General features: G+C 40.2%; 1 protein-coding gene across 1 annotated transcript; it reads right to left on the bottom strand.

The window, feature by feature from the left end:
* Window positions 1–39572: 39572 nt before the first annotated feature.
* Window positions 39573–122752, bottom strand: SPINK5 (serine peptidase inhibitor Kazal type 5; the record flags this gene model as incomplete). Its single annotated transcript, XM_084252636.1, has 34 exons — window positions 39573–39707; window positions 43651–43729; window positions 45225–45352; window positions 45455–45544; window positions 46173–46245; window positions 46922–47049; window positions 49079–49154; window positions 49317–49444; window positions 50304–50376; window positions 51719–51846; window positions 52982–53078; window positions 54521–54648; window positions 65226–65292; window positions 66714–66841; window positions 66937–67021; window positions 69725–69852; window positions 71246–71294; window positions 74138–74265; window positions 83268–83346; window positions 84669–84796; window positions 85935–86001; window positions 88493–88620; window positions 89457–89552; window positions 90021–90069; window positions 93241–93368; window positions 95898–95985; window positions 97697–97824; window positions 101367–101433; window positions 102871–102998; window positions 113408–113480; window positions 115700–115704; window positions 120619–120681; window positions 121276–121301; window positions 122698–122752. The coding sequence occupies 34 exons, from the start codon at window positions 122750–122752 to the stop codon at window positions 39573–39575; spliced, it is 3156 nt and encodes a 1051-aa protein (XP_084108762.1).
* Between the last annotated feature and the right edge of the window lie 21427 nt (window positions 122753–144179).

Genomic DNA, 144179 nt, shown 5'->3' with positions numbered 1-144179 from the left:
GTTTGAGAAAAACATTGCCCCATCCCTCTCATGCAAAGTGAGACCTGAATAAGAGCTAAGCATAGCCTATGTTAGAAGATTTTACCCTCTTGAGAAGAAGAAAACTAGAAAATAACATTAGGAAGCTGAAACCTCTCCATCTCAAGCTCACTCCTGTGGTTCACAAACAGATTCCTGGGTAGGCAAAAAGGGCCCTCTTGCTCTTACCTAAGGTTTTGCCCCCACTGTTTCTCACCTGGGTATTCTTATTTAAACTTCTTTGGAGCTTCTTGTCTCCTCGACGTCAAGTATGTGCTAGTATTATCATGATGTTGAGTGATGAGAAATACACAGCTCACAGAGCATTAGCCATTTGCTCCAAATCACACAACCTTCTCTGTAGGCCTAGTCGAAGTTATTGACTCAATCAGCAGTGCTTTACTGCCACCTTATGGGCAAATAAGTTTTGTGACTGGTCTCATAAGAGTTCGTTATGGCTGAAGTTGGTTGAACTGTCCAGAGAGCTTACAGTAGATGATATAAATGCTACTGGAAAGCAATCCTTCCCAGAGTTCAGGGCCCAGGACTTGGAGCAATGGCAGTGAACATGCCAGAGCCTTCATTCACCATGGTGATACGCATTTTAATTTGGAGGACTCCCTGGTGGCCTAAGGGTTAAGTATCAGCACTGTCACCACTAAGGCCTGAGCTCGATCCCTGGCCAGGGAATTGACCCATATATGGCCCTGCAGACCTCTCATTCTCTCTCTGATGAATCCTCTAACCCTCTCCCCCACCCCTCGCCTCCCTGCACCTCTGGCCTACACCCCAGATCGTCTATGCAAAAAGAAAAAAATCAAAATTAATTTTAATCTGTACTTTAATATTATTTTGTTTTCAAATAGTAGTATGTACTCTTTAATATGAGATACTATTTCATTTTGCCTAGAGTTATTTGCTTTTCATATTCTCAAGGTGATAAACTGAAGGTTATTGTTTCCTTGTTACCAAAGCCTGTGTCTACCATGTAAGCAGTATGCTGGCTGAGATCAAAGATCTAACAGAACATACTCTGCTGAGGGTGGAGAGCACATTAATCGTCTCTTTTTACTAGGGAGGAAGTATGTGTGTGTGTGTGTGTGTGTGTGTATATATATATATATATATATATACACACACACACATATTTATATGTGTATCTATATGTATTATATGAATTGAAGACCCTGTCCCTATATATTTCATAGGCTAAAAATGTGTCAAGAAATTTCGAGAAAAACATGAACGACCAATGAGACTTTCATGGACACTCTGTGTGGGCCGCCTTCATTGGAGAAAAGGTGGGACAGGGACGTTGCAGGCCCTGGTAGTCTAAGCCAGACGTGTGTAAATGCATCCGTCAGGGCTGAGCATACACATGAGGCTGATTAATGAGGAGTTTGCAGAAGCGGAACAACAGATGTGGTGAGTAAGAACATAGTTCCTGCAAGTAGCTTTTAAAAATTCATTTCTGTCATTTTCCTTGGAAGATGGCCTGGAGCATTTACAAGAAGCCTCCACAATTCACAAAATCAGAGAGATGATTACATCCAATGTTTGCTTTTGACCCTTGACTGAAATGTTTAACTAGTTCTTTTTCTGACTTGAGGCACAGATCTGTGACTCACATTAAATCAGGCTTTCAGAAAAATTCCTTTATTAGGGAGGATAATATGGAAGACTGTGTGTCAAGAGGGACCCTCTAAGCAGGGGCAGCTTTCTGTCACCACACTTCAAGGAGGAGTCAAGGAGTGGGGGCTGGAAAGGGAGGATCCCAGTGGTGGAGAGAAAACGAGATATCTTCTCTAGCTCAAGTCCACTCAGCTAACATTTTCCATCTTGCTGAAATCTAATTTTTCCACGAGATTTCCTAAAGGAAGTGTCAAAATACATATTTTAATAATAAAATGTCAGAGATACAAAAACCCTGAAAAATCATGATCTACCACCCTTACACCTGAAGACAGTGGCAGCCAGATTATAGAGGGCATTGTCTGAAGACAAACATCAGGTTACTGGGTTTTCTGCCCAATTACTCTGCCATGATTTTAAGATACCATTGAAGCTGTTATGACCTGGGCTACTTTTTTTCTGAAAATAAGTTATTTAATTGGCTTGAGCTTGCAAAATGTGAGGCCTATCTATCCTCATGTTTTTCTGTACATGCTCCTACTTTGGAGCATTTACTCATTAGTGGGGATGATTTGGGGTGTGTACACTCCTGTCATTACTCCTGGTACAAAATTACAGAATGGCTGTTGGGACGGAGGGCTCCAGTTTCATGCCATGGGGAGAACTTTTCTCCTTATGAACTTCCTTGGCTTATATGAGGATCAAATCCAAAGGATTTGAGAGATCTGCAAGTCCAATCACTGATAATCTTGTCACATAATTTCAAGCATCTTAACTGGAATTCTTATCTAAGAGGCCCATACTTTGCAGTCACCTCAGCCTTATTCATCGTGCTGTACACATAAGAGGCCAGAGATATCTGAGAGAAGGCAGAATCACCATTTGTTTTAAAATAAAAGAATTCACTGTTGGATGTTTGGGGGCTTCAGATGAAAGTCCGCCCGTTGGCATGTGGGAAGGAGGGGACTCAGGGACCTCAGGGTCACCACTGAGTACAATGAGTTCACTTTCTACTCCAGTGAGCTTTATATTATTACATTATCTTCTGAGTAGGGGTTGATTATTATCTGTGCAAACTGGAGAAAATTCCTGGCTTCAGGGCTGGTGTACTAAGTGGAAGACGATGCAGATGATAATTGCTGTGACTAAGCTTGTCCAGTGTTGTCCTTTTCCCCCCAGAGGTACTCACATGCTCTCAATGCACAAGATGCAGGGGTTGTCGTAGGTTATGAAATTGGTGCCACAGATGGGTTGGTAGAGCCCTGGGCAGGGGTTCACTGTACCTCTGTACCAACTTAAATCTACTCTCTTGTAAGGACATTTCAGCTGAAATTGAGTTGAAAAGAAAGAGGTGATTAGAATCATGCTCACAAACAGGTTGGTCACCTGTGTGTTTTATTAGGAAATCTAAACGTCGTTGGGATCAACATCCGCCATGCCCTCTCCCTGTGCCCCGTCAAGCAGGTCTTCCATCAGTGACTCAGGCAGATAAAGTCTCACTGCTCTCATCTGGGTGATTCCTTTTGCTCTGCAGCTCTTACATGCCAGAGAGGCGTCAATGGTCACACAGTCCATGGCTCCCAATGGATAGTATCTCTCATACCATCCTACTTCTTTTACTTACAGAATTTACCAAAATAATAGTCATTTCTTTCCTTCCTCCACCCTCCCTATTTCTAAGCTGCACTAATTTATCCTAGGGCACAGCATAGGTGATAAATAAATATTCCTTAAAGAAAGTTAAGTACAGGGCCCCTCTGGTGACGCATGGGTTAAAGTCTCAGCACTATCAAGTTATCACTAAGCACTGCAGCACTGCTGGCCAGGGAGCTGACCCACATGGCGCAGCAGACCTCTCCTGTCTTGCCTGCTGCTCCCCTCAGTAATGTATTTCAGTAGATCTACCTGTTCTGCTCCCCTCTCTTTCTGGTGAATCCTCTCACCCCCCTGCACCTCTGGCCTGTACCCCAGTTCACATATGCATAAATAAATATAAATAAATCTTTTTATTTTCAAAAAGGAAGAAGTACAAATGAGTAAGATTATTTTTATTTATGGATTGACAGGCAAGGGGGGACTCCTTATGTAGACAGCCTTCTGGAGAGGAAAATTCTAGAACTGAACTCTAACCAGAATAGAAAAATTGGTCAAGTTCTGCCAATTCCCTTGCTGGATTCAGAGCATCTGACAGGTTCTACATTCTGATCTATGGGTCCTCTGAAGGCCAAGCTGCCTTCAAGATATTTTTTCCACCATTCAACTCAGGGTTGAATTTTTGTTTTAATTTTATATAATTCTTACATCATTTTTCATTTTTGCACAATGTATGCATTTTCATTTTAGTTATATTCCCCATACAATTCCCACTCCCCTTATTTGAATTTTTTAAAGAAGTAAAACTTAAAAATTATGAATGAGACAAAAACCTTGAAGTTCAAATATTCCTAAAGTCAAGGAGTGCAGTGATGCAAATCTACACAGAGAAATCAAAGTAATAATCTTTCACTCTTTTCTTCATTTATCAAGCATTTATTGACCTCACAATATATTTCATGTTTAGAGAACGAGATGACAATGAAAAAGGTGTTTCCTTCATGTCAACGTTGCAAATGTAATTTGAGGCACTGTTCAGAGATTTCCTATTCCTTCACCTTCTCCTCAGAGGATGCTTTCCCCATTCAAAGCTCACATAGACATCCACTGCACAGCTCAGGGCATTGGGGATCATTGGGGTCACCCAACTGCGAGCTCACTGGGACCAGAAGCCATGCCATACCCATGACATACTTATGGACTCTTAAGAACTGCCAGACCCTGGCAATTGTTGGTGCCCATAAACATTTCCCAAACACGTGGATAGAATCCATATGGTGGATTCTTGGTTTGGGTCCCTGTTTGGGTCCCTTGGTTTGGGTCCATTCTACTCTGGGCCCCTATACGTGCCACACTCATGTGAGTGGCCTTGAATGATCTCCCAGGTGACCTTGCTGCAGTAAGATTCTAAAATAGCAATTTAAAGGAAACCAAAAACTCAGTTTAGAAGCTCAGTGCTGGGAAAGCTAGTAAATTACCTTAATTTTTCCCTTTGGTGGCCACCACTCTTGAAGTTTTGAAACTATAACATAAATAAAGATAGTTATATGATCTAATGTCTGATAAATCATGGCTTAATCTGCTAGTAGACTAAAAGAAGTTCAATTTATTGCAAGAAAATAGATAATAATCACATTATTATATATTTATTAAATAAATCCAAAAATTTTATTTATACATGTATTCTAAATATGTAGACTAACTTTCCTATCCTGGAAGATAGTAAGCAGAGGACTATAGCAGATGCATCACTCTTTTCATAAATGTTGCCACTTCAGTGTACTAAATACTTATTTGGTTAACAGTAATTATCCTAGGTTTGAAAACATTCCAAGTTGGCAGCCAACATATGAAAGAAATGAGGAAAAGTGAGAACTTTAAAGAGATCTTTTAGCCTAAAGAAGAAAGACACTTGTGTGAAATACCCAAGAATTCATAGGAGAAATGTGAGAAGTCAAGGTCTCCAGTTCTTGAGACAAGGTTTCTTATACTCCCTACACAAGACACAAAAAAGAATGACCCACTCAAATAAATGGCAAAAATTTTCAAAAGCTCTGCAGTTGTGAGATGTGAGGTGGTCTAGGTGGACATAACTAGACTTTCACATATTCCTTCATGAATCACCCAAGTCCCCTGGCCCCAAGACCCATGAGTTCAGTCTTGAAATCCACACTTAATGTAGCAGATGGCAAACTCTGACCCTTCCCAATGACATAAAACCTTTCAGACCATACTCTATTATCTTCCTATAGATACAGATATAGATATACTATATAGATAGAGTAAAACATTATATTTTTAAAAGTAAGAAAAAGAATCTCAAAACATTCTCACATTAAAATGTCAGCTCCCACAAATAAATCTTACAGGCTTACAAGAACCAGCCAATTACTCACCTGTAGGTAATGTCAAAGAAATGAAGAGCAAAAGTGAGCAGAATACTGGGAAAGAGCGGGCCATTTTCCTCCTGGAGTGTCCTTAGAATGATGCTGTGGGTACCACCTCAGGATGATACCCTCTGATGCAATTACTAACACAGATAGAATCAGGATAGTAAGACATTTTTGGCCTGAATGTCCACCTCTGGTCTGCCCATTGTAACCTTTGTAGAGCACACTTAGAATGGCTATCCCAACCTTCACCAAGAACAAAGGCTCAAGAAAGCTGGATTAACCATAAATAAAATGACCTTACTCAGAGGTCTGTGATTACTCAGAAGATAGAAGTAAGTCAGAGGTTATTATTTTTTTTGCGTATTGTATTATTTTACTGTGGCGATACATTAAGTATCTTTAAAAGGCAACTCCTTACATGAAGAATTACCCCAATTGGCACAGGCCATGCTACTCATGCTGTCTGACAAGGTCTGGGCATGAGGAAAGTTTCTGAAAAGTCAGAAAACTCCACAGCTGGTTCCTGCTACTTCCTTTCATTTGTTTGTGGCAGTTATTGAAACCATGGAAATTTTCTATAAGCTTGAGAATAACACAATGAGTGTTGGCATCCATGCCAGTTTCGGTAATGCACATTTCAGGAGTTTGAGAAAAGTACCTTCCAACGTGATTGATAATGAAACGATTCCCAATAATTCTCTATGTCCTCCAATTTGTAATTCAGTTACCATGAGTAACATTGAGTTCTTTAATAAACCACGCTTGATAGAACTGATGGAAGTGAGCCCTGAGGCGCCCTGGGAGGTGAAATGGTCCTGGAGAAACACACCACATATTATTCCCATGGCACTGGGACCCCTTGGTTCTATATAGGAAATAGAAGGCCACCCTTGATTTTACAATGCCTGCCAGTTTTAGTTACCTAGCTTGACTGCATAAATCACGTTGGGTGTAGCACCTGTTTCTATTTTCTGAATAACATACATCACCTAGGGAAATAATGTAACCAAGTTAATGTAACCAAGTGACCAAGATAATCATAGACTGGGAAAATTTATAAAAAGGACTGTGCAATGTTAATGATCATTAATAATTTCCAAAACAATGTAAAAATAAAATCAATCATGATTGCATGATGTAATGATCAAATAACAATGTCTGATGTATTAATAAAGCTCCGCTGAGACCCTCAGTGGGAGATGTCTGCACCCTGATCAAGTGTAAGCGTCTCCTCCCTACCTCATCTACCTCATCTCCCCCTCCCCCTCCATTCCGCCGGCCCAGGTCAGAGCTGACCCCCGGCACCCAAAATTTTTTCTTTGCAAGAATACAAATGGGGCCTCCCAGTGGCGCAGTGGTTGAGCACTGGGTTGCAAAGCTGCCCACAGCCTGTTCGATCCCAGCCCACCGGATGAGGGTCCGGTGCACAGACCTCTCCTGCCGCCCACTGCTCCCCTCAGCAGTGTACTTCGTCAGTCTGCCTGTTCTGTTCCCCGCTCTGGCTCTGGTGAATTGTCTCACCCTCCCATGCTTCTAACTGTACCCAGTGCTTGTATAAATAAATAAATAAATCTAAAAAAAAAAAATGAATACAAATGATGAAGTCATTAGAAATTTCCCAGACCAGAGTTTCTCAACAGAGGAAGTAAGCCTGTTGTTGAATTTGCTCATGAAGCAGAGATATCTCTTGGATTAAAATCAAAATTTCTAACATTTCATATATTCTTGGCTGTGCTGAGAATCTCCTGACTTTCAATGCCAGGCTCTCTTGAGGCATTCTGAGGAAGTGCATAGGGAAAGACATCATTCTGTGCCATCTTGACATGCCAGAGCTGTTTTTTAGTAAAATTGTAGCGATTTATGGGCCTCCCTGGTGGCACAGGCGGTTGAAAGCCTTACTGTGAGGTTGTCCGCAGCCTCTGCAGTGCGGATTCGATCCCCGCTGGCCAGCGAGAATCCCACATGGCGCAGCAGATCTCCCCTGCTTCGCCCACTGCTCCCCTCAGCAGTGCATTTCATCAGTCTGCCTGTTCTGTTCCCCACTCTGTCTCTGGTGAATCCTCTCACCCTCCCATGCATCTGGCCTGTACCCCGGTTCTTATATAAATAAATAAATCTTTTAAAAAAAGTGTCTTAAAAAAAATTGTAGCTGGCCTCCCTGGTGGCGCAGTGGTTGAGCGCTGGGCTACGAAGCTGCCCACAGCCTCTGCAGCGCCAGTTCGCTCCCTGGCCACCAGCGAGGGTCCCACATGGCACGCAGACCTCTCCTGCCACCCGCTGCTCCCCTCAGCAGTGTACTTCGGTCCTTCTGCCTGCTCTGCTCCCTGCTCTGGCTCTGGTGAATTCCCTCACCCTCCCATGCTTCTGACTGTACCCAGTGCTTGTATAAACAAACAAACAAACAAACAAACAAATAAATAAATATTTAAAGAAAAAATTGTAGCGATTTACAAAACAATATCCCAAAGCTATTCTCATGTGAACAAGGAGGGGGAAATCAGTGAGTGGTCAAAATGCAACCTACTGTAAATACTGTAGCAGTGCCTGCAGTTTCCAGGGCCCCCAAAGGGCCACATTTTACCCTCCTTGTCTTTGTCATCCTGCATTAAGGACTCATGTTGTCTCTGGGGTAACCTGGTAGTCCCTAAATCCTCTAGGTCTTTATCATCTCTGCTCTACAGCACATCTGTCAGTAGGCAATCTACATAAACTCTGCTGATAAACTGAGGTGTGACCTGCCTTATCTGAGAAATTAAGGTGTCTCTGGATTACCCACTTCCAGGATGGCTGGAGGTTTGCCCAGGCTGCCAACTCTGCCTGCTCCTGAGACTATCCAAGACACCCTGATTTTGCTAGCACACCTCATCTCTTCATAACATCTTCTGTGGGTTGCTTCAGGAACGCAGCAGAAACAAGGGAGAGCCACGTGTGCTTAAGCACACCACCAGGTGCCCACTCTCCCTACCTTTGATGTCCCAGTTGACACCCCTCAGAGAGAAGAGAACAGGAAGAGAAATACAACAGGCTCCTGTGCAGCTGGTGCCTCTCCTTTAAGGAGCCCGCTGAGAGGTCCATGCAGGAGGCCGGAATGCAAAAACCCACCAGGTAGCCCACCTGGGAACAGGAATGCGGAGGCCTGCCTGGAGGATTCAGACAAAGAAACTCCCCCCCTCCCCCCCCTCCCACCTGACCTCTCCTCACCCTATAAAAGCCTGCTTCCCCCTGACAACGTGGGCGGCTTCACTGACCCCCATCTTGGGTCCGTGAGGTCCGCCTGGGGCCCAATAAATTTTCCCTTCCTTTGAGAAATTTAGCCTGGCTCTCCTTTTCTTTACCGCACCGTACCTGTCACCCGCGTTGAGGCCTGGGGAGGAGGAGAATCACCGGGTAGGAGAGAGAAAGCACCTAGGCATTTTGTGCTGGGCTGAGCAAGCCCTGGGTGGTCCAGCATCCTGGTCGAATTAAAGTCAAACCTCAGCGGGAGGCAGTGGGAGCCGCCTAGAAAACTTGGTGGGTAGGAACGGGTCACTGGGCCAGGCAGTCCTTGGCAGGTTGCCTGAGAAAGGCATCTGCTCCAGGATCGAGCAGCAGGATAGAGCACAGCAGGGAAAGGGAAGCATATTCCATAGTAATCACTAGTACTGTCAGCCGGATGCAAAATATGGAAAGGACTGCGACAGAAAAGGAGGATGAGTCCCTGGATTCCACTAGCAGTGGCTCCAGCCTTGTTCCCACGGCAATCCAGAACCTTGGAAGTTTTACAACTGGGAAAATAACTTATCACAACTGAGTTCCCTCCTGTTATCTGAACTTCCCTGCCTCTATCTTCCTTCTTGTAAGGAGCAATTGCTCTGAGATCAGGGAAATACATTGTGTGTTCACTTTGGAAAATTTGAAAACTAGAAATAAAAAAAGACAAAATCTCAAAACTCAGAGATAATTGTTAAATATATATATATATATATATATAGTTCCAGTTTTAACATATATTTATACGCATGGATATGGTCTTATTAGGCTATTCAATCACATTTTTATAATCTGCATTGTTTTCTGCTTTTCACTAGAAATACATTGTATTTCCTTGATCTTTAAATATAGTCATATAGAACATGAATTTAGATGCCTTATGTCACATTTCAATATATGTGGATTTTTATCATATTAATATTTATTTATCATATTAATATTCATTCATTATTGCTCACTTCGGTGAGATTGCTCATTATGCTGGGATAGACATTTTTGTTTACCTAGATTGATTTATATCATCTCATTTCATTTATTTTTTTTAATAGAGGCATGTTTTTATTTATTTATTTGTTTGCTTGTTTGTTTGTTTTGTTTATGCAAGCACTGGGTACAGTCAGAAACACGGGAGGGTCAGAGAATTCACCAGAGCCAGAGAGGAGAGCAGAGCAGGCAGAAGGACCGAAGTACACTGCTGAGGGGAGCAGCGGGCGGGAGGAGAGGTCTGCGCGCCATGTGGGACCCTCCTCCGGTGGCCGGGGAGCAGCCGGGGATCGAACCAGCAGCGCAACCCAGCGCTCAACCCCTGCGCCACCGGGGAGGCCCCATCTTATTTCATTTTAATAAATGTCCTCAAAAAAATTACTGGAAACTTCCAGAAAGAATATGGTCATCTCGACTATGAAGGAGGTGGTTTTCATCCAGTTTGTAGGCTCTGTGCTTGTCATCTACCCTGTCACCATGTTAAGTGGATCATTTGTCCCACAGTTCAGAGAGGTAGAGACACTCCATTGTTTAGAAAGGATTCTGTACATAAAACCAGAAAATATCATTAAAACATTCTGTAAACTTGGAAAGTAATTTCTTCTCTTTGGAAAGAAGAGGGAAGAATTTGCCCATTTGCACAATGGGGTAATAAAATCTTTCCTAAGAGACTTTTTGGAGGGATAGCAGAGACAAATTTAAACAGCTTGGAAAACTGCCTGACCTAGGTTAGCCCCAATTGATACCACTTTATTTTGACTTTCTTTTAGGGTCTTTTAGGTTCAGAACAACAGATTTAATTGCAGAAATATGCAAAGATAAATATGAGGGTGAAATTACTACCCACCTGGGTATGCATAATTTGCATTTCTTTCAAAGTGGCTGTAAGTCTTCTATTCTCGGGGACTCTGATTTGCAAGGCGTGTAGCATGGAGGAATGGTAAAGGCAGCCTTGAAAAGTCTGTCCTCTTCCTTGCCTTAATTGAGCTTATCACATGGCAGGGGAAAATCATTGAACAAATAATTACTCATGGAAGGGAGCCTGAGGACACAGTTTCTAATATTTGAGTTTTCCGAATCTTGTGACATTCAGGAACTCATCATGACCCTTGGGTTTCTCATCTGTAACAGCAATGAGAAATCAAATAGTAAATTCCACAAATCTCATATATGTTGAATAGGTAAAAATGAAGCAAAATATGTCACCATGCAAGGAATTGATATTATCATCCTGGGGGTCTTTTAAATAGATGTAAAATAAGATAAATAAGAAATGCCTATGAATATTATTTAATCCTAATAGTTAAAATTAGTAATCCATACATTAAACATTATTTAATCCTAAAGTACAGAGGAAAAAGAAAATGTCATTAAAAAGAAATAAATTTCAAAATATCGTTAGGTTTACCAAACGCCTTCAAATTTCAGCTGAATTACTGTTGGGAGAGGAGAGTAAGACTAAGGGATCACATTTCCCTCAGAGAATCCTTATCCATGGTTCCCTCATCCATTATCTATCATTCCCATGAATTCATTCAAAAACTCCAGCTTGGGGCTTTCTTCTTTCTGTTCCTTCCTATGCAGTTGTGGGTTCCTATGAGCTGGCTACTAGCTGGTCACTCATGGGCAACTGTGACCTATTTGCTATCTACAAATCACAGCAGAGCATTCCTTGGCTATCTACAGAGTATAGCCCGTATCATGAGGCAGGCCTGGGAACACCTAGGCCACTGTTGACCTGATTACGTGACTGTCTCCATGGTGGTCCCGAGATAACTCTGCCTGTGATAACATCAAATACTTTGCTGATGCAAATGTCTCTTGATGCATGGTCATGATGTCCCTTTCCCTGTCCCTTGTAAAACTTTGTCCCACATTCCAATCTTATTCTCTAGACCTTATTCCTCATACCATTGTCGCATGATCAGCTTTTACTAGCCTGTATGTTTTCAACAAATGGCACAAGAATTTCTGCTCAAGTAGCAGAATCTTGCCTTGCAAACCTGCCCCATGACTGTTGTGTCCCTCATTGTATTCCTGCCACGAAGAGGCAACAAACTTCCTGTCACAACATGCAATACTCATTGTCTGTTTCAGTGTCACCTCAGATCAACATTTTCCAAAACAAACTCTTCACCCTCTAGTCCAAAGCAGTTTTTTTTACCTTTCAGGGATGCGAACACCCCTCTAGAATCACAAGATTCAGTGTGACACTCCATTGTGCTCCTGCAGAAAGGAAAGTCTCAACTCCACAGCCCAAACTATAGAACTTTCATAATCTATCCCATCCTGTATGCAAATGTAATTCCACCACAGTACTCCGCTGCCTTCCTTTTCAACAGCTGTCTCTCCCTCACAGAAAAGTCACCACACAAAAGGCCAGTCCTACTCAAGACTGTGAGAGCAAGTCTTTGCCTCTCCTGCTCGGTCTTTGGACTGACCATGATGGCTTCCACGCTCCCCTTGGTTTGACTAAACTTGAGGCAGGTGTGTCTGTTGACTCCTGGCCCTTGATCTTAGAACATTTACTTCAGAAAATTTGTAGCTAACATTTTTTTCTGTTTCTTTAAGATATAAATCCCTTTAGAAGCCTCTTTCCAGTTTTATGATCAGAAAGATCTATTCCCAAGGACCTGGGAGTTATGCTTTTGAACTGTAACCACCAAGGAAGAAGCACAGGCAGTCTCTTCAGCTTCCTGGAATCAAACTGTTGTGTGTATGGTTGTTGGTTTGTTTTTTTTTTTTCCCTAAGTGCCTTGTTCCAAAACTACCTCCTGTCATAAAGATATGGGAAGCTCATCTTTTCCTTTCGGTAAAGCCAATTAGCAAACACAAGTGGCTGATGGTTTCACAAAGCCCTGGTTCCGCCAGCTCACTCCAGACCTTAGAATCCCCCTCCTCCTTCTTTCCTGGCCTCTCTCACCGAATTGCAACACCTTTGAACAAAGTCCTTCTTGTCTATTTAACTCTGTCCAGTGTAATCACAGCATGCAATAACGCATTGCATGTTCCAGCATCACCTCAGATCAACCTTTTGATAGAATCATCTTACATGCCAAATGATAAGTTTTCTCATCTCTTCTCCTGGGGCAGAATCCCTGCTATTTTTGCTGTTTCCTAGAACTCCTTTTAAGATCCGTGTTCAACCTTGTTTCATTGAACTCCAGCCTTCCTTTCAGAGAGAAGCAATTCTTCAACCATAACAAGGAAACACTATTTTTAAAAACATTTCTTCTTTTGTAAATTGCTTATTTATCCACCCGCCTCTGCTATTCTGAGCTACTCCCCGAACCACCCCCTCACTAACTCTCCCACAGCCTGTCTCCTAGAGTAAGCAAGCGGTGGAATGGAGAAGGCCGACTCTTGCCCGTACTGCCTTAATCCTTCATTCTCCCAAAAACCGGCCTCTGGCTGTAGAAATGTGTATGATTTTCCTTACCTATATATTTATGATAAGAAAATTAAGGGAAAAATTAAAGAGAATTACTGAGAAGGGGAGAAGGTAACATGCTGTAGTGTAGAAGTTGAGTTTCCGCAGAGATGAGAAGTGAAGAGAAAATCCCTAAGGGGAGTCCCTGACACACCAGCTCACTCAGTATTCCGTCTGATTCCTCCTCTTGAAGCAGGAAATTATCTAAGTCTGCTGCTTGGAGTCTGCTGCTTGGAGTCTGCTGCTTGTATTCTGCTGCTTGCTGGAGCAGAAAGTTGCAGGGTGTGCTGCCTACCCACAGTAGTAGTCACGGCTAGCTAAAGTCTGCGATGGATGGGGTGACAAGCTTCCGCGTACAAACTGTAAAATCCTTCTATTTTTGCTGTTTGGGTCTCAAACTTTTGGGAGCTACTCCACTGGGCCCACCGGTGTGACAAATAACTCTCTCTCTCCATCTCATTGAGTGCCGCCTGAGATCTCTGGAAAACTGCAGTAACACTCCCTCAGGTTTATGGCCCTTTTCCCAGAGCAATGTGCTTCCTTCTGCCACACTCAGGGATGACAAATTCTGCCCACCAAATCTTAGCAGGTAGCTGGGAGGTGGGGCTTTGGCAAACTTACTCTTGATGAGGGCCCGGTAACTTGTGGACCCTCTGGGTCTCCACTTCCTACAAGGTTCTCAGCAGCCACTGGCCCCAGCCCACAGGCCCGCACCTGCTAGCCGAGACTAAGCCGTCATTTCCGGAACAGGGACGTGCACCCTAAATTTTCAAATGGCATATTGTGACCCTTGAGTAGGTTGTGGAATTTGTTGTGTTACCACCACTAGTTTAAAATAAAACACAATGAAGCAGAGAAAAGTAAACTTACAACACAACTCAAATCGTGTGTGTGCGCGTGCATGTGTGATTGTGTGTGTGCACGCACGCACATACACCTATGTGTTTCCAGGTGGTGAGTGAAATATATTTCTTACATCAAGACAGTTTCAAAGACCATAAAATAAACTTATAAGAAAGAAAACACAAATCTGCTATTTGGTAAGTTGTGTGCCTCTTGCAAGGAGAAAAGCTTATTTTCTTTAAAGTTTTCAGACAAAACCCTTTCAGGCCCACCCGAATGAGAAAGGCACTGTGAAAAGAAACAAAAGAAAATATGAACAAAATATGGGCAAGAGGCACCAGAGGCAGAGGCAGCAGATGAAATCCTACTAGGAGATTCCTGCAACCACCCGTTCTCAGCAGCAGCCAGCAGCCTAAAAGGCTCTCCCCTGGGGTGGCCCTCAGAATAGCAGAGGAGCTCAGAATAGCAGAGAAGGGTGGATAAATAAGCAATTTACAAAAGAAGTTAAAAAAAAGTTTTAATAAAAGGGTAGGGATTTTCCCAGTTTCCCTATAATAAAATCTTTTATCTCCTAAATTCTTACCATTTTCCTGCACACATTACCTGTGCCGTGCCCTGTCTGGGAATTTACGCCTGAGAAAATGATGTGGACCTAAAACAATTCCAGCAAAAATGAGCGCTTTGTTTCTGCCAGGTGCTTGCATCTATGTACCCTCCTTTCCTAAAAAAAGAAAAAAAAAATCTGCCTATCTCACACCCTCCACATATCAGTTCCCACCAGTGGGAGCTGAAGAAGCAACTGGCCTTGGTGCCCTTTTCTACCCATTAGACTCCTGAGAATAATTTTTTTTTCCCCCTTCTATACTGTGTGGCCTGTCATTAAGTTAACAGAACTAAATATCTCTCCATGGATTAGTCTATTGATTATATGATTAATGTATTTGATTAAGTCTTAGATAAGAACCCTTAACCTCCCGAGGCCACACACTGAAGAATGAAAAGCGGATTCTCTTCCTGTCTTCGTATCGCTTCCTGTCTTCCCAAACACTTAAGTTCTTTTTTTGTTCTGTTTCTTTTTCCTCCTGTTGGCACTACCCTAAATGAGATTCTACATTTCCTCCTCTCCTAACAATCTCCCTATTTGCTTGGATTTCTCTGTGTCACTGAACTCTAAGAAAACTAATAACTGTGAACACAGAAGTTGTCTCAGGCCTCACTGTCTTCCAAGAATCTGGCACAAAACCTGGAGGTTGTGGGTGATAAGTTACAATAAATTATCATCACTGAAACTGAGTTCATCCCTAAGGCTAACCACCAGCTTCCTGCCACCCCCTTCAAAACAGTCGCTGATGCTTACATGTTCATAAGAGGTCTACATCTCAGGGTGATGGAGGTGAGATGGAGACCCTGTGACCTAAAAGAAGACGGAAGCACCTTCCTCTGCAGCTCTCAGCTCCTGCCTCCTGCTTTCACTTGCCAACCCAGTCCCTCCTAAGAGGTCTTCAGCTCCTCCATCACATCTGATCTGACCTTGGAGCTATTCATTTGAGTAAGAGAACCTCCATATGTATTTTGTTCTGTGTTTGTGTTTCAGTCTCGCCAGGCCCACCTGCAACCACTCTCCCGCCACCCCAGATTCCTCACACCCCCTGTATCTTGCTGTTGCCAGGGAATACTGGATTCTTGGCTGCCTGTCACAGTGGTAAAAACCAAAATGCAAAGGGTATTTTAGAAACCCTTCTAGCACCTCATGTCTAACTGGCTTTTTATAGTGAGTTAAAGAAAGACCGTTAATTATCAGTAAGAAGGCCTTCACTCCGGGCGATTAACTTCTGGGACTTTTTGGTGCTCCATCTCCTCCGCTGGCATCTGGATTTAGAGCACATCACTCCTTCTGGGATGACTTAGTCTCGACAACAATGCCCATCACCCTTCCAGACGCCTCCTGGACTGGGAAGTTAACTCAGAGCAAACAGGTCACAGGCCAAACACTGCGTGTATGCGTAGATTCCCTAACTAAGCATGGTGCCCATTTCATCCCCCTTCTTAGCCCCTATCATCGCCATGTATTATTTGTTCTTTTGGGGTTACCTTCCTAGTTTTTATAGCTGGTAAAGCCTTAATGAAGTTGCCACCCGGTCCCCTGTAACACAGTTATTTGTGAAGCTTCTCTGAATAATCCTCTGAAACTTGTATTTTTCTGCTCTGTGTAGAAAAGTTCAGTTTTTTAGGGTATGAGTCAAAAGGCCGGCTCTACAAATTTTGCTACTCCTGATTATATTGTTTTGATGATGTGGGGTTCAGTGAGCAGGGTCCTTGGGGTATTGCTGAGCAAAGTTTCACCAGAGTTCCCCTTTCAGCAGCATATGGCCAATTTCCCCATGAGGCAGACTTTTGGTTATATTCAAATGGGCAGGTATTTATTACATAAAAAAAGAAAAGGTGAAGATGCTTGCACAGACAAAGCAGACAGAACTGCCGCTGCTGTTTTGCAAAGGGAGAAGGTTGGTGATAAGAGATACCTGCATAGTCACAGCGCACAGGAGAACTACCTTTGACAGTGCAGAAACTGCACTGATACAGTGTTCTTTTGGGGGAGGGGTCCATACCTTTGTGGAATTTTTTTTTTAAGATTTATTTATTTATGCATACAAGAACTGGGGTACAGGCCAGAGGTGTGGGGGGGTGAGAGGATTCACCAGAGACAGAGGGGAGAACAGAACAGGCAGACTGACTGAAATACACTGCTGAGGGGAGCAGCGGGCGAGACAGGAGAGGTCTGCTGTGCCATGTGGGTAACTCCCTCGCCGGGGATCAAACTTGTGCTGCAGTGGCTGCAGATAGCCTCACAGTACTGTGCTCACCCCCTTGTGCCACCAGGAGGCCTCTTTGTGGAATTGTTAATTGATGTGAAATTAATCATTTTAGGGTGTGCCACTCTTTGACCTAAGTTTACTTAAAAAAATTTTTGAGTTCTTCTAAAAACAGATGCTGTGAATACATTCTTCCCTCCCCATTCAGTTTATAAGGTCTCCAGTTCCCACCTCGACAGAAATAAAGGAAATCTTTCATATTACTTATTTAGGAAATAATTTTAGGGGAAACGATTATATACATTGTCCTCCAAAGAAGAATCACATCCAGAGAGACAAGCCTGAGAGTTTTCTGCTGAGAATCTTTTATTGAAGAATCAATTTAATGTGTTCACACTGCAGCCATCCTAAAGAAATTAGCTCTTGCTTGAGAGAGGAACTTGCTTCTGTTGAGTATCAGGAGATTCACACTGTCCATAGTTCAGGAAATATAGTTCTCCAGCTCTCTTAGCCCTACCAAAAAAAAAACCAAACATTATTTAGAAGGAAGACTTTGGAGACCTTAGCTAAAAAGTTTGATATTCTCAGCTCAAGTCAGCCAAATGAGTAGGTGACACAGAAGTAGAGCGATTAACCATGGAACTTCAGGACTTCTAGATTCAATGTGCTAGTAAAAGACAAGGTTAGGAGTCAAAAGATCTGTAAATATCTTTTATCTTCCAGTTAATAATATAATTTTAATCAAGTTTCTAGCTTAGTTTTTCTAGCTTCAGTTTAGTTTGTTCCACTATTCATTTTTTTAAATCTTTTTTTTTTTAAGATTTATTTATTCATTTAGCATAGAAGAACTGGGGCATAGACTAAAGATGCAAGGGTGAGAGGATCCACCAGAGACAGAGTGGGGAGCAGAACAGGCAGATTTTACTGAAATACACTGCTGAGGGGAGCAACGGGCAAGACGGGGGAGGTCTGCTGCGCCATGTGGGTCAGCTCCCTGGCCAGGGATCGAACTCAGTGATAGCACTGAAACTTAACCCTAGGCCACCCAGGAGGCCTTTTTTTTTCTTTCTTTTTTTTTTTTTATAATGATCTACCTTAACTTGGGAAGAATACTTGGTTTCTGGCACTGTGCAAGAGGATATTTCTTTAAATAACATATTGAATTCAATACTTACATAACAGCATTGCAAAACATGCACTTGTTAGAATATACTGCTCCATCGGATCCACAGATAGGCACGTATTCCATGGTACATGCGTTAGAACTCTGTGTGCATTCAATCTGACGCTGTTCAAATATAGGGAAAACAGAAAATAACAATGTTTCAAATCAATAAATCATAGGAAATGAGCTTTCTGAAGGCCTTGAGAGATCATTTAATCCAAAATACCAGACATAAAAAGGGATATTTATATCCTGTGTAGTTGATATAATCTGAACCAACAATGGGGGAACCTGGCCGCAGCAAGGGAGGCTCTGCCCATGACTGCGCCTTCCCCGCAGCTCACTCTGCACATCTAAGAGAAGATACATCCTGTAGATTCCATCGTGTGCTTCATTAGCCTTGTCCTTGCCACCCTGTCAGCCACGTCATTCGGGCCCTCAACATGTCTTGCCTATGCAGTTGCAATCGTCTGCCCATTCATTGTCCAACCTCATACCTGAGATTTCAGTCACTTTCCACACTGTTGCCAGAGTCATCGCTTAAAAACCACATCAGATGTAAATAATTAACTGACTCCCTCCTCATCAACAGAACATCCCCACAGACACACAGACCCCAGGCTAACTTTTCCACTGTCATCTGCTCTACTTCTTTCTTGAGCTAAACCAAGGACTGAATTCCTAGATTGGTTCCTGCTCCCGTGCATCCCTGTGTGTGTGTCTTTCATACCGTGCGTGACCTTTCTCCTCCTCTAAATGTCAGCATAATGGAAATAAGTCAGAAAGTGAACATTTCTAAATGGGGATTTCTTGTGGGGAGTATAAATGAACAAAGCAAATGAACTGACAAAAGACAACAGAAATAACCCGGGGACTCAGAAAAATATGGCGATGACCAACGGGGATGGGCAGGACTGGGTAGAGGGGCCAATGTCCAGGGGGCGTGGCACTAGAACTTTGGTGGTAGCTGAGGTGAGTCTTATGCAAATACGGAGGTATGAAGCTGTATCCTGAAACTTGTATACTATTGTAAACCAATGGTAAATCAATTAAAAAAAATATTGAAAAGGAAAGTTATTATGAGTGTAACTACTGTTATAACAGTTTCATGATGACATTTCCCTCCCTCACTCATCAAACTGGTTTGGGTGCCCCTCCTTAGATGATACTGTGACCCCATGTTCACAATTCTCTTATAGCCCCTTTCAAATTCTGTTAAAATTATTAACATTCCACCCACATAGCTCTTTAGCCCTGAATGTCTCTAGTTTGTTCTTGAGTTATTTTCATGTTTCAGAAATATAACTCCCTCTACTGTAATTGTCCTTGAGTTTCTGATTACTCTGGAAATCCTCATCTTAACCTGCTAATTAGTTGCAGTGTTAGAAAATAGCATGTAAACCAGAGCCCCCTCAGTTAAGGAAGGGGTTCTGAGTAAAGTTTGTGGACTCTCCCTCTGGGTAAATAAATTAAGTATCCTTCAGTCTTCTGTATAGGCCGGGTGGAGGCTCTCTATAGTCACAGATCACTTCTAGAATACATATGTGAAAATAGTTTTTCTCTACAAATTGTGGAATTATTGTAACATTTTATATTGAAGCTAAATAACATTTCTGTGTATACTTACACATTCGCCATCATGAAGCTTTCTGATACTATATCCTCTAGCTCTGGAAAAGAAGATTTTATCGAATGGGTAACGCAGTTACTTGATATTTCATAATCTACAGAGTAAAATACAGTCATATAATGTTGTGTGATCTCTGACCTGCTTTGAGAATGAGGAATTCTGTTTAGTATTCTCAATGGTTTGGCTAGTGTTGACCATTAACATCTTGGATGGATGATCATTTTACAGATGAATTAATGCATAATTAAAGAAGATAAAAAATAAAAGGAGACTGAATTATTCTAAAAATAGGCCAGTAATATCAGTGGTAAAACATGTCAAATGTTAACTACGTCTCCGGCCCAGAGTGAATAGTCACAGCGAGGGGTTCTTCTTCCTTCCCATGATTTCCTTCTCCTTTTCCATTATTTCCAGCCCATCTGAAAATCCACAGTCAAGTGTAATAGCAAGTGTTACCCAGAATAAAGTTACTCAGGATATTCAAATAACAGTTTATAATGTTGAGGCTTCACTGTGTTATTGTGTGTGTGAGAATGGGCTGAGTATGTGTCTAATGTCCAGACCTACCAAGGGCCATCCGGGTTCTAATCCAGATGTCTCGACATCAAAGCCCATGATGTTAACCACTAACCACAAAATAGTGTGTTCAAACTGCCAAAATATCTGGTAATCACCATTCTTTCTCCTAGAAGTTGAGATGTTGTTTATATGAGTTTATATGTTATTTGTGAGGCATTTGGTGGCCAGGAGTCCAATTAATTACAATTCTACCTTGGAAGCAGCATGGATTTCTTCTGGGGCATGAGGCTAGATCAAAGTCTTGCCATAGTGTCCATGGCTAACAGTTGAAATAGAGCTGTCTTCTGAGCTCCCATGATGCAACACAATGAATATAACATTAGAGATTTATGGAACTTTGACCAAGATCCCTGCCTGACAACAGTTTCCTTAAATGTGACATGGGCATCAAAATGTTTGCATATAATAACCAAGGCCCTAGGGATAGTGAGCATGAATATTCACATAGTGAATATGAATATTTGACTGGATAACAAAGAAATGAATATATACATATATTGAGAGATATAGCTTGAGGGATATATATTACATAGAGATACATATCTCTAGCTAAACATTATTATTTTTATTTTAACAAACCACTGTTTTGAGAGTATTAAACAAGCATAATGAGAGGCAGAACTTGTGAAACCATGTTAAAACCAAGCAGATGTTGGCCCTGTGGACTTTGCAATAATACATTTGTGACCTCCAAAAAGGGGAGTAGCTCTATAATAAGTGCTATACTTACTTGTTTAGGGAGCAAAACATGCATTCATTACTATAAGTTTGCTCGTCTGAGCCACATAGGGGTGTCCACTGCCTTGTGCACGCGATCGCACCATTGCTGGTGTATCGGGAGCAGTCCACCTGCAATGCAACAAAACCCAGCACCCTTCATTCTCTTATTTCAATTCTGCAGTCATTCTCAAATCAAGAAGAGTGAAGACAAGAGAGTGGAGTGAAGGCTCGTCTCCCTGCCCTTTTAGCAACTATGACTAGCCGACCATCTACGGAGCAGGTGCTGTGTGTGCTACACAAATATTTCAGACCTAAAACAGGCCCTCGATGGAATGAAAATTAGTTGTCTGAGAAGGAAATGTTCAGTTCCTTTAGGGCCATAAGGAGAGTCTGATGGAATCATGAATGTGAAAAACAGGCAGAAATTTTAAAATGCTTCTCCAAGATAAAAGTTTATTAGCTGCTCTCCTTTTGTGAGGAGGCTTCTGTGGCAGCTTTTGAAGACATCCCATGGAAAGCGGTGTGACTCTGTGCCTCCACTTTACATAAAATGTAACATCACCTCAATGAGAAACAACACAAGAAAACAAAGGGCAGAAAGGAGCGCCACCAGGGCGAGGGGGGTGCAGCCATTTCACCTCATGAGAGCTACTCCGCTTCTACAGTATCTTTCACACGAGTTCTCAATCCATTTTTACAAAAAACATTCAGAGAAAGTTGCACTCACCGCGGTCCCAACGACTTGATTATCGGAAGAGAGTGGAATGCGATGCCATTGGTGAGAAGAGTTGGAGAAAGAGAGCAAACAGCACAGTTACAAGTGCACAGCAGATGTCACTGTCCTCAGCACCTGGAACTCATTTCCCAACCTCCTTGCCCAGCCTGGCTCTAAGAGAGGGCACTGCTTTATTCAGGGCCAGCTCAGATGAAGACGAGCATGTAAGTGACCCTCATTTAAAACTAAAGAAAACAGGAGGGAATTCAACGTGGTGGTTGAAGAAAGGGGGGGCCACATGTGTCCCTGAATCCCTGTGGGCTGCCAGGGGTGGGCTGGGTCATAGTCTCCAACTTGCTTCTTCTATTTTTTAACAATTTATTTTATTTATTTATGCATATAAGTAAGAGCTAGGGTACAGGCCAGAGGGGCAGGGGGTGAGAGGTTTCACCAAAGACAGAGCAGGGAACAGAACAGGAGAATTAAATGAAATACACTGCTGAGGGGAGCAGCGGGTGAGACAGGAGAGGTCTGCTGTGCCATGTGGGTAGCTCCCTGGCCGGGGATCAAACTGGTGCTGCAGTGGCCGCCGATAGCTTCATAGTGTTGAGATTTTCAACCCCTGTGCCACTAGGGAAGCCCCTCCAACTTGCTTCTAAGAGGGCAAGTGATAGGCCTGAGGGATCTGGATCAGGAGCTGAGCAGACAGCCCACAATCCTTTCATTCATCCTGAAGGTCTCACCCACCCTACTTTGTTAATCGGGCCAATCTAAATAGATACCCTCTACTTTTTCTCCTGGCTTAAATAGTCCATAGAAGGCCGACTGTATTGCACTATACTCGGTATCTGTGAATAAATACATGGTGTAGGTGTAGCAAAGGCTTCTTACTCACCAGGTGGAGAGACAGCCCAGGCAGAGGCTGTCAGAGCAAAGAGGGCAAAAACAGTGATGGTCTTCATGATGACAGTGAACGAGGGTGGTGGGGATACACTGTTCCCAGGCTAGAAGTCCAGAGAGAGAGAAAGTAGTCACCAAATGCACTCATGCCTATATATATATATACACACAGAGACTCGGCACAGTCCCACCCACATCAGAAACTGACACTTTTAATGATGATTGGCTGTCAACTGGCTCTAGGATATTTATTTCATTTGTCAAGGAAAACTTCCTTATCACCTTTATTTATAGGCATTTGAACAATTACCCCTTGAAATTCATCTACCTAAGGTAGAAGGATCCTTTGATCTCTCAGCAAACACAATGCCATGGGTCTATTTGAGAACAAATAAAATCATTAAAGTGAAGATAAATGAACATTAAAGACTCAGAATCCTTATGCACAGAGGAGAGCAGGCCCTCTTGTCCCTGGGCAATGCTGGGTGCTGCCTGCTGTTGAAGTAACACTGGTTTGTAACATGGAGGTTTTATAAATCAATGGCTGTGTGTACTTACGCATCGCTATCTATATATACTATATTCCATCACCCTGAAAGTCTACTTTCCATCTTTCAGCCATACAATTGAGCCCTTTGACCTGCTTAACCCACCTTCCTTCCCCTGTTGCTTCTGGTAACCATTAGTTTGGTTGGTTTGTTTTTGTTATCTTTTATTTGTTTCGTTTTTCAGCTTTTATTTTTCATTAGCTTTGTTTCTTTATTTTCCACATCTGAGTGAAATCATACGGTGTTTGTCTTTCTATGTCCAAATTATTTAACTTAGCATTATACCCATTAGATAGACTCATGTTTTGGAAAATGGCAGGATTGCATCTGTATTTGTTTTATTTTTTATAACTGAGTAGTATTCCTCTCACCTTCTCAGTGGGACTTAGGTTGTTTTCAGCTCTTGGCAATTACCAATAATGCCGCACTGAACATGGGGTACAGGCAGCTCTTCAATTTAGTGTTTTCTTATTCTTTGCATAAATACCCAGAAGTGGGATAACTGGATCTTATAGAATCTCTGGTCTTAATTGTTTGTGTAATCTCCATACTGCTTTCCAAAGTGACTGCACCACTGTGTACCAAGATTCCTTCTCTCCACATCTTCAGTACTTTTGTATTTCTTGTCTTTTGAATCATAGCCATCCTCACAGGTGTGAGGTGCTATCTCATTGTGGTTTTGACTTGCATTTCATGATTTCAGGAGAGGGCAATTTTGACTGAGATTGAGAATCCCCAAACTCGGGGAAGTAGCAGTTGTTCTACTAGATGCTCAGCAGTCTTCTGACTTTTTTGGACTCTGCCCAGCAGCAATTGCAGTCAGTGGAGGACTTCTGTCACTTTCATTTTTCTTAAAAATTTTATTCCTTCTCTTTGGCTCCTTTCCAAAGTATTCGAGGCACTAAGAGGAATTTCTTGCTCATTATTTATGCTTTTGCCCAATTTGACTCACTCATTCTCTAAGGTAAAAAAAAGAAAAGGACACATACTTTTCTTCTAGGAGGCTGGGAGGGAGGGTAAGAGTCAAAGAAAATTAGCCAATAGCTTTTAACTATTTTTTCATAGTTGATGTTGTGTTACCATGTCTGTAAAACATATTGACATTAAAATGATGATCAGAATTTCATTCTTCTTGAATGTTGTCTTTTGCTTCCGGAAGTGCCGTTTCACCAGCAACCCTTCAGCAGACACTGAGACCAGGGGCTCCCCCAGCTTCCTACACCACTTCTGAGAATGTAAGAACCCCGCCCGTGGGGGAAAGAAAAGGACATGGCATTTCCTGCTTGATTCACCAGTCTCTTCTATGATCAGAGTCCAGAACCTAAGCTTCTCCCCTCTGTGGCCATGGCTTGTCCATAACTCACTTCTGGAGACCTTAAATAGAAGTTCTGGCAACTTTTTCACTTAAATTTCTAGAAGCAAAATGGATCTGGAAATAAAAACAGCTGGTAACCTTTCACTTTGTTATTGCCCCCGAGATATCTTTCATTTAAAGCAAGCCATTGGGAATTCATTTTCATCTCTAATTCTATTGTATATGCTAAGAAATCTGCATCTAATTTTTCCTACTACATGATCTATAGATGAAATGGAAATATATTGCACAAATAAACAAAAATGACCACTTCTGCAGATGAAGAACAATTTTTGAGGATCACAGATACAAAATCTATTCTTTTTGCCTGAATATGTAAACAGATAATATTATTTGCAGGAAAAGCATGCACTGGGGTTCATGAGGCCATAGGGACTGGTGTAATGTATGTGAGAAAAACAAAAACAATAAAAAATAACAAAACAAAAATAACAGACAAGTATAACTCGGAGAGATTCTGCAGGGGAGGGGAAGGGAAAAGGATCAAAATGAGGGAGGAAAGAGCACAAGGGACTCTGGTGATGGTGCACATGTGAACTGGTGGTGGGAATTCTATGGGGATTACACCTGACAAAAGAAAGCAAACGTTGTAAAAAAAAATGAAATAAGTTGTAAAATATATATTAATTAATTAATTAATTAATTTTTAAAAATCCTAACCCTATGCATTGGTGAAGGAAACTCTATGGGGACTACACCTGAGGGGGTGGGGGGGAGCAAATATTGTTTAAAAATGAACAATGATGTAAAACATAAAAAATAATAATCAATTAAAACAAATAAAAAAAAATCTTAACCCTAAAAAAAAAAAAAAAAGGATGTGAGATTAAATTACATTACTTGAACTTGTGTTTCTGCTTTATACCCACTCAGAATAAGTTCAGAGAAGCATATTCCTATCATGGCTTCAAGATTCCTTATATTAAACTCGGGAAATCATCATGGGTAAATCATCTCTAATTCTCTTCTTGCCCTGTCAATCTGCAATCTGAAATAAAATAACCTTTTCCTACTTTAGATCTTATTTACCACTCCATAGCACAGATTTAGTAGATAAAAGCAATTAGTGAAAGTTAGGATGAACCTGTTGCAATCATAGCACTGCATTTCATGGCCTATTTTTCTGGGTTCATACTGCTCTTTGCATCCTTCTTTTAGCAGCAGCTTTTGCTAATGTGTCTGAGAAATACCTCATGAGTCTAGCTGCCTGGGAGGAGTGGGGAGGTAACATTTCATAAGTTCACATTTTCATGTAACTAACTTGTTCCCAAAGATCAGTGCCAGCAATAATTAATCTGAGCCAGGAAGGGAACACAGAATCTCTTCAAAAAATAAAGTTCCTTCCCTATCCCTGAAGATTATATCACTGACCAGAGTGCGGGTGTCTAGACTCCTTTTAAAAACTTTCATCTTAGTGTATAGATTTACTCAGCATCTCTCAATGAATAATTACATGCCAGGAAATATGTTAGACTTACTAGACTCTGGGAATATAAATAAGAATATTAAAGTTCTCTTAAGAAGTCACCGTCTAGGGCCTCCCCGGTTGTGCAGCAGGTTGAGCGCAGTGCTGTGAGCTGTCCGCAGCCTCTGCAGCGTGGGTTCCTTTCCCAGCCGGCCAGGGAGATACCCACATGGCGGGACAGACCTCTCCTGTCTCGCCCACTGCTCCCCTCAGCAGTGTTTTTGGTCGTCTGCCTGTTCTGTTACCCACTCTGTCTCTGGTGAATCCTCTCACCCTCGCATGCTTCTGGCCTATGCCCCAGTTCTTGTATAAATAAGTAAATCTTAAAAAAAAAAAAAAAAGAAGAAGAAGAAGAAGTCAGAAGTCACAGTCTAGGGGTTTCGCTAGTGGCACAAGGGGTTAAGTCGCAGCATTATGAAGCTATCCGCGACCACTGCAGCATGGGTTTGATGCCTGGTCAGGGAGCTCACCCACATGGTGCAGCAGACCTTTCCTGTCTTGCCCACTGTTCCCCTCAGCAGTGTATTGCAGTTGATCTGCCTGTTCTGCTCCCCATTTTGTCTCTGGTGAATCCTTTCACTGTCCCGCCCTCCTAGCCTGCACCTCAGCTCTTGTATGCATAAACAAATAAAATAAATCTTTAAAAAAATAAAAATAAGTCACAATCTAGTGAGAGAAGTGGACTTGCAACTAAGCAACTACAAATAGCGACAGCCATTTGTGCAAAATCAGTGTAAAAACCAGCTGATCTGGGAGCATAAAAAAGGAAACAGTAACTCACATTCCTAGGGCAAAGGTCATGGACAACTTCTAGAAAAAGGTTGCACATGTAATATGGTGAGAATAAATTAGTGTAGAGTTTGGAGACATGGACTTTGTAAAATGGAAGGAAAAGTGGCAAGGCCAGGCCTAGAAGGGAAAGAGGACAATGCAGGAGTTGAGGGGTAGAGGGGTGAACAGAGGCCTTAGATATCAGGAGGAGTTTGGGGTTCATCTTATGCCTAGAAAAGTCACATAAAGGTTTATGCTAATACCACCAACTTTGGATTTTGTTCATTACTCTGCTTACAGTGGAGAATGCAATGGAAGGGTAAAGACTAAAGCCAGAAGAGCACGTATTTATTTTTTTAGTATTTATTTATGCATGCAAGAAGTGGGGTACAGGCCAGAGGTGTGGGGGGTGGGAGGTAAGAGGATTCACCAGAGACAGAGTGGGGAGCAGAACAGGCAGATTGACTGAAATACACCGCTGAGGGGAGCAGCAGGCAAGGCAGGAGAGGTCTGCTGTGCCATGTGGGTTAGCTCCATGGCATCAGATAGCTACATAGTGCTGAGACTTAATCCCTTCACCACCAGGGAGGCCCCAGAAGATCACTTACAAAGCTGTTGTAAAAGGATAGAGATGGTTTGAACCAGACCATTGATCCATTTTGGTCATTAACTCTGAAGGATAAAAGAGAGAGAAGACAATACCAGCATTTCAGGTTTGTCTAGTTTCCAGTTTTCGCAATGTGACTGCTTAGTAGTTTCCAAAGAAATTAAACTAGGGAATTAAAAAGATCTTTTTTTTGAAGAGGTCATTTGGAAATTTATAAAAAGAGAGACCTGTAAAGGATGAGGCAAGAAGATCTCTTGGAAGTCCATGGAAAAGTCGACTGAGAAAAAAAAGAGGGAATAAAGTTCAAGAAAACCAAAAAGGTAAAATGCAAGATGCCTATCAGTTTAAAAGAGTAGTTACAAGTACTGTTACAGTTTAGGATAGAGTGTATAGAATGACCTGAAAGAAGACTGCACATCACCCTTCAAAATAATCTAGAAGGAATTAGATGATCAAATGGAAATTCCATCTAGGATGACAAATGTCTGGTTGTTTTCCAGGGACTGAACTTCAGTTGACAGCTTTTCTCTGTTCTTTCTTCATGCTTGAAGAATGATCTACAGTCACTTATTATTTAGATAGAACTTTAATTTCAGCACTGGAAAGAAAAAGAGCTCTGCGAGCCAGGATGGTGTCAGGGAAAGAACAACATGTCCTGTATGATTTCTCTCTGAGGGAAGCAGGTATCAGTCCTTGGTGGCCAAGGCCACAGGAAGTGTTATTTGAGAACACACTCATTTCATTTACCAAATGCTGTATAATATATGAGACTGGCCTTCCTCTGTCAATCACCAAGAGTTACAATTACAAAGAATTAGATTGGGATATAAATGTGAGTCTTGCCAGGTGCTTTTCTCCATTTCAAGCATGCATAAAAATATTCAGAAATGTCAACATTTATGAATTTCTGGTGTCGTAATTGTAGAATGAGTGATGGGGAGTTTTAGAATATAGAAAACAGCAAAGACAACTGAGTCACAAAGAGGGACAAGCGACGGATTCGTACCCATTACTGAATGACAGTGCACCTGTTACACCCAGACCACTACCTATTTCCTGGTAAACAACTTTATTGGTACAGAGTTGTATATATTTATTTACATAATGTACATTCATTTGTTTCACAAAACATTGGTTGATTATGACAGAGAACCTATGTCCTTTAAAGCCTAAATATTTTCTATCTGGCACTTTATAAAAAAATTTTCACTATCCATATAGACAAGTGCCCTCTTTGGGTTCTTCTCAAATCTTGAGAGAGATAAGAAGCCTTCAGGCAGTCTCCTTGAATGAAAACATAAGGAGTTTCATGCCGTTTGTGGCAACATGGATGGAGCTGGAAGGGGTGATGCTAAGCGAAGTAAGTCAGAAGGAAAAAGACAAATATGAGATGGTTTCACTTATATGCGGGATATAGAGAAACTGAACAAAGGGTCAGGAAAATTTCAAAACTGGCAAGTTGACCATAGATCTGAGGCCTACAGCAGGGGAGGGGTCAGGAGAGGTGTCAATACAGGTGAGGGGGGCCTCCCTGGTGGTGCAAGGGGTTAAGTGTCAGCACAATGAAGCTATTTGCAGCTACTGCAACACTAGTTCGATCTCCGACCAGGGAGCTACCCACACAGCACAGCAGACCTCTCCTGGCTCATCTGCTGCTCCCCTCAGCAGTGTGTTTCAGTAGATCTGCCTGTTCTGCTCCCCACTCTGTCTCTGGTGAATCCTTTAACCCCCTGCACCTCTGGTCTGTACCCCAGTTCTTGTATGCATAGATAAATAAATCTTAAAAAAAACATGGAACGGAAGAGCACAAGGGACTGTGGTGATGGATCACAGGTGCTGTGGTGGGGGCAGAACTATAGGGACTATACCTGAGGGGGGAATCAAATACTGCCGCAAAATGAACGATGATATAAGAAAATAAAATAAAAATAAAAATAAACTAATGAGTGAAAATGGTTAAGAATAAAAGAAAATATATGGAGTTTGACTGTAGTCGATCCATGGAAATTCTTATTACGAAAGCAGAATATGAAATACCAGTTATAGAGAAATGGGTAAGCCTGAGGTAGGGACTAGGAAGAGGACAGAAATAGTTTTCCTTTCTTTTGTTCCACCTCAGTGAGATGGGTCTAGTTTTCCTCTGCCTCTCATCCCTCATGATAGAACTCAAGAAAAAACTCAATCAAGTTTACTTGATGTTTAATGCAGTTATTTTGTTGTGGCCATTTTGATATAGATAACATTTTATATTCACCCCTTGTTTGTAGCCAAAAATTTTTAACTTTTAGCTTTAAAAAAGAATCTCATGTAAATGTGTTCAATGCATTCATCCATACTCTTTACCCCTACCCCGGGACTGCAGTCCATCCTGTTTTCTTTGTTCCTCACCCCATTTCTGATTTTTGCATTCCCTTCTTTACCTTTGACCTTCACTAGGTCTCTGAACTTATCCCATGTCTCACCCCACTCCATCCCACCCCATTCTTAAAAAGCATTTTTTTAAAAAAAAATATTTTATTTTATATAATTCTTACATCATTTTTCATTTTTGCACAATGTATGCATTTTCATTTTGGTTATATTCCCCATACAATTGCATCCCCCCTTATTTTGACCCTAATCCTTCCTCACCCTGCCTCTCCGCCCCCACTCCGTAGTGTGTCTCTGGTTTACAGTTGCTTGTTGATTTTGATTTTTACTTTCAACATGGATGGAGCTAGAAGGGATCATGCTCTGCGAAATAAGAAAGAAAAAGAAACATACCGAATGGTCTCACTCATAGCAGGAATTTAGAAAACCTAAATAAGAGACAAGGAAAAAGACTAATTAGAACATTCTTTTAAAAAAAAAAAAGATTGATTTATTTATGCATACAAGAACTGGGGTACAGGCCAGAGGTGCGGGGGATTAAAGGATTCACCAGAGACAGAGTGGGGAGCAGAACAGGCAGATCTACTGAAACACACTGCTGAGGGGAGCAGCGGATGAGCCAGGAGAGGTCTGCAGCACCATGTGAGTAGCTACCTGGTCGGGGATTGAACTCATGCTGCAGTGGCTGCGGATTCCTTCATAATGCTGTGCTTAACCCCTTGAGCCACCAAGGAGGCCCAAAAAAGCACATTCTTTAGGTGCGTGGTATGATTACGAAGAGTTGGTTAAATCTTAAGGTTAGAATAACAAAGCCCTTTGTGCCTATTACCTTAAAATCATAATCACAATTAAAATGATAATGAGAGAAGTGTAGCTGGTATGCTGCTTAAATCTCAATAAAATGTTCAAAATGCAACTACTCAAAAAAATCACGTCTTGATCAGAATATAGAAGTTTCTGGATATCCTAGAAATGACCACGGAGATACAAACTCATATTACAGAATCTCTGAAACCTTTCAGCACATCCTGGAGTTGCTTAAGAAGATAACAACACTGTTTTCTCACTTTTTTTCTCCTTGAAGTGACCCTGTATTTTCATGCTTGAGGACTATTCACAAACCTTCTTTCTTTCTCTTGTCTAAATAATAACATGGAGAAAAAAAAAAAAAACATCATAGGGCGTGATTTATTTTCACTCAGTTACAAAGGACAGAGGGGACAAAATCCTGTACAATGGGCCTAGTGATAACATTCCTAAGAGAAAAAAAAAAAGCAGAGGAAAAATTATAAATTACCTTGCCACACCAAGGAAGGCCTGCCATGTGGCACATTTTTTCTGCAGCTGAGAACAACCTGAACCATGATGGACTTTCCATACACTCCCACACTCCCCCTGGAATGGCCCAGATTCTGCAGGTGAACAATGTAAGAAGGGACAGTAGGAGCAAGACTCTGAGAACAGTTTCAGCACTGAGAACAGTATTAGGGTGCAAGATGAGTCACCCCCTATCCAAACCTTCCTGCCTCTCGCCCCCCGCCCCCCCTAATGTTTGGATTCCTTGGTAGATTTCCCGAGCATGAGTTCGCTGTCTTGGCTGTGGCCTTTGGTCACATGTACATATTGAGCACTTGAAGAGTAGCTGATTCAAACTGGAGCAGCCTTTATTTTAAGTAACTTTATCCAGGTATAAAATATATACCAAAATCAAAGATTTTATAAATACAAAAAGGTTTATATTGATTATATTTTGAAATGATAATAGTTTTGATATACTAGGTTGAATAAAATATAGTATTAAAATTAATTTTACCCATTTCTTTTATCGCTCCCAGAACATTTGAAATTCCATGTCACTGCTGTTGTATTTCTTTTTTTCAAAATTTATTTATTTATGTATACAAGAGCTGGGGTACAGGCCAGAGGTGTGGGGTAGGTGAGAGTGGGGAGCAGAAGAGGCAGATTAACCAAAGTACACTGCTGAGGTGAGCAGTGTGTGAGTCAGGAGAGGTCTGCTGCACCATGTGGGTAGCTCCCTGGTTGGGAATCGAACTTGTGCTGCAGAGGCTGCGGACAGCTTGATAGGTTGCGTCTTAATCCCTTGCGCCACCAGGGAGGCCCCACTGCTATTATATTTCTACTGGACAGTGGTGCTCTAGAGACTTGCCCACTCTCATTTCCTTACTCTTCTTACAGGTGCAAGGCCCTGATATAGGGACTCATTGAGGCAATAAGATTGGGTCTGAGAGATGACTGACTTATGTCACTGGATAAGGCATATGTAACTGAATGGTGTATTCATGGGAATCCACAAAGCAGATGACGGAGCTGGTAAGGTAGCAGGTGGTACAGGTGAGGTTCAACTGTAGCTGGTTTGGCTTTCTACAGCTATTGGTGCCTGGGAGCACATGTCTCCCTACCTCTCCCCCAGACTTTCCGTTCCTACCTTGACAGCAACTTAAAGCAGAAAAAAAGTGTGCATTCATTGTCTGCCCATGGACTTAACAAGCCAAAAGGGTATTTATTCAATTTCTGTAAAAAATAAGCTGCTCTTATTGAGGTAGTAACAAAGAAATTCCAGAAACAATGTTCTGCTCAGTTTACTTTTATTGAACAACCATTTGAACAGACAATATTTTGATCAGGAGGTTTCCAAAGTGTACACTGGGTTTAGATGCTGCTGGATTCTAGGAGGAATCTAGAAGGAAATAGATGGAAAAGACTGAAAGTCAGTGAGTCCATTCCCCCAACTGCTATGTGATTGTTTCTCTAGTAAATAAGATGATCTCTGAAGAATTATTTCTATGTTCAGGTGGTGAAAGTAGGAGATTCAGAATTGGGGTGTACGATTTCCCTCATGGTTTTTTCCAATTCTTGTATCATTTTCCCTAGAAGAGAAGACGGGTAGGTCAGATGCTAGAAATCCAGAGATACTGTAGAAATATGGGCTATACATTTATAGCCACACCTAGTCAAGGAAGTCTGTAGATTCCAGTGTTTGCCCAAGAACTCACAATTGAAGATCACTTTCATATTTTATTCAGTTCATTCACTAAGCCTTTATTGAGTACCTACTAGATACTACCCTATCTATTGAGGTAAATACAAGAATGAACTCTGCTCTTGATTTTATGTAGCCCTCATGGTAATGAAAAGAGGTATTTGTCATAAACATCACTGCAAAAAAGAGGACATTGAAGTTCAGAGAAGTTTCATGACTGGCCAAGGTCTCCCATTCACTCAGGACTGAAATCCAATCCCACTAACGCTAATGCTGTACTGTTAGTTTGTTCTGAGACTATGATCACTTATCTTCCTTGCCTGATTCATCTATATGTTTTATACTTTTGAAATCAACATTTAAAACAATAAACCAATGTTTAAAAAAGTTTAAAGGGGTTAAGGGCCTCAAGAAGTTTTCTTCCATAGAACTGCACATCATTAACTAGTGTCATCTGGAGCTTCCATGGCACTAATGCTCCAAACTTAGACCTTTTCTTGGCTCACACCTACAATGTTCTTTACTAGGGTCTTTTTGCACCCTTGCCAAGCTTTGTCATAGAATTGAGACAAGTGGGGCCTCCCTTGTGGCGCAAGGGGCTGGGCACAGCTCTGTGGGGCTATCCACAGCCACTGCAGCATGAGTTCGATCCCTGACTGGCCAGGGAGCTACCCTCATGGTGCAGCAGACTTCTCCTGTCTTGCCCGCTGCTCCCCTCAGCAGTATATTTCAGTCAGTCTGCCTGCTCTGCTCCCCACTCTGTCTCTTGTGAATTCTTTCACACGCACCCCCATCCCTGGCCTGTACCCCAGTTCTTATATGCATAAATAAATGCATCTTTGGAAAAAAAAAGAACTGGGCCTCCTCTGGTGGCGCAGTGATTGAACGCTGGGCTGCGAAGCTGCCTGCAGCCTCTGCAGAGTCGGTTCGATCCCTGGCCGCCAGCAAGGGTCCCACATGGCACGCAGATCTCTCCTGCCACATCCGCTGCTCCCCTCAACAGTGTATTTCGTCAGTCTGCCTGTTTTGTCCCCTGCTCTGGCTCTGGTGAATTCTCTCACCCTCCCGTGCTTCTGACTGTACCCAGTGCTTATATAAATAAATAAATAAATAAATCTTTAAAAAATAAATTAATTAAATTTAAAAAACTGAGACTAGTTATTTATTCATCTCTGAAAACAGAGTTCGTATCTTCCAACATTGTTTTCAATATAGCTAATCTTATTTAACTGAGATAACGCCTTCTTTAGGGCCCCAGGTTTTCAGAATCCCCAAACATCTGAAGGATGATGGCAGAGTGTAAGAATGAATGGCTCCGATAAGTCACTGAATTTCTCTCTGGGGTAACTTTCTGGGTGATGGGAAGATGACGATATCTGCTCTAATCACAGGACTATTGTGAGGGCACTGACAGAAAAGCACAAAACTGTACAGGGGAAGAGCACAAGGGACTACAGTGATGGCCTATGGGTGCTTCGGTGGTGGGAGAACCACGGTGATCGCACCTGAGAGGAGAAATCATATATTGTCCAGTGATGTAAGAAAAAAGTACCACATTTAAATATCTAAAAAAAATTAAATTTGAGAAGCACTTATCCAAAAAATAGTCAATAAATAAATTTGAGACACTTAAAAAAAACGAACCAAGAACAAAAGCCAATTATCTGAAGGGCTACATAAAACTCTTAATAGTTATCTTGTAATTGCTGTTGTATAATGGAAAGTACTGCTCAGTAAGCCAAAGTATGCATTTCAGGATCCTCAACCTAGTTTTTTTCCAGTAAAGTTGTGACTTTACCAGCCCTCCATTCCATTCTTGGGATGTCATAGTCTCTTCGAGAATCTTCCAGCTAGGAACAAAGTTCTGGTGGCAGATGCCGACCCCCAGCATCTGCATGTGTAAAAGTCTGTACACTGCCAAGCCACAAATAAGCCATCTCAGTGTGCCCACAGTCCCATCACTGAATCCCCAGAAGGATGTGAACCCAGGCCAGGATTCTTGTTTCTAATGTTTGTTCTATTGTCTCACCATCATTAATAATCCTGTTGTTAATAATGCCTGTTATATAACATTAGTGGAACGAAAACACCCAAATGAAAGGTACTCCTGTATAAAAGCTTTCCTGCTTAACCCTGGAAAGACTTCTTATTATTTCATTAAATACATCTTATCAGTGTAATCTTATGTCAAGCTCCTCTTAAAGTAGTTTTTGTCAAGTTAGTCTAAGGAGTGTTTCATTGAATTTGCATCCAGATTATTTTTGCCTTCCTGTTCTGAGATACATGTAACCAGGTGTGTTTGTGAAATAGGGGAACAGTATATCCTGTTGATAAAATGAGGAGCAAATCACCAAGAATTTATATGTAAGATAGCAAACACAAAAGGGGACTAGAGGCAAAGTTTAAACCCTCTCTTTACAGATGTGTAGAGACCAAGAGCAAATAGATGATTTGATCCTGTCCAGAAAAAAAAGAAGTGATTTCAGCCCAGAACTCTGCCTGCTCCACCCTGCCTTCCAGCTGCTAGTGAGGAAGCAGAAACACTTAGCTCAAAGCTCTTGTTTTCCAGATCTCTCTATCAAGGGCTCACTATACTAAGTAGTTGTTTTGAATATGGTCTCATCTAGAGCTTGCTTAAAATCCCTAAATGTAGCAGAATAGTTTCCAATTCCATAACTGCCAAAGCTTTTTGTGACAGTGGAATGGAAGTAAAAAGTTGTGACTAATAGTTATTATTTAGTAAATAGAATTTACCAAACATAGTTTGCTTAATTAAGAACAAATATATTTGCTAAACATCAACTACAAACTTATTAAAATGTAATTAATGCAGTCATTAAAATTAAATAAGCATATGCCAAGGTCTGTTTCTCTAAGTTCATATTTTGGTCTCAAGCATAGTCATGATAGTGGTGATAATAATAATAAATGTCATTCATTTTTAGATACTGATCCAAAATAGTTAAAAGTCAGTGCTTATTATATATCTTTCAATAGCTTGGTGAGACGTTGGTTTAGATACTTAGATTGTGGTTTGCCAAAGGTCTCTTATGTGAAGACTATCAAAAACTGAAGCTTGAACCTATATTTATCTGGTAACAAAACATTTTCTCTTATTTGAAAATTCTAAAGTTCTTCACCAAATTACATATTATCTTGCCTATGGAAGATATATGGCAAATGCAATCACCAGGGAGAATGCCAAACTCAATAATGTGTGTCAAAACTTCCTGGTAGGGATTTAAAGGAAAGGTCAGCTTTCCACGCTGGCAGACAATTTAATGCAATGAAAAGTGCAAGGATATGGAGGTTATACAGAAATGGTTGAAGCCTAGTTCTGTTGCAGTGTGACCTCTCTTGGTCTCTGCTTCATCTTTTTATTGTAGATCCCAGAAAGTAAAACCCACTCTGCAAATGTGTTAGATGAGGAACACTGCTCATCAACATCTATTAATGATTCCAGCAAGCACGACCCATTGCATTCACTACTCTATTGCTATTCCCACCTCGTTCAGCAATTACTTGTATTCACAATGAATATGTGACCATTTCTGGGTTTACCTGATCTTCTATCACTTCCCTCGCCAGAGGGATGTCCATCATCCAGTACAAGAAAACAGAAACAGGACCAACTGACCATAATAATTTCTCTCTTTTTGTTGTTTTTATTTTGTGTGTAGAATAACTAAGGTGTAGGCCCGAGGTGTGGGAGGTGAGAGGCTTCACCAGAGACAGAGTGCGGAGCAGAACAGGTGGATCTACTGAAATACACTGCTGAGGGGAACAGCGGGAGAGACAGGAGAGTATGCTATGCCATATGGGTTAGCTCCCTGGCTGGCAGTCGAACTCAGGCCACACCAGTGATAACGCTGAGACCTAGCCCCTTGGCCACCAGGGAGGCCCTGGTTGTAACACTTTCATGCGAACACCATGATACTCACAGATACTGGCTTGCTGACAGACGTCCTTACCTTGGTGCTGGTCTCCACACATTGCCCTTTACTGCGTATGCGTATGTCAGTTTGGTGTAGCCTAAAACAGAACAGATGATGCTTCAAAGATGGGAAAACTGTCATTATAATAAGAAATATCCCAAGGATTAATTGGGTGACATTAGGCCATAAACCAAAGCTGAAGTTAGGGGAGGCCCTGGTACTCGTATTCAACTATTTTGCAGTGGGCAGCATCCAGATTTAGTCTCTCTCTTCCGATTTGCCTCCAGATATGTTTCCCAGGCCTGCATGTATGCATCACATCTCATTCATCTATATATCCACTGAATTGCTGGATGTTGGAAACAGAGTTGAAGATCACCTAATCCAAAAGCCATTATTTGTAGAGAGGGATGTAGGATCTCAGAGAGGAGTTTGACATTATTGAGTGCCTAATGATGTGATGTGGGGATTATAAGATATATTAGATGTAGAAATCTACATTATATATAGAAAAAACACAAGAGATTATTGCTTCTATAGATATAAGTTGGGTTCTATATATATTAAATAATTTTAAATATATAAGAAGACACAATCATACAGTCTGAGTTTTACAGGAACATTCTTGGAAAGAATCATAAAGTATGTGAATTTTAATTCCTTATCCTTAATTAATATTGTCTACCAAACATTTACTTGTTCATCTCTAGTGATGGGAAGCACACTGTCTGCCAAACACACCATTGTGTCTTTGAACATTTCTCAAGTTGAAATGCTGTCCTGTAGTTTCCTCTAAGACCACAGAAACCAATCCTGGTCCTTCTTACCTAGACTAGGCTGACTCTTCTCTCTACATTATAAACTCCCAGTTCCTTTAAGCCAAACAATCCAGCAGAGGCATGCTTAATTAATATTTTGATCATCGCCTCAGTTTCTGACTCTCACATCCCCCTTGAGTAGAGTGGATCACTTGTTATGGGTTTATACAGTTAATGAGATGCATAAAGAATACTGAAAAGATAATGTAGACCCTGGCATTTATGAAAAAGAAAAGTTGAAGGATTTCTGGGCTGGAAGATAAGGCATATATAAAAATAAAAGTCCCGGATTTGTGCCCACATAATATGCATAAAAACTGTTAATGTTACATCATTTTGTGAAGAGAAGTATTTTTCTCCATAGTATTAGTGGCCTCTTTGATCTCCAAGTGTTTATGGAATTATTGCTTGGATGCAACAGCTATGTAATAGGAAGGAAATAAAATTATATCTCATATTCAACAAGATTAAAGTCCTTTCTGACCTACTTCCTAATTTTGTGTTTTTTAACAAATTACCTGGACTTTCTGAAACTCAGATCCACCCTGTCTACAATGAAGACAGAGGCATTCCCACAGCAGGTGGTGAGGATTCAGTGAGAGGTGAATAAGAAAGTGCCTTCCCCACAAATCAGAGAATATAAAGCTCTCATAGTCAAGTTTAATTCTAAGTTCAGGGACTGTGGAGTTTTTTTTTTTTTTTCATTTATGAGTTATTTGATTGAAAAGGAAATGCATGTAAATTCGATTATCTTTTCCAGAATTGGGAAGCAGGATATCAGGCCCATCCTCACACTCTGGGCCTTGCTTCTCATGTCCTAAGAAGAAGAGAGACACATGGAGGGCAGTGTAAGTCTGGAGTAGGACAGGCTGGGTTGAAAAGTCAAGCTTTGCCATCATGCTGTCATTTAAGGCTGGTCACATGTCAGCTGGGAAAATGTGGGGAATGTATATAGATGAGTTAGCATTTGAGCAGAAAAGCAGCAACAAAGCTACAAGCAATAACGAAAGTATTAAGGTGAATTCCTCGTATTTACCTTAAAATAAATATAATAATGCTTCTGAAAAACCCTGTGAAATCAGTTGATTCAGAGAACTGTCTCCACTTTTCAGAGATGAAGCAGAACCTCAGAATGATGGATATACTCACGGATGCACAGACAGTGAGCCCTCAGATCTATTGTCTGCTCCAGAACAAAGCACAAATGTGCTCTCTTGGGCCTCCTCTAGTGGCGCAGCGGTTGAGCGCTGTGCTGCAAAGCTGCCCACAGCCTCTGCAGTGCAGGGTTTCGATCCCTGGCTGCCGGCGAGGGTCAAACATGGTGCGACAGACCTCTCCTGCCGCGCCCGCTGCTCCCCTCAGTAATGTATTTCATCGTCTGCCTATTCTGTTCTCTGCACTGGCTCTGGTGAATTCTCTCACCCTTCCGCGCTTCTGACTGTACCCAGTGCTTGTATAAATAAATAAATATTTGGGAAAAAAAAGTGTGCTCTCTTTTGCATGACATCAATACCTGCTCCAAGAAGGAATTTAGGGAGGAAGGGAAATCTGTGATGATCAGGTAGCCACAGGCCCATTAGAAATTATAGGCTTCACTGACTATATAGCCAATATTCTCAACATTTTTCTTACATACTGGAATGATGACTCTCACACTGCCAGGGATGAACATGGGTTCAAAAAGACTTTCTCCCACTGTTGCAACTCCAGCACAATTTCTTTTCTCATCCACTTAGTAAAGTGTATAAGCAATTTCATTAATCAAAATACCTTAATTGCCTTCTGTTATATATATAATTATGTATATATAATTGCCTCCTCTCTAGTTCTCTCTCTATACACACACACACACACACACACACACATATAGTCAAGACCATTCAAAATATGAATTTTTAACTGCTCTGATTAATACATTGGTTGTAATGAAGCTGAAATTGTTAGCAGTACTTTCCTGTGGATCAACATGGTAATCAAGCATGTTTACACTGGGAGATATAATGATGCAACTTGCATACTTACAGGTTTTCATGACAAAGCAAGCAGGGATTGCTGTATGTTTGGCCATCTTCACCACAGACATAATCTAAATGCTTTGGGCAAAGGTAACCCATCTTGGGCAATATTCGGTAGCCTTTGCACATATCAGAGTCCTGGAACAAGCAAAATATAAGTCAAATTTCCTCGCTGGCCCTCAAGAAGGATGGACTTGGGAATCTTTTGATTTTCTCACTCACATTTAAAAAATGACTAATAAAGGAACTGTAATTTAACTCATACGCATTTGTGTATTTCACGCCATCATTAGTTAGACTGAACTCTTGGATTTGTCCTTCTTTTGCTAAGAAAGAGATGTAGTTAAAACAAGAGAGAACAAAGCAAAAGAAAGTGGAAGGCTTACATGATACTGGGCGTAGATAAACTAAGGAGTGCCTATAGGGAGAATACTAGGATGGTAGTCATGTAAGAAATCAAATACTATCCAAAAATTAACAAAGATGTAAGAAAATAAGTTAACTAATTAATAAAATAAAACAGAGAGAACCTTAAAAAAAAAAAAAAGAAGGCATTGTCTATATACAATCTAGAAAGTTTAGACTCAGAGGTAAAAACCAATTTAATGCATGGATTTTTGAGTCCCAGCTCTGCTCATAACCAGAGGGGTGATTTTTTATTAATATTTTATATAATTCTTACATCATTTTTCATTTTCGCACAATGTATGCATTTTCATTTTGGTTATATTCCCCATACAATTGCACCCCCCCTTATTATGACCCTAGTCCTTCCTCTCCCCTTTCCTCCCCCGCCCCCAGAGTGTGCCAACCAGAGGGGCGATTTACCTAACTTCTCAGCCTTGGTTTTCCCACCTGAAAAATATGAATAATAGCTTTTGCCTCATGTAGTTGTTTTAGGGGATCAAACCAGGTAACACATTTAAATGGTTGTATCATACTAAGTGTTCAGTAAAATATCAGTTGTCAGTATGTTTCTCAAGGTAGAAATACATGTATTTTTTCATGTAGAAGGAGGAACATATTTGCTCTTTGCAGTCTTCTTGAACTGTGAATTCAATAGCGACAAACACAACTTTAATGATCATAAAAGGTAGAACCAGGGCCTCCCTGGTAGCATAAGCGGTTAAGATGCAACCTACGAAGCTATCCACAGGCACTGCAGCATGAGTTCGATTCCCCAACTGGCCAGGGAGCAACCCACATGGCGCAGCAGACCTCTCCTGACTCGCCCACTGCTCGCCTCAGCAATGTACTTCAGTCAATTTGCCTGATCTGTTCCCCACTCTCTCTCTGGTGAATCCTCTCACCCCCACACCTCTGGCCCAGTTCTTATATGCATAAATAATCTTTAAAAAGAAAAAAAGAAAGAGCCCAAGGAAAACAGAAAAATTTTAAATGGTATTATGGAAGACTTGAAATCAATGGTGTCAGTAATTACATTAAATAGTAATAAGATAAAGTACTCCAGTTAATATCAGAATGAAAAAACAAAAGACTCAACTATATAAAGTTTATAATTAGTGTACTTTAAATGAATCTTTATATCTCAAATAAGTTGAAAGTAAAATGATGGAAAATACACAGATGGCACAGAGGCAGTTTCCATGTGCACTGTCAGTGTGTGCAGCGCCTCCACTGCTGTGGGGGCTGCAGGAAAGCTGCCGGGACCCAGGCGAAGACTATGGTTGGGTGAGTGTGAGAGCTCAGCCATGGGTGACTACTTTGCAAACACAGGGCACTCCTTTCTTTTTCTCAAGTAGTGCATTAACTCTGAATAAATTCTGTTGACTTTAAAATAGACCCAGTACCCAGCCATGTCGCACTACCTCCACTACTACCACCATTGTATGAACTCACATCCTCTCATCTGTGGCTCACTGCAACTGCTAGCAGGCTATGTTACTTTTGCTCTTGCCTCCCCGCCATCTATTTTCAATACAGCAGGCAGAGTTATTCTTTTAAAACATATATCAGATCATGCCACCCTTTTCAAAACCCTCATCAGAATTATAGCCAAAATCTTTAAAATGGTCCACAAAATCCTATATAACATGGCCTTACTTTAATGACTTCCTTCTCTCTAGTTCTAAGGTCACTCTGCCTCAACTACACTGGACTCTGCTTCCTTTGATGCCTTCCTTTTAGGCCTAGGAGCAAAAGTCACCTTCTCAAAAATACTGAGCATAGGGTTCTGTCTGTTTTGTTTGTGGCAATTGTTCTCATACACATAAATAATGCCTGGAAAATAGTAAGTGCTCAGTAAATATTTGTACAATGAATAAATGGATGACAAGCTGAATTACGAATGTAGTTCTCTGATGCAAGAAAAAGCTCACCTCAAAGCCCAACAGTACAGGAGGAAGCATGATGGAATTTCTAGTTTGCTGGCAATATTTGCTTTCTTTACTTAGGCGTAATATCACTGGTGTGACCACTTTGTGACATTTTATTTTGTTATGCAATGATGCTATGTGTACTTTCTACATGACTTAAATTTCAGGAAAATTTTTTTAAAACAAAATTTATTATTCATAAAAGCTAAGATATGAAAACAACCTGTGCCCATCAATGGATGAATGGATAAAGAAGATGTAATTGATATATATATATATATATTCTATTCAATGGAATATTGGACATTTGTGCAATGGAACACTATTTAGCCACAATTAAGAAGGAAGTATTGTCCTGTGTGACTACCTGGATAATGCCTTGAGGACATTATGCTAAATGAAATAAGGCATATAAAAATATATACTGTGTGGGGCCTCCCCTGGTGGCGCAGCAATTGAACGCTGGGTTATGAGGCTGCCCGTGGCCTCTGCAGCGTCGGCTTGATCCCCTGCCACCGGCAAGGGGTCCACAAAAAAAAAAAAAATATATATATATATATATATAAAATATATATATAGTGTGGTATCACTGATATGGACAATCTAAAAAAAGTTAAGAGAAGAGAATCATGGTTACCAGGGGTGGGACTGGGGAAAATTAGGATATTTTTGTCACTTTCACTTATAAAATAAGTTATGAGGATGTAATGCACAGCATGGTGATAGTAATACTGTACTGGAAATTTACTAAATGAGTAGATCTTAAATGTTCTCAGCACACACACACACAAAGAAGTGATAATTATATAAGGCGAGGAAGTGCTAGCTAACCCTACTTTAATTATCATTTTGCCATATTTAAGGGTATCAAATCAGTACACTGTACACCTTAATGCAATGTTTTATATCAGAAATATCTCAATAAAGCTGAGGTGAGAAAAAGAAGATTTGTGAGTAGCACTTTCCCATGTTTAGGGGTTCCTAGAGTAGTGAGTGCCTAAATGACCAAAGTATGTAATTAGCACATATTTCACTAATGCAACTTATCCTGTTTGAATTGGATAATAATTAGGTAAAATTCCTGTTTGATACCTTTCTTCTTTTCTGGGTCATCAGACTAGATGCTGAAATTTTCTCTCTTCGTGTCTAATCTGAGATTCTACCTCATGAATTTATTTCATGTTCTCACATCTCCTTTCCTCCTTGCTGCTCCTCGCCTTGCCAAAGCTCTAAAAGAATTATTCGATTAGGTTAATTTACACTGAGATAAAATTACTGATGATTGCCAGTCTGTATTTTAAATAAAAAGGTTTTACTACTGTGAATCGCTGTTTGTTGGAAACTCACATGGGTGAACGTGCTTGGCATAGTGTTCCATGCTGCTGGCAAAAGAATCTGGTTTGGGAGGGCAAGTGAAGGAAGTTGGATATAGAGCCTCTTTTGTCTACTGAAATCACAGAATCAATTCTGAGGTCCCCAACTACTTATTTAACTACATATGAGATGTCACGTTAATTATGTACTCACTTTTGAAAATTTCAAAAGTATACTTTTACATAAAATTGTAATCTCAGAGCACAGGATAATCCTAGTCAAAGAACTCTTGCTAGGCATGAACCCCACTTAATCCTCACAGGACCTACAAGTTTCCATGGAAATGATGTTCATGGTGGGGTAAGAGGCAACAGGCCCCAAAGTAAGCAAATTCAATAAACAAGTAGCTCCTCACAATTCATCATTCTTACCACAGAATTGGGGGCACCTGGGCTGATTTCCTCTTCAGAAGACCTAGGGTGGGATAGCTTTTCACTGGCTTCTTTTTGACTAGAGAAGACAACAAAAAGTAATTTAAAGTTATATTCTCTATAAATTCCCGGGGGAAATTAAGCAATTATAATCCAGATAATGGAATCACGGAAGGTTCAATCATAGAGTGTCCAGCATAGTGTCAAATAAATGTACATAAGGGGGAGTTGGTGTAAAGTTCTCATCACTTAACAGATGTGTGACCTTGATCAAGTTGCTTAAAGTCCTTGAAACCAGATTTCTCACAACAGACAAAGATGGTAATATTTCATGAGAAGGAAAAAAAAAACTGACTATTGTGTTCACAGAGCTTTTCACAATCATCATCATGATGTTCATTAGACTTTGTAGGGTAAATGACTGTCAGGCTTTTCTGCCCTCCCACCATTAGGATTAATGATGAATCCTTGTGGTCCTGAATGCATGCCTGATGGCGGGCACCTGGAGTAGGGTGTGGGCCTATGTAGATGAGTACACCTGGGCTGAGACTTGGCTTATAAGGGCGGCGTCATGGGGATGCCAGTGAAACGGAACACCAGAAGGAGACCAAGTGACAGCAGAGAAGCAGAGGCCACGAGAGAAGGCCAGAGAGCCCAGATAGAGTGAAGATGTGCTGGGGGCCGGCCCCCCAGCACCCCTGCCTGCCATATGCCTGGTGAACCCCAATAAAAGACCTGCAAAAACCCACTGAGGACTCTGACTCCTCCTTTACCCGGTCTGCTGGATCAGAAAACCTGCACTGTGTCCGTTTCTGCCTTTACAGGATACACAACTCTGATTTTTTTCCTTAAAGATAGCTGATCAGGTTGTAGAATAGGGACCTGTTCTAGAGATCTGATCTTGAGCATTGAAAAAAATAATTTTACTACAAAGCTAGTAAATATCATAATTAGAATTTACATCTGGATTTTCCAAGTCTAAGTTCATCTACATCAGGGGTTCTCAATTTAAGGGTCTTGACTGTAAAATTTAAGTATCCCAAGGATTCAGAAGCACACGTTTATTTAATCAGAAGTTTCTGAAAATGCAGTTCCCCTGCCAGCTGAAGGGGGAACAGGATCCTTTTCCATTTTTTAAGTTGCAAAAACAGGATTTTTTTTGGTCCCTCTTCCCTTACCCACTTTCCCTCATGCTAACAACTTAAGAGTCATAGCACAAAGATCACCCACAGACAAATTAACCTTCTTACAATATTATTAACTAAAGTGTAGAGCTTATTCAAATTTCACCAATATTTCAGTAACGTCCTAGAGTTCTGCTTTGTTTCTGTCATAGCACTTAGAACTTATGAAGTGTGGTGAACCAACACTGCCTCAAAAGCAGGGTCAACTGTATGGTAAAAGACAGAGTTAGGGTTTTGGTGGTGAGCTTCCATAGTTACCCATGTGGACTTAGTATGATGTGCTCCTGAAACTGAAATCGTGTTACTTCCATGAAAATACAGTTTCTCGGGGAAGCTGCCTTTTTGACCATGTTCCATGTAGTGGCATCATGCAAGCGCCTCTCTACTCACAAGGCAGCTCTGCACATGTAGCACTTGTTTTTGTACAGCTTTCCGTCTGCTCCCCGCAACGGGTCATTCTCGCGAGTGCACAGCAGCTCATTATTCTTCATGGATGCCCGGAAGTTACTGCACTCATCCTAGAAAGTGAGAAAGGAGGTGTGAACATGGCTTTTCCCTTCTTGTCTTGGTGGTTTTCCCAAGCTTGGCCTTAGGAAGCCTGCCACTGGGCTCAGACTCACTGGACTAATGCTGGGGATGGAGGCCAAGGAACTCTTAGACTGTCTAACCTTCTCGTCCTCTGCCAGGTTCCGGGCCTCTCTGCACTGGTCCTGGAAAGGCAGGGAGATAAAACAACACTGGAGACACCACCTGGTCTCCCTTATCCTTTCCTTCCCGTCTGCCCTTCCCCCTTCTCCATACAAGGTGTACTTTTGACCAAAGGACAGTCTCCCTGAAAGCTAACCCTACAGAGGGGATTATCACTGCTAAGGGTTGGGGGGCAGGGAGGAGTAGGAAGGCATCATCTCTGTAGTGTTGAAAGGTAAATAGAAAAGGCAGCCCACCCATGCACACTACTGATTCATTGAAGCTGAGAAAATCAGGGAAGGAAGCTAGAGGGGAGACTGATTGGTTCATATTAACTGTTTAAAATCACTTTCCCATTTAAGGTGACAGAGATAGCAGGCAGTTGAGGTATTTTCAATCAATATTTCTCCCAAAGAGGAGAGACTGAAATAATAATTGACACACATTGTGCACATATTTCTCCATAAAAGTGAGAAAACCATTAAACTTCAAAGCCAAAATGGAAATCCTATTACAACCCAAAGTGACAATATCGGTAAAATCAATTTTATTTGAAGCAAAAGCATGTTAATTATTCCCAAACTGAAGGAGAATGCAAGATTCTGAGGATGAAAGGTAAAGCAGTTATCTCGGTATCTTTTAGGAAATAACCTTTCCATCATTTGAGGGCCTGGCACTTGATGTTCCTTCTTCATTCTTTTTTCTTTCATTAGCTTCTCGTTCGCTGCAGAATTGAAAAAAAAAGGGGGGGGGTAGTTTTCCCAGGGCTATTATTAACCAAATATCTCTGCAATCCTAAACATCAGCAAATCTAACAAGATATATTTGTGGCAATGCCAATCAATTTTAATAAGTTCAGTTACTATACCATTATTCAGGATGATAGGATCATTACTTTTCCCTCAATATATTTATGGATCTCTGATGCAGTTGCCTCATTTTTCCTTTTCTTATAAAATGACAACTGAATTCTCCAGTTCTGACTGCCCTTTGAATAGTTATAGGGCTTTATGGTACACAAACATTAAAAAAAAATCCCTTTGAAAACCCACAGAACTGTATGGCGCTGCCTCATTCCCTTTATGCAGTCTATGACAGGACTGTGGGTTTGCAAACCAGGTACTAGCTACTAATCTTGCTCTTTGAAAGCCAACAATTTGGTTCCTATCAGCAGCTGTCTTCCCATCCCAGATGCTCCAGCTGTGACTATGTATCTCATCATCGAAATAACAATTTCTTGTGGAAGTGCTTTGGAAATGTCCTGTCCTCTTCTGAAGTGAGGAACTATTATGGTATATTTAAAGTAAGACACTGAGCATTTTAAGTGTTCAATTAAGAGGTGCTATTTTCTGGCAAACAGGTATCACACATCACACTGATCAATAAAGTCCTTCACGTACAAGATGCTCTGACACATGGCACACTTGTTGACGTGCATCTTGCCATATGGACCCCGAATCGGATTATTTTCTCTAGTGCAGATAAGCTTTCCCTCTCTCACCAAGCTCCGGAATTCATGACACTGATCCTGCCATTAGGAGGGAAAAAAAAATGTTACTTTGGCAATCTGATTTTTAAAACTAAACACAAGATCAGTTAGTTAAATATAAACTCATAGCACTTGAATGGAAATAAGACCTAGAGAAAGAACATTTTATTAATAGCAGTGGATTGTGTTTTAAAGCACTTTCTCCAGTCTCTCCATAGCATCCCAAATGAAGAATTTGTCCCATTGAAATTTCACTAACACCTGGGGAAGCCATTACCATTTTAATACAGTTTTCTCTAGTAGGTTGAGCTATATTCATTACTACAGTACACATAAAACGTCCTGGAATGAACTAAAAAGCATTCTTTTGGCAACACATATAAACATGTAAACATTTAACTTTGCTCCTCATTAAAGCCTGAACAGAATTCATCACATCTGTATTACACACACATTGTTGTGTGCTCTGGTGACTTTCCTTTAGTTGTCATCAAAAGATTTCCATGACCCCAGAAAAACACTCGGTCCTAATGAAAAAAAAATCAGTAATTACAGTGGAATTTGTGATCAGAGACCTGTTAACTACCAGGCTCTGCTGCTTTTCTTCTTGGCGTTTACCTGGCAGAGAGTAAAACTCTGCCTATTGAAGAAGACAGACTTGCCTTTTTTGTTCAGTTTTTGCAAATAAGAACCTTACAGAGAAGCCAGTGGAAATAAGTCCTCAGGATCTGACCTCTCTTGAAATTTTTTGACAGCTACAGAAATTTGTCTTGAGCTTCCTTTGAGCTCAAGGAGCCAAAGTAGAGACATAGGAACATGATCTTAAAAAAATACTGTTAGTGACCTGGATTGTGGTTCTCCTTTCTTTGCCCTGGGATACCCATAAACATCTCTAGACTTACTTTATTTGCAGCATTTTGAAATGGCTTTGGAGCTGACTACCTGCCAACATATTAAATATCACACAGCCATCATTTTTAGAAGTTACTAGATTTTCTTTTCCTGGCTCTCAAAATACCATGTACGGACATGTTTATGGCAACACCCATCACCTATAAACCACCCAAAATGTGTGGGTGCAAGCTCTGGCTCTTCTATTTCTATGTGTGTAGTTAATTTCTGAGTTTTTCTCAATTGTAAAATTGGAAAGTCTCAACAATTATATAGATTTGGGGGAAGTTTAATTCTGATGCTGCATGTGCTTTGTAAAACTTATTTTTCTTTGTGTGTATAGATAAAACCACAGCTCCCTTTTTATACCCAACCCCCAATCCCCCCAAAAAAGAACCTGGATATTATATATATGTTTGAGAGTATTTTTTAATTTGAAATATCTAGAAATTTTTTATTTGAAATAAACTAGATATTAAGAAAAGGTAAAATATCTGAGATAAAATAGAATAGATTGTCAGTAGCAGTCATTTGAAGCTTCGAAGACTAAAATACTAAAATAGCCTTTTCTCAAAGTCACTCACCTACCAAAATGTGTAAAGATATCCCCAACATATTTTTTTTTAATGATGCTTAGCGTAGTGTTTCATTTTGTTTGGTCAGTTTAGACCTAGCAAAAAGTTGCCTCATTAATAGGAAAACCTTCCAGGGGAAATTTCACTACTTTGCTTTTCTGATTGGCATTCACAGATGGATTAGAAGAGACTGCCCTGTGTCATTTTTCCATGTGTTGGAGTTGTTAAGCATTTTCAAAGTCTAAAACTGAACACAAGATGGCACTGGAATGCCAAGAGTTTACCATCTGGAGCTCCAAGTTTTTTATATTTGCTTTCTTGCCTGCGATTTTAGATCTATTTGCTTGACTGTTTTAAAACTTCAGAAAAGAAATTCACTTGATAACAACAACTTGACAGTTGTTACTGGTCTTACTAATATGTGAAAATTGCTTCAGAGTTGCTCCAAATAGCATGACATTTTCTTGAAAGATATGGCCATATCTTTCTTGTTTACTATAATGACTGGACAGAGTGGGCTTCTATATCTATAAATGTTTGGTGACTAATTTGACCATACAATCAGTCACCTACACTTAAGTATAACACTTAACATGTATAACATATATTACATTGCTCTTATCTCCTGTATGTCTTGAGTCTTCCTCTTTCTTTTTTTTTTCAGCTGCTTCCCGTTCCCTGGAAGTACAAACAGAAACATTTTAGCCAAAGTAAATAAACTCTTTATTAATTACAAAATCTACTTTTAAAAAACTGTGATTTTTCTCAGACTGATGAGAAATGATTAGACTGTAAGACCCACAATTTCAGGTCCAGTTTTTTTTTTTAAAAAATACTCACAATTTTTCTTTACACAAAGCACACTTATTGCCATGTGTCTTGCCATTCGGACCCCGGACAGGGTCACTTTCTCTGGTGCAGATGAGTTGTCCATTTTTCATTTGAGATCTAAACTCATCACATTCATCCTGAAAACAGGGAAAGGTTATATTAGAAATGACTGTTTTTGACAGATTTTGATCATATTTGCAATGTGAACATTTTGACTCCGGAGCCAGGCAGCCAATACTCTGCTGTGGCAGGCAGTAACACCTCCAGGTCCTAATTCCTGGAATCTGTGAGTGTGTTGCCTTACAAGAAGCAGGAATTAAGGTAGAATGGAGTTAAGATTGCTAATAAGCACTCTTTAAAATGGAGAGATTTCCCTGAACTGTCTGGGTGGTATAGGGTCCTTATGAGTGAAAGAGAGAGGGGGGCGGGAAGCGCGGTCAGTGTCAGAGGGATGCAGCTTGAAAAAGATTCTACTGACCACTGCTGGTTCTCAAGACAGCCACAAGACAGGGGATATAGGCAGGCTCTAGCAGTTAGGAAAAACAAAGAAACAGGTCCTCCCCCAGCGCCTCAAAAAGGAACACAGCCCTACGGACAGCTTGGTCTTAATGCAGTGATATCCCACCTCCAGAAATGTATAGACTGAATGTATGTTATTTTAAGCCACTAAAAGTTGTAATTTCTTCCAGCTGCTGGACCTCATTGTTCCTGTCTATGAATATGGTTAAAAAAAAAATTATTTGGCCAAACTCACTTGAGAGAATTAAGTAAACTATAGAAAACATGTTGGAGTGTCAGATTCAATGATTTCCATTTAGCAATGAATTTCTACACTGAGCAAGTTACTAGTGACATTGTGATGTTCACATTAATGTTGGCTTCTGACCTTCCAAGGGCAAGATCTTGGTTGGCCACATGTTCACCCCTTTCCATATTTTTGATAGCCAGTGCTGATTTATACAAAGACCATTCTGAACAACCCAGTTAATAAATTACCTTTCTCGATGCTGATTCAGTCCTATTTGATCTACTGCCAGAATGCTTGTTTTTTTCCTCTTGCTCTCTTTGTCTAGAAGAACAGTCAAGAGTCATCTTGTTAGCACAAACTCAGGTTTGGAAGGAGCCACAGAGTTATGTATTCCAAACCTCCTTCACACAGACCCTCTCTCTGCTCTGTAAGAAGAGGCTCCCACATGCCAAGATAGCTTTTCTAGGGAGAGCGACTCAAACAATTGCAAAGTTTCTTTTATTTCTGTCCAAATGTATCTGTGGATAACTTGCACCCCTTAGTTCTTAGTTCTCAGGACCACACAGAACAAGCCTGCTGAAGTCCTGATATTAATCCTTCAGATATTTCAAGGCAAACTTTCGGTGGCCAGGCCCAGCTTCCTTAGCGCTTTCATATTTTCATCACTCGTTGTGTTTGTAATTACTCCAAACTCACCACTCTAGTCTTTTGATTTGTAGATCAACCCATTATAAGATTATTTCTTAAACTATAGATCTCAAAGTGAAAAACAAGAAGAATAATCTAGAATGTTCCTTAGATTTTAACCTCTTACCTTTCCCTAAGTTTTCTGATATTTTTTATTGACAAGATCTGGATTGGGGACTTGGTGACTTGATTTTTGAGAAGCAAATCAGATGATTCTGATGCAGTTGGCCCAAGTTCCAAATACTACTAAACTCTAGTACATGTTCTCCTGCAAAGTTTTACTTGGTTTTGCATAAAAAATCAATATATGTATATTTTTCTTTAATATCTCTCATATTATTTATTACATTGTGGCATTCATGTCATTATTAATTATTAATGACAAAAAACCCACAAGTAACAAGTCTAATCACTGAATTCACGGATTTCGTTTTTATTTCTTTTGAATTCCCTTTGAGCACATGAGAAGTAGCCTAAGTGGTAAAAAACATAACCTGAAAATGCAAGCAAATATGAAGTCTTGAAATTTTAATCAACTTAACCTGTGGAAAGAGGGTCTAGAATGATTTAGTACAGTGGAATTTTAGGTATAGTCACAGTTCTATTAACAAACCTCTAGTGGCCTCTGATCATATATAGAATAAAACTCAATATCCTTATTTTGGCCTAAAATCCCTTAAGTGATTTTTCCAAACTCTTTTTTCTGCAGTTCTCATGCAATCATCTTGAGATATCGTAGCCTCCTTTGTGTTTCTTGAGTTTGCTAACTTCAGGTCTCTATTCAGACCTTTACATTGGCTCTTGCCCTCTCTGAAACTCTTCTTCCAGATAGCCCCACTGTTCATTTTTTACAGGTCCCATTCACATGTCAAGCCTTTCCTGGACACCCTAAATAAAGTAGTGCCCCCATTGCCTTTCTGTTACCCAACTCTGCTTTATTTTTCTTTTAGACATGCCTGTTGAAAGAAGCACTTACAGTATTTCTTTACACATGGTGCACTTATTGTTATACGATTTGCCATCAGCATCACGTACAGGATCACTCTCCCGAGTACAGCTGAGTTTGCCATTTTTCATAGTTTCCCGATACTCAGCACATTGGTCCTGAAAAGGGAGAAGACAGCAGGCTTCCTGGATTGCTTTTCTGCATTGTTAAGTTTGCTAGCATAGGAAAAGCTCTTGTCTACTTCCTCTTAAGAGGAATGTCTACATCTAGAAATGCTATCTACAGAGAAAGAGGAGCGGGAATCATCCACGTACTAAGAGGTCAGTTGTCATGGTTAATTATGTTGCTTTTACAGTTCTACACCAGAAGATCATAAAGTTGACTGGGATTTAATAGCTTAGATCAAAGGCAAGCAAAGGACAAGCAACAGGACTCATCTACCCTGATACCTATACTTACATATAAAGATGTATCTATATAGATATAACTTGAAATGTTCGCTCACTCATTCATTTAGCTATTTTTTTATGACTGCTTCTCTACAATAATGGCAGAACTGAATAGCGGATGCAGAGGTCCTGCGACCCACAATGCCTACAATAGCTGCTATTCAGCCTCTTATAGAAAAAAAAAAAATTGCTGACCCCTGTTGTAGATAGAAGGGAGAAAGAAATGCTGGGAGAAAACACAAAGCTGTACAAAGATCAAGGAAGACAGGCTGAGCAAATAACAGAGAAAAGAGAAAAAGGGTATTAACAGTCTCTCACTTGAGAGTGGGAACTCAACCTCCTAAAGAAGAAAAAATTGAAAAACAGAAAGCCCAGTTGGTAGCTTACACTATCTGACACCAAACTACTCTCTTTCACCATATTATGCTGCTTTGGATCAACAGAAAATAGAATTCGAGAACGTGGTCCCATTTAGGGAAAAAGAGAACTACTAAAGTAAACCAAGAGCTATGTTAGACATGTTCGCACGCTCATTCTCCCATGGCCAATCAATCACTGGCAGGAGAGCTAGGTAATCATAAAGAGGGGTCAGGAGACTGCAATAAAGTCAGATTGTCAAGTATTATCTTTAGGACTGAAGAAGTCAAAAATCTCTAGTCTCCCTAGGGAGATTAAAAATTGCTGATCTATCACCCTACAACCTTAAGGGGAATCTCCTGCACTCTTCCAAAAATACTTTCAAACTCAGTCCTCTGTACATGCGCCTTTCAGCACAGGCTGAGCCACAGTCCTACAGTCAAAGACTGAGCCCACTCTGGTCATGGGAATGAGAGGTTGTTCACACCTGAGCTTTCCCTCCTCCTCCACCACTGGCACCGTGCTCCTTGGCATTTCTCTGATCTTCCTCTTCTTTTCTTTTCTTTTCTTCATCTTCTTTCTGGCTGGAAATTGGGGAGGGGGAATAATAGATTACAGAGTGTGGCGTGTACTTCTATGAGTTTCTTATATGCGACCAAATTACATTTGTATGGAAGTCAACCACATTTATCAAACTACTGTACAGGCCCTTTTCTCTGAAAATAAGATAGTGAATTATGCAGAGCCCTTTGGTCTTGGAGAACTCTCATTGCAGTAGGAGAAACCTGACATTAACATAACCACAAGCCCAGGGAGCAAGGCCTGAGGATTCCATAAACGTGCATCTTAAGTCTCAATCTTATGTGGATTATCTCTCACATAATCCATATTCAAGAAGTTCCAAAACACTTCTTTTCTCTGCCAAAAAGTGCTCATCCTCCTGGAGTCTCTACCTTCCACAAAGAACGAAATGCTAGAGTTACCTCTTAAATGCTCTGGCACCTTAGCTCGAAGCTGCTGCCGCCTGACACCGAGTCACCTTCACACCACCCTGGTGTCCATTCACTCACCTCCTGTCCCATTTCCTTTGCTCTACTTACTTTTCACGGGACTACTGCAAACCACCACTACCACCACAGACATTCTGAATTTCAGCCCCTTCCTTTTCTTTTTTCTCCTTTTTATGTTGACATATTTATGGCACTTAATCTCCTACCAGCAAAATTTGAACAGCTACACACCGTATGTAGAATAAACTTAAGAATAAACTTAATGTAGAATAAACTAAATGGCTTACTCTTTAGATACTACAGTTTTCTTAATTTTAGACTCATCCTACTCTTTTTGTACTGTCCTTCTTGTACTATCCAATTCTCTCTCCATTACACTTTCTATGAACTCTGTCCTTCCTCAAGTACCATCGCAAATTGCATCCCTCACTTTTCATTTAGCAATTCCTCCTATGTATTACACTAACTTATGTCTCAGTCTAATCCCTAGTGGGCTATATGATTTCTGAGAAGACTGTTATATTCATCTTTGCATAACCATTACAGACATTGTATATTGGAGATGTACAGGAAGATGTTATTGAATTTCTTATATATTTAAAGTCTATTCCCGACCTTTGTATACATATTGACTTCTCATTTCCTGAAAACATATTTTCAAAAAATGTAGATAGAGAAGTTAAGTTGACAGTAAAATCTGTGTGTTTTCTTTCTAATGATCCGGTGAAAGGATTCATCCAACAGCAAAGGATTTAGAGTTTTGTCAAGAAAGACATTATGATCTACTGATAGAATCTACCCTTAAACTAATGGAGAACTTTATCACTTAGTCATATATTATTTATTTCTAGAACTGTGAGTCATGGCTTTTATGAACAAATCTTAAGCTAAAAATGCTGTACAGATAATCATTTGTTGCTTTTATATGTAAGAAAGAACCAATATAGTTTAGTGTCTTCCCAGCTCTGTGTACCCAAGTCTGCCAACCCACAGGATGGTTTCATCTGTATACTCACAAGATTGCTTTGCACATGGCACACTTGTTGCCATGGGTCTTGCCATCTGGGCCACGTACAGGATCATTTTCTCTTGTGCAGAAAAGATTTCCATTTTGCAGAAGGCGCCGAAACTCACTACATGTATCCTAAAAGAAAGAGAATGTGCAAGAGTTTGGGCATTGTCATAGAAATGATTCTCTTGGATTCCTACTAAGTGCTTCATGGAAAGATGAGAAAATCCTGGTATTTGTTCTCTTCCTACTAAGCACACATGACTTACAAAGAGGTTTCTATTACTTTTCCCTTGAGATTTAGTCCCCAAATCCAGACTGAACCTACAATTATGCACATCTTTTAATAAACTGGGCTCTCTGTTGAGTGGTCACAGTTCTTATTTGGGGCTTTGTTGTTCACATTATTTCATGTCATGTTACATCATGTTTTGTTATGTTAGAATAAAGACACTGTACATGTCATAGAATCAACATATTTTGGGTTTGGCTAGAAGCTCAAAGTTTATCTGGTCCTACTATCCACACTTCAGCTCAACCCTCCACAGTATGCTTTCCAAGAGGGCGGCTGCTAGACTTAAGCGGCCTGCTCAGCCACCATTATGGTTACCTGCAGTTCTGCATTCCTATGCAAAGGTCAGAACCGTCCAGTCACAGTCATATGTCCCCGTTGTCAGCAAGGTTTTCATTGGGCAATCTACTGCAGGTCTAAATTCACCCCAAGATGGTCATCCACTTTCGGGAAATGGGCGGAGGGGCGCAAGCCAGCACATCCCTCAAACAAATCAGGGCAGTTATCAGGCTCCAGCACATACCCTCAACCAGCTTCCTGCGTGGATGTCACAAATGGAAGCTCCAGGGGTATCACAAACAATGTAGCCTCAGACCAGCCTTCCAAATCCCCAGCCTCAGGGGGGAAACCTCACCAATCAATTTTTGATCTAAATGCAGCCTTTAAAGGTAGTGCAGGATTGGATTTATCTCTTACTCATGAATTAATTCTTAATGTCTCAGGAGAAGTACACCTTGGTAACACTGGGATTTTCGGGCCGCTCCCTCAAGGTTATTACGTAGGTCTAATCCTAGGGCGTTCAAGCATTAAATTTAGATGGAATATTTGTCCTCCCAGGCGTAGTGGACTCTGATTAGTTGGGAGAAATTAAGATTATGCTTATGGCCCATAAATTTGTTGTTATCTCTCCTCATACTCGCATTGCACAGTTGTTACTTTGCCATACTGGGCCCCAACCTCACAGTCTCAACAAAGAGGCCCTCGAGGGTTCGGCAGCTCTGGAAATCAAGCCTTCTGAGCAACTGCTGTTACAAATAACCCGCCTGTAGGGTAAGGAAAAATGTCAGGCTTTTCTGCCCTCCCGCCATCAGGATAGATGATGGATCCTTCCAGTCCTGAATGCATGCCTGATGGCGGGCACCTGGAATAGGGTGTGGGCATAGGTAGATGGGATTCACCTGGGCTGAGACTGTGCTTTTTTAAGGGTGGCGTCACGGTGATGCCAGCAGCAGCAGAAGCCGAGAGAGAAGCCGAGAGAGAAGCAGAGAGAAGAGAAGGCCGGAGAGCCCAGATAGAGTGAAGACTTGCTGCCGTGTACCTGGTAATCCCAATAAAAGCCTGCAAAACCACTGAGGACTCTGACTCCTCCTTTACCTGGTCTGCATGGGATCAGAAAACCTGCCCAGTGTCCATTCCTGCCTCTACACTGACCTTCTTTAACTGTTTCTATCTCAGGCAAATCCTTTACCCGTCTCACTGACATGGGAGCCAATGTCCCAATGATAGCTAAAAAAGACTGGCCCCCTGTAGGGTAAGGAAAAATGTCAGGCTTTTCTGCCCCCCCCCCCCCCCGCCATCAGGATAGATGATGGATCCTTGCGGTCCTGAATGCATGCCTGATGGCAGGCACCTGGAGTAGGGTGTGGGCCTAGGTAGATGGGATTCACCTGGGCTGAGACTGGGCTTTTAAGGGCGGCGTCACGGGGACGCCAGCAGAAGCCGAGAGAGAAGCAGAGCCATGAGAAGAGCAGAGAGAATGTGAGAGAAGGTCGGAGAGGCCAGAGTGAAGACTTGCTGGGGGCTGGGAGGCCTGCCAGCTCCCCAGCACCCCAGCCTGCCACATACCCGCTAAATCCCAATAAAAGACCTGTAAAAAACCACTGAGGACTCTGACTCCTCCTTCACCCCATCTGCATGGGATCAGAAAACCTGCACCTTGTCTATTCCTGCCCCTACAATTAGCGTAAGTCAGCAAGATGATCCATGCAGATGGGTATGGAGTCCTCCAAAGACCTGGAGGGACTAAGGAGTAACAGACTGTGTTTGCCTGTGACGATACTGGAGGCGCCATGGCAGCACAGAAGGTGGACACAGTCCGGGAGCTACAGGACGAGACCTCAGCTGGAGGAGGAGACGCCCGAGAGGACCAGCCAATGACCCCTGAGGCAGCAAGAATCATCGGGGAAGAGAGGACCATGATTTGGAGCTCGCCAGTGCTGATGTAGGGAGAGGCCAACGGTCTTGGACTGATGGACTTGGACTGACAATCCCGCCAGAAGGCGGAGGAACTTTGGCAAGTCAATGTTGTTTTGGAACCCTGGGGGAGGATTGTTTGTACAGTCCCAGAGATGGGAATCTGGGTGTGGCCAGTGGGCCTCAGTTGCTAAAAGCAGCCTGATGTGTCCAGCAGCCAGGTAGAGGAGAAAAGCCAACTGAGAAGGCAAAAGCTGGTGCTGATGCTGAGTTTGGGAAGCCCTGAGTGGCTGTTAAGCACTAAGTAAGCTGAGGCAGACCAGTGAGTCTCATAAAATCACCTGTGGGTGATGCCCTGCTCGTTCTCGAGTGAGAGTGAGGAACTGAGGAACCCGTCCTTGGGGGACGGGTGGGGAACATGGCTTGGGGTGGAGCCCAAGCCGAAGAGGGGACCCAAGAGAGGCCACATGTAGAGTTTGGATCCCCGACCCATGTGCTTGTGCAGTGGGTTGGCCTGAGTGCAGGGGTCTGCGTGTCGCATTGGTGGCTATGAAAGCTGAATGTTGGAGCGACAGCAGACAGAAACCCTGAGGGTTGGGGGATTACCCCCAAAGAGTAGAGAATCCCCAATCCAGGAGTGAGTGCATCCTGGGGGTGGATGCGGTGTGTGGCTTGTAGCCGAGACTACAGCCAGAGAAGGCCAGGAAGCCTGACAGCTCCTGGCATGTGACAGAGATGTCGAGTGATTTCCCCTCCCTCGTTATGAGCAGTGCCTTCAGCAACAGATTTGGTGGCTCATCTGCTGGTACCGATAATTGTCTTTTGCCACTAGGTTGGGGTCCTGCCTGGACTTATTTGTGTTCTGTTGTATTTTGTTGTTATATTGTGATGTATTTGCTTTTGTGGGCCATGGCTGCATTGTTTATGTTAAGAAAATATAACCCTGAGAGGGTGGACTGTAGGGTAAGGAAAAATGTCAGGCTTTTCTGCCCTCCCGCCATCAGGATAGATGATGGATCCTTGTCCTGAATGCATGCCTGATGGCGGGCACCTGGAACAGAGTGTGGGCATAAGTAGATGGGATTCACCCGGGCTGAGACTGGGCTTTTAAGGGCGGCGTTACGGGGACGCCAGCAGAAGCCGAGAGAGAAGCAGAGCCATGAGAAAAGCAGAGAGAATGTGAGAGAAGGTCGAAGAGGCCAGAGTGAAGACTTGCTGGGGGCTGGGAGGCCTGCCAGCCTCCCACATACCCACTAAATCCACGTACCTGCTAAATCCCAATAAAAGACCTGCAAAAAACCACTGAGGACTCTGACTCCTCCTTCACCCAGTCTGCCTGGGATCAGAAAACCTGCACTGTTTCCATTCCTGCCTTTTACACCCCCTACTTGGCAAACCTGTTCAACTACTGACTCCCTATCAGGAATAGGGGGCTCCACCTCTCCGCTCCAGAGCTCCCACTCATTACAATGCTTTGGTCGAGATGGAAGAGTGGCTTACTTTTGCCCATTTATTCTTCCCATTCCTACTACTCTCTGGGGATGAGATTCATTATCTCAATGGTACGTCTCTGTTAAGTCCCATTTTTAACTACAGCCACTGTCGCTTCTCCACTCAAAATTAAAAGGAAATCAGGTCCCCCAGTTTGGGTGGAACAGTGTCCCCTAAGGGGGGACAAATTGGCTCAAGTCCGTTTATTAGTCAATGAACAATTACATTTAGGTCCTATTGAACCCTCCACCAGTCCATGGAACACCCCTACATTCTGTGTTCCAAAAAAATCGGGAAAATGGCGACTTATTCAGGATTTAAGGGCAGCTAATGCTCAAATGCAACCGATGGGGGCACTTTAACTAGGCCTCCATAAGCCAGCCATGATCCCCCTCAACTTTTCATCTCCTGGTTGTAGACTTAAGAGATTGTTTTTTCACAATCCCTTTACACCCAGATGATAAAGAAAAATTCACCTTCTCAGTTCCTGAAGTTAATAATGGTCGACCCTTTCAACGTTTTCAATGGTGTTTTTTACCTCAAGGGATAATGAATAGTCCTACCATGTGTCAGCTATTTGCGGACAAGGCTTTACATCCAGTTCGTGCTCAATTTCCCTCGTTTTATATACCATTATATGGATGACATTTTGCTAGCAGCACCGTCTACTAACCTCCTACAGGTTTGTTCAGAAGTTTCCATGACCCATTTAAAACTTGCAGGATTGGTGGTGGCACCTGACAAGATTCAGTCTACTAATCCTTATTCTTATTTAGGTTTTAAGGTGCTTTATTCCCAAGTAATTCCTAAAACTCCCACTTTACATTTATCAGATTCAGTCACATTAATGACTTTACAACAATTTTTAGAACACATCAATTGGCTACACCCAGCTCTTGGAATTCCAACCCATGCACTATCTGAACTATTTGCTTCCTTAAAAGGTGATCTGGCCCCTGCCTCTCTTCACTTACAAGGCAAAACAACAATTAACATTCCTTAACAAACATCTTCGCTCCTCTTATCTAGATAGATGGGATCCTAAAATCTCTCTTTGCTTATTTTAAACACCCCCCATTCTCCTACAGGAATTAGTCGACAATTAACCTCACCTTTTCACATTATTGAATGGCTTTTCCTTCCCTTCCAGCCAAAAAATCGTCTATCTACTTATTTTTCTCAAAGATGTTCCTTATTACAAAAAGGTCATTGTCATTGTGGGCCATTATCCGGCTATGAGCCTGGCTCTGTTAACACAGGCCTCTCCAAGCAGGAAACAGAATGGCTCCTTGCTCAATCAGAGCAATTTCAAATTGTTTTCCAGGATTATGTTGGATTGTTCTTTTATTCTACCCACCTGATAAACGCATTCAATCCTTACAGCGTCTCCCTATTCATTCCTTCAATGTTGTGGTCAATTCTCCCATTCCCCAGGCTCTTACTATCTTCGTAGATGGTTCTTTTGCTACAGGCTGGGGAGTCATGGTCTGGTGCACAAATTTGGATGCTACATGGCAAACTGCCTATACTGCACCTTCTCCTTCAGCCCAACATGCTGAACTAGCTGCTGTTGTTTTGGCTCTTTCTTCATTTCCTTCACAGTCACTTAATATCATTTCTGACTCATTATATGTTACCTCCCTAGTACAAGACATCTCCTCTGCTCTTCTTAATACTAATATTGATGACGCCCTATTATTGGCTTTTATCTCTTTACAAACTTTGCTTCATCAATGTGTTCATCCCATTTTTATTGCTCACATTCATAGTCATTTTGGTCTACCGGGTCCACTATCTGAAGGTAACGAGATGGCTGATATAGCCCTGAGGGTGTTTACCGTGTTTGCAGATCCTAAAACTTGTCTTTCCTTCTATCACCAAGGCGCTCGCAGTCTTGCAAAAACATTTAACATTCCCCTTGCACAGGAACGGGTTCAAGCTCGCAGTTTGTCAATGCTCTGGCCCTACTTTTCCCTCAGGTGTTAACTCGCGGGGCATTCAAGCCAATGATTTATGGCAGATGGATGTCACCCACTTCCCTTCTTTTGGTCGCTTATCTTCTCTCCATGTCACAGTCGATACCTTTTCAGGATTTCTATGGGCCACAGCTCAGCCCGGCGAACGTTCGTTCTCTTCATGTAATATTTGTCATCTCTACTCGGCATTTGCAGTAATGGGCCAGCCTTCCTGCATTAAAACTGATAATGGCCCAGCTTATACTTCTAAATCTCTTACTGCCTTTTTATTTGACTGTGGCATTCAGCACACTACTGGTATTCCTTATAACCCCACAGGTCAAGCTATTGTGGAACGTGCTAATGGACTTCTTAAACTTTTCCTTACAAAACAAAAGGGGGAATGCTCCTCCCCTCGTGCTCAACTTTTTAAAGCTCTATTCACATTAAATCATCTACAGTATAGAGGCACACCTCGGAACCTAGTTACACTCCATTTCTTCACACCGAAGGAAAATTATCAGAAACCTTCAGTGTTACACAAAAAACTGCCTAATCCAAACTGGTTAGGCCCAGCTCCTTTAATCTCATGGGGAAGAGGGTCCTTCAAGGGCTCCATCCGTATCTATATGTCACAACCTTCAAAAAATACCTGAAACCAATCCCCCCTTTCACTGGAAACTTTGTCTTTCTACATACGGCACTCTTATCTTTTTAGAAGGTGGTTGTGTTCTACAAAAGTGGGAACTGCAGGGGCTCACAGTCCAAAACAAAAGGAAATGTTTCAAAGGCCCTCCATGGAATTGCACAATGCCACACATAAATGTTTCAGCTGATTGGGATCCAGGATTGGCTGGCTCCTTATTTTGTTTGCGTTGTAATACTCAGTGTTCCCCTCTTAAAACAAGATCTTGGCGTGCAGCTACACCTTATTTCCCTTACACAATACACCAGGTCAAGCTTCCTTTACCCAAGGACAGTTTATTTGGGATTTTACTGATAATCACAACTTTTCTAAGGTTTGCACCTCCCGTCCCTATTTGCTTCCCTTATCTCCTACTCTCCCCTTACGTTCACGGGATAATAGTACTTTTCCAAAAGGTACTACAGTCACCTCTTGTATTGATTCTTGGGTTTTATCTAAACACTCAATTTTCTTTATTAAACAACATATGCATGCATGGATTCCAGTCAATCTGACTTGTCCATGGGACGGCAGTTTCCCTTTAAATCAATTAGTTCAGGCTTTAGACCGAGTTTGCTGTGCGTGCCACTTTTTAGGCACATTCATTGCTGGAATCATATTCTTAGTCTCCTTGGCTGCCACTGCAGCAATGGCATCTACTGCATTGGCAAATCATTATAAAACTGCCAATGAGGTACATCAATATATGACCAATACTACTCAGGACTTGCTGTAACAGGTGCACATTGACCAGCAGATTTTAACTAGATTAGATGCTCTTGAATCATCAGTGCTATGGCATGGTGAACATCAACAAGCCTTATGGACTCGTTCTCTTCTGAGATGTGATTCGGGATTTATCCGGTTATGTGTCACTAATTACACTGCTAAAAATTTAACTTCCTATTCCTGGGATTTTCATAAAAAGGATTTGTTAAGAGCTTTCAGCTCTCCACTGGCCTCCTCTGCTGATGATATGCAAGAACGATTGTCAATCCAGTTGGACCAGTTTAACAGGCAAACATCTCAAGAAACCATCCATGGCCTTTTGGCTTTTTCATCCCTTACAAATCCAAAAAATTGGCTGACCAGCCTATCCCTACAATCACTTATCCAATTGCTGCTCATTATTTTTCTTGCTGTTATCCTCTTTTTAATAGGATGCTACTGCTATCACCCGATACAAGTCAGAAGTCAAAAACGAGCAATGAGGATACTTTGCCTAGTCTATCGTCCACCTGGAAATCCATCCTACTTCCCCTCCACTCATCTTTCCTCTCTTTAAATAAAAAAAAAAGGGGGACATGTGGGTCTGCTAGACTTAAGTGGCTGCTAGACTTAAGTAGCCTGCTCAGCCACCATTATGGTTACCTAAAGTTCTGCATTCCCATACAAAGGTCAGAACTGTTCAGTCACAGTCATATGAGCCAAACCTTGCAAGGTGCCTTTCATATCAATCAAGAGCAGAAAGCCTGATCACTGCAGGAAGGGTATGCATCACGAGGTATGACTAGGAATTCCCAGGGGGGCTGAGGATGGCTGCATAAACTTACTCCTGACTCACACATCATGAGGTATGACCAGGAACACCCAGAGGCAGAGGACCAATGTATGACAAGGGACCACAGAAGCTGATCAGTGGAATGCCTTGTTGATAAGATTAGGACTGTGGCCTAGGGTCTGGGGTCTAGTTTCCAGTTTTGATGACAACACTTCTTCATCAAGCTGATAACCTGGTCAGCAACCTCATGTGCCCACAAGCCCCAGATGACATTCCTGAGTTTCACCCATCCTTTCTCCTTGTCCTCTTAACTTAGTACATAGCTGATGATCTATGATTATTCTATCAATAAAAACGGTCAGGTTCTTGCTCTCAGCAACATCCTGCCTCGTGCAGCCTGCTGCACGACTCCCGTGTCTTATCAGTGTGGTGTTGCACGACACAACAAGGGCATCTAATGTGCATCAAAGCACCAGCATTCATAAGGAGCCCCTTACCCTCCAGAATGTTCACTTCAACATTTTTATTGGATAGTTTCCACAAATAAGCTATTGGACTATGTTTGAGAGATCTTGGAAAATAAACCCTATAAACCCTGGCAGATCCCTATTCTCAGGGTTTCCTATTTGGAAGATATCATTGCAAGTAGGATGAGTATGTTACTGCTGATCAGCAAATGAAGTCAAAGTATTTTGCTTCCCTCAGAGAAATTGAAAATATTTTTATTCTTCCTCATGGGAGGCCTTCAGATTCTTGGAGAAAGCTTTCTTGTTCTCCTCCCATACCTGGCCAGGTTCTCTTTCATGAGCTAAACACAGGCAGACACTTCATTCTATTTCAGTCTTTCCTACCATTTCTCATTCTGCATCTTCCCCTTTTATAAGAATGTAACAAAAGTTTCAGGTACAGCAGGACAACAGGTCATGATGTTAGGATTCCAACCTACCACCAAGAATCTTGGATGAGGGGCACTGCCTCTTTGAGGCTAAGTTACCTCACTTATAAAATTAAAATAATAATATTTATATAAAATTAAAATAATATTTATTCCACATGTTTAGAATTATAATGGTCAACGTGTATTAAGTATTAACTATATCAAGGTGTATTAATTTTTCAGCCATACATTCTGGGTTGTTGTGAGAACAACATGAGATATTATATGTGTATCTGCAATAACTAACATTTAGAAAGTGCTCAGTAAATATTAGGTCCAGAGTTAATGAGGAATTGAGAGAGGATTAAAACAATCACTTAGGATCATAGAGTTAATTACTGCTGCAATCTAGACAGAGTTCACGTTCTTCTCTGAACCTTTTATATCAAATTGAAACTCAATGAGGACGAGAGTGAGTTTTCCTCCGGCTCTGATTCAAGGTTTACTGCTGTCCCCAATGGGGTTGTAGTTAGCAAAAGAAAGGTGATAGGAGAAGACAGTTCAACAATAGTAGCTAAGGTGAAATTGCAACTGTTTCACATGGAAGATACTCTCACAGATATTGAAAAGTAAAGCATTTTAAAATTCAGATTCACAATTGTGAGAAATACAACTGTAAGCAAACCCACCATATAAATTCCAAGTGTGATGCTTTCTTAGAGATTGTTTCTTTTTTTTTCTTTTTAGATTTATTTATTTATGTATACAAGAGCTGGGGTACAGGCCAGAGATGTGGGGGGTGAGAGGATTCACCAAAGACAGGGTGGGGAACAGAACAGGTGGATAGATGGAAGTATACTGCTGAGAGGCGCAGTGGGCGAGTCAGGAGAGGTCTGCTGCGCCATGAGGGTTGCTCCCTGGCCAGGGATCGAACTTGTGCTGCAGAGGCTGCGGACAGCTTCGTAGATTGCGTCTTAACCCCTTGTGACACCAGGGAGGCCCAGAGAGATCATTTATGGCAAGGAAATGCCATAAATCTGGAAAAAATGTAACCGAATTCTTCTTTTTGAATCAAAAATATATTATTTGGTGGTGCTGGCACCAAAATATAATTCAAGGTAAAACAAAGAACATACAATTGGTTTGACCAAATTCAGTTATATAAAAGCAAAAAAGTTTGTTAAGATAAGTGCAGGATTTGGCATCAGGAAACCTTAGAATTATAGTGGCCAATGGTTTGAATTCGGATGTTTCTACTTTCTAGCTGTGAACACTCTGAAACATGAAGATAATTACTCTTTGTAGTGTGGTACCAATATACCACTAACTTAAGTTCTTTCTCTCTGGATTTTAAATCTTCATTTTAAACATGAGAATGGAGGAAATCAGGAGTTTGCAAAGTATGACTCCTATTCAAAGATCTGGCCCACCACCTTCTTTGTAACTCCAGTGCTATCAGAACAAGTCCTGCCTGTCTGTCTGCACATGATCTTTGGCTGCTTCTGAGCTACAACAGCATAATCCAGTGGTTGTGAAAGAGACTGAATGGCCACAACCTAAAATATCTGTTATTTAGCCCATTAAAAGAAAACTCTGTCAAGGCTAAATGAAGCTCAAATTCCCTCACTTAGGTGTCTGGTAACTCCAGGCATTATTTTTACTGAGAAATTGCAACACTTCCCATTTTTCATTATATTATGTCCCTTCAGGAAAATTACCTTGTCAGCGTCTCTCTTCGCTTTTGCTCTGGATTCAGCTTCTTTTTTCTCCTTTGCTTCTTGCTGGCTGTAAGAGGGAAGGAGATGGGCAGGAAGATAAGCACTGTAGCAACCATATTTATTCTTTTTTTTTTAATTTTACCTTTTTAATTTTATTTTTTACATCATTGTTCATTTTTAAACAATACCCTCCCCCTCAGGTTAGTCCCCATAGAGTTTCCTTCACCAATGCACCCATGCACCATCACCTCAGGCCCCTGTGCTCCTCCCTCCCGCCCTGGGGCCCCTCTCCCTCCTCCTCCCCTGCAGGATGTCTCTCCTCTCTAATTGTCTGTTTTTGCTTTGTTGTGTTTTGGAGTGTTATTATTTTTTCACATTGATGTCTTATTTGGTTCCCCTGTATTCGTGCTATAAGTGAAACCATCCTACATTGCTGGTGGGACTGGGATCAGAAGAATCCCACTGTAAGCTGGTCCAACCTCTACGAAAAGCTGTTTGGAGGTTCCTCAGTCTACTAAAAATGGAGCTACCATATGACCGGGCAATTCCACTCCTAGATATCTACCCAAAGGACACAAAAACATTGATTCAAAAGAGCACCTGTACCACTATGTATATTGCAGCACTATTTACACTAGGTAAAACCTGGAAACAACCCAAATGCACAAAAATAGATGACTGGATCAAGAAGATGTGGTACATATACACCATGGAATATTACTCAGCAATCAAAAACAAAAAACTCATGCCATTTACAGCAATGTGGATAGAGCTAGAGGGAATTATGAAATAAACCAGAAGGAAATAAACCAGAAGGAAAAAGAAAAATATCACAACCATATTTATTCTAAAGGAGAAGTCATCTCTCTAGATAGACATAGCCCATTACTTTTATACCTCTACCAACTTAGTGTGGGAGGAGTAAGGCCACTGTACACTTCTCCATATTGTTCTTTTTAGTGCTACTTAAAGAATAAGACACACATGCCACACTGAATCAGTAAATAAAATATCTGTTATTGAAAAGTAAAGCAGTATTGATATTGAAAATATCAGCGGTAAAATATCAGTCTGTTTCTTTCAGAAACTAAAGAGGTTGTCCTTCTCCCCAGAAAGAAACTAGGACACTTAAAAACAATGACTTGATGTTAAGAAACTGTCAATGCTTAGCGCTGATAATGAATACATCCTTAGATTATTCTGGCAGTGTGCATGCAGACAGCTCAAGTTCCAGTCCTTGGGTGCCATCAGCTCTGGGGGAATCTGCTCTTAACACAAGGTCCTCCCTTGACACTGATTCAAGTACCTTGCAGAACACTACAGAGAAGCGAGCTAAATACATGGCTTTGTAGTAGTAAAAAGATACTCAATGCAATACACTCTTTTCATTAGCAACTTCCTGGAAGAACACTTTGACAGCTCCTCTCTCACCCACCCAGGGCTGACTCCTCTCAGCAGCAGCGGGGGCTGTGGTTCAGCGCTACTCACAAGAAGGCTTCACACATGGAGCAGGTGTTGCCGTGCATCTTCCCATCTGGGCCCTTGATGGGGTCATTCTCTCTGGTGCAGGGAAGGCGACCATCCCTTATGTAATTACGGTATTCACTGCACAGCTCCTGCCAAGTGAGGGAGGATTTGATCAGAACACTGAATGGTGGAAACCTGTTTCTGGGGAAAGTAGAATATTTGTGTGATGCTCTGAAACAACTACCTGAACTGCTTCTCTCTTGACTTTCTCAGCCTCAGCATTCTCCTTTTCGTTTTCATCATTATTTTTCTTCTCTACTTCCAGTTTGCTACAATGAATAAAAGAAAATACAAGTGAAATACAATTTCTTAACCTTTTAGGTAATGAATTTTAAGGAGGATTTGGGACCTCCCAGACCAAACATAAGATTCAGTTTTCAGTACAAATGTATTCACTTCCAGAAGTGCTATTGCTTGGCCCAACAATGCAGATCAATTCAGCAGCTTATAATTTCCCTTTGCAAAATAAAACTCCCATGTTCAGTTTTCCTAGTATGTGATCTTATTTCTATACGTTTGTGACTTCAATGAATGATCTTGGAAAGCCACAATTGACTTTTTTTTTTCTTTCAGGTATTCAAAGTTTTATTTATAATTTTTAAGGATATTTATTTATGCATACAAGAACTGGGGTATAGACCAGAGGTGCAGGAGAGTGAGAGGATTCACCAGAGACAGAGTGACACACAGAACAGGCAGATATACTGAAATACACTGCTAAGGGGAGCAGCAGACAAGACAGGATGGGACTGCTGCACCATGTGGGCAGCTCCCTGGCTGGGGATCAAACTCGTGCTGCAGTGGCTGTGGAGAGCTTCAGAGGCTGTGTCTTAATGTCTTACACCACCAGGGAGGCCCCACAATTGACTTTTTTAATTGTACAAGTTTACTCTAACTAAATAACTATCATATCAATGGTGAAAGCGAGGGGTCGTAGCAAGTTGAACAATGGACCCCTAGTAAAAATAAACAATACTTCATGTATAAACCTTTTAGGTATTAATAGAATTAATATTCAAGCTGAAATTTGAGTTTTAGAGTGTAACAATGATTCAGGTTCAGGAAGAGCCAACACCAATTTTTGAGCTTGATCATGAGCCTAATATTTTGCCATTCTTACCATTTTCTACTGAAATGGGGCATATGAAAGGGAAAGATCTTTAGTATTTATTACATCTCATCAAGGCATTACCATAGTACCATCACAGCAGTGAGAGAAAAGTCCTGATTCTTTTACTCGCAGGCCACTGTTTATCCCACTGGCCATCTCTGTCAATCTCCTCTATTAAGGAACTATGTATCTAAACTTAAGACTGGACCCACATGTGTGAAAGTTAAAAAACAACAATTAGGGCCTCTCCCGTGGTGCAAGGGGTTAAGATGCTGCACTAAGAAACTCTCCTCAGCCACTGCAGCATGAGTTTGATCCCCAGCCAGGGAGGTGACCCACATGGAGCAGCGGACCTCTCCTGCCTTGCCCACTGCTCCTCTCAGCAGTGTATTTCCGTCAGTCCACCTGTTCTGCTCCCCACTCTGTCTCTGGTGGATCCTCTCATCCCATACACCTCTGGCCTGTACCCCAGTTCTTGTATGCATAAAAAAATAAATCTTTAAAAAAATGAAAATATCAAATCTATTTCAACAGATATTACTTAAAGGTATTTCTTAATTGTAGCTTGAGATTCTGTAGGGGATTAGGAAGGAGGAGAACGAGAGGTGGCAATAATCAGTTTCACTATTGCCCTCACCACCGGAGCTCTGATCTCATTCAGCAAATCAATGACTTATAAGGCCCTGGGCCTGGTTTAATGGAAAGACACTAGAAAACAGCTATGGCAGGGGTCTGCCTCTTAGAAGTTTCACTGTCTCCACTAAGCCACTTCAACGTATTTATCCTTTCAACATATTATCCTGAAAGGATAAATATTTACCATATTTACAATTGTAATATGATCTTCTCTACTTGTTTAAGTTATTTTTTAATACTTTATTTTATATAATTCTTACATCATTTTGCATCTTTGCACTATGTATGCATTTTCAATTCCCCAAACAATTGCACCCCCCCTTATTTTGCTAGTTCTTCCTCTCCCCGCCGATCCCTCCCGCCTCCCCCCACCCCTGTAGTGTGTCTCTGGTTTATAGTTGCTTGTTGATTTTGATGATTACTTTGTATTGATTAGTCTTTTTCCTGGTCTCTTATTTAGGTTTTCTAAATTCCTGCTATGAGTGAGACCATCCAGTATTTTTCTTTTTCTTTCTGACTTATTTTGCTGATCATGATCCCTTCTAGCTCTATCCATATTGCTGCAAACTGCATGTGTTTATCTTTTTTGGTTGCTGAGTAATATTCCATGGTGTATATGTACCACATCTTCTTGATCCAGTCATCTATTTTTGGCATTTGGGTTGTTTCCATATCTTACCTATTGTAAATAGTGCTGCTATAAACATAGGGGTGCAGGTGCCCTTTTGGAGTTACTGTTTCTGTGTCATTTGGGTAAATACCTAGGAGTGGAATTGCTGGATCATATTGTTTAAGTTATTTTAAAAGTCTTTATACACTGTCCCCACAGACATCTGTCCAACTGGCTTTTCCTCAATCAATATATGAATAAATTCACAGGAATAAAAAAATGTCAGGTGTGGGACAGAGACCACAGATATCGTCCCATTCAGATCACCAGACTCTGCTCACTCTTTGCTGGGGCTGATGATTATCAAGTGTTCAAAGCCTATTAGCACAGAATTAAGACTTTGCTCATGACTTAAGCAGGCAATAGAAGGATAACTGAATACAGAATAACACTGTCCCCTGTGATTTAATGTTACTAAAAGTCCTGTGTATATGCTTCCAAGATTATCTAGCATGCCACACTGAGAAATGTGCAGCGTATACATAATTCTCAAGAAGATGAACGTCAGGGCTGGTGGCTGGTGAGAGGTTCTGGAGAGGTAAGGGGGATACTCACAAGAGGCTCACGCACAGGGCGCACTTGTTTCCATACATTTTGCCATCTGGACCACGAACAGGGTCGCTCTCCCTGGTGCAACTAAGCTTGCCATCCCTCACGTGGCTGCGAAATTCACTGCACAAATCCTAGAAAATGAAGAAGATACTTTCTCAAATCAGTTTTCTATGCTTTCTGCATCACTGCCTACCATGAGGAATATGTCGGAGACAAAAACATTGTGATTACAACTAGCGGTACATTAGTATGTATGCAATTTCCATCACACTCCAGAATTGTCCTGTCATGGGGGGTGGATCTGCAAGTATTTATCAGGATAATTGTCCTGAAGGAGGGGACAACATAGGTATAGAAGGAGACTGACAAATTTGTAGACTAAGGTATAATATTTTTGAGTGTGTTCTGTTGCACACTATAGTCTATAAAGCTATGAAAGATCAAAGGTGAGGCCATTAAACAGGCCATTATGGGAGGTTTCGTGCAGGAAATGAGAATATTGCTGAGTCTTCATGAGAAGAAAGAATCCTTCCACATTTACTTGGATGGACCTTGCTGCATTATGCTAGTGGTAATGAGTAGAAAAGGGCTTGACAAATACTGCATGATGTCACTTCCATGTAGACTCTAAATGAGCCAAACTAGCCTCACAGAGAGCAGAGTGGTGGGGACCACGGCCTGGAAGGTTGGGGAAGGCCTATGGCAAGACGTTGGTCAGAGGGTACAAGCGTCCAGTTAAAAGGTGAATAATTCTGGGGGTCTAGGACACTGCATGATGATAACAGCTAATAATCCTGTATGACATACTTGAACGTTGTTAAATGAATAAACCATAAATGTTCTCATGACAAAAAGAAACGGGAATTATGTGAGGCATCAGCTAACATGATGGTGGCAATCATTTTGCAATATATAAATGATCGAATAAGCATGTTGGACACCCCTTACAATCTTTACAATGTTACATGTCGAGTGTAGTCAACGGTGAGAGAACCACGAAATAACAATAATGTGCAAAAAAGGGAGAGAATATTATGAAGCCTCGATTTGTTTTTAGAAAGCTGAAAGAGATAAAACATGATCAAACTAAGATAAAGATAAATCTGAAAAAAAGAGATAGAATGAAGAGAACAGGTAAGAGATGCCAAGAGAAACTGACCCCTTTCTGGGTGATACTTGGTAACGTCTGGGGTGTAGGATGTGGATTTGAAAGAGAAGACCACGGAGAAGAGTGAAGAAAAGGGAAAGGTGTGAGACCATGGCACAGACATCAGGCCGAAATAATTTTCCAGTTCTGAATTACTCATAAAAAATATGGTTCTAGCTAACATAAGTTATGTACATTGAAGTTAACAAATAGTAAAAATTGGCTTTCACAATTCATTTGATAGTGAAAACCTAAAACAAGTCAAATATGAGGACTAGATCTTACCAAGTTAATCGCCATTCCACTTTTTATGAATCAAACCCTATTTTAGAGAAAAAAATGTTGGCACGTGACATGAGCATTCCTGAGAAAAGTACCTCTGTTGTTTGTCTTTTAGCCTTTGGTCTTGCTGCATCTTCTTGTTTACTGTAAGATAAAAGGGAAAAAAGGGAGAGAGAAGAAGTCAGTCTTAACACAGTAGAAAAGCTCCTCCACATGTAGGTTGATCATTCACTGCTTTTACTACTCAAAGATCTACTCATCATAGGCTGTGATAAGTTACAATGATTCCTCCCGGGAAGAGAACAGGATTCAAGAGAAAGTCCTTTAATTAGTAAATAAACCTATTTAGTTCCCCAGCAAACAGACTGCAGTAAGACTTTCTTGTTTATTTATTCTTTTGCATCTGCAACAGCTCTTCATGTAGTTTCTAGAAGGAGGCTGTAGAGCATGGTGATCAAGAAGAAAGACTGGAGCCAGATCACGTAAGGAACACACAAGTGTCTTAACCTCTCTGTGCCTTCCTCACCATTAAATCGAGAAGGGTTGAGAGAGGGAGGAGAGGTAACAAGAATATTCTTCTCAACAGATTGTTGTGAGCATTAAATGAGATGGTCCATGTAAAATAATTAGAACAAGTTTCTGGTACCTAATAAAGGGAATGAAAAGTAATGTAAGTGACCGGCATGAGTATTATAATCATTACTGAAAGTGAACCCTCCAAAAGCAGGCATATGACAAAAAAGAAAAGAGAGTGATAGCTCTTATCTATTTTGATCACTGAGTCTTGAAATCAAAATTAGTGTTCTACATCTATAACACACTGGATTTCTAAGGCAAATAATTTAAATTAAATGATTTTTGAAGGGTCTCCCTGGTGGCACAGGTGGTTGAGCGGAGCTCTGTGAAGCTGTCTGCATCATCTGCACTGTGGGTTCGATCAGGGCTGGCCGGGGAGATACCCACATCACTGGCAGACCTCTCCTGTCCCGCCCACTGCCCCCTTCCGTGTATTTCAGTAGATCTGCCTACTCTGCCCCCTCATCTGTCTCTGATGAATCCTCTCACCCTCCCGTGCAGCTGGCCTATAACCCGGTTCTTGTATCAATAAATAAATCTTTCAAAGAAAATTAAAAAACAATTCATGAAAACATTTTAATATGTTTCATTCAACACAAGAGTGAAACACAGTTTTCTCATTGACCAAATTAAACCACTTTTTTTGAAAGTTGGAAAAATTATTTGCCAATGCTATGAAAATGTGCAAGAATGGACTCTGGAGGGAGGTATGAGTCTCAGGAGAGTATGGGTCTTTGCTAACGTATACATAAAATATGGTGTAGTAAAATTTATTTCTTTTTAAAAAAGTAATTTTTATGTTACTGTGAGAAACGAACATACTCCAGAATTGTAGTTTCTCTCATACTTCTTTATAAGAAACTGATCTAAAGTTGACCATGAATCTAAATTGACTGAAAAACATTAGCATTTTCTTTCCACAATGGGAAATTACCAGAGGAAGCAGCAGAGCTGACCATTAAGGGACAAACTTCCTTCCATTTCACTCAAAGAAATAACAAACTGAACCAAGCCTAATTCCACACAAATGTAACAACAAGCAATTGCTCATGGCTTTGCTAAATAAATGACTATATCCTGTCGACACCTTACAGTGAGGTCTATTAACAATTTATTTTTCCTGTGTTGACATCTCCATCATTCTTGTATTCTCTAGGCATTAATTTTTTGGGCCCTGTGATAATATAAAACCTAGGCCTTGTGATAATATAAAACCAATTTGTTCTGGAGACTGTGAAGATTAAATGAGTTCAGGTAGCAAAATTCTTAGCAGGTGTGTGCTGATGTCACATGTTCAATAAATGTTGGTTTTCGGGCCTCTCCAGTGGCACGTCGGCTTGAGGGCAGTGCTGTGAAGCTGTCCGCAGTCTCTACGGTGCGGGTTCAATCCCGCCTGGCCAGGGAGATACCCACATGGCGCAGCAGACCTCTCCTGTCTCACCCACTGCTCCCCTCAGCAGTGTTTTTCTGTCTATTCTGTTTTTCCCTCTATCTCTGGCGAATTCTCTCAGCCTCCTGCACTCCAGCCTGGACCCCAGTTCTTGTATAAATAAAATAAATCTTCAAAGAAATAAAAGAAATAAATGTTGGTCTTCATGATTATATGATCTTCATTTGATTCCATCTATTAAAACTTTACTGCTTCTGTGGTGCAAACACTGGAACTAATGTTGCTCTCTACCAAGGAAGACTCAATGATTGAATCCTTTCAGAGACTCCAGGCATATATTAAATAAATAGGAGCATCCCATGCTTGGGATAAAGATCAAAAGACTTAAGGGACATCATAGACGATGGTTTGAGGGGAGAGCTCAAGTCACCTAAAGTTATACTTCAGTTCTTATGAATGGGTGGCCAATTCCTCCACAGCAGAGCCACCATTTCTGAAGCAGGCGTAACCCACTTGAGCTACTATGATTGCAAAGTTCACATGGGGTCCAAAATATCTCCCCTAGCTCTTGCCCATTTTAATTCTATTCCTTGAGGTCACACACAATGAGTAGGAGTAAGGATAGTAAACTAAAATCGTTTATAAAACTTGCCGTGCATCTTACTGATTTATTGCATGTACTCTCATCCATGTCCTATTTCTGATACTCCTTCAGAAAACTAAAAGTCATTAGCAGGGTTATCATCTCCTCTTGTCTGAATAGAATATTCTGAGTTTTTTGGGAGGGTCCTAAAAGAAATGATTCTGCATCTCTCACTATCACAATCATTATCAATATGATAATCAGCTCTACACAAGTCCGCATGATTTTGGGTTTGTGATTTTTTTTTTTTTTTAAGTACACTTGAATGTAGTGCCGCAAATGAAGAGCTACAGTGAAGAGGGAAGAGCACTATTCAGGGTTATAGGAAAAATGCTCTTAGCAGTTGCTCTCCCCACTCAGAAGCCGGGTGCTACTCACAAGAAGACGTCACACATGTAGCACTCATTGCCATACATCTTCCCATCAGGGCCTCTCACGGGGTTGTCCTCTCTGGTGCACCCAAGCCCCCCATTCGTCCTCCATTGCTGGTATTTGCGGCACACTGCCTGTGAAGCCAAGGAGGGCAGATGAGGTGCTGCATACAGGTTGGATCAGAATGCACACACTGCTTAAATTGAGGGGCCTCCTCTAGTGGGGTGAGGGGTTAAGTCACAGCACTGTCCAGCTACTGGCAGCTACTGCAACATGAGTTCGATCCCCTGCAGGGAGCTGACCCATATGGCGCAGCTGACCTCTCCTGACTCGCTTAATGCTCCCCTCAAAAGTGTACCTCGGTAGATCTGCCTGTTCTGCTCCCCATTCTGTCTCTGGTGAATCCTCTCACCTCCTGAATCTCTGTCCTACACCCTAGATCTTGTGTACATAAATAAACAAAAGCAGATTTAAAAAAAAAAAATAGCTTAAGTTGAAACTTTCGATGGCATGGCTTTTTTTAAAATTCTTAACTTTTGAGACATGAATACTTTTAAGCAGTAAAATTTATGGATCCTCCACCTAGAAATGGTCACCTTGAACATTGCTAAATGCATAAAACATAAATGTTCTCATGACAAAAAGAAATGGGAATTATGTGAGGCATCAGCAACATGATGGTGACAATCATTTTGCAATATATAAATGCTCGAATAAGCATGTTGGACACGCCTTACAATCTTTACAATGTTACATGTTGAGTGTAGTCAATGGTGAGAGAACCATGAAATTACAATAATGTGCAAAAAAGGGAGAGAATATTACGAAGCCTTGATTTGTCTTTAGAAAGCTGAAAAAGAAGAGATAAAAACATGATCAAACTAAGATAAAGATAAATCTGAAAAAAAGAGATAGAGAGGAGAGAACAGGTAAGAGGTGCCAAGAGAAACTGACCCCTTTCTGGGTGCTACTTGGTAACATCTGGGGTGTGGGATGTGGATTTGAAAGAGAAGACCACGGAGAAGAGTGAAGAAGAGGGAAAGGGGTGAGACCATGGCACACATCAGGCCGAAATAATTTTCCAGTTCTGAATTACTCATAAAAAATATGGTTCTAGCTAACATAAGTTATGTACATTGAAGTTAACAAATAGTAAAAATTGGCTTTCACAATTCATTTGATAGTGAAAACCTAAAACAAGTCAAATATGAGGACTAGATCTTACCAAGTAAATCGCCATTCCACTTTTTATGAATCAAACCCTATTTTAGAGAAAAAAATGTTGGCACGTGACATGAGCTTTCCTGAGAAAAGTACCTCTGTTGTTTGTCTTTTCTGTCTTGCTGCATCTTCTTGTTTACTGTAAGATAAAAGGGAAAAAAGGGAGAGAGAAGAAGTCAGTCTTAACGCAGTAGAAAAGCTCCACCACAGGTATGTTGATCATTCACTGCTTTGACAACTCTCAAGCAAACCCAAAGATCTACTCATCATAGACTATGATAAGTTACAATGATTACTCCTGGGAAGAGAATGGGATTCAAGAGAAAGTCCTTTAATTAGTAAATAAACCTATTTAGTTCCCTAGCAAACAGACTGCAGTAAGACATTCTTGTTTATTTATTCTTTTGCATCTGCAACAGCTCTTCATAAAGTGGTACCATGTAGTTTCTAGAAGGAGGCATTAGAGCATGGTGATCAAGAGGAAAGACTGGAGCCAGATCACGTAAGGAACACACAAGTGTCTTAACCTCTCTGTGCCTTCCTCACCATTAAATCGAGAAGGGTTGAGAGAGAGAGGAGAGGTAACAAGAATATTCTTCTCAACAGATTGTTGTGAGCATTAAATGAGATGGTCCATGTAAAATAATTAGAACAAATTTCTGGTACCTAATAAAGGGAAGTAAAGGTAATGTAAGTGACTGGCATGAGTATTATAATCATTACTGAAAGTGAACCCTCCAAAAGCAGGCATATGACAAAAAAGAAAAGAGAGTGATAGCTCTTATCCATTTTGATCACTGAGTCTTGAAATCAAAATTAGTGTTCTACATCTATAACACACTTGGATTTCTAAGGAAAATAATTCAAATTAAATAATTTATGAAGGGCCTCCCTGGTGGCACAGGTGGTTGAGCGCAGCTTTGTGAAGCTGTCTGCATCTTCTGCACTGTGGGTTTGATCAGGGCTGGCCGGGGAGATACCCACATCACTGGCAGACCTCTCCTGTACCGCCCACTGCCCCCTTCCATGTATTTCAGTAGATCTGCCTACTCTGCCCCCTCATCTGTCTCTGATGAATCCTCTCACCCTCCCGTGCAGCTGGCCTATAACCCGGTTCTTGTATCAATAAATAAATCTTTCAAAGAAAATTAAAAAACAATTCATGAAAACATTTTAATATGTTTCATTCAACACAAGAGTGAAACACAGTTTTCTCATTGACCAAATTAAACCACTTTTTTTGAAAGTTGGAAAAATTATTTGCATATACTATGAAAATGTGCAAGAACGGGCTATGGAGGGAGGTATGAGTCTCAGGAGAGTATGGGTCTTAGCTAACGTATCCATAAAATATGGTGTAGTAAAACTTTATTTCTTTAAAAAGTAATTTTTATGTTAATGTGAGAAACGAACATACTCCAGAATTGTAGGTTCTCTCATACTTCTTTATAAGAAACTGATCTAAAGTTGACCATGAATCTAAGTTGACTGAAAAACATTAGCATTTTCTTTCCACAATTGGAAATTACCAGAGGAAGCAGCAGAGCTGACCATTAGGGGACAGACTTCCTTCCATTTCACCCAAAGAAATAACAAACTGAACCAAGCCTAATTCCACACAAATGTAACAACAAGCAGTTGCTCATGGCTTTGCTAAATAAATGACCATACACTGTCTACACCTTATAGTGAGGTCTATTAACAATTTATTTTTCCTGTGTTGACATCTCCATCATTCTTGTATTCTCTAGGCCTTAATTTTTTGGGCCTTGTGATAATATAAAACCTAGGCCTTGTGATAATATAAAACCAATTTGTTCTGGAGACTGTGAAGATTAAATGAGTTCAGGTAGCAAACTTCTTAGCAGGAATGTGCTGATGTCACATGTTCAATAAATGTTGGTTTTCGGGCCTCTCCAGTGGCACGTCGGCTTGAGGGCAGTGCTGTGAAGCTGTCCGCAGTCTCTACGGTGCGGGTTCAATCCCGCCTGGCCAGGGAGATACCCACATGGCGCAGCAGACCTCTCCTGTCTCACCCACTGCTCCCCTCAGCAGTGTTTTTCTGTCTGTTCTGTTTTTCCCTCTATCTCTGGCGAATTCTCTCAGCCTCCTGCACTCCAGCCTGGACCCCAGTTCTTGTATAAATAAAATAAATCTTAAAAAAAATATAAGAAATAAATGTTGGTCTTCATGATTATATGATCTTCATTTGATTCCATCTATTAAAACTTTACTGCTTCTGTGGTGCAAACACTGGAACTAATGTTGCTCTCTACCAAGGAAGACTCAATGGTTGAATCCTTTCAGATACTGCAGGCATATATTAAATAAATAGGAGCATCCCATGCTTGGGATAAAGACCCAAAGACTTAAGGGACATCATAGACGATTGTTTGAGGGGAGAGCTCAAGTCACCTAAAGTTATACTTCAGTACTTATGAGTGGGTGGTCAATTCCTCCACAGCAGAGCCACCATTTCTGAAGCAGGCGTAACCCACTTGAACTATTATGATTTTCAAAGTTCACATGGTGTCCAAATCTGACTCCCCTAGCTCTTGCCCATTTTAATTCTATTCCTTGAGGTCACACACAATGAGTAGGAACAAGGATAGTAAACTAAAATCGTTTAAAAACTGGCCATGCATCTTACTGATTTATTGCATGTACTCTCATCCATGTCCTATTTCTGATACTCCTTCAGAAAACTAAAAGTCATTAGCAGGGTTATCATCTCCTCTTGTCTGAATAGAATATTCTGAGTTTTTTTGGAAGGTCCTAAAAGAAATGATTCTGCATCTCTCACTATCACAATCATTATCAACATGATAATCAGCTCTCCACATGATTTTTGGGTTTGTGTTTTTTTTTTTTTTTTTTTTTAAGTTCACTTGTATGTGGTGCTGCAAACGAAGAGCTACAGTGAAGAGGGAAGAGCACTATTCAGGGTTATAGGAAAAATGCCCGTAGCAGTTGCTCTCCCCACTCAGAAGCCGGGTGCTACTCACAAGAAGGCGTCACACATGTAGCACTCATTGCCATACATCTTCCCATCAGGGCCTCTCACGGGGTCGTCCTCTCTGGTGCACCCAAGCCCCCAATTCCTCCTCAATTCACGGTATTTGCTGCACACTGCCTGTGAAGCCAAGGAGGGCAGATGAGGTGCTGCACACAGGTTGGATCAGAATGCTTAAATTGAGGGGCCTCCTCTAGTGGGGTGAGGGGTTAAGTCACAGCACTGTCCAGCTACCGGCAGCCACTGCAACATGAGTTTGATCCCCTGCAGGGAGCTGACCCATATGGCGCAGCTGACCTCTCCTGACTTGCTTAATGCTCCCCTCAAAAGTGTACCTCGGTAGATCTGCCTGTTCTGCTCCCCATTCTGTCTCTGGTGAATCCTCTCACCTCCTGAATCTCTGGCCTACACCCTAGATCTTGTGTACATAAATAAATAAGAGCAGATATTTAAAAAAAATAGCTTAAGTTGAAACTTTCAATGGCATGGCTTTTTTTAAAATTCTTAACTTTTGAGACATGAATACTTTTAAGCAGTAAAATTTATGGATCCTCCACCTAGAAATGTTCACCTTGAACGTTGCTAAATGCGTAAAACATAAAGGTTCTCATGATAAAAAAAATGGAAATTATGTGAGGCATCAGCTAACATGATGGTGGCAATCATTTTGCAATATATAAATGCTCGAATAAGCATGTTGGACACGCCTTACAATCTTTACAATGTTACATGTTGAGTGTAGTCAATGGTGAGAGAACCATGAAATTACAATAATGTGCAAAAAGGGGAGAGAATATTACGAAGCCTCGATTTGTCTTTAGAAAGCTGAAAAAGAAGAGATAAAAACATGATCAAAATAAGATAAAGATAAATCTGAAAAAAAGAGATAGAGAGGAGAGAACAGGTAAGAGGTGCCAAGAGAAACTGACCCCTTTCTGGGTGCTACTTGGTAACGTCTGGTGTGTGGGATGTGGATTTGAAAGAGGAGACCACGGAGAAGAGTGAAGAAGTGGGAAAGGTGTGAGACCATGGCACAGACATCAGGCCGAAATAATTTTCCAGTTCTGAATTACTCATAAAAAATATGGTTCTAGCTAACATAAGTTATGTACATTGAAGTTAACAAATAGTAAAAATTGGCTTTCACAATTCATTTGATAGTGAAAACCTAAAGCAAGTCAAATATGAGGACTATCTCTTACCAAGTAAATCGCCATTCCACTTTTTATGAATCAAACCCTATTTTAGAGAAAAAAATGTTGGCACGTGACATGAGCTTTCCTGAGAAAAGTACCTCTGTTGTTTGTCTTTTCTGTCTTGCTGCATCTTCTTGTTTACTGTAAGATAAAAGGGAAAAAAGGGAGAAAGAAGAAGTCAGTCTTAACACAGTAGAAAAGCTCCTCCACAGGTATGTTGATCATTCACTGCTTTGACAACTCTCAAGCAACCCCAAAGATCTACTCATCATAGACTATGATAAGTTACAATGATTACTCCCGGGAAGAGAATGGGATTCAAGAGAAAGTCCTTTAATTAGTAAATAAACCTATTTAGTTCCCTAGCAAACAGACTGCAGTAAGACATTCTTGTTTATTTATTCTTTTGCATCTGCAACAGCTCTTCATAAAGTGGTACCATGTAGTTTCTAGAAGGAGGCATTAGAGCATGGTGATCAAGAGGAAAGACTGGAGCCAGATCACGTAAGGAACACACAAGTGTCTTAACCTCTCTGTGCCTTCCTCACCATTAAATCGAGAAGGGTTGAGAGAGGGAGGAGAGGTAACAAGAATATTCTTCTCAACAGATTGTTGTGAGCATTAAATGAGATGGTCCATGTAAAATAATTAGAATAATTTTCTGGTACCTAATAAAGGGAAGTAAAGGTAATGTAAGTGACTGGCATGAGTATTATAATCATTACTGAAAGTGAACCCTCCAAAAGCAGGCATATGACAAAAAAGAAAAGAGAGTGATAGCTCTTATCCATTTTGATCACTGAGTCTTGAAATCAAAATTAGTGTTCTACATCTATAACACACTTGGATTTCTAAGGCAAATAATTCAAATTAAATGATTTATGAAGGGCCTCCCTGGTGGCACAGGTGGTTGAGCGCAGCTCTGTGAAGCTGTCTGCATCTTCTGCACTGTGGGTTTGATCAGGGCTGGCCGGGGAGATACCCACATCACTGGCAGACCTCTCCTGTCCCGCCCACTGCCCCCTTCCGTGTATTTCAGTAGATCTGCCTACACTGCCCCTCATCTTTCTCTGATGAATCCTCTCACCCTCACATGCAACTGGCCTGTAAGCTGGTTCTTGTATCAATAAATAAATCTTTCAAAGAAAATTTAAAACAATTCATGAAAACATTTTAATATGTTTCATTCAACACAAGAGTGAAACACAGTTTTCTCATTGACCAAATTAAACCTTTTTTTTTTGAAAGTTGGAAAAATTAATTGCATATGCTATGAAAATGTGCAAGAATGGACTATGGAGGGAGGTATGAGTCTCAAGAGAGTATGGGTTTTTTGCTAACGTATCCATAAAATATGGTGTAGTAAAACTTTATTTCTTCTTAAAAAGTAATTTTTATGTTAATGTGAGAAACGAACATGCTCCAGAATTGTAGGTTCTCTCATACTTCTTTATAAGAAACTGATCTAAAGTTGACCATGAATCTAAGTTGACTGAAAAACATTAGCATTTTCTTTCCACAATGGGAAATTACCAGAGGAAGCAGCAGAGCTGACCATTAGGGGACAGACTTCCTTTCATTTCACTCAAAGAAATAACAAACTGAACCAAGCCTAAGTCCACACAAATGTAACAACAAGCAGTTGCTCGTGGCTTTGTTAAATAAGTGACCATATCCTGTCTTCACCCTACAGTGAGGTCTATTAACAATTTATTTTTCCTGTGTTTACATCTCCATCATTCTTGAGTTCTCTAGGCCTTAATTATTTTGGGCCTTGTGATAATATAAAACCAATTTGTTCTGGTGACTGTGAAGATTAAATGAGTTCAGGTAGCAAAATTCTTAGCAGGTGTGTGCTGATGTCACATGTTCAATAAATGTTGGTTTTCGTGCCTCTCCAGTGGCACGTCGGCTTGAGGGCAGTGCTGTGAAGCTGTCCGCAGTCTCTACGGTGGGGGTTCAATCCCGGCTGGCCAGGGAGATACCCACATGGTACAGCAGACCTCTCCTGTCTCACCTACTGCTCCCCTCAGCAGTGTTTTTCTGTCTGTTCTGTTTTTCCCTCTATCTCTGGCAAATTCTCTCAGCCTCCTGCACTCCAGCCTGGACCCCAGTTCTTGTATAAATAAAATAAATCTTAAAAAAAATATAAGAAATAAATGTTGGTTTTCATGATTATATGATCTTCATTTGATTCCGTCTATTAAAACTTTACTGCTTCTGTGGTGCAAACACTGGAACAAATGTTGCTCTCTACCAAGGAAGACTCAATGGTTGAATCCTTTCAGAGATTCCAGGCATAAATTAAATAAATAGGAGCATCCCATGCTTGGGATAAAGACCCAAAGACTTAAGGGACATCATAGACGATTGTTTGAGGGGAGAGCTCAAGTCACCTAAAGTTATACTTCAGTCCTTATGAGTGGGTGGCCAATTCCTCCACAGCAGAGCCACCATTTCTGAAGCAGGCGTAACCCACTTGAGCTACTATGATTGCAATGTTCACATGGGGTCCAAATCTGTCTCCCCTAGCTCTTGCCCATTTTAATTCTATTCCTTGAGGTCACACACAATGAGTAGGAATAAGGATAGTAAACTAAAATCGTTTATAAAACTTGCCATGCATCTTACTGATTTATTGCATGTACTCTCATCCATGTCCTATTTCTGATACTCCTTCAGAAAACTAAAAGTCATTAGTAGGGTTATCATCTCCTCTTGTCTGAATAGAGTATTCTGAGTTTTTTTGGAAGGTCCTAAAAGAAATGATTCTGCATCTCTCACTATCACAATCATTATCAACAAGATAATCAGCTCTCCACATGATTTTTGGGGTGTGATTTTTTTTTTTTTAAGTTCACTTGAATGTGGTGCTGTAAATGAAGAGCTACAGTGAAGAGGGAAGAGCACTATTCAGGGTTATAGGAAAAATGCTCTTAGCAGTTGCTCTCCCCACTCAGAAGCCGGGTGCTACTCACAAGTAGGCGTCACACATGTAGCACTCATTGCCATACATCTTCCCGTCAGGGCCTCTCATGGGGTTGTCCTCTCTGGTGCACCCAAGCCCCCCTTTCCTCCTCAATTCGCGGTATTTGCTGCACACTTCCTGTGAAGCCAAGGAGGGGAGGTGAGGTGCTGCACACAGGTTGGATCAGAATGCACACACTGCTTAAATTGAGGGGCCTCCTCTAGTGGGGTGAGGGGTTAAGTCACAGCACTGTCCAGCTACCGGCAGCCACTGCAACATGAGTTTGATCCCCTGCAGGGAGCTGACCCATATGGCGCAGCTGACCTCTCCTGACTCGCTTAATGCTCCCCTCAGCAGTATACCTCGGTAGATCTGCCTTCTGCTCCCTATTCTGTCTCTGGTGAATCCTCTCACCTCCTTAATCTCTGGCCTACACCCTAGATCTTGTGTACATAAATAAACAAAAGCAGATATTTTAAAAAAAAATAGCTTAAGTTGAACCTTTCAATGGCATGGCTTTTTTTTAAATTCTTAACTTTTGAGACATGAATACTTTTAAGCAGTAAAATTTATGGATCCTCCACCTAGAAATGGTCACACAGGCACACAGGTACATGCACACACATAAGACCACAAACAAATGTTTCATACAGTTTCTGGGAGCTCGGAAGCTCCCTGAAAGCCATTTCTGGATAGCAGGCTCATGTGCCTCTAAATTGTCTGAGAAGGTTTTCTCACCTCAAAGTAAGTCACTGAGTCAGACTGTCTTTTATTTACTGCTCTGCCATTCAAGTTTTTCTTTTCATATTCTGTGAGTCTAAAAAGAGAGTGATTAAAAAAGAGATGTCAGAATCACAGAATCCCCCATAAAAAGTGATCTCATTTCATTGTTACAGTTAGTATATACTAAGTTCTCACTTAGCATATGCTAAGTTCTCACCTTTGCACATGCTGCCAACTCCTCACCCTTGAAAGCAGCAAAACCTTTACCACGATCTCAGTTCACAGGTAGGAAGACAGAGTGTATAACTTGCCCCAGGACCTGGAGCTACTAAGTGTAGACTGAGGATTTAAAAGCTTATCCAGAGATGGTTGCCTAAACTTCCAATACTCACAACTGTACCTCCGATTACTAGCTCACTTTGTTTTAAGCTGCCAGTGATTCGCCACCCACCATCATCCTTGAGATCCTTTCGTAGGTCATTCCATCCTGAAGTCCTTAAGCCAAACTGTTGGAAAGTTCTTTCTGGCACTGCACTGAGCCTACCTTCTGGGACTTTCACTGGTCCCACTGCCATCCATGGAGACAACTGAGAATTAGGCCTGTGTACACATTTAAAGAACAAAAACTACCTGTGTATTTCAAAGTTATGACTTTCCCCCTAAATAAATGTGCCAAGCCTTAACAATTCTCAAAAGACATTTTTATACATTTCTCCAAACAGGCATTTCCTCCAAATACATTTTTATTTTCCTGTTGAAGGTGGCTTTCACATAATTAAAACAAAAGAAATGAAGCAAAAAGCTAATCCCAATTCAGGGCTCACATTCTCTAGAATTCCTTCCATAGTAACAATAATTGTCCGGGGGAAGAGAGAAATCTTAAACAAATATCACTCACATAAATTTACAGTGAATGAGGGCGATTAGTACTATGAAGGAAAAGTCTTGGTTACTAGGAAAGAGAAATCAGGGGTTAGGGACACAGAGAAGGCCTCAGCGGAGCTGTGGAAACTGACAAACACATGGGAGAGGAGAGGTGAACCTCCCCAGATCCCAGTCATTGCTTATTCCAAGTCTTTCCCCACCCCGGTCCCAATTCCTGGGTATGAACGGAAGCAGTGATCTGATACTGACATGCCTGCTTCATGACTTGTTGTGTGAGATAAGCTGATTTCATGTCCATTCTGCAACCTTATATCGCCACAGGGACTTACCCTGTGCCTGATTTGCAGGACTTATTCTGTGATAATTAAGACACCATACAAAAAAAAAAAGGTATCACAAAAAGAAAATGAAAAGAAACGAGCACAATTTAAGGAAGAAAATCTGGTAAAACAAACAAAAACAAACAAAAGAAAACCAATGAAGCACAAAGGACAAAACCCTCCATTATTTCCCAGCCACAGTGCCACTCACATGATGGCCTGACACATGTAGCAAGTGGTGTCGTACATCTTCCCATCAGGGCCCCGGATGGGGTCGCCCTCCCTGGCGCACGGGATTCTTCCATTCACCGCAAAGCGGTGGTAGTCATCGCACACATCCTGCCAGGACAGAGAAAGTAAGTCGAGGCACGTTTCATTCTGATCCCAAGCAGACCACTGAAACACCTACACTGGCCCAGACTAATGTGACATTTCTCTGAGCCCTGAATTTTATTTTATTTTTATTTATTTATTTTTTCCTTAGAAGTACCAGGGTGTAGACCAGAGGTATGAGTGTGGAGGGGGGCGGTGGTTAAGGGTGTGAGAGGATTCACCAGAGACAGAGTGGGGAGCAGAAGAGACAGATCTACTGAAATACACCGCTGAGGGGAGCAGCCAGTGAGACAGGAGAGGTCTGCTGCACCATGTGAGTTGCTCCCTGGCGGGGGTCAATTTGATCTGCAGTGGCTGTGGACAACTTCATAGGTTGTGTCTTAACCCCCTGCGCTACCAGGGAGCCCCAGACAGATCATTTCTAATGTCAATAACCTTTCTGGGAGCAAGGAAATGCCATAAATATGGAAAAAATGTAACTGAATTCTTCTTTTTGAACCAAAAATATATTATTTGGTGGTGCTGGCACCAAAATATAATTCAAGGTAAAACAAAGAACATACAACTGGTTTGACCAAATTCAGTCATATAAAAGCAAAAAGTTCGTTAAGATAAGTGCAGGATTTGGCATCAGGAAACCTTAGAATTATAGTGGCCAATGGTTTGAATTCGGATGTTTCTACTTTCTAGCTGTGAACACTCTGAAACATGAAGATAATTACTCTTTGTAGTGTGGTACCAATATACCACTAACTTAAGTTCTTTCTCTCTGGATTTTAAATCTTCATTTTAAACATGAGAATGGAGGAAATCAGGAGTTTGCAAAGTACGACTCCTATTCAAAGATCTGGCCCACCACCTTCTTTGTAACTCCAGTGCTATCAGAACAAGTCCTGCCTGTCTGTCTGCACATGACCTTTGGCTGCTTCTGAGCTACAACAGCATAATCCAGTGGTTGTGAAAGAGACTGAATGGCCACAACCTAAAATATCTGTTATTTAGCCCATTAAAAGAAAACTCTGTCAAGGCTAAATGAAGCTCAAATTCCCTCACTTAGGTGTCTGGTAACTCCAGGCATTATTTTTACTGAGAAATTGCAACACTTCCCATTTTTCATTATATTATGCCCCTTCAGGAAAATTACCTTGTCAGCGTCTCTCTTCGCTTTTGCTCTGGATTCAGCTTCTTTTTTCTTCTTTGCTTCTTGATGGCTGTAAGAGGGAAGGAGATGGGCAGGAAGATAAGCATTGTAGCAAGCATATTTTTTTTTAATTTTACCTTTTATTTTTTTATTTTATTTTATTTTTTTACATCATTGTTCATTTTTAAACAATACCCTCCCCCTCAGGTATAGTCCCCATAGAGTTTCCTTCACCAATGCACCCGTGCATCATAACCTCAGGCCCCTGTGCTCCTCCCTCCCTCCCTCTGATCCCTCTCCCTCCTCTTCCCCTGCAGGATGTCTCTCCTCTATAATTGTCTGTTCTTGCTTTGTTGTGTTTTGGAGTGTTATTATTTTTCACACTGTGTCTTATTTGGTTCCCCTGTATTCCTGCTATAAGCGAAACCATCCTACATTGCTGGTGGGAGTGTAAGCTGGTCCAGCCACTATGGAAAGCTGTTTGCAGGTTCCTCAGTCTACTGAGGCTACCATATGACCTCAGGCTACCATATGACCTCAGGCTACCATATGACCTGGCAATTCCACTCCTAGGAATCTACCCAAAGGACAAAAAAACATTGATTCAAAAGAACACCTGTACCCCTATGTTTTTGCAGCTCCATTTACACTAGGTAAAACCTGGAAACAACCGAAATGCCCAAAAATAGATGACTGAATCAAGAAGATGTGGCATATACACAATGGAATATTATTTAGCAATGAAAATGAAAAACGCATGCCATTTACAGTAAAGTGGATGGAGCTAGAGGGAATTATGCTCAGTGAAATAAACCAGAAGGAAAAAGAAAAATATCACAGCCATATTTATTCTAAAGGAGAAGTCACCTCTCTAGATAGACATAGCCCATTACTTTTATACCTCTACCAACTTAGTGTGTTGTACACTTCTCCATATTGTTCTTTTTAGTGCCACTTAAAGAATAAGACACACATGCCATACCAAATCAGTAAATTGTCATGTTTGTTTCCTTCAGAAACTAAAGAGGTTGTCCTTCTCCCCAGAAAGAATCGAGGATACTTAAAAACAATGACTTGATGTTAAGAAATTGTCAATGTTTAGCGCTGATAAAGAATACATTCTTAGATTATTCTGGCAGTGTGCATGCAGAGAGTGCAAGTTGCAGTCCTTGGGTGCCATCAGCTCTGGGGGTATCTGCTCTTAATATAAGGTCCTCCCTTGACACCAATTTTTGAGCTTGATCATGAGCCTAATATTTTGCCATTCTTACCATTTTCTACTGACATGGGGCATATGAAAGGGAAAGATCTTTAGTATTTATTACATCGCATCAAGGCATTACCATAGTACCATCACAGCAGTGAGAGAAAAGTCCTGATTCTTTTACTCGCAGGCCACTGTTTATCCCACTGGCCATCTCTGTCAATCTCCTCTATTAAGGAACTATGTATCTAAACTTAAGACTGGACCCACATGTGTGAAAGTTAAAAAACAACAATTAGGGCCTCTCCCGTGGTGCAAGGGGTTAAGATGCTGCACTAAGAAACTCTCCTCAGCCACTGCAGCATGAGTTTGATCCCCAGCCAGGGAGGTGACCCACATGGAGCAGCGGACCTCTCCTGCCTTGCCCACTGCTCCTCTCAGCAGTGTATTTCCGTCAGTCCACCTGTTCTGCTCCCCACTCTGTCTCTGGTGGATCCTCTCATCCCATACACCTCTGGCCTGTACCCCAGTTCTTGTATGCATAAAAAAATAAATCTTTTAAAAAATTAAAAAATCAAATCTATTTCAACAGATATTACTTAAAGGTTTTTCTTAATTGTAGCTTGAGATTCTGTAGGGGATTAAGAAGGAGGAGAACGAGAGGTGGCAATATTCAGTTTCACTATTGCCCTCACCACTGGAGCTCTGATCTCATTTAGCAAATCAATGACTTATAAGGCCCTGGGCCTGGTTTAATGGAAAGACACTAGAAAACAGCTATGGCAGGGGTCTGCCTCTTAGAAGTTTCACTGTCTCCACTAAGCCACTTTAACGTATTTATCCTTTCAACATATTATTCTGAAAGGATAAATATTTACCATATTTATGATTGTAATATGATCTTCCCTACTCCACTTGTTTGAGTTATTTTAAAAGTCTTTACACTCTGTCCCCACAGACTTCTGTCCAGCTGGCTTTTCCTCTATCAATATATGAATATATTCACAGGAATGAAAAAAAATGCCTGGCGTGGGAGAGAGACCACAGATATCATCCCATTCAAATCACCAGACTTCTGCTCATTCTTTGCTGGGGCTCATGATTGTCAAGTGTTCAAAGCATATTAGCACAGAATTAAGACTTTGCTCATGACTTAAGCAGGTGATAGAAGGATAACTGAATACAGAATAACACTGTCCCCTGTGATTTAATGTTACTGAAAATCCTGTGTATATGCTTCTAAGATTATCTAGCATGCAACACTGAGAAATGTGCAGAGTATACATAATTTTCAAGAAGCTGAATGTCAGGGGTGGCGGCAGGTGAGAAGTTCCTGGGAGGCGAAGGGGACACTCACAAGAGGTTCGCGCACATGATGCACTTGTTTCCCTGCATTTTGCCATCTGGACTACGGACAGGTGCATTTTCCTTGGTGCAACTAAGCTTGCCATCCCGCACATGACTGCGAAATTCACTGCACAAATCCTGGAAAATGAAGAAGATATTTTCTCAAACCAGTTTTCTATGCTTTCTGCATCACTGCCTACCATGAGGAATATGTGAATACAGAGTTGGAGACAAAAAAAATCTGATTATATCTAGCAGTACATTAGTATGCAATTTCCATCCAATCCAGAATTGTCCTGGCAGGAGATTGGATCTGTAAGTATTTATCAGGATAATTCTCCAGAAGACGTGGACAACATAGGTATAGAAGGAGAATGACAAAATTTGTAGACTAATGTAAAATATTTTTGCGTGTGTTGTGTTGCACACTGCAGTCTATAAAGCTATGAAAGATCAAAGGTGAGGCCATTGAACAGGCCATTATGGGAGGTTTCCTGCAGGAAAAGAGAATATTGCTGAGTTTTCATGAGAAGGAAGAATCCTTCCAATTTTACTTGGATGGGCCTTGATGCATTATGCTAGTGGTAATGAGTAGAAAAGCGCTTGACAAATACTGCATAATGTCACTTCCATGTAGACTCTAAATGAGCCACACTAGCCTCACAGAGAGCAGAGTGGTGGGGACCAGGGCCTGAGGTTGGGGAAGGCCTATGGCAAGACGTGGTCAGAGGGTACAAGCGTCCAGTTATAAGGTGAATAATTCTGGGGGTCTAGTATACTGCATGATGATTACAGCTAATAATCCTGTATGACATGCTAGAAGTTGCTAAATGAGTAAAACATAAACGTTCTCATGACAAAAAGAAATGGGAATTATGTGAGGCATCAGCTAACATGATGGTGGCAATCATTTTGCAATATATAAATGATTGAATAAGCATGTTGGACACCCCTTACAATCTATACAATGTTACATGTCGAGTGTAGTCAATGGTGAGCGAACCATGAAATAACAATGATGTGCAAAAAGGGGAGAGAATATTACAAAGCCTCGATTTGTCTTTAGAAAGCTGAAAAAGAAGAGATAAAAACATGATCAAACTAAGATAAAGATAAATCTGAAAAAAAGAGATAGAGAGGAGAGAACAGATAAGAGATGCCAAGAGAAACTGACCCCTTTCTGGGTGATACTTGGTAACATCTTGGGTGTGGGATGTGGATTTGAAAGAGGAGACCAGGGAGAGGAGTGAAGAAAAGGGAAAGGTGTGTGACCATGTCACAGACATTAGGGCCAAAATAATTTTCCAGTTCTGAATTACTCATAAAAAATACAGTTCCAGCTAACATAAGTTATGTACATTGAAGTTAACAATAGTAAAAATTGGCTTTCACAATTTGCTTGATAGTGAAAACCTAAAACAAGTTAAATATGAGGACTATCTCTTAAAAAGTAAATCGCCATTCCACTTTTTATGAATCAAACCCTATTTTAGAGAAAAAAATTTTGGCGCGTGACATGAGCATTCCGAGAAAAGTACCTCTATTGTTTGTCTTTTAGCCTTTGGTCTTGCTACATCTTCTTGTTTACTGTAAGATAAAAGGGGAAAAAGGGAAAGAGAAGTCTTAACACAGTAGAAAAGCTCCTCCACACGTAGGTTGATCGTTCACTGCTTTGACAACTCTCAAGCAACCCCAAAGATCTACTCATCATAGCTGTGATAAGTTACAATGATTCCTCCTGGGAAAACGGGATTCAAGAGAAAGTCCCTTAATTAGTAAATAAACCTTTTTAGTTCCCTAGCAAACAGACTGCAGTAAGACTTTCTTGTTTATTTATTCTTTTGCATCTGCAACAGCTCTTCATAAAGTGGTACCATGTAGTTTCTAGAAGGAGGCATTAGAGCATGGTGATCAAGAGGAAAGACTGGAGCCAGATCACGTAAGGAACACACAAGTGTCTTAACCTCTCTGTGCCTTCCTCACCATTAAATCGAGAAGGGTTGAGAGAGGGAGGAGAGGTAACAAGAATATTCTTCTCAACAGATTGTTGTGAGCATTAAATGAGATGGTCCATGTAAAATAATTAGAACAAGTTTCTGGTACCTAATAAAGGGAATGAAAAGTAATGTAAGTGACCGGCATGAGTATTATAATCATTACTGAAAGTGAACCCTCCAAAAGCAGGCATATGACAAAAAAGAAAAGAGAGTGATAGCTCTTATCCATTTTGATCACTGAGTGTTGAAATCAAATATAGTGGACTGGAGCACACTTGGATCAGGCAAATATTTCAAATTAAATAATTTATGAAGGGTCCCCCTGGTGGCACAAGCGGTTGAGCGCTGGGCTGTGGATGTCTGTAGCTTCTGCAGTGCAAATTCAATCCTGGTCGGCCATGGAGAAAACCACATGGCGGGCAGACCTCTCCTGTCTCGCCCGCTGCTCCCCTCAGCAGTGTATTTCAGTAGTTCTGCCTGTTCTGTTCCCCGCTCTGTCTCTGGTGAATCCTCTCACCCTCCCATGCAACTGGCCTGTAACCCGGTTCTTTCTTCTTTTTTTTAATTAAAGATTGATTGATTGATTGATTGATTGATTGATACAAGCACTGGGTACAGTCAGAAGCACGGGAGGGTGAGAGAATTCACCAGAGCCAGAGCGGGGAGCAGAGCAGGCAGAAGGACCGAAGTACACTGCTGAGGGGAGCAGCGGGCAGCAGGAGAGGTCTGCGCGCCATGTGGGACCCCGCTCTGGTGACCAGGGAGCAGCCGGGGATTGAACCGGCGCTGCAAAGGCTTCGGGCAACTTCGCAACCCAGCGCTCAACCGCTGCACCACCGGGGAGGCCCCTGTAACCCGGTTGTTGTATCAATAAATAAATCTTTAAAAAAAAATTTAAAAATAATGCATGAAAAAATTTTAATGTTTCATTCAATGTAAGAGTTGCAACACAGTTTTCTCATGACCAAATTAAAACTGTTTTTTTTTTTGAAAGTTGCAAAGATTATTTGCATATGCTATGAAAATGTGCAAGAACGGGCTATGGAGGGAAGTATGAGTCTCAAGAGAGTATGGGTCTTTGCTAACGTATCCATAAAATATGGTGTAGTAAAACTTTATTTCTTCTTAAAAAGTAATTTTTATGTTAATGTGAGAAACGAACATGCTCCAGAATTGTAGGTTCTCTCATACTTCTTTATAAGAAACTGATCTAAAGTTGACCATGAATCTAAGTTGACTGAAAAACATTAGCATTTTCTTTCCACAATGGGAAATTACCAGAGGAAGCAGCAGAGCTGACCATTAGGGGACAAACTTCCTTCCATTTCACTCAAAGAAATAACAAACTGAACCAAGCCTAATTCTATACAAATGATACAATAAGCAGTTGCTCGTGGCTTTGCTAAATAAATGATCATATCCTGTCTATACCTTACAGTGAGGCCTATTACCAATTTGTTTGTTTTTTCTGTGTTGACATCTCCATCATTCTCCTGTTCTCTAGGCCTTAGTTTTTTGGGCCTTGTGATAATATAAAACCTAGGCCTTGTGATAATATAAAACCAATTTGTTCTGGTGACTGTGAAGATTAAATGAGTTCAGGTAGCAAAATTCTTAGCAGGTGTGTGCTGATGTCACATGTTCAATAAATGTTGGTTTTCGGGCCTCTCCAGTGGCACGTCGGCTTGAGGGCAGTGCTGTGAAGCTGTCCGCAGTCTCTACGGTGGGGGTTCAATCCCGCCTGGCCAGGGAGATAACCACATGGCGCAGCAGACCTCTCCTGTCTCACCCACTGCTCCCCTCAGCAGTGTTTTTCTGTCTATTCTGTTTTTCCCTCTATCTCTGGCGAATTCTCTCAGCCTCCTGCACTCTGGCCTGGACCCCAGTTCTTGTATAAATAAAATAAATCTTCAAAAAAATAAAAGAAATAAATGTTGGTTTTCATGATTATGTGATCTTCATTTGATTCCATCTATTAAAACTTTACTGCTTCTTTGGTGCAAACACTGGAACGAATTTGCTGGGTTATGTTGCTCGCTACCAAGTAAGACTCAATGGTTGAATCCTTTCAGAGATTCCAGGCATATATTAAATAAATAGGGGTATCCCATGCTTGGGATAAAGATCCAAAGACTTAAGGGACATCATAGACGATTATTTGAGGGGAGAGCTCAAGTCACCTAAAGTTATACTTCAGTCCTTATGAGTGGGTGGCCAATTCCTCCACAGCAGAGCCACCATTTCTGAAGCAGGCATAACCCACTTGAACTACTATGATTGCAAAGTTCACATGGGGTCCAAAGCTGTCTTCCCTACCTCTTGCCCATTTTAATTCTATTCCTTGAGGTCACACACAATGAGTAGGAATAAGGATAATAAACTAAAATCGTTTATAAAACTTGCAATGCATCTTACTGATTTATTGCATGTACTCTCATCCATGTCCTATTTCTGATACTCCTTCAGAAAACTAAAAGTCATTAGTAGGGTTATCATCTCCTCTTGTCTGAATAGAATATTCTGAGTTTCTTTTGGAAGGTCCTAAAAGAAATGATTCTGCATCTCTCACTATCACAATCATTATCAACATGATAATCAGCTCTCCACATGATTTTTGGTTTTTTGATTTTTTTTTTAAGTTCACTTTAATGTAGTGCCGCAAACGAAGAGCTACAGTGAAGAGGGAAGAGCACTATTCAGGGTTATAGGAAAAATGCCCTTAGCAGTTGCTCTCCCCACTCAGAAGCCGGGTGCTACTCACAAGAAGGCGTCACACATGGAGCACTCATTGCCGTACATCTTCCCGTCAGGGCCTTTGACGGGGTCTTTCTCTCTGGTGCACGGAAGCTGCCCGTTCATCCTCAGATTGCGGTATTTGCTGCACACTGCCTGTGAAGCCAAGGAGGGGAGGTGAGGTGCTACACACAGGTTTGGATCAGAATGCACACACTGCTTAAATTGAGGGGCCTCCTCTAGTGGGATGAGGGGTTAAGTCACAGCACTGTCCAGCTATCGGCAGCCACTGTGACATGAGTTTGATCCCCGGCCAGGAAGCTGACCCACATGGCGCAGCTGACCTCTCCTGACTCGCTTAATGCTCCCCTCAGCAGTGTATCTTGGTAGATCTGCCTGTTCTGCTCCCCATTCTGTCTTTGGTGAATCCTCTCACCTCCTGAATCTCTGGCCTACGCCCTTGTCCTTGTGTGCATAAATAAACAAAAGCAAATATTTAAAAAAAAAAAATAGCTGTACTTGAAATTTTCAATGGCATGGCTTATTTTAAAATTCTTAACTTTAAAGACATGAATACTTTTAAGCAGTAAAATTTATGGATCCTCAATCTAGAATTGGTCACACAGGACTCATGTAGATGCACATACATACGACCACAAACAAATGTTTCATATAGTTTCAGGGCCATTTCTGGATATTCTTTATCAAGGACATTGGAAAAGAGATCATAAGGATGAAAAAATACAACTCTAGAATTTAGGAGCATGCAAAAAATTTGCAATATTTCTCCCCTTTTGATAATCACTTGTGTAGTCAACAAATGTATTAAGAGATTACAGATGTGAATATGATTTAGCTGTTTTGCAGTCACGTGGATAGGATAAGTCTCTGCAATGTGAAAAAGCCAAGGGATGTGACACAGGTCTGGAGTAAGTGTGGACAAGCACAAAGGGAAGAATGATTCATGGGAATTTGGAGAAGAGCTTATGTCTGAGTTGCATCTTTGAATGTGTCCAGAAAAACAAAGTGTAAAAAAGATCCTCTGAGAATAATTATGATATGCAAAGACACAGCTTGAAAGAATGCATTATTTATATAATCTATTATAGCCATGAGTATAATAGCTACAGAATTATCTGGCCAAAGTGAGGAAGGTTTGGGAAGTGATCAAAAAGGGGATTTTGAATATTAGTGAAAACCAGACCACTACATTTTTAAGAATTTGGGCTGTATTCTCAGGAAATGAAAAAATGATAATGAGTTATAGCAGAAACGACATAATCAAATTATTTTGTTTTTGAAAGACTGCTCAGCCAAATGGGTGGAGGACTTGCGTGAATGAAAATTTGAGGAGAGAGGAGAAAGCTAGAGATAGTGGCAGAGGTAAAGGGGGGTGTGTGTGTCTGCGTGTGTGTGTGTGTGTGTGTGTGTATCAGAGAGAGGAGAAAAAGAGGGAAGGACAAAGAAAGAAAAGAAGTTATGGAAGGAGGAGATGAAGAAATTGTAAATGAAAGGTAAAAAGTATAGTTGAAGGACCTCAGAGACCTAAAATTAAAAGGACTTTATAAGCTAAGATGAAAGGAGTAATACACTTGAAAATGAGGCCTTGCCAATAAGATGGAAGCAAAAGTGGCTTCATGCAGTGAGCTAATTTATGAAACTATGAATCACACATTTTAGAAGGTGGAAGTTTCTGTAAGAAATAAGTCAAACAGGGTTTCTTCATGAATTGAAACAGTTCAAATATACTCAAGGACACCTACAAACACTGGATTTCATAATGCTGTTAGCTCATAAAAATATCTCCTACACTATGAAAGCAACACATAAGATGAATTGAATCTTGGGGATTGAGGAAGATATTGGAAGTCTAGATGTCTAGAAGTACAGAAACCAAGAAGGGTGGTAAACACATCAATAAAAGGAAAAGTATTACATGTCCCAACTCAGCTGGCAGCAGTACAAGAAAATAAGGCAGATGACTAGCAAAGGTGCTTAGAAAGAAATGCAGTGTGTTTTTAAGGAGTTATATTGAAATTTTACTTTTATATTGGTTTAAAAATTAAAATCTCTAAAACAGCTACCATACATTTGGAAAAGAATACATTTCAAACTTGAATTCAGATAATATTTTCTTTTTTTTTTTAAGATTTATGTATTTATACAAGAACCAGGGTACACACCAAATGAGTGGGAGAGTGAGAGCATTCACCAGAGACAGAGCAGGGAACAGAACATGCAGACTGATGAAATACACTGCTGAGGAGAGCAGTGGGTGAGAGGAAAGTTTGCCGCACCATGTGGGATTCTTGCAGGCCTGCTGGGATCCAACCCACGCTGCAGAGGCTGCAGACAGCTTCACAGTGAGGCGCTCAAATGCCTGCGCCACCAGGGAGGCCCCAGATAATATTTTCAATGTATCATCTTGATTTAGGAGTGTGGAACTGTTTTACTAATATGGCTTCATTAATTTACTCCAAATACAGCTAAATATTATAATGCAGTCTTATAAATAATCTTCTTGTCAGTCTTATAAAATAATAACCATAGACTAACTTCAGTGGTGTAACTGGGAGGTGGGTAAGCCAATACTGAAAATGCATCCTAGAGTAAAATGTGCACACACAGACACACACACAGACACATCCCACAAGTCATAATTATATTGCTCAAACTCATCCTCACCTCAATTTCTCTTTTAGCTTTATCTTTTTGGTCAATATTTCGCATATTTCCTTCCTCATTATTTTTCTCTCTTGTAACACGCTGTTTGCTGGAGAAAGAAAAAAGAAATAAATTAATAATACAGATGCTTCAACTCCTCATGTTACAAAATAATAATTTAGGTGGAACCAACTTAGGAGGAACAGCGAAGTATTCCTGTGTTCTGGTACAAACTGAACAAATCACTTTACGACTTCATTTAAGTGAAAATCATCACTACTATTTCTCCAAAGAACCCCTTTCAATTTACCCTCAGATACGCCATTTTACTGCACTATAATGATCTATTTTGTCATCGTTTCTTTTTTAAAATCTTTCCATTTTAAATTCTGCCTTCTTCAAGAAGACATCCCAGGGGCCTCCCCGGTGGCGCAGCGGTTGAGCGCTGGGTTGCGAAGCTGCGCGCGGCCTCTGCGGTGCCGGTTCGATCCCCGGCAGCTCCCCGGCCACCGGAGGAGGGTCCCACATGGCGCGCAGACCTCTCCTGCCGCCCGCTGCTCCCCTCAGCAGTGTACTTCGGTCCTTCTGCCTGCTCTGCTCCCCGCTCTGGCTCTGGTGAATTCTCTCACCCTCCCGCACTTCTGACTGTACCCAGTGCATGTATAAACAAAAAACAAAACAAACAAACCAGTAAAACAAGTAAATAAAGCATGCCTCTATTAAAAAAAAAAAAAAAAACAAGAAGACATCCCAGATCCCAAAGAAAATGAGTTCTATGTCTCTTGCAGAAGGTTCCCCCTTCATGGAATGCTTTTCATTTGGTTTTGCAGTGTGTGTGTGTGTGTGTGCGCGCGTGTGCCCGTGTACATGCGCATGCGCGTGGACACACATCCACATTCATGGCTTATTTCTGCTATTAGCCTTAAGTTTCTTGAGAGTGAGGAGCTTCATTCACACATTTGTTCATTCACTCATTCATTCAACAATGACTTAATATCGTTTGGAAGCACTGGCCTGGCTCTGGGCTTATCATATAGCAGCATACAAGATAGGCACATACTCTGTCTTGCTGGAACTTACAGCTCTGCAGAAAGACTGACAGTCAACCAATAATCAAAGAAATAATTGTACTGTTACCAACTGTGATGACAGTTATGAAACAGAATTATTAAGAGTTATAAAGATTGACTCTCAGGGAGGGATTTTAGAAGGTCTTGGAGGTTAATCTTGAAACACAATCCACAGAAGAGGAGCCATTCGTTGCCAGGACTGAGACTCTCTGGCAGGACAGTATATAGGAGCTCAAGGGTCTGAAAGGAGTGTGATAAGCCCTTAATGAGACAGCTTCATAAATGCCCCAATTTTATGTTGTGGGATTTCTCTTCCCTAAGGTCAAATTCCATGATGAAAAGATAAAGCTAATCCAGTTCATATCTCACCATGAATTTTTCTGTGGGTGTCCCACCTAGTCTGTCATAATGGGATAATTACTGAAGGAAAACAATACCAGTCATGGTACCTGCTTTTACCCTCATCTACCCTATGACTAGTTCATAAAAAGGTTTACAAAGGTCATGGGAGGAGATGTTAAGAAGTATTTTGTAATCCATTTTCCAACCACAAAATGGAATACGCTTGTACTCAGAACATTATTAGGGTCCACTTATTAGGTGTATTATGACTTGCCAGGGGAATACAACTGCTTATGTATTTTCAACAATTTTTCCTCTTAATAGTAGCTTGTAAACATTTCCTCTAATATCTTCACCCTACCCATCTCCACTTCACTGAGTCACTGAGGAAACCACATCTATACTCACAAAATTTCAGCACACATGGCACACTTGTTGCCATGCAGCCTGCCATCAGGGCCCCGAACTGGTTGGCTTTCCCGTGTACAATAAAGTTTTCCATCCTTCACTTGGTTTTCATATTCCTTGCAAAGATCCTGGGAAAAGACAAGTAATTACAATGAGCACATTGCCATTCTTTAATATGCATCGCACAGCCTGGTGTAGATGGTGTTGGAAAACTCATACGTTAATGAGAGTTAACTATCAAATGACACAGTACTTGTACTGGCTGGATAGTCTTTATTAAAATGTAAAAGAGGGCCTCCCCGGTGGTGCAGCGGTTGAGCTCTGGGTTGCGAAGTTGCCCACAGCCTCTGCAGCGCTGGTTTGATCCCCAGCTGCTCCCTGGCCACCAGAGGAGGGTCCCACATGGCGTGCAGACCTCTCCTGCCGCCCGCTGCTCCCCTCAGCAGTGTACTTCGGTCCTTTGCCTGTTCTGCTCCCCACTCTGGCTCTGGTGAATTCTCTCACCCTCCCGCGCTTCTGACTGTACCCAGTACTTGTATTAATAAATAAATCCTTAAAAAATAAAATAAAATAAAAATATAATGTAAAAGACCCTAGAAAAGAATAAAGCAGAGGAAATATTTTCAAAAAGCTGATAGTTTGTTTTAAGAATAATAAAAAATTAAACATCTGATAATGGGGTTCCAAGAAAGACACAACAACATACAGTAGGCCAAGCCCCCCTGCCCTCCACTGTTGCCAAAGAGCAGAGCACAGAATTTGGGAGATGAGATGTTAAAATGTACTTAGTGTGGATCAAGGGAAAAACACTCCAACCAGGTGTGCAAGCGAACAGGAACGAGACGGTATCCAACCGCATTATGCTTACTTTAGTTTGTTTTCTATGTGTCGTTTTTATGTACTCTCCCCCTTTTATTGATGTTAATTTCTTATACTGTAGGCGGAAACCTTAGAGAGAATGAATCTAATTGTTCTTCATTGCCTGCCTTACAAAAGTAGATCAAGACTAATATTTAATTAGAAAACCTAAAAGGTTGTGACTTCCCCAAAATATTCACGAGAAGTTTGTACTCAGATTTCCTAACTGAGGCTTTGGTTCAAAACTTTCAGATCTCGGGCCTTCATGGTGGCGCAAAGGGTTAACACTGCATTATGAAGCAATCCGAAGCCTCTGCAGCACGAGCTCTCGATCCCCTGCTGTCCAGGGAGCAACCCACATGGCGCAGCAGACCTCTCCTGCCTCGCCCGCTGCTCCCCTCAGTAGTGTATTTCAGTCAGTCTGCCTGTTCTGCTCCCTACTCTGTCTCTGGTGGATCCTCTCACCCTCCCGCACATCTGGACTGTACCCTGGTTCTTGTATAAATAAATTTAAAAAAAAACCCAAAACTTTCAGATCTCTCTCTGTGTTTTGAAAATGCTACCATTTGATGCAGGTTAAATTAAATATGCAGAAGCAAGAAACATGAGCAGAGAGCGTGAGGTTTGGAGTCTGAAGACCTGGGCAGCTGGTCTGTTCCTCTGACCCACTGGAGACCCCAGGACAGCCCTTTAAGCGCTGAGACCTCAACCTCACCATTTACAAAATAAAGTTTTTGGACTAGGTGCTCTATAGGACCTTTTCTGGATCTAGCATTCTCTGCTTTTTAAAATGACTCATTTCATTAGGAAACTTTATTTTTATTTTTTAATTTTTTTAATTTATACAAGCACTGGGTACAGTCAGAAGCGTGGGAGGATGAGAGAATTCACCAGAGCCAGAGCGGGGAACAGAACAGGCAGACTGAAGAAGTACACTGCTGAGGGGAGCAGCAGGTGTGGCAGGAGAGGTCTGCGCGCCATGTGGGACCCTCGCCCGGTGGCCGGGGATCGAACTGGCGCTGCAGAGGCTGAGGGCAGCTTCACAGCCCGGCGCTCAACCGCTGCACCACCAGGGGAGGCCCTCATTAGGAAACTTGAAAAGAGAAGCCTAATTGCCCTAACAAGATGATATTGTCCTTGGAAGAGCGATGGTTGTGTTCCAAATTTCCTGTCTGTGACAATCTAGGAATACAGAAGTCAGTCATCTGATAATCATAGCATGATAATAAAATGAATGTGCGATGAATCCCTTAAAAGAAACAATGATAATTTCAGTTTATAAATTGTGATCATCCAAGGAAATTCTGAAGAAATACAGCTGAAGGAAACCCACTGACAGGATAATGACGGGGCTGACACTGAGCCACCACTGGAAGGCAGTCCTTTTCAAAACATCGTTTTCAATAACCCCCAGCAGCTACAGAGAGGAAAAGGGGAAATATGCACTACGTCATTGGAGACAAGGGAAAAGAACATTGGTGTTCTGGAAACGCAGACCACCACTTGACAACTCCAAATTTTAGTCTGAAGTTCAACCACCACCACAAAAGCTTCCTTTTCAAATCCTCAGTGAGTGTTCAACAAATTGACTATTCTAACTGCTTCATGTTTCTTAATTTAAACTCAGAACATCCTATTTAGGATGAGAAGTTCGCCTCATTGAATAACATGAAGTGGAAGTTCAGCTCTTGACTACTGAAAACTGAGCTTGTTTCTCTCACGCAACAGACGCTACAATTCATAGAAATAGCATACTCATATTAGCAAGTAAAAGTTGCAGGATATAGAATCACAACCCAACAGGAAGGTGAAATTGAGAATAGTTACCCAACCCCTTTAACTTGCTGACAAAAAAATTGAGGCCCAGAGAAGAGATGATTTGCTTGGTTTCCCACACCCAGAGCATGACAGAACTAAAGCTAAAACTCAGGTGTCCTTATTTCTCAACAAAAGGCTAGTCATTTAGCAAAATAACTGTTATCACTTTCATTGAAAGCAGAGTTTAATATCCTTGGTGATTTAATTCAGGCTGCAATATCTAGTCAATTAACAAAGGAATAATTTTTAAGCATATTAAAAAGCAAAATCATGTATTTGAAAAATTTTAAGAGCATTCGAAAAACAACAATCTCTGATATTTGGATATTTGATATTTGGAAAGCAAGGCTTTCCTGGAATGCAGCTCTCACTAAATGCAATAACCACACTGCAACAGTGAGTAACTCCAAACTGTATTAATGGGATTAAGCATAACATGTGCAGTGGATTTCCTATTTAAAAGACTATGGAATTAATTTAAAGTCACTCCTGTCTAATTTATATTATGTTGCATTTTTAAAATAATTTACTCATAGCAAAATGAATTTTACCAAGCCAGAGAGAGATAAGTCTGATGGAAACTAAGTAGAATTTAATTTACATAAACTTTGTCTTATATTTCTTTCTCTCTCTTTCAAAGCAAGGAGGAACATGGAGACTGCACTTGAGGGGAGAAACCAATTACGGTACAAAGATGAAAAATGATGTAAGAAAATAACTAAATTTAAGAAACAGCAAAAAAAACAAAAGAATCAGCAAAGAAAAAAAAAAAAAGAAGGGAACATGCAATTTTGAGCTTTAGTTCAGAGACACCATTTAAATTTGCATCTAATAACCAACTAAAATAGTCAACTTCAGGAATTTTGAAATTAAGGGGAAAACTCCAATATATTAATGAAGGACAATAACATTATTGAGCTACCTCAAAATTTCAAGCATAACTGTGTTAATAGTTATTGCCACAAGGACCAAGTTGTGTCGGTGAGTAATTTACCTTTGCAGCACTTCGTTGAATTCTGTTTTCACTCTCTTGCTTGGCATTTTCTTCAGCTTCTTTTAAGCTGTTAAGAAAGGAAATATTTGGTCAGCTTATAGCTCCATCATATTTCCAGGGTCCATTTCTGTGCTAAGCACTTTCATCTCCTGTGCTATGTTAAACCAATCCACTTACAAGAGACAAACACTTCCCTGCCTTGAAGGTCTTGAGCCAGAAAATTGCCAAAGATAAGGAAGGGCATGAAACTGACTCACTGATAGTCAATTAGAAGCTTTGTTCTATAAAACCGGAAGGGTGTGACTCCTTGATTGGCAAACAGAAGACTGTCAGGAAAATTCCCTTTAACAGGCAGAACTAAGAGCTTTAAAACAGTACTTGGACCAGGGTGAAATCAATAGTCTTCGAAGTACTGTCACCCACCCCCATGTTATGGGTGACTTTTTTATATTTTGTAATGTATTTGCGCCTTCATGTGAAAGCATCGCTGTTAATAAAAACTACACTGAATTGTGCTTCTAAATCCTTTTCTAGTTATTACCTAGCTGTAGTCTCACCTGGAAAGAGGCATTACTACCTTAGCTCTACTGTGGAAGAAACCAGGATTTAGGAAGGTCAAATTCACTTTTCAGCTAGTGCGTGAAAAACAAAAACAAAAACAAAAACAAAAACAAAAACAAAAAAAAGAAAGCCACAGAATTAGGACAGGTTTGAAGACTAAAAACACTCACCTCCTAAAAAAGAAAGTGGAATTTAGGCTAATTTCCAGCCTGGAAGTCAGTTAAATTTTGTAAACCTGATAGGACATGTCCTGGAATTTTCTAACAGTGCACAGCAATTTTCAAAGGCAGGTGTGAAGTTTATGAATTGGTTAAATCTTTGTCTGTGTGAACTTAAAAGATCCAATGAAGTAAATAGAGGGCTTTAAGGCTTGCTGGCACCTGGATTAGAGAGTCTATAACTTGTTTAACAGAATGTTAAAGACTCACTGGATCTCAGCCACGTCTGGGTCTCAGTGCTCAAGGCCTCAGATCAAGAAAATCCCAACAGTTCTTCCCATTCTTAACATTCTACCTTTTAGACTACTAATTAATTCAGTCATGTCACATAATAATTATTTTAAGCTAGACTTTCATTTTCAGGAAGAGTGTCTCTATGTATGCCCCATTTAAAGATATTGTGCCTTACAAGGCACTGCGCATTTCAAGTCTAATTATGACTCTAGATGAAAAGTCTTTTCATTATAATTCTAAACGAAACGTCTAGAGTTTAATTACTAACATTACCACTTTACCCACTCCTCTCAAAAAACTTTAATAGAGCCTATGAACTAAAAAGAAAGGAAGCCAACTCTGGGAGCAGGGACTATGTCACCAGATAAAGACAAAGGCCTGCAGGCTTCAGGAAAAGGACTTCACCACTCTGTAGACTGGTTCTCAGGACAGCAACTGAGTGTGTCCTCATCAGCCCACCTGCTTGGTCTGCTGAGGAGGATGATACTTACAACAGCTCAGCACACATTGCACACTTATTGCCGTGGGTCTTCCCATCAGGACCAACAACTGGGTCATTTTCCCTTGTGCATCCAAGTTTTCCATCCTTCACATAGGGTCGAAAATCACTACATACATCCTGAAGGACAGAAGAAGAGTTTTGGCACTCACCCTCCTGATAGTAAGGCTGATATCAGAAATTGTACAGAACTCAGGGCCTCTCTGTCCCATGCTGCCTAGGGCAGTGCCAGCCAGCCAGAAGTCTCTGGGTAAGAATTGTATGATTCATATTGTTAAATATGGAGCTCATTTACCTACTTACTCATGTATTCAACAAACATAGATATCCTACTATGTCTTAGAACCTGGGCAGAACACAGTCTCTGCCTTCAACTAGCTCAAGATCTATTGGGTGATACAGAAAATGAGATATTTAAAATAAGATGTGTTAAAGTAACAGATGAAGCCAGGCCAAAACAAATCCTTTAAATCTGGCTGTAGAATAGATGCCACCAGAAGCACGGGCAGTAGGGAGCCAAGGGTGCAGTGGGGCCCCTGGGCTGTGTTGAAGGATTGCTGTGTTCTGTTGGTGGCTGTGGTGTGATGCACACATTTGAAGAGCTGGGAACCTTTAGAAATCTAAAACATTTACATCATTGGAAACGAATGTTACCTCCATCAAAATAATTTAATTAAAAATAAGATAATAAAATACACTGTGCTGAATATCTCAGTGGCTGTCACCTCCAGTGCTATACAAGCATAGCTAAAGGCCTCAAACCTTGACTTGGGAAAGTGATTTAACTAGAAAAAGTCAAGTGCAGCATGTATGAGACACTTCCTTCCCCGACCATCACAGGTGACAGGATTTTATTGTAGAAAGGAACAATTTAATTCAAATCTCATTTTTAGCTATCAAACGCTGGTACCATGAGGTTAAGCAATTTTCCCAAGGCCTCTTGGTAGCAAGTGACACTACCGAGAAAAAGAGAAACAGAATACAAGCTCTAAGGAAGAGACATTCTAATTCTAATGGGAAGAAGTACACGATATGATAAGCTTAAATTACAGTAAATGGGAAAACATGAGAAGACTAGAATGGTACAGGCTATTTTCAGTTTGGTATCAAAAAAGATTCCTCTGCAAAATAACATGGGACATGAGCCGAGATTAATGAGGAGACAGCCATTAGAGATGAGAGAGAAGAACATTCGAGGCATAGAGAACTGCCATTGCAAAGGCTGTGTGATAGGAAACAGACTGCCGCAGTTAAGGAACCAAAAGAAAGGAAGTGTGACTGGAACTTACGAAAAAAGCAGGAGAGCTTCTGATTTTCTCTAAAACATCATTTCTGGAGAAATGGTAGAAGCAAGGCGATATGGATCAAATTAACTTGGGACAACCACTACTATGCCCCTCTGCCAGCAAAGTCAACAGCAGCATACCAGGTCACAGGTGTTGGTGGTGATGACAAGGCAGATGGACAGCCTTGCTGGGAGGAGGTGAGAACAGGTGCAGCCATGAGCACTCCGCCTTCTCTCCCTCCCACTCCAAGGGCTGAGGATCACATCCTACAGAGTACATCTCCTCCCAATGCCGACACTTTCTGAGAACTGACAGGTAGACTCCTGACTTAGTAGTGTGGCAGCAAACTGGAGTGGGCTATAATAATTCCAGAAGCTTTGACTCTGGGTGTTCTCCCTTTTCCTATACTCACACTCACCAGGGGAGGCAGACTGAAGCTTGGCCTTGAACATGATCTAACTCAGGAATGTAAATCTCAGGAATAAAACAACAGAAAATAAAGATGGTAAAATAAACAGTAAGTAGCAACTGAAGCAGAACTGTTGGGATGCACAGAAAAACAATTTATTAAGAGCACAAAATGCTTTAGATATAAGATACCTGTAGTAGAAAGCAAGGAAATAGAAGTTATAAGAGGGACTTTTAGATATGGAAAATATTGAAATGGTAATAAATAAAATATAAATAATAAAGTGGGATAGATGCAAATATATTTGTGAATCAGAAAATCAGATCAAGAAACTCTCATACATTGCTGTACAATCTATAGTCCTAAGAATTCTCATCACAAGGATGAGAATTTTCCATTTTTCTCTTCAGTTTTCTCTCATTTATATGAGAAGATGGATGGCAGCTAAATTTACTGGGGTAATCATCTCGCACTATATGTAAATCAAACCATGCAGTACACCTTTAACTTACATAAATAATGATGTCTGTCAATTATATTGCAATAAAACTGGAAAAAAGAAATTGTAGAGATTCAGTTTCTCTGAAACTGACCTAATGTGAAAAATTAAGACGCTTAAACTAACAAATTCAATTAGTAAATAGGCAGCAGATCTGAACAGACAATTCAAGAGGATATCCAATATGGATATCCAACATGGGAAAATGTTCATCATCACTTTTAATAAGGGAGAGAAAAGTTAAAACCAAAATAACATATCACTGCACATCTATGAGAATGGCACATATTAAAAAGATCCCCAATAACACGTGCTAGAGAGAATAAAAAGAAAGAGAAACACTACATTGTTGGTGGGAATGTAAACTGGTGCAGCCATGTTGGAAAGCAATCTGGATTTATCGTTAAAAAACTAAAATTGTAAATACTGTGCAATTCCACTTTTGGGCATTTATCCAAAGAACATGAAACCATTAACTTAAAACAAACAAACAAACAAACAAAAAAAACACGGGTACTCTGTAGTGTTCACTACAGCATTATGTAATATCCAGAAAATAGCTGAGAGAGAAATGGGTCAAGAAGATGTGGTATTAGCCACACAATGAAGTATTATCCCACCATAAGGAAAGACAAAAATATTCCCATTTACAACAAAATGGAGGAGTTTGAGGGAATTGTGTGGAATAAAGCAAGTCAGAATGCCAGAGACAAACACTGAATATTTACACAGTGAATAATAAGACAAAGCAAAATTTACTTAGGAAAACTAATAAACACAGTGAGATTGAGAGGGATGGGGAAGGAAGAAAGAGAGGTGTAAGGGAGGTTGATAGGAAGGGGAACAAAAAGCAAGAGTGCTAGATGGCTGTAGAGTAGGAAAAATTTAAAAGGAAGACACATAGACTAAGATCTTGTCTCTATGGGGGGAAAAAACAGGGCTTCAGGTTGGTGGGGGTTGTAACGAGGGCATGGGGACTTAAAAAACATTAAGATGCTAAAACCAAAAAAAAAAAAATGCTAAAACCATTAGATTTTTGTAGAACACTACATCCAAGTAACAGAAAATCAACATTTTTTAATAGAACCTATGACATATTTATAAAAGTGGACAACATAGGGTCAGTGTTATCACAGACCAAAAATCAATGAAAATTTAAAATAGAAAAAGTGCCACATATTTGAAATCAAACAAGGTGTCATGAAATAACTTTGGGGGGAGGAAATTAAGTAATGTTTGACAAAGGTTGATGAATGGGGAAGCCTCTCATATAAATGTGTTTTTTTTTAGAGGCATGTTTTATTTATTTGTTTGTTTGTTTGTTTTGTTTTTTGTTTATACAAGCACAGGGAACAGTCAGAAGCGTGGGAGGGTGAGAGAATTCACCAGAGCCAGAGCGGGGAGCAGAGCAGGCAGAAGGACCGAAGTACACTGCTGAGGGGAGCAGCGGGCGGCAGGAGAGGTCTGCGCGCCATGTGGGACCCTCCTCCAGTGGCCGGGGAGCAGCCGGGGATCGAACCAGCGCCGCAGAGGCCGCGGGCAGCTTCGCAACCCAGTGCTCAACCACTGCGCCACCGGGGAGGCCCTCTCATATAAATCTTATTATTTTTTGAAGTGATAGCAGCTTACATCACTGTATGTCTATTAAAAGTATAGGATTTCCCCCCATCAAGCATTGTTACCACATCATACTCACTACTGAGGCACCCACAGCCCACCATCACAGTCCATTGTGCATCTTCCTTATCCCACTTCCTCTAGTAACCTCAGTTTTTTAGTTAGCTTTTTTAGGGTAGCTCTTAGGTTGTTTTTTTCCTGATCTTTTCTTTAGTTTTTCCGTATTTCACATGCTAGCACCATCTGGTATTTTCCTTTCTCCTACTTTCATTTAGCATAATCCATTCCATCTCCATCCACAAATGGCAAAAGTTTATCTTTTTGATAGCTGAGTAGTATTCCATTATATATATACATATATATACACACACATATACATGCATGCATATGTGTGTGTACACTTTACATATCGCACAGCCTCCTGATCCATTCATTTGTATTTGGGCACTCAGGTCATGTACAAATCTGGAAATAGATGTGATTAGTATCTTCAAATATACTTGTCATGAAATTTAATAAGTTAAAATTTGAAGAATTAAATATTGCTCAATCCATTGTAAAATAAGCAACAGAGATAACAAAGTTATGAGTGACACAAAAATAACAACAGAAAAAAATCACCAAAAAAATCTATATGACAGATCTCTAATATGACTGATAAAAGAAAGCAAAGAGAAGATGAAAATTAAAAATACCTGCAATAATTGGAAATAACTATATAAACATTGAGAAATAAAAAATGAGAGCATGAGTATCCTTACACTAATACAAATTGAAAGACAAAATGGAGTGTTATTTCATGACACATTGTTTGATTTCAAATACGTGAAAATGTATTAAATACCTACATAGATTCAAAATGCAAGAGAAAAAGTTGAACATACTAATAAACACGAATCAAAGTGATATAGTGATCGGAGATATTCCCTTCCCCAAATACCCTAGATTGAGTGGCTTCAAAGTCCATTTTTCTGAACTTTATAAAGAGGAAAGCATATTGAATGATAATAATTTACAAGTTATTCAAAAAATTGAAGAGTGCAAACTGAAAAGAATTTATTGAAGTTTTAAATCTATAACATAAAATTCACCCACTTTAAGTATACAATTTAAAGATTTTTAGTTAATTTTTAAACCATCACTACATTCCAGTTTTAGACTTTTTACCTCCAATGTTCCCCTGTACCTACTTACAGTTAGTGCCAGCTTAGCTCCAGCCTTAGACAACTATTGAACATCTTTCTAACTCTATACATACCCCTTTTCTGGATATTTCATATAGATGGAATCATAAATATGTCATTATTTGATCCTGGTTTCTATCACTTAGCATAATATTTTTGAGGTTCATCTATGTTGTCACAGTATCAGTATTATACTCCCTTTTATTGCTGAATAATGCCATTGTATAAACGTAGCTCATTTGTTTATCCATTCACCAGTGGCCATCTGGACATTCGGATTGCTTCTGTTTGGGATTATTAAGAACAATGCAACCATCAATATCCACACAATATACTTGTGTGGTGATATGTTTTCATTTCACTGCATAAGTTCCAAATACTGAATTGGCTAAGTCAGACCTTAAATTTATGTTTAACTTTTAGAGAAATTGGCAAACTGTTTTCCAATGTGGCTGCACTTTTTAATACTCCTCCCAGAAATCTATAAATGTTTCACTTTCGCTACAATCTTAATATTTTGTATTTTCTGTCTTTATTTTAGCCATTCTAGTATATGATAGTTTCTCATTGTGGTTTTAGTGCCCATTTTTCTAAATAATAGTGATGTGGAACATCTTTTTATGTGCTATCCATTAATAAATCTTTAGTATATTGTCTATTTCTAATGGGGCTGTCTTCTTAAAATTGAGTTGTGAGAGGTCCTTCCACCTTGTGTACATAAATCCTTTCTCTGGTGCGTGATTTGTGTCTATTATCTGGAATATTTGTATGTAAATGATTTATGAATAATTTCTCCCAGTCCATAACTTGCTTTTTATGCCTGCAAGATGTTATTTGAAGCACAAAAGTTTTCAATTTTGATAAAGTCCAAGTTATTAATTTTGTATTCATGGATTGTTTTTTATTTCAAATGTAAACACTGTTTAACCCAAACATAAAATATCTGCTGTTATGTTTTATTCTAGAAATTTTATAGTTATATCTCTCATATTTTGAGTTGTCTTTTTGTATATGATGTAAAGTAAGAATCTAAGTCTTTACTATGGATATTCAATTTTTCAAGCACTGATTTATCTTGATATATTCAAAGATTAATTGACAATAAATGGAAGGAATCTCAATTTAGTTTCAATGATCTTTATGTCCATCCTTCTTCCAACACAGTTTTGATCATTGTTACTTTAGAGTAAGTTTAAAGTCAATTAGTGTTACTGTTCCAACATTTTTATATAAATAGTAGAATCAATCTGCCATTTCAACCAAAAGAATATCTGTCAGGACTTTAGTAGGGAATATGTTGAATTGATAGATTAATTTTGGGAGAATTTCCATGGTGACAAAACTAAGACTTCAAATATGTGAACTTGGACTATTTCACCACTTATTTAGATCTTCCATTTCTCGCAGCAATGTTTTGTAGTTTCTAGTGTATAAGTAATGCATTTGTTAATTTGTTTCTACATATTTTATTTTTAATCCTATTATGAGTGGAATGAATGCTTTAACTTTTTGACTGTTCACTGCTAGTGTAGGGAAATACAATAGTTTTATTGAACATTTTTATGTTAAAGTCTTGCTAAAACTTGTTTATTCTAGCAATTTTTCTTGGGGGATTCGGGATTTTCTACATACAGTATCATTTTATTACAATTAAAGGCAGTTATTTTCTTTCTAATCAGGATGTCTTTAATTAAGTAAATAACTTTCCCTATTATCTTGGCTAGCCCCTCCAATTCAATGTTGAGTAAAAGCAGTGAGAGAAAACATTTTTACTTTCTTCTCAATCTTAAGACCAAAGCATTCTGTCTCTACTAAGTATGAGGCTAGCTATAGGTTTTTCATGGACTCCCTTTATTAGACTGAGAAAGGCTGTGTCTACTGTTGGGTTTTTTGTGAGTTTTTATATTGAAAGAGTGTTAGATTTTGTTAAATGCTTTTTCTGCATCTATTGAAATCATTATATGGCTTTGACCTTTATATCAATACAGTGTAACTGATTCTCTGTGTTAAACCAACTTTGCATTCCTAGAATAATTCTCATTTGGTCATGGTTTTATTAACTTTATGTTTGGGATTCAGTTTGCTAAAATTCGGTTGAGGATTTTTCCAGCTATATTTACAAGGGATTTGCCAGTGGCTTTCTGTTATGATATCACCATGGATTTTGTATCAGAATAATATGGGGTTTATAAAATGAAGCATTTCCTACTACTCTATATTCTGAAGAGTCTGTAAAATATAGGTATTATTTCTTACAAATCTTGATGTGAAGATATCTGGATCTTAGCTTTTCTTTAATTATGAGGTAATACTTTTTTTTTTTTTTTTGACTTGGTATAGGTCTATTTTGATTCTCTGTTTCTCCTGGGTCAATTTTTAGTAACTCATTTCTTTCTAGGAATTTTTCCTAGATTTTCCTGTTAAAAACTGGACATTTTAAATAGTATTTTATAGCTACTCGGGGTTATGATTTTACTCTAAGATGACTTTTGCTCTTTTATTGTTGGTTTATTTTCTTGGCTGGGCTAAATCTCTGATTTGTTGCTCTGCTATAACATAACTAGTGATGTATCTGCTAAGAAAATGTTTATAGTTTTTAATTTTTAATTCTGGCTCTCCAGGTTTTTCCTTCTGTATCTGTATAATTCAGCATTCAGTCAAGGACTGGGCATAGTTTGTGCTCAAACACCTTGAACCAGGAAGGCTTCCATGCAGATGGCCCTCTGTGTAAAGGGGAGAGAAATCAAAGCTCAGGCCATTTTACATTTACACCAGCATTTGCTTTCCACTGGGATTTTCTGTCTTCTTGGACTTGTTCATATCCCTGTGGTCAGCCAGACTGTAAACTGCTTGGTCCCTCCTGATTTTTGTGTATCAAGACTCAGCCAGAAATATACTTGCCCAACCATGCTAGAACCTCAGGTCATCCTCCTTATTCTTGGTAAAGAACATGACTTGCATTGAAAATATTCCTGAGTGTGATGGCTGGACATTATTTCAAATTAGGGAAATCCCTTTCAACAGTGGTATGCAGCTGCTGAGTCTCATAATCTTCCCCACTTTGTTACAATCTTTATACCAACCAAGCAATGGGGGTGAGATGGAAGCATTCCGAAGTGATGCACCCCTAAGAATATCACACACTCCCATTGTTCTTCTTCAAAGTTCAACAGCTTTTCAAGCACAAATGTTTTTCAGATTGACATAGGTTGTTGGTCAATTTCCAGAATGCTAAAATGGCTGTTGTGATCAATTTTGTCTAGCTTTATGGTTGCTTTTTCAGGATAGGATGTTTACTTCCTTATTCAGTCATGGCCTTATTCAGTCATCAAGGTAGCTTTATATTGATTCCCAAATCAGAAAACAGTGATTAAAAAGAGAAAAGTATGGACTCAATTTACCTATGTTTCAAATTTTCTAAATGAAGCATTTGCTATTCAAATCAAACAATGTATTAAAATTTTACTATGGTTAAGTGTGATTTACACAAAGAAAACAATGGATCAAAGCTGTTGTGATCAGGATTGATGGATTAGCAGATTGGGATGGTAGAAATGGAAAAGGAGAAAGTCATATTTGGTGCAGGCTGAAGGCGATACCAATAGGATTTATTGCTGGACTGGATATTAGATTTGGGAGATGGAAGAATGAGTAACTAGTGAAAAAGAAACTGATGCTGCAAGAGAGAATGTCTGTGGGAGGAAAAATTCTTGAACAGGTATAGCACCTTATTCTGAGAGTTAGCAGCAGGGCTGATTCTTGATGGGAGGAATCTAAGCAAAGAAAGTGGGTAGATTGTTTTCTTTTATGTGTGGAGAAAAAAACCAACAAAATCATAGTGCATATGGATGAATCCCTTCAAAGATACACAAGTCAAAATCTAGATGGAAATAATTTGCAAGCATAAGCCAACTATTAACTGCATTCATTTTTGAGTAGTTTCCTAGGTGGCAAATGTGTAACTGTACAAACAATCTAAAGGTGAACATTACAACTCAGGCGTAAAACATTATGTAGAAATATAAATTTCCTAAAATTCTCCAAAATAAAATTTAAGAAATTTTATTTCTTAAAAATTTCCTGTTTGACTAAAATTCAGTAAATGTGTGTTGACAAAAGAAACCATTTGACAGTGGTAACTTCTAAAAAAGCAAGTTAAGATCTGTGTGTGTGTGTGTGTGAATACTTTGATTTTTGTCATTTACATGTATACTTTTAAACACTATGGATATATCAGTTTTTCATGAAGGACAAGGGAGACTGGCTCTTACAGAGAGAAAGCCTCTTCTCTAATGGGACAAATAAAGGCAGATTTGAAAATTGCCTGTAAAACTTTCTCACGCGATAGATTATGTAGCGTGCAGAGAGAGCTCCCTTTTGCGCAGATAAAGGATTTGCAGCTTTTAACTCATTGTGTGGTGACTATATATATATATATTGTTTTAAAAGTGAGACTGGTTGAGCCCAGGCAAAGAATTTGACCACGTTTACTGCGGAGGCTGAGGTTCTCAGGCATTCCTGAGCAACACTGACAAGGACGATGGCAGCTTGGTTAGACCAGGGTATGAAGGCAACCTGGGTGTGCCTGACCTGGCTGATTAATTTAATTATGTGTCAGGGACAGGGGAGGAGGACGGGAATGAAGATATTGGAGCAGAAGCTACATAGGAGACCTGGAGTGATGTAAGCAGTTGGCATGATACCTGGGGATGGTCCCAGGTTTGTCAGTGACTTATTGTGAGATACAATAGGCCAGAAATCGCCCTGAACCCAGGCCTTTATATTTTATATAAATAAAAAATGTTGTATAAATATTATCTACAGAATGAAAAGATTATAGGATAGGTTGTGCCTATGCAGTTTCTTTTACTTTACTTCATTTTTTTATTTTATTTTTTTAACCACAAACAAATAGCCTGAATTCCAAAGGGTGAGACAGGTATAAGCAACAACTCTAGTTCAATCAGGCCAACTGTCCAGGTGCTAGAAAAGACATACTGTAAGATGTAAAAGAGGGAAAGAGAAAGGAAATAAACCAAGCCAAATGCCTGCTGACATGTGTTGAACACTTCAGTTGGCCTTTTAAACTAAGTTTCTCCTTTGATCCACATTTCATTTCACAGATGAAAAACTGACACCTACATGTACATAAATTGTCCATGTGACATAGACAATAAATAATATTTCTGAGATTTGAACTTCATCCTATGGTCCCATAAGGTTTCTTCTTGGAGTTAAGACAGATGAAGAAAAATGAGAATGGTCACGGGGGCAGATGCCACCCAAGCTTACTCCACACCTCTCACACTGTCAGTGCTCAAAATGTTGCCTGAGACTTGGGACATGGGGTTGGGCCTGTGGACAAGCTGTACCAGATATTTAGCCCACCCCTGGACTAAGCCATGTTCCCTCCCTTCTAAATAGTTGGCTTCACAACAGGTATGACCTAGTAATTAGGAAATGAACAGATAGTTCTAAGTACAACCAAGCATAATTTCAAAAACAAATATGACAAGTTGATTCCACAGAGTCACCTTTGCTGGAGCAGTATCCCTGGTGTCTCTTGTTAAATGCCTTGCCTGTTTCTGGGATTTCACTATGTTTTCCCTGGGAAAGAGGAAGAAATAGCATAGTTTAGACATACTTGGCTAACTTGCATTGATAAAAGCAGACACGGTAAACTTAATTTTGACCATTCTCCTCAGCTCCACTGGCATGTCAACGGTGAAGGTATGTCCAGAAATGGGCACAGGTACCACACATCTCTCCCCAGTGCACAAACATATCTCAAACATGGTTCTATTGAAGGGAGGAATCTCCACTTTCAACTACGTAACAGATTTGCCCCCTTAAATACTTCCAAAATGCAGGGGGTCACCAGCTCTCAATGAAACACCATGATCACACTGAACTCATATCTGCCTGCCTGATTCCAACTTCGAAGGACCCGCAGAGCAAACTGAGCATTTGAGGCTAACTTTTATTATCTCCTACCATCTCCTTTAGGTGAAGAAATCATGTTTATTCCATTATAACTTACTAAGTTTTGTAGAAATAATAATTGAGTAAGTCATTTCAAAGTGATGTGTTGTAAGGTATTTTTCTTGGGCTTTAAATTACTTTTTCAGTAAATTTGTTGTATCCACACTATCATTCTCCTATCAAACCACCACTTGCCATAGAAGGGAAATTTACAGTGAATAATATTACTACTGGTTTATATTCAGCTTTCAAGAGCATGAGAAAGGATTGTTCCACTTCCTCTGAGCCTCCCCCACCCCAATTATGCCCTGCCTGGCTTCATCTTCCCACAGTCTGTTCCCTGGAAGCAGCACTTATGATCGGAGCTCTTTATCCCAATATTATTGACCATGTCAAATTAAATGTCTTGACACATACCAACCTGGCATTTAAAAAGCTAATTACAACATGATTATCTTAAATGGGTGAGCTTAATACTGGCTTGGTACCAGTGTTGAGGTTTTGATGGTAGTGAGAAATTGAGAATGACCTCCCTATTCAAAACCAAATGAGGGGCATGCTAAGGATTTGCAATTGATTAACTCAAGCCTTCTTTTGCCTTTTTGGTATCACTGGAGAGAAGGAAATCAAGTCAGGAAGCATTGCACAGATGTTGCAAATTTCCAGACTACTAATTCTTTCTGAGTTGCAGGAAGTTGGAAGTTCCAATCAACTCTTTAGTTCATCCCACTGTAGCTAATCCCCCATGTCTGAAGACACGGGTGTCTACAGAGTCAGGGTGGATTCTGCTTAGAGGGAAGAGTGTGGCATTATTCCCAAGGAGCTTTTCTCAGTCTCTAGGATACAAGAGAGTCAGTTCTTAACAGGTTCAGGAAACCTGACTTCCTTTCTTAAATTCTTTTTTTCCCCAGAACCAGGAAACTCAATGTGGAACTACATCCTCAAAAGACAAAGCATGACAAAGGACTTAAAAGTGCTATGTAATGTTGGGGCTACTGCAGCCGCCCTCACCTGAGGGCTTGGATTGGTGATGGAAATTTTTGTGGGGACTACACCTGAAAGGAGAAAGCATGCATTGTACAAAAAGGAAGAACAATGTAAAATATATATAAAATAAAATTAATTAAAAAAGATGCTACATAAGGCATCACTGCTGGACCCTCTGGGGTGTCCTGAAATACCATTTGCATGTTTATTAAAATCTTTGCAGGTGGGTGGCCCTTATCCAACTTTGTTGATGGAAGATGTCTGAGTGATCTGCAAAGCATCTTTATTTAACTATTTATAATTACAAATATGTAGCTGGCAGGAAGTAAAAAGAATGCAATTACCAATTTAGAGATACGTTATTAATGAAAACACTTGAAAAATAACCTTTACTTACAATATGCTTTTACATGTAGCACATTTGTTGAGGGATGTTATTCCTTTAGGGCTTTGGGAAAGGCTTTTATCTTGGGAACAGATCAATTGTCCATTTTCCATCAATGGCAGAAATTCATCGCATGCTTTCTAAGGAAAAAATGAAAAAAGTAGTATGTACTGAAATCTCATCAAAGTAAAACTTTACCTTCTAAGAAACCCTTCCTTGAGTAATAGTATTTAATGATTACTACCTTCTTTGTACGGGAGACATTCACTTCAGTTAATACAAAAAACAAACCAAAATGATGATGCTGGATTGTCTGCTAGATATTATAATCGAATTAATGCACATTGAAAACAATTTAGTGAAATGGAAAAAAACAATGAAGTTGAAGACAACAGACCTGAGCTCATATTCCAGGGTTCTCATTTACAACCCCAACAGCCTTAGCAAATTAACTTCTCAAAGGTTCACTCACCCTGTCTGCAATATATAGGGCATACACATAGAGATTTCATGGGTTTTATGAGGATTAAATAATATAAGTTTGTAAAACTCTCAAAGAATATCTAATACATAGTAGGTATGCAATAGGTAGATTCTTCTCCTCTTTTCTCCCTCCTCCTTTTTTGCTATGTTCTTGCTGTTGTTTTCATCATTATTAAATATGTTAAGGTGACACATATAAAGTACCTAGCACACAGTATGTCAATAAATGCTGTAGGAAGCAAATGTCACTGGTGGTAGGAGACAAACTGTGTGAGCACTGAAAACTGTGTTGTGCTTTGCCCACATTCCCCAAGGGATGTGCTACAAGATTCCAGTACCTAGAAAATGCCAGTAGTTATTAAATTAAAAAAAAGATTTCTATTTATTTGGAAAAGATATTTCTAGACTAGCTCCATTAATATATTCTATGCCTTAGAGTAGACTTACCTTAGAGTTAATGAGTTTTAAGTTTTTAGTTCCAACCCTTTCACACACACCCTTCCTGGGAGAGGCCCAGCCATATTTTCAAATGTGTATTCTTCTCTTTAAAAGTCCTCCTATTCCCTCTCCAACACCACTAACACAACTCCAACACTACCCTAAAAACAAACCCTTGGAGCATGTGAAAATATAGTCACATTCCATAAAACTTGCTTAAACCTTTCTATCTTCTAGCCATTTGTTCTTTTGTTTATTTTGGCGTCATATTTTTTGGAACTACTATTTATTAATCTTTGTGACATTGTTCAAGATGGAGTGTACTCTACTCAGCCTTGATTTTCTTCATGCAAATGCCAATGAAGACACTATACCAAGTTTAGAGATGAGAGTGGCAACTATCTTGGAAGGCAGCTGAGCTCACCACTATATTGGAACTTTGGAAACTATTTTGAATAACAGGATAGGAAGAAATAAGGACAGTGGAAATATCTTTAAAAGTGAGGGGTCTTTATTTTCATTCATTCATACAATGCATTTTACTGAAGGCTGCTATTGCTACTCACTATTTTCTAGGACCTTAAAATTACTGTATTACTTAATAAAGCATTGACTTAAAATGTTATGTTTCCTAAAAATTTAGAAAATCACTGGGTCTTTAAAGCAAGTCTTTGGATTCTAAGTCTTTTTTGGTTTTGCCAAAAAAATCCTTCAAGATGCTTATCAGAGAAAAATAATAAATCCAGTCTTTGCTCCAACTCTGACACATACAACCTCTTCCAAAGGACCGATTATAGGATTCTTCTCATTCTCTTAAAGCTTTATAATAATCATATAACCATTCAACAGACATTTCTTATGAGATTACTGTGCTAGGCACCATAAATATACCAGGAAATAAGGCATAAGATCTTTGTCTAGATGGTGCTTACCAACCAGTGGGTAAGGACGCACTTAGTCTAGCCTACTAAACATGGGAGGCAGCTGGTAGCACTTGCAGAATGATTAATGGGGCAGAATAACAACTAAATAAAATTAGATACCAACCCTGAGAAATTTTGCTAAGAGTGACCTACTAAAATATCTCTAACATTATTACCACCCAGTGATCTTATCTGAATAGCACAGTAATAATTTCAGGCAACACACTGACAACTGGGCCAGATATGTGCCTTGTCTCTGATTCTGTTTACCAAGTACTGCTTAGCTTGCCAGATACACTGATTCTTTGAAGTCTGGATTAAAACTGTCACAGAATCAGAAAAAAGCTGATACCTTCGTAATAGAAATATATACCTTAATGAGATTGGTCTTAAAGTCTTGAAAACAAAGATTTATGATAACACAAGAATTAAGAATGAAATAATGACAAAAAAGAGTGTCTAATACACAGTAAATATTCCTGAACATTATCATTCAAGAATATTATCAATCAAAATAATTCCTGAATTGGACTTCTCCAATGTCACTAAACGAAAGCCTAATTCCTAGAAAGACCCTTATTGGTCCCACATTGACAAGTGAGGTCCAGAGGGAAGGTTAAGAAACTTGCTCACAGTGTTTAAATGGGTGGGATGCAACTCAGTTCTATTTTTATGAGGTAGGGCATTATCCAATGTATTCTGTTGGGAAAACAGGAAATGGTCCTAAAAATTGAAAACAGCAGGTGGGTATTTCGCTGGAAAAAATGATCTTCCCAATTACCATAAAAGAGAGGGCTGAAACAGGAGCAGATCTATCCACAAGGGCATGCTGGAGGTGATGGGGAGATGACTTTTACGCAACAGTTTTCTTGTAGTCTAACTTTTAGACTTCGGCTTGTTTTGTTATTGCTGTTTGTGTTTTCTCCTATCGGAGAAAAGTTGGAGTTCTCTAGTGCCAGAGCTCATTTCCTTCACTGGCTGTGATATAGTTGGTTGTCTTCCACTGCCCTTTCCCAGACATCATCAGCCCCCCCCCCCGCCCCTCAAACCCAGGAGCTACTCCACCCCTCCTCTGGCTTAGAGCACTGGCAATGTTGCTTTTGCCTTTGTAATAACCCTTCTGTGATGACAAATTCAAGATCCTTGCGTATTACTACAGTGATTTTCCATGCTGCTGTTATGGCTTAGGTTTATAATTGTCCACACGCTTTTATGATACTAGAAAGAACTCAAGCTATTGAGCTTGGCAAATAAAAATCCCAGGACCAAAAACAAACAACAACAACAAAAAAAAAAAAAAAACAACAACAAAATCAATACTTTTTGTTTCTTATAATAAAATATCCAAAGATTATGACCAGAAATATCTCCAGAGAAATAATAACTTCTTGGAGTTCTTGTTTATGCCAACATAAGGGGAGGCTAAATTTATGTTTTCACATCGTTTTTTCAGTGAAATATAGCTTAATGGTGATGAAAATCACCACCACAAAGTTTGAAATATCCACTGGGAATCACCACCCACTATTATAGACTCTGAAAAAAATATATAGCTTCATGCACAGTGAGATTAACATTCAAACCTTTTGGCTAGTATAAAATATGCAAGTGAGCCTGCTCTTCAAATACCCGAAAATCCTACCCTTTTCTCTAGTCTCTCTTATCAATCACGCCAGAGAGGTTTCTGAGCTTCTCCAGCAAACTGCAATGAGAAAATAGAGACTATGACAAAATTCTTTAGAATGTTCCTGTAGTGTGAGGGAAATTTTGTTTTACTATTTCATTGTAGAGACACAGAAAATATTTGCTACCTACCTAGTAATATATAAATGCTGAATTAATGACTCAGTTGTATAGGTGTGTGTCTTTCATCTTGTTTTTTGAATAGGTTTAAAAAATTATCTTCCATAAAAAACAATACTTTTATTTGTAAAGCAAAAACCTCTAAGAGTTGGAAAGACACCCCCAAATCAGAGCCTCTACCATCACAGGGCCTTTCTTAATCTGTTATAAATTACAAATATCTTCACAACTCATGCCTTCATCGCCTTCAGATCCTTCTTTCAATGTTGTCTTTTCAGGGAGAATTTACCTAACTATCCCATGAAGAGCTGACACTACTTCCATCCCAAAAATTCCTATCCCAAATCCTGCTTCTGCTTTTCTCCTAGCACTAATCATCATTTAACGTCCTATGCATTTTAATAATTTACTCTTTTACTTGTCTGTTTTCCTCCACTAAGATGTAAGCTCCTTGAGGTCACATTTAGTGTAGAATATCCTCAGCACTCAAACAGGGATTCCAATAAAAAAATTTCCACTAGCAGTTGAAGTGCTCGATTTGCAACTCTTTGCTCCTTTTCTTCTGAACACACTGAGTTGTTAATTTGGTGAGTTAACACAAATAGATTAATAAATAACAGCAAAGTAGTACAAGTTCTATTACCAAGTGCTATTAACTTCTGGTTTTCTCCCAGAAAACTTTGGCTCAAAAATGCCAAAGGGTTACTTTTATAGTACAAGTTTAAAATTTAAGGTAGTGATGTTCTGGTCACACGAAACCGTTTTCCCCTGCAGTGTCCATATTAAAATCTCAATCTCAGGACTATCTCATATGCAAGATCATGTTCTCATACACATCTTGTACCAGAGTCTGGCATCCAGAGGTCCTTCATAAGCTATTGTGCAATAAATGAATAGATGATCTAACAGGAATAATGAAGAGGAAAGTACTACAGCAGATGAAGGTCAACCGGAAGTTCAGCGGGGCAAGAAATGAACTAACTGTGCTGATCTTTCTTAATCTATTTTTAGCCCACTGGGTTTTTGGAAACCGAATATCCCCTTAGCTCAGGACATTCCTGAGGTCATGCTAAGTTGCAAAAGGCTAGAACAGTACCACTGTGTTGATGGAAGCGGGGAGGGGGGTGGTGTTCAATGCCACGTGTCATGGCAGCACTTACTGAGCTAGTCTTCATTCCCCATGGCCCTTGTGCTCAGTCCTTAATTCTATCTGCCCAGTGATGTTCTTGCTCCCATCTCCTACTCCCTTCTACGGGTGGGATTCTCCACCACTTTCAGCTTTTCTTAGCAGCAAAGAAATGGCAGTGTTGGTCCCAGACTACACTGAGATCAGGTCACTCTCCTGATGAAGCTGCCACAAGCCAGGCAAGCATTGTCCTCCGCACCTTTACCTCCAAAGACCTTGAACCATAAAACAAAAGATGATTCCTTTGCTTAGATCGTGTGGAACTCTTGGCCTTCCCAGAGCTCAGCGCTAGAGCACCAATGCACATCACTCTCTTTCCTGCTCCTCCTCCCACTACTCCTGTCCCCCACGCCCTCCCACCCTTGTTCTCTGCAAAGCCCATGGAATTTTCATGGCAAGTACATTTGGGGCAGCAGAGAGGTTTCAGGATAGGGTAGAGAGAGGGTAACCTAAGAAACCTCTTATTCTTAGAGGATTGTGTTTGTAAGAGCTGAGATTCTGAAAATCAGAAGCCAGGAACAGACTCCTTTCCTTCCTCTTCTTTCTGTGAATACATACTTCCTCTGAAACATGAGTAGCGTGTCCTAGGCTGAAGGTGGGGCTGAAGAAATAGGTTTGGACCTATTGGGAAGAAACATCAATGAACACCATACAACTAAGACTCCCTGTCCTTTCAGGTCAAGCAGAAAGATCACCATCTCTGAAGAGTCCTCCTTGTTTTTCTCCTCATTAAGATCTCTCCTTGCTGCTTTCTTTTGCCCTTTTGGGGCACCTACCCGTCATGCCTCACACTAACCTATTTTGTTTCTTTTTTTTCTACAGACTGTGAACTCTCAGAAAGCAGAGCTCAACTTATTCATCCTTGAAATTCCTAGCACCAAACACAGTTCTTGAGATGAACAGGGCAACAGTAAATTGGTTAAATGAAGAATATAACTTGTCTTTTAGTTTAGCATGTATATGGAATTTTGAATCACTCTTCACTTGTAGATTGTCTCTGGCAAACATCCACTATCATTAATAAGTTGATTTGTTGATTTGCGCGTATGATTCATGCCTGGATTCACAAAGACCTATTTCTGTGTTTTTAACAAAAGCTGTTTAGTACCTATCAGTATAGTATGTCTGTATTATTAATATGAAGGTGTTGGCCATAAACCATTTCTCTTTAGAGATCTTGAAAGGGATTCAATAAACAGAAAAAGCAGGACTAACCTGATTTTCATCCTGACTGGCAGCATCTGGGAGAAAAATGCAGAAACCAGAGTTAAGGGAATGGAAAATATTTAATAAATGAAACAAATAATTCATGAGGTACAGTGTCTTGCTTTCTTTAATGACAATGTAAGACCACAAATTGTTTTTGAGCTCATTAAAATTTACCTTGAAGGCTCTGCATCAGATCAGTACCAAAACTCAGAAGTCTAATAACTCATAAAATTCCAATTATTTTGGAAAATAATACTCATGCTATCTAACAACCTCGGAATACCCAATTTCTAATGTACCCATTCAGAGAAACATACAGCAGACTTCTTTTAAAATTACAACATAACACACATATAAATAAATGCATAGGTTATAATATAATTTATAAATTACATTTTATAAATTACAAAATATTTTTATAAATTATAAATTTTTATAAAATATATAATTATATTTATATAAATAAATGCATTGGTTATAATATAATTTGAAAGTATAATGGAGTATAAGGTTTATATTGTGTATATTCATAAAAGTAAGTTTTCTGTAATCTGGATTGTAGTTATAAAAAGTAGAGTACTGATAAAAATTAAATTCATTAAATTCACAGACCATTGTACTCTCTCATTAACAGGATTCTTTTTGTACCTACACACTTTTGTAGGAAAATGGGTGTTACTTGTATATAATGATCTCCTGACTCTCCATCTCTGAGGTTGCCTTTTAAAAAATATAAATGCTCCAAAGGAAGATCAATCTAAACAGCCATGTTTCCTTCAAATTCAAATAGGAAAGGCAGAAAACTACTTCCTTGCTCCTGCAAAAGTCCCTGGCCCTTTAGGAGAAATACTTTCAATCCACTAAGTATTAGAAATGAGAAAAAATACAATATGCTACAAGGCACTGCACTTTTAATAATTTATTTATAAATATATGTAAATGTCTTAGGGGTATGCTATATGTGGCATATAAGTAAGCTTTAAGTACCTATGGTTATATTCCTAATTTCTAGCAGCATGAATTGAGTTGCTTAGTGAGAGGAAGAGGAAGACCATATTGTCTTTCAGAACTAGTATAAAATTAACAGAAGGATTTGTCATGAATAAAGTTTCAAATTATCTCTATGGTGGGGTATGGAAACTAGTAATGTATGTGTAGATGTTGAGCCACAATGCCGTACCCTTGAAACTATTTATAGTTGTAGCACGATGTTATTTAAAAAAAAAAAAACTATAATTCAGATGATCTCAAATTACTTGTCATTTCTAAAGAAAACAACATAGTTATAAAGTCACAGATATATAATTCTTCAAAATTGGGTATGTGATGACACAGACACACACACAAACATTTGGGGAGGGGTTCAAGTCCCTGGCCAGGGCTCTCTGATGTGTGGCAAGCAGCTTAGATTGCATACAAATTGCTTACCTTGTACGAGGCAAAGAGCCAGCGTCAGAAGCACTGGCACAGTGGCTATCTTCATGCTGAAGATGATGAAAGTTGGTTACCAGCCTGCTCCGTGCATTGCTCACCCGCTGGTGCTCTGAGACTGAACCCGTGGCGATGTGGCTCAGTTTTTATATACTCTACACCCACAAGACAGACACATAAAACCAGTTGTTCAACACATCACATACCACAGGTTTAGCTTCCTGTCAAGATGGCAGATATAAATAGGTAATGTCAACTGGAAAGTAATTTTGATGGGTTCTTACATTTCCCCAGAAGGCAACTGATTTAGTTCAAGGACCCAACTCCAAGTTTAACACTCCATAGCTCTCTGTAGGAACTGAAATCCTCAGCAACACCAGACATGTTACCTCACAGACTAAACATGTTTGTAACTGGGCTACCTTCATAAGTGGGAGGGAATGGGAAAAGAAGAGAGATTGGTTGCCCTACCAGTCGAGTTAAGACGTAAAGATTTCCACATCTGGAGAAAGCTGCTTGTAATGAGAGAATATAGGATTCCTGTTTCCACCTGAAGACTTTGGGAAATGTCTCCATTCAGTGTCACAGACTTACATATAAAAGGTAGAGTTTAAAGACCTTAGAACATGTAGAACATAACCTAGCAAAATTTTAGCATTGACTACCTAGAAAACAGAAACCCAGAGAGGGATTAATGACTTTCCCCAAGACCACACAGTTCAGATGGAAAAGACAGAGGTGGCACCAGAAAGAAGACCATCAGTTTGGCATTTTTCTATTTTACATACTGCTTCATCATCACATATTAGCAAAGGCAGAAACTTTATGACATCAAGTTTGCACAGAACTCAGGCCTCCCTGGTGGCGCAAGGGGTTAAGCACCGCACTATGAAGCAATCCGCAGCCTCTGCAGCACGAGTTCGATCCCCAGCCAGCCAGGGAGCAGCCCACATGGCGCAGCAGACCTCTCCTGACTCGCCCACTGCTCCCCTCAGCAGTGCACTTCTGTCAATCAGCCTGTTCTGTTCCCCATTCTGTCTCTGGTGAATCCTCTCACCCTCCCCCATCTCTGGCCTGTACCCAGCTTTTGTATGCATAAATAAACCTTTAAGAAAAATCTGCACAGAACTTTATTTAAAAATTCTCAGTCTGAAAGGTATTTTATATTCTAAAGTCTTATCTTACAGTCTAACCCAACTTCATAATGATAAATATAAAAGATCTGAGGCTTAACTTTCCACAACTCATCACTCCCCAAATTAACAGTTTGAAAAATTTGACTCAATCAGTTTTTACCCTGAATTAAATTTACCCCTGTAAATTTCTTCATACTTAAGACTCCCAGGAAGGAAAAAAGAAATATGAAAAAAAATGAACAAATAAAAGTGATATTTACTAGAAAAATTATTTTCTCATTTGTGTCTTCTTCCATTCTATAATTATGACTTTGGCTACCACTTTCTTTTACTCTACCAGCTTAAGAGAGCACCTGAAGAAATCTGCAAAGGCGGCAGAAGCTAGAACCCAATGGTTGGAACCCAATACTCCACAGGGGGACCACATCCATAGAGGAAAGTTTTAGACCTTCTGGGATCAAAGCCCTATCTAGCATCACTCCAGAAAACTCACCTTTGGAATCATGTCAAGATTCTGAATGCCATGGAAAGCAGAGTAATTCCTTTCTGTTTTTGTACATTAAGTAATTTACTTCCTATGAAATACAGTAATTTCAAGGTATGTGCTATTAGATTTCTTTGCAAAGGTTTAATGAAATGAGTGGTAAAAATTACAGCTTAGAAATTGGGTGTCCATCATAGCTTAATGAAAAGAGAATGTCGCAGGGAAATTGGCCTTGGCATATCTTAGATTTGGGCTAGTGGCAACTCGTGTGTGTGTGTGTGTGTGTGTGTGTTACTTAGAATAATTTCAAGTATATGTCATGAGTTTTATAGTTAACGATAGTTGGTCTTGCACTTTTATGTCATTATAATTATGTAGTTTTAGTAGGTAATTTCTAAGTTTCCAAGAAAAGTCAGCATCGTTCGAATGTGAACCTCAACAAATTTAAATTAACTCAGCATGGAATAACACTCCCAACAGATTTGGAAGTGAAATTTAAAAATCAAGAATATAAATTATCCTTGCATTCTAAACCATAGTGCCTAAAATAAATCAAAGCATTAGCTGTCTAAAACTTGTCAGTGTTATGGCTTATTTCTTTGTCTCTATCTATAAAAACCTCCTCCAAAAACTGACATACCAATACTACCTTTTTATCTTTCATCTGTTCTGTCAAGCCATGTGAAATGTGTCCTAACCATATATCTTATTATCGGTGGCAGGAACGTTTAATGCTTTGGAATGAGTGACTGTGTCATATGCTCTGATGCACCCTAAATCTAGCCTAATGGAAGTATTCCCAGGAGTGGAAGTGGGGCCAGGGTGGAACAAAAGATGAGGGCATCTCTAAAGAATCTCTGCTATGAGGAAATATTGAAGGAGTTGTTTCCTTCTTACTGGAAAGAGTTCCTCACTGACACCAAGAACCTTTGGAAATGATGAATAAGAGGTTTGGAACTGTAAACCCCTTTCTAGAGGAGAAGACAACCTAAAGAGATTCAATGAGAACCCCCCAAAATGGAAATACATGTCAGCTGGTTTATATCATCAGGACTTTTTCTCCATTTCATCTCAGGAATGCTGTAAATCCAGAAGTGATTCATCATATACTCTGCTAATAACAGCTTATTTCTGAAAACCACAGATTTAAATTCAAAATGAATGAAATTGAGGTTTTAGAGAAATGGGTTTGGGTTATTAGTGCTTTTCTCAAATTCTAAATTCATTTCCCCCCCAATATTTTCAGTTATTCATCAAGCATGTCAGAATCCCTTTTCCTCATTAAAAAGGAAAGGAGCTAGATTTTTAAAAATATAAAATTTACAATCCAACCCATGTGTCAATTCACATCCAAGATGGCCACAGAAGGAAGAGAGAAGAAAATTATGATACAAACAAGATTTTACAGACCAGTAATGTTACTGAAGACAAAAGTTATTTCCCAAGGCCACAGCTAGTAGATCGTTGTGCAAAGCTTTTTCTAAGCAGAAACCACCTTGATGACCAAAATAGTTTTATAAAGAATTACAGTCCTTAAAAAATGTTCAACATCACTTGTATTCAGGGAAATGCAAATCAAAACTACCATGAGATACCATCTTACACCAGTGAGAATGGCACATATTAAAAAAAACTAGCAACAACAAATGTTGGTGAGGGTGTAGAGAAAAAGGAACTCTCCTGCACTGTTGGTGGGAGTGCAAACTGGTCCAAACACTATGGAGAGTGTGTGGAGATTTCTTGACCTACTAAACATAGAGCTTCCATATGATCCAGCAATTCCACTCCTAGGTATTTACCCAAAGGACACAGAAACATCAATTCCAAAGAGCACCTGCACCCCTATGTTTAAAGCAGCACAATTTACAATAGCTAAGCTTTGGAAACAACCCAAATGCCCAAAAATAGATGACTGGATCAAGAAGATGTGGTACATATACACCATGGAATATTACTCAGCATTCAAAAAAGATAAACACATGCAATTTGCAGCAACATGGATGGTGCTGGAAGGGATCATGCCCAGCGAAATAAGCCAGAAAGAAAAAGAAAAATACCAGATGGTCTTACTCATAGAAGGAATCTAGAAAACTGAAATAAGGGACCAGGAAAAAGAATAACTATAAGAAAGTGAAAATCAAAATCAACAAACAACTATGAACCAGAGACACTCTATGGAGGGTGGGGGCGGGGAGGTCAAAATAAGGGGGTCACAATTGTATGGGGAATATAAAAATAAAATTTATAATTAAAAAAAAGAAAATGGCATCACTGGAGCTAGAAGGAATTATGCTCAGTGAAATAAGCCAGAAGGAAAAAGAAAAATCTCGGATGGTTTCATTTATAGCAGAAATATAGGGGAACCAAATGAGACATCAGTGTAAAAAAATCATAACAGTACAAAACACAACAAAGCAAAAACAGAAAGTTATAAATCAGAGACATACTGGGGGTGGAGGCAGGGAGAGGAATCAGAGGGAGGGAGGGAGGAGCACAGGGGCCTGAGGTGATGGTGCAAGGGTGCATTGGTGAAGGAAATTCTATGGGGACTAACCTGAGGGGGTGGGGGGAAGCAAATATTGTTTAAAAATAAACAATGATGAGCAGGAATTTAGAAAACCTAAATAAGGGACCAGGAAAAAGACAAATTAATACAAAGTAAAAATCAAAATCAACAAGCAACTACAAACCAGAGACACACATGGGGGGGTGGTGAGGAAGGATTGGGGTCAAAATAAGGGGGGGTGCAATTGTATGGGGAATAAACCAAAATGAAAATGTATACATTGTGTAAAAATGAAAAATGATGTAAGAATTATATAAAATAAAATATTAAAAAAAATGGACAAAAAAAAAAGAATTACAGTCCTTTACAATTAAATCAGCTTATACGTATCTTTCACAACAATCTGTAATTCATTTGCTCTCTTGAATTGTTCCTGCAATACTGCGAGGTAGCAAAGTAGGTATTGTCCTTTCCTTACCTTCCAAAAATGGCACCCTTCATGAACTCCAGAGTAAAAACCAGCTTGGATAGTAATGCCAGCTTTGGCACTTTCTTACCTAGTATACCCTCAGCTTTCCAGGTCCCTGTGGTTATCTCGAATCCTTTCACAGTTCAAATAAAATTCAGTGCCTCATCACTATAGTGCTTTAAACACTATTATAGCACAGCATTGCTACAACATAGGTATCAGCGTTCTACTGCGATGTTCTTCTGGCTCTGATCCTCTATGCATGCGCTTGCTTGTTAGTGTGCGTGCGCGCGCGTGCACGCGCACACACACCCCCAGAATAACATGGGCAAAAAGGAGCCTGTTAGGACCATGACAGAAAAGTATTAGTCCTAAAAGATCTTAGAAGGTAAGCTGTTTCTTTTTTTTCTTCATTTTTAATTTTCTTCCCTATAATTCTCTTATTTTCCTCCATTAATCTAGTATTTCTATATTTTCATCATCTTTGAAAGACACTAACTGAAATTGAGCCTTTGTACCCACCCCACCCCCACTGAAAAAATTCCACTGGCAACTAACTTGAGCCCCCCTCCCCCCCAGATTCTTTTCTGTTTATCTAGAATGGCAAAGGAGCTATAGAGATAAGCATCTCACGTTATTTAATAGGATGGGATGGGCACAGTGTGCTTACTAAGTACAAAGACCGGCTATTTATAGGTATATCTGATGCTTTTATGAGATTGGGAGTAAGAAAACAGGCAAGTTTCAATATCTAACACAACTGTATTGTTACATACTAGGTTAGATCGGGTTCTTCAATTGATACTATCTGGATGATCCGTACCGTTGATGCTACTTAACCTTTTTCCATTACCTCAAACTGTCCATCCCCTGAAAATTCCATACATTCTAAATTTTCCTACTAGGAGTCATTCTGACTATTAAAAGCAGAGGTGTGTGGTGCTACTGTCCTTAAAAAAAAAAATAATTCTGGGGCCTCCCCGGTGGTGCAGTGGTCGAGCGCTGGGTTGCGAAGCTGCCCGCAGCCTCTAAAAGCGACGGTTTGATCCCCGGACACCGGGCGAGGGTCCCACATGGTGCAGACCTCTCCTGCGGCCCGCTGCTCCCCTCAGCAGTGTACTTCGTCAGTCTGCCTGTTCTGTTCCCCGCTCTGGTTCTGGTGAATTCTCTCACTCTCCTGCGCTTCTGACTGTACCCAGTGCTTGTATAAATAAATAAATCTTTAAAAAAAATAATAATAATTCTGAAGTATCTAGTGTATGGCATTTTGGCAACAGTGTTAGGTATTTTACATGTGCAATATTTATGTATGTATACAACAAGCAAGAACAAAATTGTTAGCTTTATAATCAAAGCTAGGAAAAGATCTATATATTTTTATAAAAGTATTTCTGCAGAAATATAACATTTTCTAGCAGTTATTGTGTACTTACTAAGTGATATGTAGGAAAATCACTCTAAAGAAAAAGTGTCATGTTATTCTTTCTTTACATTAAAAAAAAAAAAATGAGGTTTGGTGAGGTTCTATAACTTTCCCAAGACCATGCAGCTAGTTAGCAGTGGTAATAGTTACAAACAGTAACAGTTACTGCAAATAAAGGCAGTAAAACTCCCTCAGGGCTCAAGCTCGTAAAATACCACACACAGCTGTGACCATTTACCTACAACCTTTAACTAACTGATCTCATTTCATAGACTCACTATTATGAAGTGAAATGTGTCCTTTTAAAATTGGTATTTGGAAGTCTTTTTTTTAAGATTCATTTATATATTGCATATATGGGTTACCGGAGAGGTGTGGGGGCGGGAGTGTGAGAGGATTCACCAGAGACAGAGTGGGGAGCAGAACAGGCAGATTGACTGAAATACACTGCTGAGGGGAGCAGAGGGCGAGTCAGGAGAGGTCTGCCATGCCATGTGGGTCAGCTCCCTGGCCGGGGATCCAATTCATGCTGCAGTGGTTGCCAACAGCTTCATAGTGCTGAGACTTAACCCCTTTTACCGCCAGGGAGGCCCAGTATTTGGAAGTCTTAAATCTAGTACCTTAGAATGAAAGTGTATGGAGACAGACCTTTAAACAGGTGATGAAGTTAAATGAAGCCACCAAGTGAATCTTAATCCAAAGTGACTGGGGGGCTTATAAGAAGAGGAAATATGGACACCCAGAGAGACACCAGGGATGTGGGTAAAAACATAATGTAAGGCATCATCTGAAAGCCAAGTAGAGAGGCCTCAGAAGAAACCACAACTGCCAACACCTTCGTCTAGATTTTCCTGCCCTTATGAATCTAACAACTTAGTAAGCAAGATAATACTTATATTAGGAAAGAAACAATTCAATAGAATATAAAACATAAATGAGTCTATAAAAGAAGACAGATGAAGTGTCCAGAGAAGAGATTATTCCTGGGCCTCCCGTGGTGGCACAGGCAGTTGAGCGCCGCCCTGTGAAGCTGTCCCCAGCCTGCAGTACCAGTTCGATTCCGGCCAGCCAGCAAGGGCCCCACATGGCGCCCTCTCCTGTCTCGCCCGCTGCTCCCCTCAGCAGTGTATTTCACTCAGTCTGCCTGTTCTGTTCCCCACTCTGTCTCTGGTGAATCCTCTCACCCCCCACATCTCTGGCCTATACCCCGGTTCTGGAAGGAAGGAAGGAAGGAAGGAGAGAGAGAAGAGATTATTTCTATCTGGGAGAAGGGCAATGGCCTTTCTGAAAGATGTAGTCTTTGAGAAGAAAAATAACATGGGCTCTCCTTGAAAGGCTTTATAGTACCTCTGGCATGCATGGATATATGAGAAAGAAGAAAGGAGAAAATAATTTTAGACTATTGAAATAGCATAATGGCTGAATTAAATTATAGTACTCACAACAAACACTGCAACAAATATCCACACAAAAACCTGGAGACAGTTATTCACCATAGCTTTATTTGAATCAATAGTAGCCAAAATAGAAATGACCAAAATGACCCTCAATAAGGTGAATGATTAAATCCTCAGTTACCTGTGCCATGGAATACTGTCCTGCAGTAATAAGGCATGGATCATGTATACATGCGACAACTCAAAGATTATCATTATTATTCCAGGATGGGAAAAGACCCATCTCCAAAATGACATATTATAATTGCATTTTTCTAATATTTTCAAAATTCCACACTTATAGACATGGAAAACAAATCAGAAGGTCCCAGACTGTTGGATGGTAAAGGGGTAGATGTGAATATATAGCTGGAGCATGTGGAAGATCTTTGTGGTGACAGATAATTCTATATCCTAAGTGCTGTGGCAATTACAAAGTTTTATGCATGTAATAATACAACATTGGGAGATAAAAAGTAGTCTTAGTTCCCATAGTTGGTTTTTTTTGTAATGCAAATATTTGACTTACACTTTGATTGCGTAAGCACCCACGTCAAAGAGGCATCCACCTCAAAGATGCTATCTCAAACACAGATGTGAGCAGGCTGTGTGCCCACTACGCCTCCTGTTGTTTTTAATGATCCAGGTTAATTTAGGTAACTGGTCAGTTGAGATTGACCTGTGTTTTTTCTCTTTTTTGGTCTTTCTTCCTTAAATTCCACCTTTTGGGGTTTAAATTCACCATGAAAAGTGAGCCTGTGAATCCCAGACCTCCTCCTTTTTCTTTTCTTTATTTTTTTGGGGGCAAGTTTAATTTTATATTTTCCGATGAGGCACTAGGGCACCAGGGTTAAGGGTCTGGATCATGATGGAAGGTGGATGTGATCACACACACTTCTTTAGGTGAAGTACAAGTAAAACATGCAAGAGGTGCCCTAATGCTGGATGGAAGGTGTGATATTGCTCACAAATACAATGAATAAAGGTTAATTATGATCAAAAGGGAGGATATTGTGGACATATTCTTAATGTTCTGGAACTCCCCCTCCCAGATGGTCTCACTCATAGCAGGAATTTAGAAAATCTAAATAAGGGGCCAGGAAAAAGACTAATTATAATAAAGTAAAAATCAAAATCAACAAGCAGCTATAAACCAGATACACATGGGGATGGGGGGAAGAGGGAGTAGGATGAAAACCAGGGGGGTGGGAATTGTATGGGGACACTAACCAGATCTCTTCCTTTAATCCTAAAGTAAATCTCCAGATCCATGCTTGCTCGCTCCCTCTTCACCAGGAAACTTGTATGCCCTGTCATCAACCTTTCTTCCTTCAAAGTTTTCTCTCCCCTCCCTTCCCTCCCCTCCCTTCTTTTCTTTTCTTTTCTTTTCCTTAGGGAAAGAAAAAGTTTATTAAGGAAAAAAGGAACAGAAATAAAGTAGGATGCTCTGGCCAGTGGAACCAGACCAGGGAGAGGCAAGGAAGCGTCCTTCAAAATTTTCTAATAGTTATTGCTGAAGGACTTCTTCATAATGAGATCCCCCAAAGGCCAGTCCAGCTGAAATAGTGACTTAAGAGGGAAATGTCTATGGGAAACTCACTGGGGTCCAGGCGAGTGCCCCCGGCATTTCAAGCAAGCATTATCATCGATAGGCTAAGATTGACACAAAATACACACACAATAAATGTCAAATTCCTAGTTTTGATTTTAACTGTAATTATGTAACAATTAAATAGAGAAAGTGGGCAAAGAGTACACAGGATCTCTGCAAATTTCTGAGAATCTATAATTACTGCCATTTAAAAAATATATATATAGATTACATTCTCTCTATAAATTTAGACATACACTTACCATGTGACCGGGCACTCTCATTCTTAGGTATGTAACTAAGAGACATGAAAACATGTCTATACAAAACCTATTAAAGAACATTTAACTGCAGCATTATTCATAGTCACTAAAAACCCCAGAAACAAACCAAACTTGCACCAATTGGTATTGGTATAAAGATAAACTCATACATGCACACAATGGATTTCTGCTACTCAGGAATAAGAGGAAATGAAGTGCTAAGCCTGCTACAACACAGCTAGGCATCAAAAACATTATTCTCAGTAAAAGAACACAGACAAAATGTTACATATTTTATGATTCCATTTATATGACATTTGAAACAATGTTGTAGGTGAAGAAATAAGATCAGCAGTTGTCAGGGACTGGTAACCAGAGGAGGGGATTGGCTATAAAGTTGTGTTACAGACACATCTCTGTGAAAGAGGGTGGGAGCGCTGAGAGGGTGCCATTTTCCATGCCCCCTTACATGCAGCCACCTTGGATTACAACTCCAAGCAGGCCATGAACCAAACTTCTAGAACAGGGGTCAGCTGGGAAGCAGCGAGGTGGAAAAAGCAAGAGGAAAAAAGGGGTGAGGAGACACATAGGAGGAGACACTTGAGGAGGCTGCTTCTGTTTGGCAGAGACAATGGCAGTGTTATCTTGGCATCATGTTGGTTAATGTGGTGTATTTTGAATTTTAAGTCTCTCCTGTCCCACCTCTCTGAGATCTGCCTAACCTCTTTATTGTGGGTCCTTGCTAGAAGGTACCTTAGATTTGTAGCAAGTTTTTGGGTCTCAGAGATGTAGCAACAAAGTATATGTGTCTGTGCTCTAGCATTTCCTTTATATTCCATTCAGGTCTAATAAACCCTGCATTTTCACATTCCAAGGGGAAAGGGCTTAGCTACAGAGATAATATCAGACTTGCTGACCACCAGATGATGGCAAAAGCAAACCGGTGTCAAATAGAATCTCCAAACCCTTATGTCACCAGCATGGACATGCTGATCTTTGCTCACTCCCCCTTGAACTTCTTTGTAATGCTAGTAATGATTAAGAGTAACTGCCAAAGAGCAGGACAGTGGTTTTTCAGATACTAGTCTGCTGCCCTCCTCAATGTGTCTACAAATAAAAGTACTTTCCTTCTCCTCAAAGTCTGGTTCGTTATACTAGCCAGTACTCTGGATCATCAGTGGCCCTGCTTCAGGACAAGCCAGTTTGGTTGGGCATTTGCCCACTAGGCGGTGGTAATTTTTGTAGTACTTTTGGGAAACTATTATTTGAAATCTCAGCCTCTCTCTCTCTCTCTCCCTCCCCCCCACGCCAATTTGATTAAAACTGTTTCACACTAAGAGTCTACTTTTTTGACTGTTGTGCACATGGATGGCCAGACCCCTTCTAGAGTGTGCACCCCTCAGTTTTGGCCCCCTGGGTACAGGTCATTCATGTGCTAACAGCTGCACACTGAAATATTTTGGGGTGATGGGACTACTCTGTATCTTGATTGTGTTGATAGCTATATAAGTGATTATTGTCAAAACTCATGTAACTATACCTCCAAAATTAAAAACTCTGCTTTCATAGATTTTACTTCAAAAACTTGACTTTAGAAAAAAAGTTCTTATTCAATATACTCTTTTAGAAAGCATTTATATTTATGTGAGGGAGATAAAAATCAAGACTTAATAAAAAATCCTAACATTTGCTATGTGACTGGTAAAATTACTTAGGATTTTTTGTTTCTCTTTCTGTTGTTTTCTATCTGAATTTTTGCACCAACTAATTATTTTTAAGAATAAAAATGCTATTTAAAAATTAATTAGACACTTTTAGGTCTAAATAGATACTTTAAGTCACCCAGCTCCCTGCTTTAGTTCACAGATGAAGAGGGCTAAGATAAATAGAATGATTTCAAAATAAGCAAACATCCTCAATACCACCTCCCACAAACAATATTATTTAACTACAAACGTAATGATTTATCTCGAGGGGGATAGAAGAGGGACTGATATTTAATTTTTCCAAAACTTCCATTTCATAATGGAAAGTTTTAGGCTTTCCCCATGTACATGCTGTAAAAACTTCTGGGAACTGCCCCTCCCTCCTGCAAAATCATCTGCATAGACTTGAAGTCTGTGAAGCAGTTATGTAAAATCTACTGCCTGCAGGTAAAGCCAGCCTTTTCAATCCCTGGAGCAGCTGGATAAAGAAGATTTAAAATGTGTTCCCAGATTTTCCATCTCTACAATGCATCCTTTAGAAAGGAAGAGGTTAAACTTACCTTTGCACATAGATAACATCAATGTGTCTTTACATCAAAACATCTTAGAACCAGAAACTCCCCTGTCAAGAATAACTCATTATACCTAACTCTTAATATATAAACTAAATTCAAATTTGGGATTGTTGGAACAGTTCTTGCAGAGCCAGTTCTGTAGTTTGCAGCCTCACTTTGATTATCTACTAACTCTTCTTCTAACTACCATGTGAGACTTATTCCAGCTACGCCTGGAGCATCCCCTCCAAGTGGATCCAAGCAGTGTCTGGACAGAGATCAGTTCTCCACTCTGTACCACAGAATACCAGTGATTTGTTAGAAATGTGAGACTTACTGGCATTTTGACCTCAGGCAGCACAGGATTTAGGGATCATCCACTTAATAGAATTGTTGAGCGGACCAAGATGAGTTTGTGAAAAAGCTAAGCAGTTATTACTGGTAATTGTTCAAGTTATACACAGAGAAGAGTACTTGAGAGCCAGAAGGAGAGACAACTTAGAAGTGTTGTGCACCCAACACTAATGATAAAGGACTGATCACAAAAATCTGCAAAGAGCTGATGAGACTCAACAACAACAAAGAAAATAATCCAGTTAAAAAATGGGCAGAAGAGCTAAAAAGAAACTTCTCTGAAGAGCAAATGCAAATGGCCAACAGGCATATGAAAAAATGTTCAACATCACTTGTAATCAGGGAAATGCAAATCAAAACTACCATGAGATACCATCTCACACCAGTGAGAATGGCACATATTAAAAAAACTAGCAACAACAAATGTTGGCAAGGTTGTGGGGAAAAAGGAACTCTCCTGCACTGTTGGTGGGAGTGCAAACTGGTCCAACCACTATGGAGAGCTGTGTGGAGATTTCTGGACCTACTAAACATAGAGCTTCCATATGACCCAGCAATTCCACTCCTAGGTATTTACTCAAAGGACACAGAAACATCAATTCCAAAGAGCACCTGCACCCCTATGTTTAAAGCAGCACAATTTACAATAGCTAAGCTTTGGAAACAACCCAAATGCCCAAAAATAGATGACTGGATCAAGAAGATGTGGTACATATACACCATGGAATATTACTCAGCATTCAAAAAAGATAAACACATGCAATTTGCAGCAACATGGATGGCGCTGGAAGGGATCATGCTCAGCGAAATAAGCCAGAAAGAAAAAGAAAAATACCGGATGGTCTCACTCATAGCAGGAATCTAGAAAACTTAAATAAGGGGCCAGGAAAATGAATAACTATAAGAAAGTGAAAATCAAAATCAACAAAAAACTATGAACCAGAGACACTCTGTGGGGCGTGGGGGGCGGGAGGGGAGGGATTGGGATCAGAAAGGGGGGGTTGCAACTGTATGGGGAATATAAAAATAAAATTTATTATTTAAAAAAAAATATCCACCAAAAAAAAAAAAAAAGAAGTGTTGTGCAACTTCTAAGTTAATGATACTGGGATTCAAAACTGCCTTTGTTTTGTGAACATAGACAATTTACCTAAACTCACTCTCCATTTCTTCACCACTAAAGTGAGAATTGTAATAGTGATTGTCAGGAAGATTAAATGAGATGGTTCAAATAATGGATAAGGATTCCACATGTGAATTAAAAAACATGTAGGTTAGTATTTTGATAATATTTAATATAAATGCTGAATTCAAATTAGTCAAGAAATATATCACATTCCTTTATGAGGCCTATTGAATTAGCTTCATTTAAAAATTAAATAGAGAGATGGGCCTCCCCGGTGGCGCAGCAGTTGAGCACTGGGTTTCGAAGCCGACTGCAGCTTCTGCAGCGCCGGTTCAAACCCCAGCTGCTCCCCGGCCACCGGAGGAGGGTCCCACATGGCGCGCAGACCTCTCCTGCCGCCCGTTGCTCCCCTCAGCAGTGTACTTCGGTCCTTCTGCCTGCTCTGCTCCCCGCTCTGGCTCTGGTGAATTCTCTCACCCTCCCGCGCTTCTGACTGTACCCAGTGCTTGTATAAATAAATAAATAAACAAATAAATAAATCTTTAAAAAAAAAATTAAATAAAAAAATAAAAATTAAATAGAGGGGCCTCCCTGTTGGTGCAGCGGGTTGAGTGCAGCGCTGTGAAGTTGTCCACTGCCTCTGCAGTGCAGGTTCGATTCCTGGTTGGCCAGGGACAGTCCCACATGGCGCGGCAGATCTCTCCTGTCTCGCCCACTACTCCCCTCGCAGTGTACTTCAGTCCTTCTGCCTGTTCTGTTCCCTGATCTGTCTCTGGAGAATTCTCTCACCCTTCTTTGCCTCCGGCCTGTACCCAGTGCTTATATAAATAAATAAATCTTTTTTTAAAAAAAGACTATTAAAAAATTAAATAAAAACTAAATAGAGGGCCTCCCTAGTGGTGCAAGGGGTTAAGTCTCAGCACTATGAAGCTATCTGCAGCCCCTGCAGCACAAGTTCAATTCCTGGCCAGGGATCTGACCCACACAGCACAGCAGACCTCTCCTGTCTCACCTGCTGCCCCCCTCAACAGTGTATCTTGGTAGATTCGCCTGTTCTGCTCCCCACACTGCCTCTGGTGAATCCTCTCACCCTCTGCACCTCTGGCCTACACCCCAGCTCTTGTATGTATAAATAAATCAATCTTGATACAAATAAAACTAAATAGAATTTAACTGCAAAATGTAGCAACAATTGTAACAAAGGTACTTTGTAACAAAGGGATCATTCTGGTGGGGGACAGTGATAATGGGAAGACTGTGCAAGTGTGGTGGGGCAGGTGTCACTAAACCTTTCTCTCCACTTTGCTGTGTACCTAAAATTACTCTAAAAAATAGTCCTAAAAAAACCCTTTATAATAAATATCCTATATTCACCCTCATCTGGTTTTGTTCTTCCCGTAATTCTCAATGTCTTTTATATGAAATAACATTATTGTCTTTTTCTTAAAAAAATAAAGTGTCTAAAAAATTTCTTTTAAAAATGAGACAATTCATGTAAAGCCTTTAGGTGGCAGCTGGGGAGAAAGAATGCACAGTTCTAGCTGTTACTAAAATGTCTTATTTTTGCCTGTTCATTATGCTGAATTAGAAATTATAACAAGGGAATTCACTTCCAGATCTTTTAAAGAATTGAACATTTTTTGGGAAGTACCAAAAACTGTGTCTAATTTTAGGAGTACAAACAAACAATCTCCAGGGCATCAAAGCCATCCCCGCCTTTCTGCCCCTTCCTCTGCACAGATTACTGTTCTCCAGGTGGTGAGCTTTTGTAGGGAATTGGGTCACCTTCCATGAACAATAGCCACACGTGGCTGGATGGACCGAGAGGTCATCTGAGCCATGAAAAAGTGACACCTTTTTAAATAGGTCAGAAAATCAAACAGTTCATTCTTTCATTCTCAAACATTTCCCCTCCTTAAAAGCTATCTGCAGCCAGTTTGGAATGGAAGTGGGGTGGGGAAGGTCTTTGCTTATTGGTATCAGTGCCGCTCCCTTCTCAGCAAGCTCATGAATATAGTCAACGTGGAGTTAGGAAGCCTGTTTTAATTCACTGAATCCAGACTGTGAACACAGATTACATTCCTAAATTACTCACGAGGTGAAGCACATGGGAAAATTAATGGACAATGGAGACAAAAAGAAGGTAACCAATTAGAGTGTACTAATCAACTATATCAACCAATGTAATAAAAACATTGCCTCACACAGACGAATTTTAAGACAGTGAAACTGCTGGAGTGTCCTGGTGCAGACTAGGGGCTGAACTCCACCCCAGACGTCCCAACCCTGTCCGAGCAGTAAGAGACGATGCCCACGTGGCTTCATCTGAACTCAGCCCCGGACATCTTCAGCGAAGGGGCTGCCGGGAGGTGGGCTGACCTGAGCTGCCATTTTGGAAGCATTTAATAGGGAGGGAGGGGGGCATATGGGCTCACTCTTTTTCACTGGAACTGCTGCAGAAGGCAGTTGCCCAGCCAGTCCACCGGGCCTCAGGCCTTCCCCTGACCCCACCCCGCTTCTTAAAGGCAGACCTCCCTCCACCACACCTTGCTGGCACCTTTGGCTGCAATTTCACCTTGTCCCAATGATGGGTAACTGGACCTTCTCTTTTCCCCTCTATCCTTCCAGTTCTTCCTCTCCCTCCACCTTGTTAGTCAGAATAAATTCTCCCCACCCCCCATTCTGTCAGCATCAAAGGCCCGTTTGTTTGATTTGTGGCAGTAGGTGGCCAGAACCATAACCAGAGAGAGAGGTTTCTGACCAGGTGACAATTTTCTGGACTCATTTCTCAGTGATCAAACTATTCTGCATGACACCAGAATGATGGACAGATATCTTTATATATTTATCCAAACCTGTAGAATGTACACCAAGAGTGAAACCTAATGCAAATATGAACTGTGGGTGATAATGATGTGCCAATGTAGGTTTATCAATTGTAAACTATGTACCACTCTGGTAGGGGCTGCTGATACTGGGCAGAGGTCATGCATGGGGGGGGGGCACGTGGGAGGCTGGGAGATCTATGGGAAATCTTTGTACCTAAAATTGCTCTGAAAAATAAAGACAATTAATTTTTAAAAATATTACTGCCTTCAATGATAGCAATACCTGTAACATAACAGCACTCGATATATTTTGAATTAATTGATGATTCTTTTGCCACAATCATTCTACCATTCAATTAGTGAACAGGTGTTAAAAAGTGGTGGGGGGAAATGCATACAATTTAGAGTTTAAAAAAACACTGAGTCAGCTTACCTGTGTGAAGTTAAACATTTGTATTTACATCTGAGCCCATTTCTCATTTACAAATATAAATAATATAATCTACATATCAGGTTTGTTCTGAAGATAAAATTAAACAACCTAAGAGGAAGCACTCCAGAAGCTGCAAGGTGCTAAGCAAAAGCTAGTCACTCTAATTCACATTTGTAATATTTGCCTCAAACCACCAACTTGCTGATCTTTGTGGTCAAGGCTACCTCGCGTCATCTTGAAAGTCAAAAAAAGGTGATAGAAGTTGGGGAGGAGATTCAGAAGAGCTGACATCTTTCCTTTTTGCCCTTACATGAGTAAATATATGCAATTATTAATTAAAGTTAGCCTTTAAAATGTACAATTTGTTGTCATATGGGTGTGGTTTTGCCAGGGCACCAGGCCAAAACCATGTGGGTGTGGAGACATTCAGAATAATAAAGTATCACTCCACCCTGTTGTCTTGTTGCCCTAACAAACTGGTTTGCTAAGAAGCAGAACTGGAAAACAATTCTTGGGAGTCAGTGTAATCTCTCATCTTAGAGTCATGATGCAATGGAAAATGGTAGCTCCTTACGGAGGAAACGCAGACATTCGTTTCTGGGAAGAGAACAAGTGGAGAGATGGGCTCTTATTCTATGGATTTTTCACCCTTGAATCCTTGTCCAATTAGCTTACAATTTTTGAGCTCAGCAGAAAAAAAAAAAAAAAAAAAAAAAAAGCTTCACTTCGCTTAGCCAAAACTGCTTAGATCCTAACCTCCTCTCCAGAAGGGGGAGATGGAATGGCAACTTAGAGCAAAAGAGATACCTTTGCCTGATCACACTTTTCCCTCCCATATCTCATGGAGTAAAGCAGTGAGGGTGGGTACAGGGTTCAGTCCTGTTAGAAAAAGAAAAAAGAAAAGAGGGGGAAATGTCGGGAAACACCCTGACAGAAAACATACTCAATCTTCTTGCAGGTACAGTCTCTGAGAGAGTTCAATATCCAAAGAATCAAGTGTACATTTGTTACTAGTCACCAGCTTACCATAGTCTTTGAGCTGAAACAGCCTTCAATATATTGTAGTATAATCAAAGATCTTGTTTTTATCAGTAAGTACTTACTGATAGATTCCAGGACATATAGTTTTTATCAGTAAGTACTTACATAGATTCCAGGACTTATAGTTAGAGAGTGACAGAGATGGAATTCATTCCACTTCTGACTTCAGTTCCATGTGCTTCTCCCAAACCAAAACTTTTTTTTCAGACCCCCGTTCACGCCTGATATTGGGATTTACTTCTTTCATTGGCCTGTATTCTAGGAACTCGATGTGTCTCATGTATGGCATTTTGTGGAGTGTGTATTATCTCCAGCTTATGTTTTTATTAGCTTTGCACTATCTTTTTTTTTTTTTTTAAAGATTTATTTATTTATTTATTTATACAAGCACTGGGTACAGTCAGAAGTGCGGGAGGGTGAGAGAATTCACCAGAGCCAGAGCAGGGAGCAGACAGACAAACAAAACAGACAAACAAAACACACTGCTGAGGGGAGCAGAGGCCGTGGCAGGAGAGGTCTGGGCACCATGTGGGACCCTCGCTGGCAGCGGTGGTTCAAACTGGTGCTGTAGAGGCTGCAGGCAGCTTCGCAGGCCAGCGCTCAACCGCTGCGCCACCAGGGGAGGCCCAGCTTTGCACTATCTTAACTGGAGACAATTTTGTCCCCACCCCGGGCATATTTAACAATGTCTGGAGACATTCTTCGTTGACAAAATTACAGATGTGCTATGGCATCTATGGGATCATGGCCAGGGACACTGTCAAACATCCTACAATACACAGGACAGCATTCCACCCCCATCCACACAACAGATTGATCCAGTCTAAAATGTGAAGAGATGTTCAGAACCCCTGCTCTAAGCTTGTTAACCAGAAATAGCTTCAAAGTATCATTAATTATCTTGGTGATTAGACAGTTGATTCTGGAACAAGGAACTTTGCACTGACCACGCCGGGGATAGGAGTATGGATAGAAAAGGAGTATGGATAGTAATTCAAAATTACTTTTGAATGATCTACTAGATTCATTAGTTTCTTATTCCTGATTTTAAAAACCAAAGCCTCACCTGACTGCAGAATGTATGAACAAACACTGAAGCCATCAATAACCACTTCGGCCAGAGATGAGACCACTTTCAAGAGAAGATGTAGAACACTGGACATTTTACGGTGACCTTTATCACACTCCCACATCATAATTTTGTCAGTGGTATCTCCAAGCTGAACTCCTCTGAGATCTAACTTTCTAGATCCTTTCTTTCAAAGATTTTCTTTAACTGATTCTACACCTTTGCTGAAACTTACCAAGCTACCTAGCAATTCAGTTGTTTCCATTCTGAATGTTTAGCTGTAGTTCTGAACATCTACAATTAAAACTATTTTCCAAACCCTGTTTTCTCAACTTTCTCCTTCAGAATATTCCTAGCTTGCAATGTATCTGCCTTTACTCTGTCTAATTCAAAGACTAGACAGTAAAATTTGATTTAACAAGATCTTAAATATAAATATTAATATACTTTAAAAATAAAAGTGTTGAGTTTTCAAGTAGGGATTGGGAGAAAAGTGCACCTCATAGAGAATCTCCCTTTATTACAAATGCAGAAATAATAGCTTCTAAAATCACCAACATATATCTAACATCCAGGACAGGAGGTATGTGCAAAGAAATATATACATATCTATTGATAAAAATGAAAGAGGGAAAATGTATAAACAATTTGAAAACCGTAAGGATACAAGTATGGGCCCTTTTCTCCCTGCTATATTTCCTCCAGACCCAACCTCCTCTGACATATGTTGAATCTGTGTCAGCTACATATTCCTCATGTAATGAAGACTTGAATCTTTTCCTTCTGAACATATTATTTTGATTTGTTGCCTCCTTTCTTCATTTTTAAAATTCAGTTCTCTCATTTTCCATTTTTTGTGTTAATATTATTCATTAATTAATTCATTGAATCATTACTGAATATAAATTTTAAGGTCTGTGGAAGTTACTGATATAAAGCAGGTGTAAGTCTTACCCGCAAGGATCTTACCATTTAGTAAGTAGATACTACTTAGTAGTAAAAAGTGACATCTGCCAAAATAAAAAGTGGTTGGGAGTTGGAACTTATAATGTGAATTGCATCAACTGTGATTCATCACATAAGATTTCCTTAGACTTGAAGAATGTCATTTTATCCATGACTACTCATATCTATTTATACTCAGTTACTAATTTATTTTCACCCCACCTTGTTCTAAAAAGCATTTGAGGCAGACGATGCAACTCTTCAATTGCCGGGATATAAACAGTGACATAAATATGATATGGCTTACTCTTCCAATGATCTCCCAAGGAAAGAGGTGTTAATGTACAAAGATCCAAAAGCCAGATACCTTTACAACTGAGTACTGATTTCGTCATCTAAGAAAACTAGGTTCTAAGAAAATTGCACTCTCTATTTCCACACTGGTGAAATAAAGCCGTAGGATTAATTGATCCTCAATTTTCATCCTAGTTTTAAGATTGTAATGCTATTATGGGGGAGGGATAGCAATTAGGGAGTCTGCCCACCACCTTAAACTTGAACAGGAGGGGAGTTCTAGCTACTACAAGGAGTCTTTGTCCAGCTAGCTTCAGAGACCACTTGCTCCTCTGGCATATACATATACACTAGATCATGCACTTTGATGATTATTATATATTTTTTAAAGATTTATTTATTTTTATACAAGAGCTGGGGTACAGAGGTGCAGAAGGGTGAGAGGATTTGCCAGAGACAGAGCTGGAAGCAGAACTGGCAGATGACCGAAATACACTGCTGAGGGGAGCAGCGGGCGCGAAAGGAGAGGTCTGCCGAGCCATGTGGGAATCTTCCTGGCTGGCTGGGAATTGAACTGGCACTGCAGAGGCTGTGGACAGCTTCACAGCACTGTGCTCAACCTGCTGTGCCACCAGGGGAGGCCCTATTATATTGTATATAATAGGGGAGGCCTTATTATATTATTTTCATGATTAAATCAGGGGTTGCTTGTAGCTGTGTCCCTGCCAGGGCAGAGTCAAGGCTTATACATTTCCATAACCACAACACCTGATAGACTATCTAAAGCCAACGAGTAGCTGCTAATATGGGAAGCTTTTCATTTTTGTTCTACTAACATTTACCTATTTAAATACCTTGAATGTCTTTAAAATTATTAATGTCCTTTGGTCCAGTCAGGGCAGTTATCATCATCAATGTTGATCCCAGAATTAATAAAAAACTTTTACCTTAATGATTACATCTAATGTTTCCAACACTCTCAAATCTCACAGTGTTTGTTTTCTGATCTATATTCCTGTAATATTTTATAAGTGGGCAAGTAAAAAGCATGAATTTAAAATTACATGAGACTTGGTCCTCAGTGCACGATTTACCTACAAGCCCTGAAAGCGTTAGAAAATTCCTTAAAATTTTGGAGCCTTGTCTGAGGTTAAATTATGTGATAATCATGAGTGTTAATTACATAATATTTGAAAATTCTTAGAATTTAAAAGGTACTCAATAAATGGTAACTGCTATCAGTTCCATAAAAAGAATAATAAGATACAAATTGGGAAGGAAAATTAAAACTGTGACACATGATGTGATTATCTAGAAAATTCAAAGAAGTGACAAAAAAATTCCTGGAGTTGGGGCCTCCCTGGTGGTGCAAGGGGTTAAGTCGCAGCACCATGAAGCTATCCGCAGACATGGCACAGCAGACCTCTCCCGCTGCTCCCCTCAGCAAGTGTATTAAGTCAATCTGCCTGTTCTGTTCCCCACTCTGTCTCTGGTGAATCCTCTCACCACCCCCAGCCCACATCTGGCCTGTACCCCAGCTTTTCCATGCATAAATAAATAAATCTTTAAAAAAAATTCCTGGAGTCACTTATATGTGGAATATAGAGAAACCAAACTGCGGGTCTGATAAGGACAAGTTTAAAAATAAACCTTTGAAAGTTGACTATATAGAACTGAAGCATTCAGAGTAGGGGAGAGAAGGGGTGACAAAAGAGGGAAGAGAGCACCATGAGCCATGGTGGTGGAATATAGGTGATTTTACTACAGTGATAATACCCGAGAGGGATCCTATTCTTCCAAATTAGCAACAATAATGTATGC

Source organism: Talpa europaea (assembly GCF_964194135.1).
Source record: "Talpa europaea genome assembly, chromosome: 13".
In the NCBI taxonomy this organism is placed as follows: Eukaryota; Metazoa; Chordata; class Mammalia; order Eulipotyphla; family Talpidae; genus Talpa; species Talpa europaea.
The sequence above is the reverse complement of the archived record's forward strand: the minus strand, read 5'-3'. Positions and strand labels throughout refer to the sequence as shown.